The 144,179-nt window shown below is 42.6% G+C and overlaps 2 protein-coding genes, 1 long non-coding RNA gene and 1 pseudogene across 7 annotated transcripts in view; 3 read left to right on the forward strand and 1 right to left on the reverse strand.

Moving 5' to 3' along the window:
* The first annotated feature begins 4,891 nt into the window (after positions 1–4,891).
* On the forward strand, positions 4,892–67,786 carry SNX31 (sorting nexin 31). The gene is made up of 14 exons (XM_067712411.1): positions 4,892–5,057; positions 5,168–5,242; positions 18,764–18,878; positions 22,034–22,098; positions 30,003–30,113; positions 34,631–34,721; positions 35,683–35,770; positions 39,036–39,105; positions 47,298–47,390; positions 51,207–51,410; positions 56,297–56,410; positions 58,896–58,973; positions 64,272–64,328; positions 66,845–67,786. Exons 1-14 carry the CDS (start codon positions 4,992–4,994, stop codon positions 66,935–66,937), a joined length of 1,320 nt encoding a protein of 439 aa, XP_067568512.1. The 5' UTR covers positions 4,892–4,991; the 3' UTR covers positions 66,938–67,786.
* Positions 13,376–15,418, reverse strand: LOC137210527 (zinc finger protein 211-like; annotated as a pseudogene).
* A 7,797-nt stretch (positions 67,787–75,583) lies between the features above and the next one.
* ANKRD46 (ankyrin repeat domain 46) lies at positions 75,584–112,878 on the forward strand. 5 transcript variants are annotated; one of them, XM_067711616.1, is made up of 5 exons: positions 75,584–75,709; positions 100,989–101,089; positions 103,850–104,186; positions 105,360–105,518; positions 110,828–112,878. In XM_067711616.1, exons 3-5 carry the CDS (start codon positions 103,876–103,878, stop codon positions 111,042–111,044), a joined length of 687 nt encoding a protein of 228 aa, XP_067567717.1. In that variant the 5' UTR covers positions 75,584–75,709; positions 100,989–101,089; positions 103,850–103,875; the 3' UTR covers positions 111,045–112,878. The 5 variants fall into 5 exon arrangements, with proteins under 5 accessions (XP_067567717.1, XP_067567721.1, XP_067567718.1 ...); XM_067711620.1 differs by having other exon boundaries at positions 75,703–75,831; XM_067711617.1 differs by lacking the exon at positions 75,584–75,709 and adding an exon at positions 75,716–75,855.
* A 13,364-nt stretch (positions 112,879–126,242) lies between these two features.
* Positions 126,243–144,179, forward strand: part of LOC137210028 (uncharacterized) — an 18,436-nt gene continuing 499 nt past the window's right edge. The window contains exons 1-2 of the long non-coding RNA XR_010936240.1: positions 126,243–131,024; positions 135,880–144,179. The exon at positions 135,880–144,179 is cut by the window's right edge and continues 499 nt beyond it. This is a non-coding gene — a long non-coding RNA (uncharacterized lncRNA). The remainder of the gene's footprint in view (positions 131,025–135,879) is intronic.

The following is a 144,179-nucleotide window of genomic DNA, read 5'->3' on the forward strand; positions in this document are numbered from 1 at the left end:
AAAAAATGTCCATACAACTCAAAGCAATCTACATATTTAACACAATGCCTATCAAAATTCCCATGGCATTTTTCACAAAAATAGAACAAACAATCCTAAAATTTGTATGGACACACAAAAGACCCCAAAGAGCCAAAGGAATCTTGAGAAAGAACAAAGCTAGAAGCATTATGCTCCCTGATTTTAAACTATATTACAAAGCTGTAGTAATCAATACAGTATGATACTGGCACAAAACCAGACACACAGATCAATGGAACAAAATAGAGAGCCCAGAAATAAACCCACACATACAGGTGAATTGACTTACTACAAAAGAGTCATATAATGGGGAAAAAACAGTCTCTTCCATAAATAGTGCTGGGATAACTTGACCACTATCTTACACAGTACCTCCCAAATTAACTAAATATGGATTAAAGACTTGAATGTAAGACCTGAAACCTTAAAACTTCTAGAAGAAAACATAGGTGGTAAGATCCTTGACATTGGTATTGGCAATGAATTTTGGATGTGAAACCAAAAGCAAAGGCAGCAAAAGCAAAAATAAACAAGGGGGCTACATCAAGCTAAAAAGCTTCTGCACAGTGAAGGAAACCATCAATAAAATGAAAAGGCAACCTACCAAATGGGAGAGAATATTTGCAAGTCATATATCCAATAAGGGGTTAACACCCCAAATATATAAAGAATTTATACAACTCAATAGCAAAATTTAAAAATCTGATTTAAAAATGGGCAGAAGATCTTCTTTTCCAAAGAAGGTGTACAGATGGCCAACAGGTGTAAGAAAAGGAACTCAACATCACTAATCATCAGGGAAATGCAAATTAAACCACAATGAGATATCAACTCACTCCTGTTAGAATGGCTATTATTAAAAAGAGAAGAAATAACAAGTATTATTGAGGGTGTGAAGAAAAAAGAACACTTGTGCAATGTTGGCGAGAGTGCAAATTGGTGTAGCCACTGTTGAAAACAGAGAGTTTCTTCAAAAAATTAAAAATAGAACTGCCGTATAATTCAGCAATTCCACTTCTGGGTATTTATCCAAAGGAAACAAAAAACACTGACTTGAAAAGACAAATATGCCCCCATGTTCACTGCAGCATTATTTACAATAGCCAAGACATGGAATCAACCTAAGTGTCCATCAATGGATGAATGGATAAAAGAATGTGAAATGTGAAATTTGTAGTGAGTATTGGTGTTGATAGTGGTAGTTATATCATGGAATATTATTCAGCCATGAAAAAGAAGGAAATCTTGCAGGGGGTGGGGTGTTGGTGGGCACAATGGGTGAAGGTGGTCAAATGGTACAAATTACCAGTTCTAAAATAAATAAGTCATGGGGATGTAATGTACAACATGATGACTAGAGTTAATAACACCATATTGCATATATGAATGTTGCTAAGAGAATAGATCTTAAAAGTTCTCATTACAAGAAAAAATATTTTGTAACTATGTATGGTGATGAATGTTAAGTAGACTTACTGTGGTAATCATTTCACAATACATATATGCAAATATCAAATCATTATGTTGTACAACTTAAACTAATGTAATGTTATATTTCAGTTATATCTCAATAAATAGAATGGGCTTAAATAGATATTTTTCATAAGAAGATATACAAATGGCCATCAGGTACATGAAAAGGTGCTCAACATCACTAATCATTATGGAAATATAAAACAAAACCCCAATGAGATATCACCTCACACCGTTAGAATGGCCGTTATCAAAAACAAAAGAGATAACAAGTGTTGGCAATGGTGTAGAAAAAGGGAACTCTTGTGCAATGTTTGCCTGAAGGTAAAGATATAGCTACTATTGAAAACATGGAGATTCCTCAAAAAACTACAAATAGAACTATCATATGGTCCAGCAATCTCACTTCTGGGTATAAATCCAACGAAAATTAAGTCATATCTCAAAGAGATATCTGTACCTCCATGTTCATTGTAGTATTATTTACAATAGTCAAGACTCGGATACAACCTAACTGTCCATGAATACACACACACACACACACACACACACACACACACACACACACTCCATGGAATATTATTCAGCCATAAAAAAGGAAATCCTGCTGGTGCAAAAAACATGGATGAAACTTGAGGGCATTATGCTAAGTGAAATGAGTCAGACAGAGAAAGACAAACACTATATGATCTCACATATGTGGAATCTAAAACAAAACAAATTCATAGAAACAGAAAGTAGACTGATGGTTGCCATGGGCTGGGGCTGGAGGAATGGGTGGTGGTGCTCAAAGGTATAAATTTCCAGTTATAAGATGAAAGAGTTCTGGTGATCTAATGTACAGTATGGTGGCTGTAGTTAATAATCTGTACTATGTACTTGAAGGTTGCTAGGAGAGTAAACCTTAAATGTTCTCATGAAAAAAACAATGTAGTCCTATGAGGTGATGGATGTATTAATTAACTGTATTATGGTGATGTATATATGTGTATCAAATTACTACGTTGCACACCTTAAACTTGCACAATGTTATATGTCATTTATATCTCAAAGTTGGGAAAAAAATACTCTAGCCAAAAAATGCTCACTGGCAATGAGTGATTAAGAGCTGCCTGTCAGGGGCAGAGATTGGGGATGGAGGAGGGCAGGGACTTACACAGAGGCCAGTACTGTTTTAGTTCAGATTCAGGTGTGGCATTAGTTAAAGGAAGGAAATGGCCTTGTTTGGACATAGCCATGGGGTTGAGCCAGGGCCCAGCCCCTTCACAGGTAGAAGTAAGTTCCCAGGAGGAGGAGCCTGACCAGGATGCTCTGCTTTGCTGCCTGAAGACTGGACCAGATCCCAGAGCATACCTGATTAGCCTCTAGTCAAGGGGACACTCAGGGACACCCCTGCCTTGCTAGAGAGCGGCCCTCCAGATCAAAGATGGCCCATAGGCAAAGGATGGAATGAAAATCCTCTTGAAGTGGGTAGAGTGATTAACGTGATTTCATAGGAGGACAGTGCCGTTTAAGAATCCACTAACATGCCCGAGGCCCCTGAGCCAGAGGCCGCTGAGCTGGGATATGAATTCCTGCTGCCATTCTCTTAGCCGCTGCCTTATACAGTCTCCCTAACTTTAAGGCCCTAAGTCTCGATTCCCTTTTCTGAAAAACCAGAAGAGTCGAAGTTTCCTAGCTCAGAGTTACTGGGGAAATTAAATGGCATCATGTACATCAGAGCCTGGCACCCAGCAAGCCTGTGAGAATGAATGGGGGGCTCAGCGGTGCTGTTCTCCTTCCCTCGTCTCAGATTCCCATGTCAGGCCCTCAGCTCTCACCCAGTGGTGACCTGCATCTTTAAGGACTTTCCATGATTCTGATGAAATCCTAGAATAAACTATTCAGACCTATGAAAAAGTGATCTGTGACCTTGGAAAAGTTACTCCACTCTCTGGGCCTGTCATTGGTAGGATGTTGCTTTTACTGTTTACCTGAAAGGGTTACAGGAGGATTAAAGGGCAGGAAGCACAGAGAGAGCCCAGTGCCTGCCTATGACGGACACACATGTGACTGCTGCTTCCCTCCAGCCTCCTTCCACCCTGATGACCACCGTAAGGCGGGAGGAACGCCATCTTGGTTTAACTAAAATAACAGAAATAGGATTACTTTCCACAGCAACTAAAAATGAGAGACTGTTGAAAGAACTTGGGATGGTTAGTCCAGAGAACAAAGGGTTTATGTGAGCGCAGCTAACTGGGTGCTGACACCTATTTGAAACCAGGGCTTCTTGGGGATCAAGAGTTGCCCAAACCACTTCCAGTTGATGAGGTTTCTGGTATATTAAGGGGAAAACAATTGTTGAAGTTTCTCGTATATTAAGGAAAAAAACGATTTTTTAAAAGGAAAAATATTTAGTATTTAAAAAATACTAAAGCAGGGTTATAAATGCTGCGGCATACCTTAAGTGTTACATTTAACAAATGTTAACACATAAAACTGAACCTAATAGAAATGTTCTAGTCATAGGGTAATTACTAGATGTATGCATATTTTGAAAACCTTAATTCACAGTGTACTGCAGGCAGTGTTGGCAGGTAATGGGACAGAAAATTTTTTCAACCCTGTCAGGGCACTGACTTGCAGAAAATGTTAACATTTTGAGTTTGAGGGTCGGTCTGAATGTGATCTGTCTCTGTCTCTCATGCCAGACCCAATGGAAGGCAGACTGGACATTCTGCAGGGCACAGAGATCAGAACGCGGCCGTGGGGCGGGCACTTGGAGAAGAGGGGCTTCTCCTCAGCTGTGCCTCCCTCACCCCTAACCCCCAGCAAGGAGCCTGAGCCGAGATGCTGGGGCAGTGTGGGGAGTAGTTAGTGAATTACTCATCAGGCAGGGGTACGGGACATCTATGCAGCTGGAGCAACGATTTTTAACTTTTGTGGGTTCGAGGAACCTTCTGAATATCCGACGAAACCCTGGACCTTCTCCCCAGAAGAATTCCATCACCTCACCCATCCACGCACAACTTTCCCCAAAGAGCCTCCAGGAGTCCATAGACCCCAGGGTGAAACCCCTGGCCCGAGGGAGGCACTGGCACTTTCTAGAGTCTCTCTACCCTGAATTGCGTCTCAGGCCCCGCCTCGCACCTGGGAGCACTGCCTGGGGCGCAGGCCTGCCTGGGGTCTGTGCACGGGGCCCCGGCCCTTGGCCGTGGCCGCGCTCATCTCCCTCCCTTCCCGGGACCCGAGTGGCGCAGCCGGAGCGGGGCGGCAACCAAGAGGCCGGCCCCACCTGCGGACACTAGAGGCGAGGGGGCAGCGGGAGCCCGGCCCCGCCCCGGATCGCGGGGCCAGCCTACTGCACCCAGCGCCGCGGGGCTCAGAGCAGAGCACCGCGCCGCCGCCGCCACAGGTCCGGCTCCCCCGCCGACTGCGGAGTCCGGATTCTCTAACGGCGCCGCCGCCGCTGCCACGGGTCGGGTTCCCAGCGCCGTTCCGGAGCCTCCGCCCAAGCCATGAAGATGCATTTCTGCATCCCAGTGTCCCAGCAGCGGCCCGACGCGCTGGGGGGCCGCTACGTGGTGCGCCGGGGGTCGTGGTCCGACTGGGCAGGGAGGAGGAGGCCGGTGACAAGGCGGGGGCGGGAGCTCACCTCGCCCGGCTAATCCGGACGTGATGACTCTGTTTGCAGTTGTACTCGGTGTACCTGGACGGGTTCCTGTTCTGCAAGGTGCGCTACAGCCAGCTGCATCGCTGGAACGAACAGGTGAGCGTATCCGAGGCGGGTACCAGCCCGCCCACCTGAGGCAGGTGAGGAAACGTGCGCCCAGGGGGCTCTGGGTGCTTGACTCTGGCAGGACACTGCACCTCTTGAGGGCTTCGGGCTCTTAATCCTGGTCGTAGTAACAATTAATTGTGAATTGCTTGGCACACAGCTCAATGAATACATGATATCGCTCCTAATCACCTATAGCTGTGAAATGAGGGAATAGGGCGCAGGCAATTATCCCAACCCGTTCCAGCCCGGTGATCCCCACCAGCCCCACCTGGGCTCTGTCTCAGTGCCAGCTGCTCCCCCAGGACAATATCCCTGTTCAAAATGAGCAAACCAAGTCTAGATCAAGGCGTAGTCTTAGGAATCTTGTACATGGGTATTTAATCTCCTTTCTCCCAGAGTTTAATTTCCCCCTCTTTAAAAAGGTGTGTCTTTATTTTTGTTTTCAAACGAGGGTATTCAGAGGTTTCAAACAGGGGCGGTCTGGAAACCCAGGAAACAGACGACTTATCAAGTCAGAAGGCCATTTCTCACTCTAGTTTCTCACAAGTCCTGATGGCATTTTCTTCCTGGAGGTAGACTGATTTATTAGCCTGCCCTAATGGGTTTTATTTTCCTAATAAGGAAGTGTTTTAAGTCTTTAAAGTGGGTTAGAGGAGTACGTGGGAGTTTGAAATGAACTCCGCCCTTCCCCCACACTCATGCACAGTGTTTTTTTGGTTTTTCTTTTTTTAAGATTTTGTGTACTGATTATAAAGAGCACATACCTAAAGTTGAAAGAAAGAAAGAGAGAGAGAGAGAAAAAGAAAGGAAGAAAGAGAGAGAGATGGAGTGAGGGAGGAAGGAAGAGAGGAAGGAAAAGAAGATGCTTGCCTAGGCAACAGCTATTAACATTTTTGGGAGAGTCCTTTCAGACAATCCTGGTTTCTAGTGAGTAGATACATCACGTTTCCTTTAAGACCATTTTCTGTTGATAGCTCAGTTCCATTGTTCTATTAAAAACATCATTGCAGTGAGCCTCCTTGCTCATACATCATAGTGCATTGGAAAAGTCCATTTTCAAGGTATGACTAAGTTTCTTTGGAGTCAACAAAAACAGGTGTAATGTGGTTGTTAGTTAATTTTTGTTCTTGTCTTTGAATCGGTAGCACCTAACACAGTGCCTGTGACCTGGTAGGTCCTCAGGAATGATTGTCAATGGCTGAATAAAAAGGGCATGGATTCAGACTTCTGAAGGATGACAAGCTACTTGTGACCGAAACATGTCTGGGGAGTTGGGAGGACTGCACAGGAAGGCAGATGCGGATCTCGAAGGAAGAGAAAGTACAGGTCGTTTAGGCATTTGGAGGAGGAATTTGAGGGTCATATCCCGCCCTCATCTGTCTTCCTGTGTGTGAGGTGTGATCAGGGAGGTGACTATCACAGGGGAAAAGCAGGAGACTGCCGGGAGGAGCAGGGTGGGCGTGGGATTGACTGACCACTCTCTGGCTGGACACTTCACCTCTTCTCTGATCTTCAATTTCCCTTTCAGAAATAATCAGGTAATTGGTTATGGATGTCAACTTCACAAGGCACTTATGAAGATTAGGGTCCAGTTTCTCCCAGAGCGTGGCACATAGTTTACGTGCTCAGTAAACATTTACTGACTCAGATGCTTGGAGAATTCCTGAATCTGGTCCTTATTAACCAACAGACACAGGAAAATGCTTGTTTTCAGGAAAATTCGGACCTATCCAATCTTAGAAGGTCCAGAAGTGGAGATATAAAGCCAGTTCTTTTGACCTTCTATTTTGGAAACCATGAACAAGAAACTGTCTGTTATTCACTGCAGTGGACTTTTTTTTGGTTTTTCTTTATGTTTTTGGCTGTGTCAGGTCTTAGTTGCGGCACGTGGGATCTTCGTTGTGGCGTGCAGGCTTCTCTCTAGTTGTCGTGTGTGGGTTTTCTCTCTCTAGTTGTGGCACGCAGGCTCCAGAGTGCTTGGACTCTGTAGTTTGCAGCACGCAGGCTCTCTAGTTGAGGCATGCGAGCTCAGTAGTTGTGGTGTGTGGGCTTAGTTGCCCTGCGGCATGTGGCATCTTAGTTCCCCAACCAAGGATCGAACGCTCGTGCCCCACATTGGAAGGCAGATTCTTTACCACTGGACCACCAGAGGAGTCCCTGCAGTGGACTTTTACATATGGAATTGCCACAGCCCAGTGCCCTCTGTGAAGTATACAAGAGATATTGATGAATACTTCATATCTGTCCCAGGTTTTTCAAAATTCTAAAGCGGGGATTTCTTTATCCAGTTTCTAACTACCTTACACGTGTCATTGCTTCTCTTTTCTGTACGAACAACTTCATTTTAAAGAAACTATTTAGATCTTAGGAGGTGGCTATTGGTATTATTATTAATTTAAAACAATAACTAACATCAGTTACTCTGTGCTAAGGTTGGTGCCAAGAGCTTTCCATGTCATATCGTGTTTAAGTTTTACAACAGTCTTATGAGTTAGGATTATAATTAGCCCCTTTCAACAGATGAGGAAACTGAGGTACAACTTGCCCAAGGTCATACTGCTAGTAAGTGTTGGAGCCAGGATTTGATCTCTAGAACCTGCTCTAACCCATTACATTTTGTGGTTCCTTATCAAAGTTGACAAAATAAATTGCATCAGAAAAACAATTGCATCCTAAACTACCATCCTGTTAGGCATAACATAATAAAATTCCCCAATTTTATGTATTGTGTGATGAATTTTGATAAATGTTTACAATTACCACCACCATAATCAAGACAGAGAACAGTTTCCACATGCATAATGTTCCCTTGTCCCCTTGCCCTTGGTCCCCTTCCTCCACCTCTAGCCCCAGACATCTGATTTCTGTCATTAGAGTTCCAGGCACAGGATTTTATTCCACCTGTCCAGGAAGCCCCTGTAAGTTTGGTATTGCAAGATGAAGAGTCCAAGTAAGGTTGCTAGATTTAGCAAATAAAAATACAGGATCCCCAGTTAAATGTGAATTTCAGGTAAACAACGAACACTTTTTAGTATAAGAATGTCCCATGCAGTATTTGGGGTACTCTTAACTGGTCATCCTCTATTTTATCTGGCAACCCTAAGTCTGAGACTGAAGGGTTGGGTGACTTCTCCCAGCCACTTCTCAGCTAGTTTTTATTCTTCCTATTCCATGGAAGATGTGAAATGGCTCAGAATTCTTAATCTGATTTAATACTAAGCACTATAAAAAAGGGAAACAGTATAAAGGCCCCATCTGTGTTTATGTGTGTGTGTGTGTGTGTGTGTGTTATGTGTATGTTTGGTGAGTATAAGTTCATTTCCAATTGATTTTTTGGGAAGTTCTGCATCACAGTAGAACAGAAATTTCATCTTAATAGAATTAACTGATTTACTTAAGAATATTTACTAAGTACCTATTAAATACCAAGCACTATGTTAAATTAAGTGAAGACTCTGACTTTAGCACGTGTGATTTTTGGATTTACAAGTTGGATTTCTGTTTTGTATATTGGAGAACTCTGCAACCAAGGAGGAAGAACCTGGCCCAGGTGAAGTGGTCCCTGCTCCTCTCAGCCAAGCTGTGCGGAGGCTAATGCCCATAAGACTGACCTGAGGAGAGATGGGTGTGTTTCCCAGAGGTCAGCTGCGCCCTCTGAAGCCCTGTCCCCACTGAGGTTCCCTTAAGGTCTGGCGGCTCCCCTCGCTGCTGAGTGCTGCCCATCTCTCTGCTGTGTGAATTGCCTGACCTGACTGCTTTCTGTGCCTTTCGATGAATAAAACCAGTTTGATCTATGCCCTTGTCTGTACCACCTCCCTCAAGGGGACTTAAAGAGATCTGTAAAAGAAACCTTTAACTAGCTCATTTTGGCCATCCTGTGTGAGTGACGCTAGACTCTATGGAAAGGATGCTTGCTTCTTTGAAAACACCCTGCTAGTGCCAGACGTGGCAATGCAGACAAGCCATGGGAGCTTGTAAAGGATCCTTCAGTGGGAGAGGAGGGCTACGCACCGCCTCAGTCTTCCTCCCTGCCGAGTGCTGACTCAGCCTCGCTTCTTCCCTTCTTTCACCTAATCTCCCCTCTTTCCCCCACTCAGACCCTCTGTTCTCATCAAGCAGCCCATTGCCTCTGCCTGGCTCACTTCCCCCTTCTGGGAAGACCCCTGCTTTCTGGCCCATGGGTTAGGGACCAGCCCTTTCTCAAGGTTCACCTTAAGCCTCACCTCCTCTGGGAAGTCCCCCTTGATTGCACAAGATGCCTTTCTCTGATTCCTGTGCCACTTTATGTTTAGACCTTGTCACGTTCCTTTTGTGTGTGTGTGAAGATCTTGTTTCCCCTGTTTATTTAGTTGAAAAACCCAAGTACTTAAATGAAGGAATGAATGAAGGCTGTAGGCATAGTGTATCCAGCACAGAATCCTGCTTTAGGAGATGCCCAGGAGATTTGATGGAGGAGGAAGATGGGAGGAAAAGAGGGCAAGGAGAAGGACAAAAGAGTAAAAAGACTGTGTCCAAGTTCTGCGCTGTAGGATCTTGGTTTAAGTCACTTCAGCTGCCTGAGCTTCAGGTTACTCATATTGTCAAGTAACCTTGTTGCCAAGGTGGAAGGATGTGAGATTGCCCTCGTTGTCAAGATGGGAGGATGACAATGTTAATGGCAGCGATGATCATCTACCTCACAGGACTGTTTTGAGGAAGAAATAGAATAATATACAAGACTAGTGTTCTTTGGTACAGGATATCACAGTCCAGATTGCTTTGAGCTTGTGGCCCTTTATCTGGAGAATCTGAGATTTTTATTACCAGGGGCCTTGGAGAGGTGGGATGAATGAGTCAACAGTAGAAAAAGAGACTGTAAAAAGGACAGCATTTGTGACTGTAATTCTACTTGTCCCAGGTCACCACTGTGGGATAGGAATAGGGGGCTGTGAGTGCATGGGATGGGGAAGGAGGTGACATTTTCAATTGGCCGGTAAAGTTCTCTTCATGTTAAGAGGCAGAACTGTATGATGGAGAAATTAGAACAGGAGATTGTGCTGGGATTTAAAAAATACGCTATCTGAACATGGTCTTTCAAAGCAAACAAACAAGCAAAAACACCTCATAATAAATGAACAGAAGAGGTGTGTTTTCCTTTTGATCTCTTGAAACAGTTTTTGAAAGAGTGATGGAGCTAAACTCTAATGCCAGATAATTCTTAGTATGTGAGTGCTTTTAATAGCTCAACTGTGTGCTATTTGAGACGAGTGGAAAAGACTGTATTTTGATAGAGTTGAAGAACTTGTGGAGTCGGTGATTGACTTTTGGTGGACTTAACTGCTCAGTTTATTGTGTGTTTATCTCCCCACTTAGACCAGTGCTCAAGAAAGGAGGGGAAAGATTCCTTGAGAAGTCAGCTCAAGTTGTAAAACCTGCTGGGAGAGTTTTTGCTCTGGGTTGGGTATTAGGACCTTAATCCTTGTTGACTTTTTCCCCAGCTCTTGGCCTTAGGACTCCCCACTCCGGATGCTCCCCTGTAGGTGGGTAACCCAGGCAGCCCTACTGGCTCAAGGCTGCTGTGATTCCAACCAATTTGGGAGCATCTGCTACATTTAGGAATACATGCCAAGGAAGACAATTGCCTTTTAAAGATCACTCCCCAGTTCATCAAGAAATAATTGCATGCAAAGAAGACAAATTTCTGCTTCTACTTCATGGAATTAGCAGAGATGGGGTGCATAAATTCCAGGTCGTTTGAGCAGCCCTGCCTGGGATGGTGCTGTAACTGGGGGGCCTTTGGACCATCTCTGTCACAGCAGGAAAACTTCCTTGAATTTAAAAGAAACGTATCATTGCTCTAATATTTTATACTACTAGATTTAGAGGAAAGATGGCAAACTAAATGGCTACTGGGGTCAGGCAGGTAATTTAAATGAGAGGCACGGATCAGGTGAGAGGCAGTGGTGGGTGGTGGGAACAGCCTGAGAGAATAGAAACTTGGTGATTCCAGACCTTCCGATTCTTCAAGAGAAGCCAGAACATCAGTTTTTCTCTTTTTAATAAACATTATTTTTGTGGCCCAATCTTAGATTTATTTAAAAAAATGGTGAAGATAGTACAGAGAGTTCATCTACCCTGCACCCAGTTTCCCCTGTTGTTTTCCATGAGTATTATACTTTGGTTACAGTTAATGAAGTATTGATACCATGTTATTTATTCAGACTTCTTTAATGTTTACCCAATGTCCTATTTCTGTTCCAAGATCCCACCCAGGTCCCACATTACATTTAATTGTCATGTCTCTTTAGGCTCCTCTTGATGGTGACAGTTTCTCAGACTTTCCTTGTTTTGAATGATTTTGACAGTTTTGAGGAGCGCTGGTCAGGTAGTTTGTGGAATGTCCCTCTATTGGAGTTTGTTCAATGTTTTTCACATGACCAGACTGGGGTTATGGTTTTGAGAGGAAAACCACAGGGGCCAAGTTTACCTTGGTCACCGGGCTGAGGTAGTGTTTGTCAGGTTTCTCCATATAAAGTTACTTTTTCCCCTCCTTTTCCACAGTGTGCTCTTAGGAAGGAAGTCACCATGCACAGCCCACACTTAAAGAGTAAGGATTTATGTTCCATACTTGTAGGATAAGTATCTACGTACTTGTGGGATAAGTATCTACGTACATTATTTGGAAATTTGTCTATTCTCTCCAATTTGTTTATTTATTCAATAATTTATTTATTTTTAAAAATACATTTATTTATTTATAGCTGTGTTGGGTCTTTGTTGCTGTGCGCGGGCTTTCTCTAGTTGCGGCGAGCAGGGGCTACTCTTCGTTGCGATACATAGGCTTCTCATTGCGGTGGCCTCTCTTTGTTGCGGAGCACGGGCTCTAGGCGCGGGGGCTTCAGGAGTTGTGCCTCGCGGGCTCTAGAGTGCAGGCTCAGTAGTTGTGGCACACGGGCTTAGTTGCTCCGCGGCATGTGGGATCTTCCCAAGCCGGGCATCAAACCCGTGTCCCCTGCATTGGCAGGTGGATTCTTAACCACTGTGCCACCAGGGAAGCCCCTAAAATCGTAATTTTTTTATACACGGGTTTTTAAGTCTTCATGGGAGGGATCAGCCTGCATTCAGTCTTAGCTTTTAAGGTAAGTTGATCAAGTGTGGGTCCCAAGAGGGGGAGGGCAAGTTCTTGCTAATTAACAATCATCATTTTGGTGAGTTAACATTTTTCTGGAGCAGTAGGAGGAGCAGTGAGGCAATGGATCAAGGGGCTTAGGAAGAGGAGCCTTAGGGACCAGGCCACGTAGGGCCACAGTGGACATTCTTAGTCCTTACATGTCCCTCACACTGCCCAGAACAGTGAGCGGGTCAACCACATAACAGGGCAACAGGGACATCCTGAGGTGGGTATATAAAGAAGATGGACAGGACATTGGAAACAAATCACTGCATATGGCAGTGGAGCCAGTGTCAAATCTGGGGTGACACCAATGACCCAGTCCAGAGTGCCTGGCTTAGTGCTGCTGTCCCTGTGGAGAATTTCCCAAGCAGGAGGGTGTTTCCGGGAGATGTGTACTGGTAAAAATGAAGCTGGAGACCTGGTGGCGATGCAGATGTCAGGTGTGGGTAGTTCATGGTCAGGACACAGCAAATGGAGGCCCTGCTCGGATGGGCAGGAGAGAAGCCAGTGGACGTGTGCAGTGTGTAGATGAACCACTCTCATCAAAGCCCTGGCAGTAGTGACGTCTTGTGGAAGTCCCTCAACCTCTCTGAGCTGGACACCCCTCCTTTCATAAATGGCAATAATAATAACTGAATCACAGCACTGGTTTGGTTGGGTAGATAAATGGAGTCAGTCACAGGAAAGTCATCAATATTGGTTCCCAGAGAAAAGATAATCCTGTCCATCAGCACGGGGCTGGGGTATGAGCAGGGCTCCTGGTGTGGGGATCGGCTGGCAGAAGTGTCAGGATGGACAAGGTGTTCTTTCAGTCCCCAAACCTGGGTGGGGGGCAGGGAAGGAGTGAAGTGACCAGACTCCCGATATCCTGAACCAGGCAACCTGGCATTGAAGCCCAGATCCCTGTCCATTTCTGGGAGATCACAAACAGATGACACATCGTCTCTGTGCCTCAGTTTCCTCTCTAGAAAGGGTCCATTAGCTGCACAGGTTCTTCTTATTCTCTTACCACCTGAAACTCCTCCAACATCACTGCCGGCCATATGTGTGATATTCATAAGGCCCTTTCTCCAGTGTGAACTCTCTGATGTTTAATCAAGTGGTACCTGTGGGTGAAAGATTTACCACATTCCTTGCACTCAAAAGGCTTTTCTCCAGTGTGGATTTTCCTATGGATGCAGAGGAGCTGTCTTTGCTTAAAGGCTGTCCCGCATTCAGTGCACTCATAAGGCATTTTTCCAGTGTGAACTCTGTGATGATCATAGAGAGAGGATCGAGTAGTAAAAGACTGCCCACATTTACTGCACTCATAAGGCCTTTCTCCACTGTGAACTCTCTGATGACGAAGAAGGCTAGAGCTACCAGTAAAACATTTCCCACATTCACTGCAGTCATAAGGCCTTTCTCCACTGTGAACTCTCTGATGATATTGGAGACCACTCCTAGCAACAAAACATTTCCCACATTCACTGCACTCATAAGGCCTTTCTCCACTGTGAACTCTCTGATGATACCAGAGGCTACTCCTGGCAACAAAAGATTTCCCACATTCACTGCACTCATAAGGCTTTTCTCCAGTGTGAACTCTCTGATGTGCAAGGAAATTGGATTTGCAGGCAAAAGATTTTCCACACTGGGTGCATCAATAAGGTTTTTCTCCAGTATGAACTCTCTGATGTTCAATTAAGATGCACTTTTGGATGAAAGATTTAGCACATTCCTTGCATTCATAAGGCTTTTCTCCACTGTGGATTTTCCTATGTGCTCTGAGGTGCTTCCTTAGGCTAAAGGATTTCCCACAGTCACTGCAGTCATAGAGCCTTCCGCCACAGTTAACTCTCTGATGTCCAAGGAGACCAGATTTGCAGCTAAAATATTTTCCACAGTGGCTGCATTCATAAGGCCTTTCTCCAGTGTGAACTGGCTCATGCTGAATAAAGTTACATGTTTGGATGCAGGCTTTCCCACGTTTGCTGCACTCACAAAACCCTTTACTAGTAAGGACTCTCTCATCCTGAACAAGTATTTATGTGTGACTGGAGGCTTTCTTGCCTTCTCCCCAGCTGTGATGACCTGTTCCACTGTGAAAAACAGCTTCACACTCCTTACTGTTCTGTTTCTTCCTGGTATTAGTGGCTGTGGCTGAAGTCCCATGTTGGCCACGAGGTCGTTCCCAATCTCCATGTAAGTAGGTAGATTCCCTATTGTGTGGATTGTGCAGCTCTTCCAAAATGAGGGTCTCCCCATGTCATATCACATGGGATTCTCTCTAATATGCAGCTTCTGGTGCTCTTGAAGGTTTACAGTGAAATAGAATTGTTTCCCGCATGCCCCACATATGTATGCTTTCTGCCCCCTATTTGTTCCTTGCTCCTCAGCCAAGTGCAAAATGTCTCTCAAGACTGGGGTGCACATCTTACAGGGCTGGGTCTTCTCAGGAGACAAACCTGCCCTGGGGGTCCTCATCTATGACACTCCTTCTGCAGATACGCTCTGTTCAGAAGGTGTCTCTTCATCCTCAACTCCAGGAAAAGAACCTGCAGGAATTCCCTGGCAGTCCAGTGGTGAGGACTCAGAGCTCTCACTGCTTTAGCCTGGGTTCAATCTCTGGTCAGGGAACCAGGACACTGCAAGCCTGAATCCTTAGCTGCAACTTTGGGGCTACTGGTGTTAGGGCACTAAGGAGTAGGGATGCACTCTGGCTAGCCATAGTAACCACAGCACATGACCAAGCAGTTGAAGAAGAAAGCAGTATCCATGGTCCAGATGTGAGAATGACACAGCAGCCCCTAGGGAAAAGGAGAAAGGCAGAACCTAGCTCAGAGGATAGGGGTGGGTGTGAGGGCCTTACCCAGCATGCATACAAGTGCAAAGTTCTCCACCATGACATCAAGGTACAGGTGTATCTGAACCTCATCAAGAAGACACCATTCCTCCCAGGAGAAGTATACGGCCACATCCTCAAAGGTCACAGTGCCCTGAGGTGGGTCGGTCAGTGCAGGCGCTGCCATCAGATCCTTTGCACGGAGCAGCAACAGTCCAGCAACTGGGTCAGACTTGGCATGGTTACTCCCCACCTATTCAATAATTTATATCTATGTAGACTCCTAGATATTTAATTTATACTTTAGGTTGTACTTCAGTAAGACTTTATTTTATTGTTCAAATCGTTCCAGCTTGTCCTATGGGAGCTCTTTCAGTTTGCTCCTGTGTTTCTTTGACATACCCCTATTGTTGACTTTTGTTTGTTTTGTCCACTTTCTTATTTTCTGGTGTACAAGATGCCCCAGGCTCACCTTGTATATTTCCTGCCTTGGTCCTAGAGTCAACCATTTCTCCCTGGAGCGCTTGTTGCTTTTTGGAGAATGATATTAGAAACCAAGATCTGGGCACCAGATGTGTTCCCTGCTACTGCAGTGTCATTGCTTCTAGCCCCTCTCAGCTGACACAGCAAGAAAATATATGTGTATATATGCATGTCTGTAAATACTTCTGTGTGTAACCATCTGTATGTATATTAAGTTAAACATGAGTTCATACCAATATCTCTGACAATAATCCATTACCACATGGCTTACTCTAGCCTATTCCCTTTACTTACCTGAAAACTCTCATTCCAACAGTGAGAAACCTGACTCCCACTATCTGCCATCCATTTACTTAATTATTCCATTCTGTACACACATATAATGGTGTTAGAATTGTTAACCTGTACCTGTGTAGGAAACAACTTTATCAGCTAAAGCGCAATACTTCTGTACAGCTTCTTTTGCCTTTACTGTTACAGACTCCACTCATTTGCCAAGTGACTTAGGTCAGCACCTTTTCTCTCACCCCCTTCATTGCAGTTGTTTCATATATTTGTAATATAGTTAAGTTGTTTACTCACATTCTGCATTCCATCCTGGGTTTTTCCCCACTTCCTAAATGATTTTTTAATATATTTGGACACATTAAAGTTGTATTGTAAAGTTCAGTAGATTTGACAAATGCAGAGCCTCATGTATCCACAATGACAGTATCATACAGACTAGTTTCACTGCCCTAAACAATTCCATGTGCTTCACCAATTCAGTACCCCCATCCCAAGCTCCTGGTGATCATTGATGTTCTCACTCTCTCTATAATTTTGCTTTTTTCCAGAATATCATATAATTGAAGTCATATAGTATGTAGCTTTTTCAGACTGGCTTTTTATTTATCAATATGTATTTAAGATTCCTCCATGTCTTTTTATGGCTTGACAACTCATTTCTTTTTATTGCTGGGTAATATTCCATTGTAGGGATACACCAAAGTTTGTTTATCCATTCACATACTGAAGGACATCTTGGTTGCTTTCAGCTTTTGGTGGTTATGAATAAAGCACCATTTGTATGCCGGTTTTTATGGACATAGTTTTCAAATCTGTTGGGTAAATAACTAGGAGTGTGATTGCTGCACTATGTGGTAAAACTATGTTTACTTTGTAAGAAACTGCCAGACTATCTTCCAAAGTGGCTGGACCATTTTGTATTCTCTCCAGGACATAACTTAAAAAAAATTTTAATTGCAAAAATAAATGTTGGCATCAAATGAAAATTCTTTAGTAGTCAAACAAACAACCTAGCAGACCAAACAAAACAAATCAGGGAGCTGTATCTTCCCTACAGGTAGGCAGTTAATAACATTTCTAGGTGTTAGATCAACACTGTCCAATAAAACTTTATGTGCTGGTGGAAATGCTCTATATCCTTTGTGTCCAATTCAGTAGCAACTTGCCACATTTCCAGTGGCTATTGAGTATTTAAAATGTGGCTTGTATGACTGAGGAACTGAATTTTAAATTTTATTTTATTTTAATTTAAGTAGTCACAGGCAATTAACGGACATCTTATCGGATGGTACAGTTCTGGGCCACTCTAAGGATTTTGACTTGTACTTGAGTGAAATGGGATGCCATGAAGGATTTTGCACAGGGAAGAGGAATGATCTGACTTACATTTTTAAGTTATAACCTCAGATTCTGTATTAGGAATAGACAGAAGGGGAGCAAGGGCAGAGGCAGAGAGATCTGTTGGAAGGCTACTGCAATAAACTGGAAGAGATGACAGTGGTTTGGGCCAGGGTGATGGCAGTGGGGGTGGAGAGATGTGGTCAGATTCTGGATGTATTTTGAAGTTAAGGCCTATGCAAGGCAAATATTTGCCAAACACACACTGTATTTTTGACAAAGGTCATGGAATGAAAGTTCTTATTTGTTTGCAGTCTCATTTCTATTAGATCTGCTTTCATTTTCTTTAAGCCACTGAGCCTTCCTGCTCCAGAGGTACCATGTTAAAATCTCAGTGGGTTTCTTACTGGTTTCCTTTCTCCTATTTTAAAGAGAATGTTGAGGTATCTTATCTTCAAGCTATCACTGTAAGCGTAAGGCTAGAATGAAGGAAGATGCATTTTTGGTTATCTTAATTTAAAAATTATTTTTGACACATCCACTATGAGCTTGCATAAAAATAATTTCCGCCATGGTCTTGGGTCATATGTGGGTGGGGAGGAGGAAGGGGCCTGGTTGGGTTTCTATCAGGATCATATGTCAGCATTATAGGAATTCTAGAACCCAGCGCTGTCCACTAGAAATATAACGTGAGCCACGTATGTAATATAAAATTTTCTGTTAAAATTTTCACATGTTAAAAAGCATAAAAAGAAACAGGTGGAATTAATTTTAAGAATATATTTTATTTAATCCAACAGATCCAAAATATGATTTCAACAGGTAATCTATATAAAAAATTATTAACGAGATGTTTTGCATTCTCTTCTCTCTGTACCAAGTCTTCACAGTCTGGAGTGTATTTTACAATTACAGCACATCTCAGTTCGGACTAGCTGCATTGTCAGTGGCTACCAAATTAGATAGCACAGCTGTAAACATCTGCTGTTATGTTCAGATTGGGTGGGGGGCATGGTGGGGGAATTAAATTCCTAACTCTCATCATTGACATCACAGATACTATTGGGGAATTAATTAAATATTAATATTGTATGATGTAATATTAAGATTGTATTGTATGAATATTGTATGATGTGACTGGTGGGCAGTTTTGTAAAAACAAATGAAAAATTAAAATGTACACCATATCTATCAAACTCAGACTGGAGTTGTCAGTCCATGATATTTCTAATAGTGTTCTAGAAACCTTTCCAGAAATAAATTGCTCCTTAAGAAAATCGAGGTATCTCCTTTTGGGCACCAGGAAGGGTTCATTTTGAATAAAGTGCTGGAGAGAGACTTGCCCTAAGAGGAGGCTTTGGTATCTCACCAATCCTGAATTTCAGGCGCTTTGCCTTAACCGTGTGTTTTCTGGATCTTTCAGCTGAGGCGGGTGTTTGGAAATTGCCTGCCACCCTTTCCACCAAAGTACTATCTCGCAATGACCACATCTATGGCTGATGAGAGAAGGGACCAGTTGGAACAGTATTTGCAAAATGGTATGTATTTGGATTTTTTAAAACAGATTTATCGAGATGTGAAAGTCACCCATTTTATATATTTACTCAGTGGTTTTTAGTATATTTACACGATTGTGCAACCGTCACCATAATCTAATCTGAGAACATTTTTACCGCCCTGAAAAGAAATCTTATACCTATTATCAGTCAATCCCTGTTTCTCTCCTCCACCAGCCCCTGTCTTTATATACTAATTTATGCCTTTATAAATTTGCCTGCTCTGGATATTTCATGTAAATGGAGTCATAAAATATGTGGTCTTTGTATTTGGTTTAAAAATGCTTTGTTTAGATTCACCACCCCGCAGCCCCTGCCCCCGGGGGCTCTGTGTTGGCTTTGATTGTAGAAGTCAAAGAAATATCTCTGGATTAAGACTGAACAAACGGATAAAATGAACTGCTTACGTGAAAGCTCTCAGGAGATAGCGGAGATGTTTACTGGCAGTGCCAGAGTTGGTTATTCCATCTCTGTCTTCCCCAGGAGCCATGCTAAGGCACAGGGATACTCGGAGGTCTGCTCTGGCCCTGTGAGGCTGGCAATACAGAGGTCCTGGCCCACTGCTGGGTTCCTGAAAAGTGTTGTGCACAACAGGACTGAGCTCTCACAAACAGAAGGGGATGGGGAGAAATAGAAACATTGGCATTCAAATATTTAAAGGTTTAAAAAGCGGGAAATGATATAGACATAAAATGTTTTAAAAATATAACCCGTCCAAAGAGTATAAAATGAAAGGTACATTCCCTTCCACCTCAGATCCCCAAGCCTCTAGAAAAAAACACTATTACAAGTGGCTTGTGTATTTCTCAGAAACCATCATGTGTATTCTAGTGTGTGGGTACATCCCTGCTGCTTAAACACAAATTGAAACTTACCTTATACACGTTTCTGTATCTGAGTATTTGAAACTTTTTATTCTGAAAGAATTTCTGATTTACAGAAAAGTTGCAAAATTGATGCAAAATTTTCTGTATTCTCTTTACCCAGATTTCCCAAATGTTAACATTTTATATTTGCTTTATCATTCTCTCTCACTTTCCCATGTCTCTGTTTGTATTATGAATGTGTGCATACATATATATTATATATAATTTTTTGAGATGCTTGTTTTTCATATACAAGCCAGTTTACCCTTAAATACATCTATGTGTATTTCCTAAGATCGAGGACAACTCTTCTGTAACTACTGTATAGTTATCAAAATCAGGCAATTAGCATTGATATAATAATGCTATCTAATATAGAGACCTTATTCAAACTTCACCAACTACCCCACTAATGTCCTTCATAACAAAAGAAAAAAGCTTTTTCTTCTATATGCTATTTTATTCCTTTTAAAATATTACTCTTACAGGTCATTCTAGGTGAGAGATTATAGATTTACCTCATTATTTCTCAGGGCTGCACATATTTTTTTTAAACATAGTAAATAGAAATTCTAGAAGTCATTTATTTTCCATTCATCTTTTGTAGTGGAGACTATACCTCTTTAGACCTGTTAAATAAACGCTTTCAAGCTCAAAATGTAATATCTTTTGAATTTTCATTCCTTCTTGGTTTGTGTTCTCATATCTTCATGAAATACTCCTTTTAACAGCTGACCTTTTCCCAAATGATCACACTGCTTAAAGGGTCACTTCTCCAGGCCTGGCCTTTATCTGTAGTCAGGATGCTTTGTGAATCCTCTTGGAAGGTAAAGGAAGGAGACAGTGCAGCATAGTGCTGTGACTGTGAACACAGGCTCTATTCAGACATAGAGTCAAGTCCCAGGTTTGCACCTCCCTGGCTGTGTGACCTGGGGCAAGACACTTACCTTCTCTGAGCTTCAGTGTCTTTATCTGTAAAATGGAGATACTATTTACTTCAGGCAATCTTCTTTTGTTGTGCAGATTAAGTGAGCTAAAATATACCAAGTGCTTTGGTAGTACCTGGTACTTAACAGTTGTACAGTAAATACTAGTTGGATGAACACTTTTTCAATAGCTTTCCCCATCCCCAATGATTATATTGATTAGTTTGCATACATGGCACACATATTCCAGAAAATATATATTTTCTGGAAATTATATATTGACAATTTGACAAAAAAGACACTCAATCCTTTGTCAATTATATATATATATTTTCTGGAAATTATATATTCCCCATCCCCAATGATTATAATGATTAGTTTGCATACATGGCACACATATTCCAGAAAATAAGACAAGAGCTTCTTCCCCCTTTAGAAAAGAGGGAGTACCTTTTATAAAAAACAGTTTCTCCTGTTACAGAGACACTCTCTCTCTTAGTTACTTTATTTTGAAAAACATGGCATCGTTTGGGAAGCACTACCTCAAATGACCTCAGTCAGTGCTAGTTTTGAATGCTGGTAGAAGTTGTTTGACAAAATCAGTAAAACAGCACCAAAAAGAAAGACATTTAATACAGATTTAGAAATTGGATAAGTTTAGCTCAAGTGCAGGGTCCAGGAGAGGACTTGTGGGGAGGAAGATAAGAAGTGAGGAAGCCGCTGAGAAGCACTTCACGTGTGAGTGTGAGGTCCTCAGGGGAGAGCCTTGGCCCATCTGCTCGGGCCACAGCGCTGGGTATTGGTATCTGGAGCTTTAAAACTAAGGGGCAAATTGCTCTTATAAGTATAGAAGAATGAAATTTTAAATATCTGACAGCCTTATAATTGCTTTCTTTTGGTAACCTCTTGAGAGCTCCCATCGTGAAAAGAGGTCCTCTTAATCAGTGTTTCTTGGTTGATTTAAAATTTTCAAATTACCAAGCATCCTGCTAAAGTGGGAGTCTAGGTCCAAGTTTTTAGATCTTATTGCTACCTCGTATTAACCCCATCATCCTTCTAGTAGGGGCAGCTAGATAGATATTGGGCCAGGGGTGTGCATGAACAAAGTAGGATTCCTGGAAACAGTCAGCCGGATTGGTGTGATGGGTTCATGCTGCCTGCGAGGCTGCCTGGAGGAGGCGGGCTTTGTAGATTTTCTTGAATTTGAGAAGTCACAGGCTCCATCGCCTTCAAGGAGGCAGCGGTGCACTGGCAAGGCCTGGAAGGCTTCCTGGAGGACAGAGCAGTTTAACAGAGCAGTCAACCCAGCCCAGTGGTAACCTGGCTCGCTGTCCCTGTTTTTCAGTAACCATGGACCCAAACATGTTGAGAAGTGATGTCTTCGTTGATTTTTTGAAACTGGTGCAGCTGGTAAGCTTGCTTTTCTTGACTAAGGTCATTATTTCACTGCAGAATATGTCTCCATGTGTGCTTTTCTGGTCATCAGCCCTACAGAGCCTGGATTCAGATAAAATACATTCGTTTGGAGTAACAGGAAAATGGTTCCTATTTTGTTGCTTTGGAAGTTGAGATTCTAGATGGAAAATTAAGTGTGTCACTTGACCTTTTGCCCACTTTATTTAAGCAGATACCTTTTTTCCTGTAGCTTAAGCATTGTGCATCTCAAAACTGGCCGTGGAGGAGAGAACGTTTTACCATTAAGGGCCCCCATGACAATTGTGGGACCCTACTTTTGTAGCTGGGACTTCCAAGTGTGCCACAGTGAAGACCTCAGGACAGCAGTAATAGCCATGCCAGCTATCACTTGTATATTCTCTGCTCCTGACTTTATCGTAAACGGATCATGGAGAAAATTCAGCCTCAACAGAATGACAGACAGCACCTCCCTTTCCTTTGTTGGTCTAAAGAACAACTGCCCTCTTGTCCCCTAGAGGCTGGAACTTGGCCAAGTACATTTGTTTAGCACGGCACCCATTCAGGTGGTACACATAGGAACATTTTTATGCCTGCATGTACATTCTTTTTTTTTAATATGTAGATTTAATTAATTAATTAATTTTTGGCTGCGTTGGGTCTTCGTTGCTGCGCGTGGGCTTTCTCTAGTTGCGGCGAGCGGGGGCTACTCTTCGCTGTGGTGCACAGGCTTCCCATTACGGTGGCTTCTCTTGTTGCGGAGCATGGGCTCTAGGCGTGCGGGCTCAGTAGTTGTGGCACGCGGGCTTCAGTAGCTGTGGCTCGTGGGCTCTAGAGCGCAGGCTCAGTAGTTGTGGTGCACGGGCTTAACTGCTCTGCAGCATGTGGGATCTTCCCGAACCAGGGCTCGAACCCATGTCCCCTGCATTGGCAGGTGGATTCTTAACCACTGCGCCACCAGGGAAGCCCTGTGTGTACATTCTTGACTGAATGGAAGAGCTTCAAAAGGATTGAAATTGCACAATGACGTGATATTACTGAACTGGCTCCTTAGGTCAGGGAGGAATGATACCTTGATCAGACGTGTAAAAACTGGGAGCAAATTTGCATTTACTCAGTTGTTCAAGTGTGTTGACAAACTTACTGGTCCAGCCAACTGAGAAATGCCCCTAGAGTCTCCCCTCCCATTGTATAATTGCTCGTACTTTCACATACACTTAATGGTATGTGTGTATATATATATGTACATGTATATATACTTTTCTTTTCTTTGAAAAGGTTGTTTTTGAGGCAGTGCTAGTGGTAACATTCCAACAGCACAAAAGGGTCTATGATGAAAGTAACCTCGCTTCCACCATGGGTCTCCAGGGCCCCCCCTCAGAGACAACTGTTGTTTACAGTTTAATGTATGTCCCTTCCACGCATTTCCATGCACATGCAAGCATTCCTATGTATGCATATCCTTTTCTGCTTTGCAGAGAAGCACACACTCTACCCACTTTCTGAACCTTGTTTTTCAAAGTTTACATCTTGCAAATCATTCTATGCGAATGCATGGAGGTACAGTCAGCCGTGGTTCTGTCATCTTTGTGTGCATTATGGTTTTTACTTTCAATGCTTTCTAAAAATCATTCAGAGGGTGGCAGTGTTTTGGAGCTTTGTTTTGAGTGTCTTTTTTTCCTGATAATTTAAAGGGGTTTTTTTTTTAATGTGTTTTTCTTTCCTCCTTTCTTTTTAATTGTGATATAGTTGTTTTACAATGTTGTGTTAGTTTCTACTGTACAGCGAATTGAAGTAGAGTTCCCTGTGCTATACAGCAGGTTCTCATTAGTTATCTATTTTATACATACTAGCGTATATATGTCGGTCCCCATCTCCCAATCCATCCCCCCCCACCTCTCCCCACTTGGTGTCCATACATTTGTTCTCTACACCTGTTTTATTTGATTTCAGTGCTCTCAGTATTTTTGTATCTGTATAACTGCACAGACACCTTTTGCCCCCGCTGCATTTTGCAGCGTCTCTTCCTGCTTCTTCTGATGAGATTTTCACTTTTGCAATGGCTTTATTTTTCGCTCCTGTTGCTTCCGTGAACTTGGCCAGCTTCCTTTCACGTCTATTCGCTTACCTCTTTTTGGAGACCTTGATCTGTTCTTTGAGGTCGGAGTTCAGAGAAGCCTTATTTTGATTAACACAGCCATTGTTTTCATCTCCTTGGTGGCCTCACTTTTGGGGGGGGATATATTTTTCACCCTTAGTTAGTCATGTTTCTTTCCTCCTTTCTTGCGGGATTTTTGCCTCTCGTTCTCCCAGGTGATCCATCAACTTTGAAAGGGGTGCATTCAGTAAGCCAGCTGGCCCACGGTGTTGGAAGTTGCTGGAGCTGAGCTGGTAGAACCTGTCTGCCGTACTTCTGGATCTTGCCTCTCCATCTCTGAGGACTTTCCCACTAACACTTTGCCCCAGACCAGAGCGGCATGTCTGCAGTGAAACCCAAACCACAGTTTCTCTTATCAAGATCACATCTTCAACCATCCTGCTGACTAATCAGCCTCAGAACTGGCTTAGTGGTTAGGAGTGCAGGCTCAAAGTGAGATGGCCAAGGTTTAAATTTTGGCTGCCCTACTTTGGATTTGTGTTTACTTGGTCTCTTTGTATGTCAGTCTCCCCTTCTCTAAAATGGGGAGAATGGCTCCTCTCTTAGTGCTGTTGGGAGGATTAAGTGAGCCAGTGCTCTTAAGGCACTTAAATGTAATCTGGCCAATGTTATAACACTTATGTGGTCCTCCTGCTATTACCAATGCCAGTCCTTTTTCCTCTTCCCAGCCTGCTGAGAGATTGCTTCCGGCAAAGATGGCGGGCCAGCACATCTCTCCCCAGACACTAGGTGGTGTCAACTGGGCCCAGAGTTGTGCTCCCAGACCTGCCTAGTGCTTCCTGATGAACTGCTTTAACACAGCTTCTATGTGGCTTGAGTCCTGCCCGCTGCATCTTTGTACCTCTGCTTCCCTTCTCCCTGACCAGACCCAATTTTCACCAGAGACAGCCCCTCTGAAAACCCAGTTGTCCAGGCTTGGGACCATTTTCAACTTCTTCAAAGATGGCGAGGTGTGGGTCTGCCAGACCATTCAAGTAGCCCAAGGAGCAGGGATTGGGAAGTTTCCCCACCTCAATATTATACAGACCCCACCTAAATATTTTCACTGCCTTTGATAAGTGCCTGGCCTGCAGTTTCCCAGTGGTTATTGCCAAATAATCACACGCTCACGGGCGTGGCTCTCCAGGGCTCAGCAAGTACAAGCAGATCTTCCTGTCTCTGGGCAAGGACACACTGTGTGAGAAACGTGAATACATGTGACCGCGTAGGAGCCTTCCGAGGAGCCTCTATCAAGGATGGCCAAAGGCAAGCTGCAGTCATCAGAGGGGGTTGCCTCTACAGGGCATTCAGTCTGGGCCAGACCCAGTGCTTTCTGTGTGGTATCTCATTTATCCCTCACAACTTGTTGAGGACGGTGCTGTTAGTGTCTCTTTTTCAGGTTAAGTAATTTGTCCAAGGACCCACATCTTCATAAGTGGAAGCCCAGCGAGCCTGGATCCACTGACATCATGAGATATTTCTAGAGTGGTGGCAGCCCCCCAGCCCCGCCCCCTGCCAGGTACCCCTTGTTGTGTGTGTCTAGCCTCCACCCCCCGCCCCTGTCCCCGACTTACCATGCTCTGTGCTTTTGCCCTGCAATTGCCTCTGAGATGAAGGGACTTTTGAAAAGGCAAAACCAAAGTCTTTAGACTAAAGACTTTTTATGTTCCTGGTTCTTAATCTAAAGTGTGGAAAGCATGTTTGAGAAAAAGGAGACTAAGAAGGTATTTGGAATGGCTTTTGTATACTTGGGAAGTTAGGGGCAATTTATGTATCTGGGAAGTGTTGCCCACCATAGCTCTGGGGGCTCTAGGAAATGACTGTTTCCCCATTTCCTCTTAAGAATGTTTTCCGTGTCCCTTGGAGTGAAATGATTAGGACCGATTATTAAGTATGATAGAAATTTAGAGGTTGGCGAGTCCAAATATGGATTTTCTTGGATAATAAAGCTCAGGATAAGCACCGCGGCTACCAGACATTCTTCTGCCTCAGAGCAGAATATCAGTAAAGCACACTGATGGAGCTTCTTCGATAAATTAAACAATTTCTCAGGGTGTTAAACATTCGATTTGAAAAGAATTAGCACATTTCAAAATGTGTTAAAGCAGCCCATGGTACTGGAGGATTTCGAGGTTTCTTAAAAATAAATGCATTCCGTTTACTACTGTGAATTGTGTGTTTTAATTCCTGATCTGCCCTAGATCAAGATGAGTTAAGTTTTGTTTTCCTACAATCCGAACCCACCACTTTGGTTTTTTTCCTCTCATTGCGTTTTTGTATGGCTTTTACATTTTATAAATTATATATGTACAAGTAAAATTCAAGTATCACAAATAGAGCCACATTCCTCCTTGATCACCACTCCAAATGTTTTATCTGTTGTTCACTTGCTTTTATTTCATAGTACAAAGGTTTTTCAATGGTTTATTTCTCCTATTTACCATATTGTTCTAAAAATGTTTATTTATTTTTATTTTTTTGCGGTACGCGGGCCTCTCACTGTTGTGGCCTCTCCCGTTGCAGAGCACAGGCTCCGGACGTGCAGGCTCAGCAGCCATGGCTCACGGGCCCAGCCGCTCCGCGGCATGTGGGATCTTCCCAGACCGGGGCACAAACCCACGTCCCCTGCATCGGCAGGTGGACCCTGAACCACTGCGCCACCAGGGAAGCCCCCTTTTGCCTTTTTAAATAAAATCCTCAAGTGTCTGATTTCAGGGCCATCTATAATCTGACCCACTCTACCAATGCAATCTGCTTCCTCACTTTTCTTTTGCAGAAGAATTTAATATGGATATGCGTTTCTATTATTTTAACTGTTTATATAATTTAGATATCTATTGGTCTGCAATATAGTTTGAGTTGGGAGTTGCAGTGAAGTAACAAATTAATGGTAATTTTTCCTTAAATCATCTCCAAAGGCAATGACATCTTTCCGTTCATTTCAAGAGTGTTTTTCCTCAGAGGTAAGAAGTGTTTTTGAGGCCAGATACCTTTAAGAACCTAAGACCTAGGCAAAGGTATACCTAGAAAGGGACTATTTGCAACAGTTGCTCTGGGGAAACCCCTGACCCTTGACTACTCTGCTAGATATGGGGTCTTGGGAGCCCTACTGTTAGCAGTTATCATAACTGCGGGGAAGTGGGGAAATCTGCCAGAATTCCCCCAGGAAGGTAAAAGTGAAGAAAGTGTGGCTGAGGTTGTGTAGGGAGAGCTCAGGGCCTGTGCTATGGAGGCGGGAAACCAGTGCCCCTGACATGCTCTGGGAGGGCTTGGAGTGATTTTCACAGGATCCCAGGAGGTGGGTTGTCCCAGCACTGGATGCTTGAAGGGAAAACCTGGCAGGTGGTTGGTTTAGCATCTGCTGATTTGGAGGCTAGTACTGACAGGGAGAAGCCACAGGACTGTTTGAAAAGTGACCAACACAGTGATCAATAAGTGGCAGATTGACTCAGGCAGACAGACACTTACTGTACATGGAGGGGGCAGCATAACATGGTCCCTTATGCTGGTACTATGGTAGTAACGTGGCAGCCATATAACTTATCCAAACTCGGACACTTTTGAGAGTGGAGGCGGCACTCTGAGTGTTATGATACGTTAGTCTGCTCGGGCTGCCATAACTGGGAATCTTAAAGAACAGAAATTCCTAAAACTGTGAGAAATAAATTTCTTCTTTGTGTGTGTGTGCAGAGAGAGCAAGCTCTGTGGTGTCTCTTCCTACAAGGAAACTAATCCCATCATGAGGGACACTTAACCCTAATCACTTCCCAAAGGCTCCATCTGCAAACACCATCACATTGGAGGTTAGGGCACGAACCTGAATGGGGGAGGAGGGACACAAACATTCACTCCAAGGCAATGCTGGACCAGCCAGGAGATGAGTCCAACCTAGTTGAGCCCAGGCTATAGAGTCTCGAGGAGCTGGCCTTGAATCCTGCCTCTGCCACCAACTAGCAGTGTGTCCTGGAGGAGTAATTTAACCTTCGTAGACTTGTACTTCATCTGAAAAAGGGGGCTTAATGAGTGTATATCCCTCATGGAGTTGTTATGAGAATTACATGCGCTACCCTCAATATATGTGAAGCAGTTAGCACAGAGCCCAATTATCAGTATCGTGATCTAACAATATATTTGTATGTAATAAATAGTATATTTACTCATAAATGAGATGCTATCTCTACAAGTTGCCTGTATGTGTGGATATAACACCTTCACAAACTGCTGCTTTTGTGGACGAACCCTTTGAATTTGGGAAGCAGCAGCATTTCTCTTCTAAAGTACTTAGGTTCAGAATCCTAGACATTTAGTGATTGTAAGTAAGTGGGTTCAGGGCAGGCGTGGTTAAGACGTAAAGTCAAAGCTTGCCCTTGGATAACAAAATTAGGAAAAAATAAGCCTGTTACTAACATGATGGACCTTTTGAGGTACTTGGGCAGTGCGATTGGGTTGTTGGATTTCCCGGTTCCCTACAAAGCCTGGTGCCTAATCCTCTGTGTCTGTGAATGGCAGGGGGTGGTCAGGAGGACTAAGGAGGGCGAGGTGCTGCCTGTTGAGGGGAAAGGGGTCTCACCCGGTCAGCTGACCTGAGCCCCAACCCCATGATCTCCCAATAATCTTCTGATCAGTCATCAGGATCTTCCCTCCCCCAAACCGATACCAGGAAGGAGGTGACCTGGATGTAAATTTTCTGGTCACTAAAAAGAGATACTGCCTCTCCCCCCATCCCCCCCGCCCCCATCCCCACACACTGTGTTGCTAATTACTAATATTCTGGCTTATATAGCAGGCTCAGAACACAGAAAATGATCTGAATGGCTCTTTTCTCATTTCTCCCAAGGATGACACATCACTAGTGCCGTTCTAAATGCCTAGGAGAGAAGGGAACGCACTGCATGCAGAGACTGCGTCAGGGTTTAGTCCATCGTGGAACCTGAGATGAGAACGCCGTGACCGGGATCCGCCTCCCAGAGACAAGCAGCTCTGTAGACTGACAGGGTCCCATTCAGAGGCACTGAGAACAGCCAACCCCAGATGCAGCTGCCCTGGAGGCCCGTGTGGGCAGCCACTGGCCCTGCCTCCCCGTCAGGGTCACTCTCTCTGAGGAAACTGAGTGCCGACCTCAGCCTCGTGCTTTCCTGAGCTCGGACGGGCTTCCCCTGTCTGTAGCATGTCTCTGACATCCTAGAATGCTCTATCCGAGAGGTTCACAGGTCCCCGGATTCGCAGTCCCCTCTGGCACACACGCATCCCCTCACAGAAGGCCAGAATGCGAGAGTGCAGGCAGGGCTGTGCTGAGCTGGGGTGTTGGCCCCTTAGCTGGGTGCCCATTCACCAGATAGAGACCTGATCCCCACACAGGCCTCAAAGTTTGCAGCTTCAGAGTTTTGCTGCAGCAGAACCATAAATTAGCGCATATTACAAATTTTTAGGGACGCCTGGTAATGTTGAACATAAGAGTTAAAATCTGGGATGGCCAAGAGTCACGTGGATGGTTTTCTCAAAAGCTTTTTCCCTAAGGCAGGTGCCTTGTTTATTGGGAAATTATTCAAGCTGCATGTCATTGCTTTGCCTGAGCTCCTCTCCACCCTCTCCTCACCCCCACCCCACCCCCAAAACCAGTCCCCCAAATCTCTGCACTTGGCTTGCATTTGCTTTGGATACTGTATGCCCCAAGGGCCCACCGAGAGGAAGATGACTGTCTCCTGCGTCCATGTGCCCCACGGAAGGGCGCCACAGCTCATTGTGCTTCCTTTTGCTTTTATAGGACACATTTAGCATCACTACCGAGAAAGCGTCTCTGGATATATTTCTGCCCGATGGAAGGAGCATTAAAGTCGAAATTCTAACATCAGATACTGCTGAAAGAGTCCTAGAGGTAAATTCTATCCAAATTCCAGCCCCAGAACTGAATTTAGGAATCATTCTGTTTGAAGGCAGGGACTAGGATACAGTTACCTTCCAGAAGCTTCCTGCCTATCATTTTACTCTGGATGACTTATCTGTAGAGATGCTGGCTTCTGCTGACAGACTGATGGAGGAATCTCAGCTACAGCCGATCCCCAGGGTCTCTTTGGGTTTTTTCGCCCCTCTGTGGGCATCAACTTTCCAGGTCCTTGCTAAGGCTGTTGTTGGTTCTCTGGAACTCAGCCAGGGATGTGTCCTGCACATATGCCAAGTGCTTTATTACGGGATATCCCTACTCAGGAGCAGGAAGGAGGGTGGAGCCCAGATGAGACTACCCAGGTGGGCTGGTGACAACTTCTGGCAGACAGTGACAGTGGGGTTGTCAAAGCCAGAAAGAGTGGTCCCTCCTCCCTCACAGGGGAAAACCCCTGAAACCAATGCCCAGCACTTCTAATCCTGGGTCCACAGGGCCAGAACCGAGTTCTGGTCAGTTCTCTGAGGACTCAGAGGACGAGACCCAGAAAGCATCCTTCCTTCTCCAGATGCAGCCATTACCAGCTCTGTCCCTGAGGCCTTTCCTTCCTCGAGCTGGGCTTCAGAGAGGACTCCGTCTTCTCTCGCCCACACACTGCTGTAGGGCCAGCTCCCAGGTCCCTTGCCTTTGGAGGGTTTTAGTTTGTCAACTTAAATAAAAAGGTAAAATGAGGCAGCTCAAAATTGTCAAGAAGATGAGCGTGTTCAGGAATAGCAGAGGAATTGCAGCTGGGGACGCGAAAGCTGGAAAGGCTGCCGGCGTGTCCGCTGAGGGTTTGGGGGAGGCTTTATTTATGGGCTGGGAATGTAAAGAAGGGAGAGTTCAGTTAGAGTCTACTAAAATCAAAACAAATGGAGACCAGATTTGAAAATTCCCCCAGCAGACAAAACCGCTCCGGTCACACAAACAAAGCTGAATTCCACTTATTTTGTGAGACCAACCTGACCTGGGTCATATCTTGTTTCGGTCTCTGGAAACCAGGAGCAAAATTTCCCAAGGCTGATATGAGGCAACCCCAGACTAACTCTCTATCATTTAAGAAAATTGCAATATTATCTGTTTTCTGTGAATTAGGCATTTACGGGAAATCAGCCTCTGAGTCCTTAAGTCTTGTCTTCCTGAGGCACACTTGTGGGGCTTTCCATCTTATATCCTCCAGTTCCATTTAGATTGAATTTCTTTCACAAATTCTAATCCTCCAGAGAAACATTCAAGGGAGAATAAGAAGTTATAAACAGGAGGAAGTTGGAAAGTTTCTAGGACCTTTCCAAGGACGGAAATTTCTCGTGCTAGGGTCCTGGTGTCTGCCGCCTTCTGAGCCGATGACCGGAAGTACTCCCTGCTGGGCGCCCAGCTCTTGATCCCGCCTCTACCTGAGACTGTGGGACCTTCCTCCTGCATTATGGCTCCCCTTCCCAGCCTGGAGATCTGAGCCCACCTACGCCCTCCTGGTTGAGTCCCCAGATTAGGAAATACTCCTTCTCTAGATCTTGCTCTGCTTGAGAGTGATTATTTTGCACCTTTCTTCCTACTAAAGTCACTACATACACCCTTTTCTTGGCTCCAGGATTGTGACCTGGTTGCCCGGTATCAGCAGCCACCTGGTTGCTGAGGCCATCCGTTGAGAAGTTACCCTGGGTCCTCCTCCTTCACCTCCCAAAACCGACTGACACTACATCCCAAGTCTCTCTCCTCTTCATCCCCACGCCCCTAGCCGCTCCCAAACTAATCTCCCTGCTTCCAGTCTTGCTAAGCTGTACTGATTTCTAGAATGATCTTTCTAGAAATTATCAAGGGCCCTTGATGCTTAACACTTGAGTGGATTTATACCAAGAGACCCCAAAACACAGTTCCCTAAATTGCCCTCCCAGGACTTACAAAGTGGGAGATAGACACATAATAGAAAGAGGAGGAGACAGTAATAGTGAGAGTAGGGACCACAAACTCAGGTACTCTGTGGCCAGGCAGGTAAGTCAGAGGTGCAGCTGTAGGATATAAGCTCATTTGGAAATGGTTGGGCCTACAGAGAACCGGAGAGCAGCTGCCCTGCCCAAGGACACCATTATTGACATGTTTTACACACACTGGGCTCGCCGGCCAAACTAGACATAACTGTAGCTGAAGTTGGCTGCTGGTGGGAGTATGGGGTCTCCTATCTGCTGGGGTTAGGACAAGTCCCAGATTCAAATTACAGAGCTGCTCCATGTGAGTTTGGGTAAGTTATTTAATTTTTTGAAATGATGTCTAAGTAATTATAGCAAGAGCTCACAATCCATCAGCAGTGGCGAGTATGGTTCTTATCATTATTAGTATGATGTCAGAGGGAGTGCTGAATAAGTATTGAGTAGGGCAGTAAGTCTAGGGTTCCACAGTGCCACTTGTTTTGTCCAGTTCCCCTTGTAACTGATGGCAGAAGTTGAATGAGGTACATTAACCTCAGAAAAATGTACTTCCCCTCTTCCATCACATTGGCTCGTGAGAAATTCAAATCCATAGCATGGACATCATTAGCACTGGAGGTAAAATGAAGTAAAGGAGTTTCTGTATAAGGTAAAGCGAGCACTTGGCCAGGCACAGATGTGAATTCTCTTCCAGGGGCTGGGAACTTCTCTAGCTGACATAAAAATGTAACGTACATTTTGTAATTAAAAATTATTGTCCGGGGCTTCCCTGGTGGCGCAGTGGTTGAGAGTCCGTCTGCCGATGCAGGAGACACGGGTTCGTGCCCCGGTCCGGGAAGATCCCACATGCCGCGGAGCGGCTGGGCCCGTGATCCATGGCCGCTGAGCCTGCGCGTCCGGAGCCTGTGCTCCACAACGGGGGAGGCCACAACAGTGAGAGGCCTGCGTACAGCAAAAAAAAAAAAAAAAAAAATTATTGTCCGTATCTTCTCAAGCATACTTGTCACCACGCTCACTATGCTTCTCCAGCCATCCTGATGGGCCCTTTAAGGACCAGCAACAAACTAAAATCTCGTTTTTGCTTTCTGTGCATTTGTGCTAATGTAGTTGTATCGGTGGTGTTCGTGTTTTGAAGCATCATTAACATTTGCTAAGAAGGAAATACTATTGTGTCTCTTTTTGTACTGCTTTCTCGTCCTCGAAAGGTGTCTGTATTTATGTCTTTATAAATTATAGAAAGTGTCTCCGTTCCCACTCCTCTCTCTTCCTTGGCATGTAAGCTTGCTGTTTTCACTGAATGAGTCAGAGAAGAGAGAAATCTAATTTGAGTGGGCATGGGTTCATATTTACTCTAGGAGAAGATGACTTTGCAATCTGTTACCCCTGGGGCACACTCAGCCCCACACACAGAGGTGCCCTGTGTTTTGGTTCAGGGTTTTGCTTTGTTTTGTTTTTGTTTTTATTTCTCAAGGGCATGGGGAAGAGAGTAAGGTAGAAAGGAGAATGGGGATAAACATCGAGGAAAAGTTGTGAAAAGTTCCCAGGCTCTTCTTTATTTTCAGAGCTATACTGAGAACACCTACTCATACCATCCACCTAATCAGACTGTCTCCCAAGGTAATTTACAGACCTCGGACAAGAAAGTGCCCTTTTCAGCCTTGTACAACTGCCACCTTGAGAACTTGGAGCCATGGTCAAAGGGTCAGCTCACGCACAGAGCCATACAGGTGGACCCCCGCGCAGAGGGTTGCAGAGGTGATCTAGCGAATTCAGACTAGGCATGCAAAGAAGTCACAGAAACCCAGCCTTAAAGAGGGGCTGGGCTGGCCGAGCGGAGAGGGAAAGAGCCTGTGGAAGCATGAATGTTCCTACTAAGGGAGGGTGAATGGATGTGAAATGTTCCGAGATTACAGCCTCATGACCAGTTGGTAAAAACGAAAACACTGGTGTTGAAATGAAAGCTGTTTGAGGTAAAGGTCAACGAGGAATATGAAATGAGGGCAGCCTGTGCCCGGGATCTGACGTTTCACTGAGCAAAAGCCACACCAATTAGACTTGAGCATCACAGCAGACATCAGAGAGAAGCAGGCCTGGAGTGTCATAGGCGGACATTAGCCTGTACACTTTTATATGCCAGCCAATGGTGGGGAACATCCCTTTTCCCAATATCTGGTAATCCAGCCCCCAGGGAAGGTAGATTGGAGTGTGGGCCCCAGGGGCAGGTATTACAGAAGGGCTGATGATCCTGGAGAATGGCTACTGCCCTCCAGTGGACAATAGAGACCAACCCAGTCTGGGAGACGAGTCCTTATCCCAGATGGGACAAACCAGTCTCAGCTGGGGCCAGTTCATGTCTATTGTTGGGGGGACTGATTATTATTTTTTTCACTGTAATTTTTTAAAATTTCTAAATTTTCTAAAATGAGTATATACGTTTTTTAGATTCGGGAAAGATTTCTCTTACTCTCCACTGGCCCCTTAAAGCTCTTTTTATTGATATTTACAGGCAGACACTCCTAACTTTTCCCTCCTTTTTCTCATCTTCGGTTAAAGGTGGTATCACACAAAATTGGACTGTGTCAGGAGCTGCTGGGATACTTTGGACTATTTCTCATTCGGTCTTACAAAGAGGGCAAGCTGTCTGGTAAGGAGAGCAGGAAATGCAGGCAGCCTGAGATGGGGTGGGCAGGTGTGGGCAGGCACTCAGCCAGGAGGTGCGGGGTTGCAGCTGAGGGGCCAGTCACCCCCCAGGGGAACGCCCCAGTGTGTGGTCTCTACTACGACTCTCGGCCCCCGAACCGGACATTTGGGGATGCGGGCTGTGCCTTTGTTCAAGGTGAGCTGGGGCTGAGCAGCTCCAGAGGGGCAGCGTGGTCAGGAAGAAGACATCAGTTCTCTCCAGTAACCACACTTCCTCTTGTGCCTCCTGAGCCCCAGCGCTGCCGTCCGGTGCACCTTTATCCCTGCACCCTGGCGGCTGCTCTCCAGCCACGCCACAACCCCCTTGTGGATGGAGTGCTGGACTCCGGGCATCAGCAGATCCCATCAGACCTTGTTAAGGAATATCTCCTTGTTAAGGAATATTTGCTATGAAATGTGGATGATATAAATAAGTTCTTAGGTTCTTTAAAAATACATACATGCAGTGAGATAGAGACCAATGACATTGTTTCGTATAGCTTTTGCTTTTCTCTACAGTGCATTTCTAGATATTACAACTTTTTTTGTTGTGAGATGGCATCAGTTGTCTTCAGGTAGTTTACATATGTCCTCAGAAGCTGTGGGGAGGTGATCTGGAGGTGGAAGTTAGCTTGGCCACCAGGAGCTGTGCTGTGCTGGAGAAGGCACTGGACCTCTCTGAATCCCAGTTTCTTCATCTGTATCACAGTGAAAATGTCCCCTACTCAAGCCATTGGTCTTTTATGAGGATCAAATGCTACTTATTTTTTAAATGAACTTCAGAAAGTTAAAAATCACATATAAATGCAAGACAGTATTAATTATTCTTCCAATAGTAATGCTCTATTTTATCATTTTAAAGCACTGCACTGTATGAAAACTATCTGTGCTGTTTCAACCAATAAGACTCTTTTCCCTTTCTCTAGTCATTAAAAAATTGGTGGACTTTGAACTCCCTTATGTTAGCCTTCGCAGTTCTGAAGTGGAAAACTTCAAGGTTGGACTCAGGAAGTGGTGAGTAAGCTTTTACTGTGACAGAAGGTTTCTCAGGATATCTTAGCTTTGCAGATCAGAGCTTGTCAGAATCTCCCACATCCAGCTCACAGCCTGACAGCTCCAGGGAGCTCAGGAGCTTGGGGAAGGTCCAGGAAAGCAGTGAAGAGGAGAAAGGAGCGAATGAACCAGAACATTTGTCCTAAAGAACAGGATGTTGAGGATGACTTTCACTGGTCTCAAGTTAAAAGCTTGAGGGATATTATCATGAGGGCGGCAGCCATGAAGGTAAGGCTGTGGGTAGGGGGATTGGGGATTGAAGCAGGTAATGGTGAGGAATTATAGGTCGTGTGTTTGCTTTGGAATAGAGGACTGACTGTATTTAATTGAAGGACTTTGTTGATGATTACAAGCAAGTCTGATTTATCTGTTGAACTGTGGTATTCCCTGAAGGCAAAGAGTGAGTGGACTCAGCTGATTTGCAGGGAATTTTTTTTTTTTTTTTTTCCATGCCGCACAGCTTGTGGGATCCTAGTTCCCCGACCAAGGATTGAACCTACCCCCCCTCGGCGGTGAAAATGCAGAGTCTAAACACTGGACCCCCAGGGAATTCCCCCACAGTGAATTTGAACTCTACGTATTTGGTTTATATTCCTAAAGGATTCCAGCAATACATGCTTATTTACTAGAGCCAGACATATTTTCCTCGGTTGATAGGACACAATCTAGGAAAAAAATCTGCAGTATCTTTGCAGAAAATACTTTTATTTCTGTCAGAAACAAGGGGTCCTCTGAAGAACAAACAAAATAACAATGGGGGAATGGGAGAATGAATCTGTAATTCCCAATGTTTATTACTGTGGCTGTATTGGATGGCTTCTTTGGCTCACTCTTTGCCCAGCCCAGTTAATCTGTAATCTGAACACAGAGGTTTTTAAAGAAAGGCATGTTGACATCGAGGAATAGTAGATATCTTGACCTTGTGATGCCTTGCTAGAGCTCCAGGCTGTGGCTTTGAATTTTGGAAGAAGATTCCCAGCAAGCCTAGAAGTTCATATACTGCTATTCAAAAGTGTTCTGAGAAATGGTCAAAACCTGTGGCATGGAGCCCTGAGAAGGGGAAAAGTTGCAGTTCTGTCTGAGAGTTTAGAGAGTAGTTATTCTTCTGGAAGCTGCCCATAATAACAGGTGACTAAGCATAGTTGTTCCTGGGATCTGAGTATGTGAACCGCAGGGTTTAGCTGAACTTTAGTTATTCAAGCTCTCTAAGCCTCAGTTTCTTTATCTGTAAAATGGGAAATAATAATAATAGGGTCTATCTCATAGGATTATAGTGAGAGTTAAATGAAGTAATCCTATATGCTCAATCAATTTTGGTCATGTTTATTATTGTTATATTGATGATAATAATGATGATAATAGTAGCCACCACCACCCCCCAAATCCCTGGGGCTTAGACTGTTTTGTCCATGGGCTCTCCAGAGAACTTGAGATCAAAGAAGAGATGAGGATTCTGTCCCTCACCTTGAAGCTTGAATTGGAAATTGGACTTTGCCTATGTCTTCATTAGATAGATAACTTCTGGATCATAAGTGCAAGACAAAATGTCTACCCCATCACCAGCCTGTATCTCAGATCCGGGCAGGTTGCCTTTGCTCCTGGGGACTGGGAGGAAAGGAGGTCCCACTTCAGCTGTTAGAGCTGAGGATGAGGTCACTGGAAGGGGAGAGCCTGGAGAAAGGATCGCGCAGGTGCCTGGCCCTCTGTCCAGAGTGAGGTCTTATTGGGTTGGAGCAGGGAGGCTCGCTTGACTAACACTAGCTGTGGGATTCCCAGCTGGAGAGGCCTCGCAGTGAGACCTAGTCAAGTTTTAGGGATTTTTCTCTGTCTGTGAATTCCCTGGTGCATCTCTCCAAAGATGCTATAGTTCCTTCCAGACCAGAGGGTACCTGCCCTCGCCTCACAGGGCTGCAGTCTGGGGTGGGTCTGGGAGTTCTCCAACTCTGGTGCAACAGTGGCTATTCTCTGCCACACAGGGCACCTGGGGAGAAGGGGTGAAATAGCTAAGTGGAATACAGGGAGGAATACTTCAGCTTCTCCTCCCCAGCCCCTAGAATGAAGCTGATCTTCAAGCGACATTTTCATCCTTTTCCTGGTCTGTGCCAATCCCACTGTCTCTGCCCCCTCCACTGCTGAGTGCCCTGATTCTGCTCACCTGTGCCTTCATACTGGTGATAGACCAGCCCCGGCACACCCTCTCTTGGTGGTTTCTGTCGGTCCTTAGCATGCCACTGGGCTCACACAGTACTTGTAACTTCACTTCATGCTGACGACTCTAGAGCTGTTAGACAGACATGAGGCCCTGCTATTTGCAAGTCCCTTTGCCAAGGTCCAGAGGGGCAAGTCTGAATAGGACCCAGCACTGATCTAAGGGGTCTTCACACCTGGTGTCAAAATCAGCTTGATCAGAGCAGCAATCAGGATAAACTCAGCGTGCTGAGGAAGCACGGGGTGGGGGGCGGGGTTTGCTAACACAGACTTGAGGAGGAGGGACCAGAGGAGGGCACATGAGGATGAAGCTTGTGGGAGAGGCGGGTAAGGCCGGGAAGGAGGCTGCTGAGGCAGGTGGTCTTCGGGGTGGAGGGAGAGAAGAGAAAACAGGGTTGGAATGTAGAGTGTGGGGGAGGGGAGAGAGGCCAGAGATGTAACTGGAAATGACATTGGGGTCTTGGGAGCAACCAGGATAAATGCTCTAACTCCTGGGACTATGAGAGTCTGAAAAGTTACTTGGGAAAGACCACTCCAGTTAGAATGTGGAGTGTGGGACTGAGGGAACACAACCAAGGCAGAAAGTCTGGTGAGGAGGTCACCGGAGCAGCTCAGGCAAGAGATGACGTGGCCTGGGCACCGAGCAATGATATAGATGTGGGTACAGGGCAGATCGTTATGCCAGGAATTGCGGGTGGGGAGAGGGCGTGAAGACTTGGTGGCCAAGAGGGGAGCTGGGTGTGAACAGTGATGTGCACCATTCCCTTCAAGATTTTTTTTTTTTTTTTTTTTGCATTTCTATTCTCAGAGCCCACCCGGTAAGCTTACAATATGAGGACGATAGGAAACAGAAGAGATGGGAGGACAGTTGAAGACTAGGCAAGCAGAGGGTTGTGGCTCTGCTAGAAGAGGGGGCCTTGGTTCAAGGCGTCGAGGACCACCACTTCACAGAGCATGTACTCCCAGGTGTGCCCATTAGCCGTGTCATGAATTAACTGAATGCTCCTGAATCATGCAGGTACCTGGACCCATCCCTCGACTCCAGGCTGATGGACTGCAGAGCAGCTGTAGATTTGATCTACATGCAGGTGAGGCGAACCAAGAGCTATCAGAACACCAGATACTATAGGCCTTTTGAGTTTGAAAACATTACAGAACCCGTGTGGCAGTTCAGAATTCTACCTCCATACCTAGAAGAGGCAAATTCATATAAACAGAAAGTAGAATAGAGGTTACACGGGGCTGGGAGGAGGGGAGGTGTTATTGTTTAATGGGTATAGAATTTTTGCTAGGGATGATGAAAAGGTTTTAGGTATAAAGAGTGGTGATGGTTACACAGCATTGTCAGTGTTTTTAGTGCCACTGAACTGTATACCTATAGATGGTTAGAATGATAAATGTTATGTATATTTTAACCACAGTAACTGAATAAATGGAATATAAATAGATGAATATTCTTAAAGGAGTAGAGTTTAGAGGGAAAAGAATTCTACCCCATTCTAACAATCTCTCCGAAGCGGCAGCTGATACTCCATCACCTAGGCTAATTTACATGAGAAGGGAAAGGATATCCCTGCTAATTTAAAGTCACGCATGGTCCCTAAATCTCACTTTAGCATAATCTTCTTTTTCCCTAAACCAACAAGTAGCGTACCCGCCCCCGGGGCCAGCCTCATGGGCAAGTGGCCTGTGGGGCTGCACTGCCCCTGCCCTCCGTGCTCAGACGGCCCCAGGCTTGTTGAATGCTCTGCTGTCACATCTTGAAATTCTTAATTTTTTAACAAGGGACCCTGCATTTTCATTTCGTACTAGGCCCTGCAAATTATGTAGTTGGTCCTGCCTTACCCCTGCCCCTCAGTCTCCAGAAAAGTAAATTTAGAGTTTGGCCTCCTTTCCTTGTCTGACTTAATGTGGTGAAGGCTCTGCTCAGCCGTGCTCAGCAGAGGCTGCCTCTGTGATGCACCCCTGGTTACCCCCATCTCGGCTCCTGCCTGCTTCCCCAGCTCCCCGCCACTCTTCACCCTCATGAGGCAGCATCTTCGGAGGCCTGATTCTTTCCCAGGCCTGGCTAGCCAGTTGTGGGAGGGAGGTTTGGAAACTTCTTTTAAGGTGTTCCATGAGGTCATCCCTCAGTTTGTTCTCAAGCAGCAGAATGGTGGGTCGAACTCCTGGCCTGTTCAAACCCTCCCACGGTTTTCTATTCCCTCAGACTAAACCCCACATGCTGACGTACTTGCTTTATCTTCTCCTTAGCATTTCCACCATTTCACTATATGTAACATTTTTGTTTACTGTCTCTGTCCCTACTAGAATGATTTCTCCATGAAATTGGGAATTTATTTTGTTCACTGCTGTATCTCCAGAAACTAGAACTATTCCCAGCATGACCTTAGCATTAAGCCTCCTGGGGGGCCCCTCATAGTACTAACTGTTCTAAATGCATTGTTTCATTTAAGCTTCATAATAATTCTGTCAGGCAGTTGGTACCATCTGCATTTTTAAGAAAAAGAAAAAATAACATTTGCTGACAAAGGATTGAGTAGGCTTAGACGCGGAGGATTTAGAAAAGGGATTTAACACATTTGCAGGTGGCTTTTATGTAGTGCGGTTCTAAGCTGCTGTAGTCTGTGGCTTTTCATAAACTAAGGAGGTAAAATTGAAGAGAGGGGAGAAGTGTCGGGTCAGACATTACTTTTAATGAGCTTTGCAAGGGGACAAGGAAACATTGATAGAACCTCCTGCAGTACTTTGGTTGTAGCAAAAAAGTGAAAGGCTGGATTTTGATGCTTTGGTTTATGAAAGAGCATAGAAGAGGAAAAGTACATACTTCCTTAGGTGACTTCTGGTTTTGTTTTAAGCAATTACATTGCTTTAATTGGATTATTTTAAGCAAGTCTTTATTTTGGAGTCATTTGTTATGCAGCAATAGCTAACTGATACATAGCTGTTCATACTGTTTTCCCTTTAGTTGGATTAGGTGTGTTGTTGACATATGTGTTGAGTCTAATTGTCATTTAAACTTACTTCATAGAGTATGATTCTGCATGGAATGGGAGTTATTGCTTACACAGAGAGGCAAAGAGTGGGTGGCAGTGTTCCCTTTTATACTGGAAAAGCAAATGTTCATCTTTGAAGAAATGACCGCAGTTCCATGTTTCACATTTTCTTGCAAAGCAACAACCAGGTGCTTTTTGTTCCCAGAGAGAGGAAACTGATCCGTTTTATACCAAGATTAAGCAAAAGGACTGCCTAGCACAGGCTGAGTAGTGCTGCTGAAGGGGAGAGAATTTGCCACATGCCTCAGAAGAAATGAAAGCAATTACCAGCCGGGAGAGACTGGCATGAGCAGTTCATGCACTGCACAGGACTGCCACATGGCACTGTGTTATAATTCAATTGGCTGTGTTTTTTCTTAGCGTCACACAAGACCATTGTATTGTAAAATCAACGGAATCGTCAGCTTGACAAAATAGAGCATGATTTGTGTATATATCTCCCCCACTAGACCACCAACTCCACACAGGGACCCTGGCTTTTTCAGCACAGGGCAGAGAACCTGGGTATATGACTGAACAGACACAGCAGACCCCAGCAGCCAGAATGTCACAGGACTCACAACCTTAACACACATTTCTCCTTAGGTGATTTTTTAAGAGACCAAGTCCATCTAGTAAATGATTTCCACAAAAATCTTCTAAATTCTAAGAAGGCAAATCAAAATATCACTTATGAAATAGTTAATGTTCACTATGGTATTTTTTATGGCTAGGATATAGTTTTGAGCTCGTTTCATATCCCACTTTGATCCATGTATACCCATGTTCAGTGTACTTACACCCCTGTTACATGAGCTGGAACATAATTTACCATTTTAAATGTTTACTGAGGCTCTGCGCCACTGTATTCTTGCTGTTATTATGATACATTATTAGTGTCTGGTTTATTTGCCAGCACATCCTTCATTGAGAATGCATCACCTAATTCTAATATTGTTTCTGTGGCATGGTTTCCAGGGATACAGAGTAGTGAGAATTAGAACTGCTAGCATCATAATACGATATTTACCTGTCTTCATTAAGGAGTTGTAAACCAGAGAGATATCGATGGTGTCTCCTCCTCTCATAGCTGGGGGAAAGATGGCTTCATGGAAAGCACACTGAATTGTAGTTTCAAAAACGCATTCTATCCCTTGCTCTGTCACTGGCTCTCTCTCTCTCTGGGTGACCTGTCACTGGCTCTCTCTCTCTGGGTGACCTTGGTACAGTCACTTCATCCTTCTAGAACTGGAACTACAATTTCTCCCTGTGAAGCGATGAGGCTGAACTAATAGTCTCTAAGTAAGTTTTCTTCCAGCTTTAACAGACTGACATTCAAACCTTAGCTCTTTGCCTGGCAAAATCTTCAAAAAACTGTAGTTGATGTCATAATAACCTGTGCCATTATCATTCCTTGAATTCGAGCAGAGCCACTGAGAAATGGAAAGGGGGCCCCAGGCCAGCAGGAGGGAGGGAACCACAGTGCTGCCTCCTTTGGGAAGCCTACTTGCCTTCCCCCTCCCCACCCCCATGGTATTTTGTTCTGCCCTCCATTATGGTACCTGCACCTGGTATTGTGAATACTGGTTCACATAGTTATCTCCCTAGGTAGACACTGAATGGCCAAGGGCACAGACTGTGTCCTGGGTGCTTAGGATATGTGAGTGAGAAGCAATCATCCTTTTAAAAAGTTAATGGAGGGCTTCCCTGGTGGCGCAGTGGTTGAGAGTCCGCCTGCCGATGCAGGAGACACGGGTTCGTGCCCCGGTCCGGGAAGATCCCACATGCCGCGAGCGGCTGGGCCCGCGAGCCATGGCCGCTGAGCCTGCGCGTCCGGAGCCTGTGCTCCGCAGCGGAAGAGGCCACAGCAGTGAGAAGCCCGCATACTGCAAAAAAAAAAATAAAAAGTTAACGGAAAAATTTCTGAGGAGTTCTGATAAATAACAGTGCCATCATAATTAACCATTAAGGAATACTCTCAATATTTTTTAAAGCAAGCGTGTCCAGTGATGTCCCACAAGCCAAGTGGGCTCGCGCAAGGTGTTTCCTTCCTCCTTCTTTATAAAAAAAAATTTTTTTAATTAATTAATTAATTAATTTTTGGCTGTGTTGGGTCTTCATTTCTGTGCGAGGGCTTTCTCTAGTTGCGGCGAGCGGGGACCACTCTTCATCGCGGTGCGCGGGCCTCTCACTGTCGTGGCCTCTCGTTGCGGAGCACAGGCTCCAGACGCGCAGGCTCAGTAGTTGTGGCTCACAGGCCCAGTTGCTCCGCAGCATGTGGGATCCTCCGAGATCAGGGCTCGAACCCGTGTCCCCTGCATTGGCAGGCAGATTCTCAACCACTGCGCCACCAGGAAAGCCCCTCTCTTTTAAAATTTGACATTTTAAACAAAATGGAAGATTGCGTATAAAAGTATAAGTTTCTGGATTTTCTAAAAAATACTGAAGGCTCAGTCAATTCTGGGCCTACATTCAGCAGGGCCACCACTGGCCCATTTACAATTTGTGCACATTAGGAAAAGGTGCCCCTTCCCTCAGGCAGGCCCAGCCCTGCATCAGGGCCCATGGTACGATACGGGTAGTGTGGGCTGACCACTAGCCTCCCAATACCCCCATGGCTCAGTGCCCTTGTATGGGCCCAATCTGCTCCCACATCCCTGGCCTTGCTCTGCTCAGCCTCAAACACCCAGAGCCAAGTGGCTGATGCCTTGTTTAAAAAGGCCTGCGCTCTCCACTTCTCACTACAAAAGCCTCTGCAGAGGGCACTAGCGTATGTGTGATTGAAGCTCATGAAAACCTTGACTTACGTGATTTCATGCAATTTTAAAAATTAGGTTCCGCATGAGTCTCCATCAGCCAGTCTTCGGGGAACCATCTAACTGAATAGAGACATTTATCTAAACTTGACTCTCTCATTGCCTGGAGTGAGGTACTGTATATAATACATCTGAGTGATGACTTCTGAAGTCATAATCAGGGGCAAAGGTTTTCAAAGGTATAAAACAAAAACAGTTATGTTACCTCTCCTGTAGGACATGTAAATCTCTGTGTTTGAGACTCCCAGATCTTCTAATGATGAATGATGTATCTTTGGTTAGTACTTACATACTAACCGCCATGATTGCTATTTGCCTTGTATTTTTAGCCATGTTTCTCTTTGACATCGTTGCCCTGTTCTAACAGTCCTTACAGGGCTCTAAGATCAAGTAGAATTCTGGAAAGAAAAAGGTGTTTTCTTCTTCATACCCATGCTGATTCCATTCTGGTGTGGTATCTAGGTTCAGTTTTGAGAATAGTTGGCAATGAGGAGAAAGCCTTGGGGTGTGTAGCTGCCTACATCGTCAGAATTCAGTGTCTTGGGCAATAGGAGGAGGGATTGGTGGAGTGGTCAGATCTGGGTTTTAATCCAACCCTTGCCACTTACTTACTGGGTTGTCTTGAAAGTCATAACTTCTCTGGACCTTGATTTTACCCATTTGTAAAATGGGGGTAAATGTTCCTAACCCACAGAACAGTTTGGGAAAAGTCAATGAGAAAACTTATGTAAAACAGGTTCTCAACAAATAGTAGTTATTCTTCTTCTCCTCTCTAAATCCATCTCCTTTCCTCCAACCTAAAGAACAACATCAAAAATTTATTCAGCTTTTCTTTCTCCTCTTGGAGATAAGGCATAACCTGTCCTTCATTGATACGAGGGACATAACGCATAGACTTACATTCAGACTAAGATATAAATAAGTGCTGATAATTGGCAAAGAATTGTCTGCAGTTTTGCTGTATGTAAGACACTGGACAAGATAAACTGAGGTAAAGGACTCAGGCTCTTTCCTTGAGGTGTTAACAGCCTGAGGACCACTGGAAAACTCTTTTAAAGCATGATGGCAGCATAGCACAGGCTAAGTGTATGCAGCTGATGAGATGGAAAGCTGATCTCAGAGCCTGCCCTGGGGCCAGGCGGGATAAAGGGGTAAGGGAGGCTGGGTGCCAGGAAAAGAAGGGAAGAGTACAGAAGAAATTGCTGAGGGCTTAAGTTGTCTTCAGGTGATTTCTCTCTTTAAGACCAGTGTTGTTCTGCTTAAATCATCAGTGCAGATTAGGAAACAGAACTGAACAGCCCATCAGGGAGGTGGAGTTTGGGAACACTAGCTGGTGGCAGTTACCCAAAGCTGAGCAAAAAGGGCCTAACAGTATATTCATTTTTAATTGTTTTTCAATTGTAAGATTGTTTTCATCTTATAAAAATATGCAAATATGGAAGAGCTCAAAAACAAAAGTAAACATCATCCCAAATCTTAAATAGATCATACGTATAAACTCAACTTTTTTAATGTGTTTATTTCATATACTACATTTCGCTCGTATGTACATCCATTTTCTTGACTCCTAAGTGTGGATGCAAGGTCTTTTGGCTTTTGTTTTATATATATTTTTTGTTTTATAAAAATCAGGATCTGGGCTTCCCTGGTGGCGCAGTGGTTGAGAGTCCGCCTGCTGATGCAGGGGACACGGGTTCGTGCCCCGGTCCGGGAGGATCCCACATGCCGCGGAGCGGCTGGGCCCGTGAGCCATGGCCGCTGAGCCTGCGTGTCCGGAGCCTGTGCTCCGCAACGGGAGAGGCCACAACAGTGAGAGGCCTCTGTACCGAAAAAAAAAAAAAAAAAAATCACGATCTACTACTATGCCCTTATTTTGTAACTTGACATTTTTTCATGTATCAATGCATCACAGACTTTCCTCATGTTGTTAAATATTCTATATAGTTTTAAATGACAGCATAAGCTATTATTTGGTTGTACCTAAACTCAATCACCTATTTTTGGGCATTTCATAATAGTACCTATTTCATAGGGTGGCTGTAAGGGTTGACATTTTTCTTTATGCAGGGGGGGGCGGGGAGGAGCACTAAAATAATAGAAATTTATTCTATCACATTTCCATAGGCCAGAAGTCTGAAATCAAGGTGCTGGCAGGACCATGCTCCCCCTCAGGGTGCTGAAGAAGTTTCTGTTCCTTGCCTCTTCCATCTTCTGGTGGCTCTGAGCATTCCTTGGCTGGAATACTACTCAGCCATGAAAAAGATGAAATCCTGCCATTTGTGACAACATGGATGGACATGTTGTATTTCACTCAGTATTTTGCTGAGTGAAATAAGTCAGACAAATGCCATATGATTTCACTGAAATATAAATGAAATAATCAATAAATAATATGATAAAATAAATGAACAAACCAAACCAAACAAAAACACATGCATAGATACCGAGAACAAATTAGTAGTTACCAGAGGGGAAGGGGGTGGCATTGACTTTTGTTTTAGAGCAATTAGAACATTGCCTGACACATAGTAAGCACTATACATGTGTTTGCCACTATTAATAGCTGGAAAATTTTCAGTATTACAAACAATAGTAGTAATAGCCTTATCAGTACATTTTCCCCACGTCTATGTTTGTCATGCCTATAGGTGGTTTTAGATTTATATGCCAAGTCACCTCCATAAAATTTTACCAGTTTAAATTGCATCAGATCTATATGAAACTTCCTGTTTCTCCAAACCCTTGCCAACTCTGAATATTATATATATGTTTTGTCTTTGCCAATTTGAGAGGCAAACAGATTCTTTGACTACTAGTGAGGTTCAAGCTATATTTGTCATTTGGAATTCCTTTTTATTAATTGCTGATACGTATCCTTTGTCCATTTTCCTATTAGGGATGTTTACATTTTTACTGTTGCTTTACATAAATAAGATCAAGTCTTTGCCACATATGATGTAGTCATTTCCCTTGGTTTGCCATTTGCTTCTTAGTTTTGTTCTTGGTGGTTTTAGATACAGAAGTTTTTATATTTTTATGTAATTATACATTCATTTGTATGACATTTTATCTTTGTATCTTAGAAAGGTATTTCCTAGCACAAGATCAGATAAAAATACCTTTTATTTTCTTCTGGTTCTTTTATGGTTTTTACATTCGAATCTTTAACCTATCTGTGTTTATTGGATTGGGTGGTGTGGGGAAAGAGCAAATTTTATTTTCTTTCCTAAGTGCTACCACTTGTCCCCAAACCATTGAGAAATTGCTTCCCACATCCAACTAATTTAAAAAGTAACCTTTATAACATGCTAAATCCTTATATGTGTCCACTTGGGTCTGTTTTTATAGCCTTTCATACACGAGTATGTTTTTGTCAGATTAATTCATTTCTGTTAATTTTGCTAATTTTACAACTTATATTGTTTTAAGGCAATACAGGACATTGAAAAAGAATGGGCCAAACCCACAGAGGTGCAGAGGCAGAAATTAGAGGCTCTCCAGAAAGAAGACAACCAAGCTAAGGTGAATGAAATATTGCACCAAGAGAAATCCCTTGGAAGGTAGTTAAAGAAACAGACTGGAATTGAGCTGTTTCTGTAATTTATAAACCCGTGAAGCACTAAAAATGGGGCCTTTTTAAAAATGAGAATACCTTCATTGATTTTTCTTTTCATAAAATTAATAAAGGCTTATTGTTTAAAGATTCTAAAAAATACAGACAGTATATTGTGAGTCCTTTGCCAGGTTCATTAATATAGACCTTTAATATCATTTTTAATGACACAGAGTATTCCATTTTATAGTTATGTTATCATTTAGCCAACCGATTTCCTATTATCGGAAGTCAGGTTGTTTCCAGGATTTGCCGCTATAAATCACGTTGGCAGCAAACACCATGAGGCCCAGGGCTGAGTCTAATTTATACATACTCTGTGTGTTCCCAACACCTGGTACGGTTCCTGGCTGAAAGTCCCTGAACACAGCAGCCAACATCCTCTGTCTTTGAATACATGTTCTATTGTTCTTTAGGATATATTTCTAAATGTCCATTTTAAAAACTTCCATAAATATGGTACCAACTCACATTCCCCCAAGCAGTGTATACAAGTGTGACAAGTCATATTTTAACAGAAGAAATGGCCTTTGCTTCATTGTGTTGTGTTTTTTTTTTTTATCCTTCATACTTAACCAGTGTTCGCCACCAAAGCACTGATTTTGAAGAAAATGCCAACAAATTTAGAGGACTCATTTATACTTAGGTTGATATAGAAAGTAATTCTTCAAAATCTACCATGAGAATTTTAATGATGAGCTGCAAAAAAGAAAAAGCATACACTGCCATGATTTAGTATTTCCCCCCTTAGTATTCCACCCCAGCTTTGTCTGAGAAATTTTGAAGTTCAGTTTCTCTGTGTATTTGTAAATTTTTATAATTACAGCTTCTATTTTGATGGACAGCATATTGCTACTACTTTGGATACAGTTACCAATTCTAAGGACATTTCTGCTCTATAAACTTCTTAATTTAGTAAGAATGCCGTTTTTAACCATGCTGCTTTGCTCTACCAAAATTTGTATTTTTGCCACAAAACAAATTTTCTTTTCTTTAAAAATGTTTTACTTATTTATTTATTTGGCTGCGTTGGGTCTTCATTGCTGTGCGTGGGCTTTCTTCTGGTTGTGAGTGGGGCCTGCTCTTCCTTGCGGTGCGCAGGCTTCTCATTACGGTGGCTTCTCTTGCTGCGGAGCATGGGCTCTGCTGCGGGCTTCAGTAGTTGTGGCTCGTGGGCTCTAGAGCGCAGGCTCAGTAGTTGCGGCACACGGGCTTAGTTGCTCCGTGGCATGTGGGATCTTCCCGGACCAGGGCTCAAACCCGTGTCCCCTGCATTGGCAGGTGGATTCTTAACCATGGCGCTACCAGGGAAGCCCTAAATTTTATTTTCTATGTTGAATGTTTTACCTGATTTTATCATAATATTTTGATAGTGGTCTTTTAAAAACCTCACTTTGAGTGTATGAATTTAGTCCTCTAAATTTTCTTTGCATTTTGTTCAAAATCAATGCTTTAGTGGTTGGCCAAATATAAAGAATAAAAAAAGATAACACAATGAAGCAGAGGCCATTTCTTTTGTTAAAATACGTCTTGTTTGTCAGACTCGTCTATACTGCTTTGGGACAGGGTATGTGTGGGGTTTTTTTTCATTTGAAAAAATATTGAACCATTATTCAAGTTAACAAATGATTTTCTCTTGAAGCATCTGAGAATACTGCTATAAAACCAGCATTATTTAAGTGTTTGTGAAGTTCTGCTAATGGAGTGAACACGTTAACAACTATTGCTTAATTTTATGCACATGTACAAGAAAACTTGGAATTGAAAACGAGTGAAATTAATCTAAAGGAGCAGTCATTTGCTCTAAACCAGAGAGAGGCTAACTATGGCCCATGGGCCACTGTTTGTGTAAATGAAGTGCATGGGCACACAGCCACGCTCATTCATGCATGTATCGTCAAAGGCTGCCTTTGTGCTAGAGTGGAGGAGGTTAGTAGCTGTGATAGAGATCATATGCCCCACAATTGAAAATATTTACTACGTGGCTCTGCAGAAAAGTTTACCAGGGCTTCCCTGGTGGCACAGTGGTTAAGAATCCACCTGCCAATTCTGGGGACATGGGTTCAAACCCTGGTCCGAGAAGATCCTGCATGCCGCCAAGCAACTAAACTCTGTGCCACAACTACTGAGCCTGAGCTCTAGAGCCTGTGAGCCACAACTACTGAGCCCATGTGCCACAGCTACTGAAGCCCGGGCGCCTAGAGCCTGTGCTCCACAATAAGAGAAGCCACTGCAATGAGAAGCCGGCACCACAATGAAGAGCAGCCCCCGCTCGCCACAACTAGAGAAAGCCTGTGTGCAGCAATGAACACCCCATGCAGCCAAAAATAAATAAATAAATAAACTTTTTTAAAAAAAATAGTTTGCCGAACCCTGATCTAAATGAAAATACATAACCATACCTTCAGCAGTTACACATGTTAAATTATCTTTTTAAGGCTTTTTTTTTTTTTTTTTTTTTTTTTTAGGCCACGCCATGCAATATGCGGGATCTCAGTTCCCAGACCAGGGATCAAACCCATACCCCCTGCACTAGGAGCACAGAGTCTTAACCACTGGACCGCCAGGGAAGTCCCTTTAAAGTACTTCTTAAAACAACTAATTTTCAGGAATTCCCTGGCGGTCCAGTGGGTAGGACTCTATGCTTTCACTGCCGTGGCCCATGTTCAACCCCTGGTTGGGGAACTAAGATCCTGCAAGCTGTGTGCCGCAGCCAAAAACAAAAACAGAACTAATTTTCAAATAGATCATCCTTTTAGATTTCTGTCCTCTGGTTTTCACACAGTCAGTAATATCAGTGCACCTCCTTTGAATGGCAAATGCCAGCCAGCATTTTGAGCATAGTACTTATTCATCAACAACTTTCTTGAGTTGTTAATTTAATTTAGTTTATTCTTTTTAGTTTATAAAAAGAATAAACTAAATTAAATTTATTTTAATTTAAATTAATTAAAGATTTATACCACATAATAAAAAAGAACTTTTGTAGTAAAAGCCATGAAACTATTCTAAATGCTCTGCGGCAAGATTGCTCAGCCCCGGTCCCCACCCACACAGGTAGGTAGCATCTACTTACAACCTGTCATTTCTGTTGTTCCCCACTGACCCAAAGGGAGGCCCGGCAGCTTAACGCATCTCCTAAGCTGAATGCATGGGCTTCAGCACAATGAGCTGGTCCAACATGTGGCCGGGAGGGACAGTAGCCTGGAATCCTCTGCCACCTAGTAGCAAGAGTCAGATGTCCCTCACCGCATTTGTCTCAGCAGGTTTCCCTTTATCAGAGAGCGCTCACGTAGTCCTTGAAAGGGAGGTGTAAGTTACCTTGCTTCAGGGAAGGATTGGGAGAAAGCCAGGTTGTCCCTGGGTGGTCCTTCTGACTTAACCATGTGGTAAAGTGAGAACTACCTATTCATTCGATTTCCTTCTACTCTTTTCTTCCTTCTTCATTCACACATCGAATATTTTTATTTCCACTATGTCTGAGCACTGTAACAGGAGCAGGGAGACAGTGGTCAACGAGGCAGGACACACCATGAACATGGGCAGCGTTTGTTGTCAGCACAAGGGGCATTGTCTTCATTTGTATCGTCCAGAAGAAAAAGGTGCTTTCACTGTGACTCCATTCCATGCGTTACATTAGAATGGTAGTAGCTTCTGACATGAGATTTTCATCTGCTTCAAGCAGTCTTTTGCTTCCTCCATCCCCCACCCCTCCTTTGGAGCAGTTTTTGGAGCTATCCCAAGAGGTGTGGCACTATGGATACGTGCAGCTGGATCCCTGTACCTGTGACTACCCAGAACCCGGCTGTGGGACTGTTCTTTCTGTTGGCAATAATGAGATCAGCTGCTGCATAACCCTGCCTGATAACCAGACCCAGGATGTCACTTTCCAGATGAACAGAGTGAAGTGCTGGCAGGTCACTTTCCTTGTGAGTATCTTGGCAGCTTGCCTTACCCATGATTTAAAGCATCCACCCACGATTTTAAAATCCTAGTGTTCTCGATGACAACAGTGGTATTGGGGACACAGATTTGCCATTCGAATCAGTACCTTGAGTGGACTGGCATCTAAGCCACAGTAAACATCACCTAGTGGTAAAAACCTGTCTATTGTCTGGTACAAGTTCCCCACCCTTGCTGTAGAGACAACCATCTTCCCACCTTCCACCTTCAGGCTTCTTTACTGCTTGAAGGGTGTTTAAAGTAATAACGAGTAGCAATAACAGGTACCATTTATTGAGCACTCAGTACGTTCTCAGTACTGACAAGATCTCTATGCTTGGAAACTGAGCGCTGCCCATCAGAGCTATTTTTAAGGAGCCCTGGCATCATACCTACCTTGCCATCTCCTCCCAAGAGAAACCCTTCTGATCAGACTTATTGAGTGCCTACTTTGTACCAGGTGCTGTGCTGGGCAATGCCACATCTGCTATTTAATTAAGTTCTTAAAAATAACCCAGTGAGCTAAGAGGGATTATCCCCTTTACACAGGCAATGGAGGTTAACTAGTAGAGGATGGATGCTACTAGAGCAACCATGATACCCAGTTGCTAAAGCCATGAAACCCACAGGGATTTTTTAGCTGGCTTGGTACTAGGCCTGTCTGTGGCATTTGATACAGTCAACCACGTCTTCCTTTTCAAAACTTCCCCTGCTTCCTCCCCTAATTTTGTGGGCTGCCTCTCCCTCTGACTACTCCTGAAATGCTGGTGATTCCTGGGGTTCCATTTCTAGCATCTTTCCTCTACATATTCCCTGAAATCAATTACAGATGACTGGTTAAAAGTCCAGTATTTCCTACTGCATTCTTGACATCTTCACCAAGTGTTTCATAGACACCTCAAACTCAACCTTTCCCCAAACCAGACTCATCTTTTCCCTCTCATGCCCATCCTAAGGTTCTTCCTCCTGTGTTCCCTATCTTGATAAAGGGAACCTCTACCACCACTCCTTAATTGCCAAACCAGCAATCTTGAAATAATCTCTGGCTTTTCTCTTACCTTACATGTTTTTTTAAAAAAAAAAATTTTATTGACGTATAGTTGATTTACAATGTTTCAGGTGTACAGCAAAGTGATACAGTTTCACATATATATATGTATATATTCTTTTTCAGATTCTATTCCATTATAGGTTATTATAAGATATTGAATATACTTCCCTGTGCTATACAGTAGGTCCTTGTTGTTTATTTTACATATAGTAGTGTGTATCTGTTAATCCCAAATTCCTAATTTATCCTCCCCCCACCTTATATCTGATATAGAGACCTATCTATTCTATGACCCTGCTTTCCCTCAAAACTCTCCCTTTCTCTCTGCCCTCACAGCTTGGTCTCAACATTTCCTGCCTGGATGAAATCCACAGCCTCCTAACCCTTCTTTCTGCGCCACTCTTTCCCTCTGGGGGTCAGAAAAAAATATATCATATGATTTCAGTCTTTTTGAACTATGGGAACTTGTTTTGCGGCCCAAAGTTTGGTCTATCTTGAAATGTCCAATGTGCACTTGAAAAGAATGTAAATATATGCTGCCAGTATTGGGTAGAAGAGTCTATAAATGTCAATTATGTCAAGCAGTTGATGGTGTTCAAATAACCTCTGTCCTTACACATTTCTCTCTACTTGTTCTGTCAGTTGTTGTGAGGAGTGTTAAAATCTTCAACTATAATTGTAGATTTGTCCATTTCTTTGAGTTTTATCAGTTTCTTCCTTCTTTTCCTGCCTTCTTTTGACCGAGTGACTATTTTATGATTCTACTCATTTGCACCATTGGTTTTTTTTTTTTAGCTATACCTTTTAAATTTATGGTGATTTAAGGGTTTGTTTTTTTTTTTTTTTTTTTTTTTTTTTTTGCGTTACGCGGGCCTCTCACCATTGTGGCCTCTCCTGCTGCGGAGCACAGGCTCCGAACGCGCAGGCTCAGTGGCTGTGGCTCATGGGCCTAGCCGCTCCGTGGCACGTGGGATCCTCCTGGACTGGGACACGAACCCATGTCCCCTGCATCGGCAGGCAGACTCCCAACCACTGTCCCACCAGGGAAGCCCGTAGAGATTTTAATATATATCTTTAACTTATTACAGTCTACTTTCAAATGTTACACTATTTCACAAAAAGGGTAAAAACCTTACAACAGTGTACCTCTATTTGTCCCTTCTGTCGTTTGTGGTATTTGTTGCTATACTTTATTTCTACATATAAGCCTCATGCTATGTTATAATTATTTTTGCTTTAAACAGTTAATTATTTTTTAGGTAAACTTTTAATTTTGATGTAATTGTAGATTCACATGCAGTTGAAAGAAATGGTACAGAGATCCTGCATACGCTTGACCCACTTTTCTCCAATTATTACATCTTACAAAACTATAGTACGACATCCCCACCTAGGGTATTGACATTGATACAATGAAGAGTCAAGACATTTCCATCATCACAGGGATCTCTCATGTTGGCTTTTTATAGCTGCATCCACTTTCTCCCACCCCCATCCCTCCTTAAACCCTTGCAACCACTAATCTATTTGACATTTTCATATTGTATCATTTCAAGAATATTATATAAAACTTTTGGAGGTAATGGATATATTTATTACTTGATTGTGGTGATGATTTCATGTATATGTGCATATGTCCAAACTCTTCACATTGTGTCCATTAAATATGTGCAGTTTTTTGCATATCAATTATACCTCAACTGAAAAAACAAACACACATAAAACAAGGTTATGTATTGATCGGTTGATGAAAATGTTGTGACCAGAGGTTCACAGGAACCTAAACCTATATTTCCCCTTAGGCTGTTTTTCAGTACCCACTAATTTAGTGCTTATGGTATCATTATAGAACACGACTACTGTGAATAATAAGAATGGACTGTGTTTAGGAGGTAAAAATATAAATAAAAGCAAGGAATTGATTACCTTAAAAAATAAAATAATATTACATGAATATAATCAAACATTATGTAGCTTTTTGGGATTTCCTTTACTTAGCATAATTCTTTGGAAATTCATTCAGCTTGTTGTGTATTTCAGTAGTTTGTTTCTTTTTGTTGCTGAGCAGTATTCCATGGTAGTGAATGACTAAAATTTGTTTAACCACTATCTGGTCGTTTCCAGTTTTTAGCTATTATGAATAATGCTTCTATAAATATTCATGTATAAGCTTTTGTCTGAGCACAGGTCTTCATTTTTCTAGGATAAATGCCCAGGAGTACAATTGCTGGGTCATGTGGAAGTTACATATTTAATTTTTTAGGAAACTGCTAAACTGATTTCAAGGGAGCTGTGCCAGTTTACATTCCCACCGGTGATCTATGAGCAATCCAGTCTCTCTGAATCCTCCTCAGCAATTGGGTGTTTTCACCATTTTTTATTTTATCCACCCTGATAAGTGTTTAATGGTATTTAATGATTTGATTTGATTTGCTTTTCTCTCATGGCTAATGATGTTGAACATCTTTTCATGTGCTTATTTGCCATCTGTGTATCTTCTTAGGTGAAATGTCTTCATATCTTTCACCCATTTTCCAATTGGACTGTTTGTTTACTGTTGAGTTTTGAGAGTACTTAAATTTATTCTAGATACTAGTCCTTTGTTGGATATGAGGTTTGCAAATATTTTCTTTCACTTTGCAGTTTTTCATTTTCTTAATAGGGCCTTTTGCAGAGCAAAAGATTTTAATTTTGATGAAGTCTAATTCATCTGTTTTTTTATTGTGTTTCTGGTGTCAAGTCAGAATTCTCTGCCAAACCCTAAATCCTGAAGAATTTTTCCCCGGGTTTTTTTGTTGGGCTTTTTTCCCTAAAAGTTGTATAGTTATAGGTTATACATTTAAGTCCATGACCCATTTTGAGTTAATTTGCATATAGGGTGTGAAATTTAGAACATGGTTCCCTTTTTTTGCCTATGGAAATCCAATTGCCCCAGCACCACTTGTTGAAAAGGCTATCTTTTCTCAATTGAACTGCTTTTGCACCTTTGTCAAAAATCAGTTATGCACATTTGTGTGGGTATATTTCTGGATTCTCTGCTCTGTTCCACTGATCTTTGTGTCTATCCCTCCACCAACACCACACCATCATTCTCTTCCTTTGTAACAGTTTTAGTGAGATATAATTCATAAAGCATGCAATACATGTGCCACCCTCCAGGAGGGCAGCATTTCCTGACAGTCCTACCTAGAGAGCCACAGCGAAGACGGAAAGTTTTCGCAAGGGAATTTGAAACTCCAGTACTAGAAGAGAAAGGGATAGATGCTGTATAGCAAAAACCACAGGGGCTTTCTCCAGGCTTTCAGATCTGGCCCTACCCTGCTTCTCTAAGCCCCTTTTCTCACCACCCCCCATGCCTCACAGGCTGTGCTTCAGCCACACTCCAGTGTGCCAGGTTCCCTCAGGCCTCAGTGCATTTGCACTTGTTTTTTCTTCTACCAGGAACCACTTGTCACCATCACCCCCCTTCCCCCCAAAAAAACATACAACAAACTTGGGTAATTTCTACTTCTGCTCAAATAACACCGCCCCCTCCCCCCACCCCCCCACCCCACCCCCCCACAGCCTCTGCCAGCCTTCCTTTACATCCTAGTCTGGATTAGGTGTCCATCCTATTTACTTCCATAGACCTGTATTCATTTCCCTTATAATATTGATACTTATTATATCACACTATGATGATTTGCTTTAATGGCTCCCAAATAGATTGAATTTATAGTTTCTTGAGAATAAGAATAGTCTCACTTGTTTTGATATTTTGCCCAGCACATAATAGCCACTTACATTCCTACTGAATATCAAATAATATCTTTTCCTTTATAGGGGACTCTGCTGGATACGGATGGGCCCCAGCAAACTCTCAACCAGAACTTAGAGCTCAGGTTTCAGTATAGTGAGGAGAGTCACTGGCAGTGGTTTGTTCTTTACACCAAACAGGTAAGTTCTTAGGGCAGAGCAGGAAAACCTTCTGTGCTAAAATGCTCTCTTGCACTCCGGGGTGGACAAAGCCCTAACCCAACTGGAGCAGAGTACTAGAGTGTGCTACACATGCTCCTTTGAGCCTGTAATGTCATTTATTTTGTTTTATTTTACTAGTCACCAAAGCTTTCATATCACTTAGAAATGAATTTAGTTACCAAGTAGCAGAAGACTTGACAAACAGTGACTTAGACCATGGGTCATTAAACTTTTTCTCAAAGAACCAGTTGGTAAATATTTTAGGTTTTGAGGTTCATATGGCCTCTGTTGCAACTACTCAACTCTATTGTAGCACAAAAGCAGCCACAGACAATACATGAATGAATGGGTGTTTCAATAAAACTTTATTTATAACTAGAGGTGGGGTGGCTAGATTTGTTTGCCAACCCATGGCTTAGACAATACAGATATTTGTCATCTCATTTAATAAGAATACTGGAGGCAAATGATTGGCATCTCTATAATTCTTTTGGCATTTTCCAAGTAGATAAAAACTATCCCTTTTATCTGGAAAGCAAAAGCCTTACCCCAGAAGCCCCCCAGTAGACTTTCCATTTTGTCTCATTGGCTGGAACTGGGTCACATGAGCACTCCTAGCTGCAAGGGAGTCTGGGAATCAAGCATTTGGCATAGAGGAACTGGATTCATGATCAGTTTAGAATAAGCATCACTGCCTAGAGCTGGGTACTTCCAAAATCAGTGTTCTGTTACGAGGGAAGAGGGAACAATGGCTGTTGGGTAGCAGTAATTAAATTTGAAGTAAATTTGAAATAATTGAAATAAAAAATCCATTAAAAAATCTAATTTTCTAAATGCCAAATCCAATTGAAAATTCTTTTTACCGAGATAAACTATTTCAATTTGGAGTCAAAATTACAAAAGTTCTAAAATGAAACCAAAATATCAAAGTAATCTTTGCATCAACATTATATTCAACTTGAGTCCCTGGCGATCATACTCACTTCTGTGTTCCATGGAGCATTCTGGTCTCAGGCACAAAGCTCCCTTTCAACTCCCTACTGGTACAGTGCTGATCAGGAGATAATAGACATCAATGTCCTCTGAAAAACACAAAGTACTAAACCAACATCCTAGGTTAAAGAAATGTCTACCCAGGTTCACCTTAAATAGAAAACATTCTTAGGGAAATGATAGTATGGTTTGCCAAGGCGAGATCTGCAGTCACTTGGAGAGACACAGATTTTGGCAGTGAAAGCACGCCCTTCCGCTAGAATGTTATGTGCAGTAGTTAAATTTTATTATGGTCTTTTAATCTAGTTTGAGGCAAATGAGTTTAAGCCACTATAGAGAGGTGCAATAAACATTCTTTTAAAGGATTCCTGGTAAGGTCTTATTTCCTTTGGAGTGTGGGTTTTTTGATATGCACCCAAGGGCTACTTCTGCAAAAGACAGAAATGTGGCTTGTGTGCCTTGCAAATACAAATGAGGGCTGGGGCCCAAATCGTTCCCGATCCCTTTAAACGGAAGCTCAGTCCCTTCATATTTAATAAACCTTACCTGGCTTATAGCAGAATCCTAACCTACATATTTCTGTAACTTTGTATAGGAGTTCAGTGACCATCCTTGAGCACAAATTTATACTAAAGTTCTATAGCCTCAAGCTTTGAGCTTCAGTTGTCTCAAACCTCAGTCGGGCTGAATAAGAAAAGAACAAGCCAAGAGTTGAGAGCAGAAAAAAGAGGGGAAAAAAAGGATTTGTGGGAAAGGAGCAAATGGGAAAATCACAGGGAACCTTAAATTTGGCACATGGGGTGAAGTTCCTGGAAAAAGGAAGCCCCGGTTTTTGTGCAGCAAGATGGATGACACGTGTGTCTTAGCACTAACAGTGATGAGTCAGCAATAAGCTACAGGTGATGTTGGCGGCAACTGACAGTCTTGACAGTGAATGATTAAAAATACCAGAAAATTTAAAAATGAAGAGAAACAACTAATTTTGTCTTTAGTTCAGTAAAAGCCATAAGGTACTAATATATTCTTTCAAACAGGTTAGTATGTATGCCTAATAATAGGTCTCTCGGTCATTATGCATACAGTTAAATATAAGGTTGACCATCATCAGTTGATTTATTGCAATTATAAGCAGTTTTTATTATTTGTTGCTCATAGACATGAGCTGTTTACAAAGTAATAGAAAAAAATGGGATGTAAGGGGAGAGTTTTGAAAGGGAAAAAGATTGATAATGAGATCCTGGTCATTTTTAATCTACCTTTTAAAAAATTACTGCAAATATATCCATGTAATTGAGAAAATTTATGGTTATTTGCTAATTATATCTTATGCAAATTAACAAAAGTTAAAGAAGAACTCTAAATTCTTAAAAGCATACTGTTGTAGGTCAGAGCACAAAATCTGCTTTGCTGTATGAAGAGGGAAGGAAGAGAATAAGGATCTCTTCAATTGAGAGAGTTCTTTATTTCTTAGGCTTTTTTGCTGAGTAGCTGCTTGAAAAAGATGATCTCAGAAAAGATGGTAAAGCAAGCTGCAGAGAATCCAGAAATGGTAAGTGCTCTTATCTGTGTATATGTTTCACTTGATTTCCACCATCAGCTGACACTAAACTACACTGATGAATTCCCTGGGCCAGCAAGTCTGGTCCTCAAGGGAAGAACCCAACTGCCCAGAAGTGAGCTTCCCTGCCTTCTGGGAGCTCAGTCTTCAGAATGCAAGCCATGTTTTCCAAGGAGAAGTCGTCCTTGGATTGCTGAGAACTCTCTAATCCTATACTCTGTATCCTTGTATTTCTGCCTTCCCCCAAACGGAAGACTCCAGATTTACCACAAAAGCAGCATCATAAAGACAGCATCTTAAGAGGTCTTTAACACAGCAGCGATGAGCTTACATAAGCTCTGCAGTTTTGTCTCTAGAAAGAACTCACAGCCTCTTAAAACTTCCACTGTGCCAAATGAAAATGCCTTTAGCAGTTTGGAGAAGCCATTGAGTAAAAGAAGCTCTCAAGGCTATAATTTTTCCTCAATGTAGAATTTACTTTGTTTTTCTAGTCTTCATCTCTTCAATAAAGGCCTAATTACTCACTGAAAGTGTTGGTGCTATAAAGAGAGTTCCTGAGATTTTAAACTTTCTACTTGCCTTGTCACCATCATTAAAAAGCTTGTCCCAAATAAGATAGTACAGTTTGGTTTTAAATAAAAAAATGATTACAAATACTAATGCTTGGTTGATATTTATAAACATAATCCTCTTGCAGAATAGTACACTGGTCTTTAAAAATACAACAGAGGGGCTTCCCTGGTGGCTCAGTGGTTGAGAGTCTGCCTGCCGATGCAGGGGACATGGGTTCGTGCCCCGGTCCGGGAAGATCCCACATGCCGCGGAGCGGCTGGGCCCGTGAGCCATGGCCGCTGAGCCTGCGCGTCCGGAGCCTGTGCTCTGCAACGGGAGAAGAAAATATTTGAAAACTTTCCCTAATGTTTTCATTTAATTTTAGTGTTTTATAAAAGGGTGGATAATACCATTAGTTTAACATTGATCTTTACTTGACTTAGCAGCTTTTTTCTAAGAAAAAACGTGCATTTTATACTTACTTCTCTTTCTTCTAGAACTGAAAATATTTTCCCAGGGAAGATAAAATTCACTGCCCCTTGGTGTTCGAACGCTTCAAAATGTACTAGAAAGTAGCAAATCAAAGCAATGAAAGAATCAAGGATGCTTTTTTATTTTTTAATTAAGCACGTGTCTTTTTTTTTTCTTTTTTTGGCTGTGTTTTCTTTTTTTGGCTGTTTTTTTCTTTTAATTAAGCACGTGTCTTTTTTTTTTCTTTTTTTGCACATGGGCTTTCTCCAGTTGTGGCTAGCGGGGGCTACTCTTCATTGTGGTGCGCGGGCTTCTCATTGTGGTGGCTTTTCTTGTTGCAGAGCACAGGCTGTAGACACGCGAGCTTCAGTAGTTGCAGCACACTGGCTCAGTAGTTGTGGCATGCAGGCCCTAGAGCGCACAGGCTTCAGTAGTTGCGGTGCACGGGCTCAGTAGTTGTGGCTTGTGGGCTCTAGAGCACAGGCTCAGTAGTTGTGGCACATGGGCTTAGTTGCTCCACAGTGTGTGCGATCTTCCTGGACAAGGGATTGAACCTGAGTCCCCTGCATTGGCAGCGGATTCTTAACCACTGTGCCACGAGGGAAGTCCCAAGGATGCTCTTTTTAAAAGAGTAATAAAATCTAACCTCCTAGGCAGGATGGACCCTCTTAGGCTCCAATTTACATATTTACATATATATATGATAAATATGTATAAACATAAATATATCATGTCATTATACATATGTGTGTGTATATATATGTAGGGAGAGAGAGAGACAGATACAGAGAGACAGAGAGAGAAAAGTAATTAAAGTAGCCCCATTAAAAGGGAGAACTACTCTCAAACGTGGTTCAGTAAAGTGTAAGCTATTTGATGCAGGAAATACTTGTACAGTGAATAGCAAAAGAGTTTGCTCTATAATAGGAGAAGGTAGTAGTCTATTTAAAGTTTTAAAGAAAAACAAGCACACTACCACATTCCTTGGATTTACACGCAAATTAAAATCTATAGTTATCCCAGTGGCTGACAGCAAAATCAGCATGGTAGTCGATAAAACTTGTACTGCTTTATCCAAATATTCAAGTTTTATTTCCACGAAGTCTTTATTTCTTCCCTTATTTTGGTTCTTAGAAAGAAAAGTTAAGACCCTTCCTCTTGAAAATTGGATGTTGTAGGAATAGTCCACATTTTAGTCTGGAATTTCATGTACAAACCCCTGGGTAGAATGAGACCCTGGAAGGGAAATAGAACAGACAGATCAGCTGTTTGAACTTCGACTAAGTTCTAGACCTCCTCACAAAGCACAATTGATGAGAACAAGTCATTTTATGGAGCTTAAAGTAGCCATATAAATATTTGACTGTGACATTCACTCATTTTCTAGGTAAACACATAACGTCTGAACTGACACCTATCGCTTATAGAAGGCTTGTATGGACTAAGAAACAGAGGTCTCTAATTTGCAAGGCAGAATAAATTCTATAATTTGCAAGGCAGAATAAATTCTAAGATTTTGATAATTGTGAAGAATCGGGGGAAGGAAAGAGAAATTAAGAAAACTGTAACCAAATGAGCTCCATAAATAAAGCAGATGGTCCCTAGGGAGATTAAATAGTACTGTTTTATCCTGGTAAGAAGGAAGGAGTGAAAGAAGAAATTTAGTGCTAACAAAGTTAATTAGCTTAGTTAGCTTTAAGCAATGCTTTCAAAGGTAAGACTTGAACAATTTATGAAGAGATCATTAAAATTTGAAGTCAAAAAATGCACTAAAGAAAAATGTAAACACCCAACAAAAAACATGTTAAATTCTTCAGACAGTATTAATTGAAAACCAGAAAGGGAAAAAGAAGTGTAACATTCTTCTTAGAGCTATGCTCCTACAGAAAAACCTAAATTATTTTTTTTAATATTTGCTACTTGTAACTAGAACAGAATTAAAGGATTATTTTATTTGAAAATAAAGTCTATTAGTTAGGAGTAGATTTGGCTTCCTGTAACAAAAAACAAGACAAAATAAGTGTCTTGGAGAAAATAAAAGTTTGTTTCTCTCTCATCTAAAAGAAGCCAAGAAGTAGGCAGTCTGGGGCTGGGATGGTGACTCCATGATGTCACCAGAGACCTTTCTGGTCTACCGTCTTCAGTGGGTCTGAATCTCTAAATTGGTTTTCCGAAAAATGGCAAAGAACAGGTAGCATTCTGATTCCAGCTTGCCTCATACCTCCCATCCCCTCCCCAACTACCATTGCCATAAATATTTCTCTCTCCACTCCTCTTTCATTTGGGGCAAGATCAGACTATGTAAAAGGCCATTGGATTCAGAGATGGGTGCTTTGAAGTGTGCTTCTGCTATGTGATGAGAATGGGAAACACCAAGGGCAGTGCTATCTGATGTCCCAAGAATGGTAGCCTTTGCATAGCTGGTCCAGTTCAGAAAACGGAAAATGTACTGACATTACAGTCATCACAAGAATGGTCTGAGCACAGCAGGAGGACAGAGTTTTAGAGAGCCAGGGGGAAGTTACTGTGCAGGAATGAAGGGTTATATTATTAACAGAAATTCTGTTGATGAGAGAGAGAGTGCAGGAATACTGCATTATGAAAAAAGGATTACCTTTTTCCCCCAACTTTATTACCCCAGTATATAAAATATATAAAGCCTATTGAAATAAGTCAAGGAAACTGATTATATCAGAAATTGCTTAACATTTGTAGTGGGTTCTATTTTATTTCATTTCTACATGGGGAGGGGGAGGGGAAGGAGACTAGGAGAGAGAAAAATTCTGGGAGGTTTCTCCTAATTTCTGTATTTCGTCACACAAGTCTACTTACAAACTATAATGTAATATCGTAAAATAATAATAATGAAGCACATAAGATATCAGAACATTAATTTCTCATTTACCAAGACCTAATAATGATTTTTTGAAACTATTGAAATAGGCTTCAACTATATAACTATCTCTGTTGAGAATATTAACCTAAAGGAAGTCCTACGTATCCTTCAAAGCAATGTATTTTATGGCAAAATTAAGTTAAAAGATAATGCTCTTTTGCAGTGTCATGTTATTTATCCCACTTATCTTGTAATGTCCCACTCTATAGTCTCACGAATAATAAGCAATAATAAACAACTTAGTTAATTCAGCCCCTCATTCTGTCATTTACCAATGCCTATGTTTACCATACAGTGGCTAGAAACTGAGAATCCAGTGTTAAGAAGTTTATTTGTGGAAGGAGAAAGGCAATTAATACAGAAACATTCAGGATTACAGAGTGATAAGATGAGATACGCACATAATGCATAGTTGTTTAATAGCTGTTCTTTTCTTTTTCTATAAGGAGAGTCTAAGAGCACTTTCCCCTAAACCCTGGCTAGGAGACTGACCTTTGTGTGCTGTGGCCTTGCCCTCTGACCTCCAGCCTCCGACCGACCGGTGTCACCCAGGGGGAAACCCAGTGAGGTTGGAGAGTGGGAGAAAATGGAGACTGGGGTATTTATTTCTCCAACTCTGTCCCAGCTGGGTCTCTGGGGTTGGCCCGGCCCTCTATTGAGGGCCACAGCTCCTGTAGGTGACCTCTCCTCCCTGCTGCAGCAGCCACTCTGGTTCCAGTACCAGCTGCTGCCCTCGCCCCTTCAGACCTAGAAGCGGTAAGAATTACTCCCACCCTCCCTAGCCCCTCACTGCTAGCCTCTGAGGGCTCCCACACCCCGTCACTGATTCACTTGAATCTTCCCCACACCTCCATCAGGCAGTTCCTTTTAGAAACTCCCCTCAGCTGCCCCAGGAGTGGGCCATCTGTTTTCTGCCGGGCCCCTGGCCGTTATATTAAGTTTACCTTATGTGCATGAGATATATTCAAGTATTTTAAACTTTGGTTTGATTAATGATGCTTTTTGATTAATCAAAGCCCCATCTGGCTTTGGTTCAGCATATGGATTGGAGCTCTGTGGCTTATTTGTGGATTTAGGAGTTCATTTCGTGTGAAGTCCTTTTAAAAGCTGTGTTAAATCACAAAATCCACAGGCAGCCACCAATGTTAAACATTAAGCTTCACTTCACTTTTGGGGACTCAATTTCCACAACGCTGAGATACTGGCAAACGAAGGGGGCCTGTGCAGACGATGAGCAGGTGTCCTGCTGACTGGCAGCCTTCGGGACCATTAAGAGGATTATTGTGGAAGGAGAAATGTGCTGGTTAAATAGATTATTTGTGTGCTCGCTTCTCCGGCTGTGCTGACTGACATTTCACTAATCTGTTTAGCAGATTGAAGTTCCAGAACAAGGCAAAAGTAAAAAACACCACAGTCAACAAAGCCAGGTCTGTGAGTAAAATTATGTAATGGATATATTATAATTCTGATAAATCTGCCCGTTTTTCCCCTTTAAGTAACCAGTCATTCTACTTTTAAAGTTAAGCCAGAATTGCCTTTCACAGAAGCTCCTCCATATACGCTGGTCCAGTTGGACAACCATCATAGAAATAGTATTTTTTACCGTGGCACCCAGTTGGGCGAGGAGAAATACTTTCCTGAATTTATATATAGAAAACTTCCAAGAAGCATACAAAATTCTTCAGTAATTTTCTTCCACACTCCATACATTTTTTTAAAAATCCTCTTTCTAGTTTGTATATTTTAGTTTCATCGACTTTCTGTGGTGAACTCTGTATAAAAGAACTTTTAAGTTTATAAACTACTTTTTCAAGCATTTGGGTCTGCTGTGCAGATAGCAATAACAATAAATATCATAATAGAAAGCATTAATAGACACTCATTGCCAGGCACTGTTCGAAGCACTTTTCTGTGGATTAATGCATTTATCCTTACCGTGATCCTGTAAATCAGCTGAGGAAATTGGGGCACAGAGAGTTAGGTGACTTGCTCCAGGCTGTATCAATGTATCAATGTATCAATGGCAGGAGGAAGCAGGCAATCTGATTCCAGAGCCGTGCCCTTAACTAACTCTTCCTTTCAAGGTTCAAATCCTAGTGTGGGTGAACAAAATAAAGGTAGCCTCTAAGTAGCGTTTGAATGGGATTTATTATTGGTCCAGCTCCTGTCACAGAGTCTGCTGTGTATATAAAGATAGTATATAAGTACAGTATTTATAAATATATAAGGTCCTTCCTTGAGTGAATGAGCTCAGAGAAAAATTTAAAAAACAGATTAAATGCAGAGCTGTCCCTCCTACATAATAACAGCATTTCTGGCTGCTTACATCAGAGACGGGAGGTGAGAACTCCACCAATTCCTGGCTGTGTGTCTTCAGGCAGATCAAAAAACTAAATGTGTATAAGGGACTCTTGGGGTACTTACTGAAATGCAAATTCCTGGGCCTCACCCCAAAAGATGGATTCAGTAAATCAGCATTTATAGCAAGAACTCCAGTGGGAAACACTGCACCAAGCTTCAGCTTCTTTATCTGTAAAATCACTCCGTCACTTAAATTCATCCATTTCGGCAGCATAGTGACGGCATAGAGCTGTGGTTCTCAACCCTGGCTGCATATTGTCTCCTGGAGAGCTCGAAACACTAATGATGGCTGGGCTGCACCCTCAAAGATTCTGATTTAACTGATCTGAGGGGCGTGGCAGCAGAATTTTTTAAAGCTCCCCACGTGGTCTAAAGTACAGCCAGGATTGGAACTATTATCCTAAAACAGTGGTTCTCAGAGTGGAGTCCCTAGACCGGAAGGGTCACCATCCCTCGGGAACTTACTAGAAATTCAAATTCTCAGGCCCCCAACTTACTGGATCAGAAACTCTGGGGTTGGGGGCCAGCAATCAGTATTTAGCAAGCCCTCCAGTTGAGTCTGATGCATGTTTGAGTTTGAGAGCCACTGTCCTAGAACAACAGACAACACAATAGTCAGCATGGGTGAGCAGCAATGCTAAAGGAGGCAAACCTCCCTCATGCTCTGAGCAGGGCCAGCATATCGGAAGGGGGCCTGGTATCCAATTATATTGAATTCCAACTTATTTTAGCCAACCTTTATAGAGAGCTTATCCTGAGCTAGGCACTGTTATAGTTGCTTTCCGCATATAACTCATTTAATCTTCACAGCAACCCAAGTATTATTATTATCCTTGGTTTGTAGCCAAGGGAACTGAAAACACAGAAAGGTTAAGTAACTTGCCCAAGGTCACACAGCTGGTAAATGATGGAGTTAGTATCCGTACCCAAGCAGTCTTTATTTGTTATTTAACAAATAAAGTTTATTTGTTCCTTTAACTACTCTGCCATGGGGCCTCTCTATCAAGACAAATATCTCAGAGAAAAAAAAAATTTAGCTGCTCTGCCTGGTGAGCTGCCACACATTTATCTCACCAGGGCCAAAGCCCACTCTCCATGGCCCTGTCTTAGAGATTTTATAAACACTGAAAGCCAACTGTTCACTTACTGAAGGTTTGCAGCAACCGTAACTTCTTAAAATATTTTAAAATAACTATAATACTTTTTAAAACTTTGTGTGCACTAAAGGTTTTGGGTGAAGTTAACAATTGAAAGTCACATGTCTTTAAGAGAGGGGAAAAAGACAAGAGAGGCAGAGTTCAAGTGTTACCTGGAGAGATCCCAGTGCCTGGAAAGGAGCTCTGGACATGCATACCCCTCCATACCTGTAGAAAGCACTCTCAGCACTAACAGATGTATAGCTACCTCGGAAACAAAGCTTCTACACGATAAAGCCATTTAAAACAACCAGTGCTTAACAGATACAACCTTTTAGTTGCCTTTTTTATATTATTTTAAACTTTGGCTTTTTAACTATTATTGTTGTTATGGAAATTATTTCCTCTCATATATATTTCTAACCTCTCTGTTTACTTCGTAACAGAAAGACTATTCTAGTTTTCTGCCAAGAAAAAGCAAGATTAAGACAGCTGAAGTTGACTGTGGTTTGGGGACCATAAAGGAAGAAGGTCTTTGAAGAGAAAGTCTAACTTTTTAAAATGTTCTCTAAGGCTGTCTTGACCATGAGAGAGCTTGGGGGTTGAAAGTAGGCTTCCTACCACCAGTGGAAGAAATGTGACTCCATCCCATTTTTTTTCACATTAAGATGGACCATATTCATCAAGACTACTTCAGAACTCTGCTCATCTCAAGATTAAAGGGAAATGCAAAACGAAGTTATATAGTTTGTTTTCAGTGACTTATATGTGACAAATGGCAAATCTGAACCAATTAGTACAAAGCTCGTTGGGGTTTTTTTCCCCCTAAGATAGATATTTACCTGGCTTCATGAAACCTTTTATATGTTCTGATATTGCATGAATGAAAGGCTTAATATAAAACACTAAAAATGCATTTTGGTTAAGATCTGAAGGCATGACTCATCAGCTGTGGCTCTAAGAAATGGAACCATTGAAAAAGAAACCTGGACTTCACTAATCCATCACCAGAGCAAGGAGTTGATGAAATACCGATTTGTTTCCTTATATAATTCTGAGCCTACCAATATGGATGTGCTCCAAGTAATAGGCTGCCCAGTTCTCTGTTTCTCCACTGTTGTAGTTGTATTCTGTTCTTAGAATACTGAATTCAGCTCGATAGTCATGACACTATTTTGAATATTTTTATTTTGGAAACCAATGGGGCCCTGCACTTGATATCAGATACCTTAGCTTTAAAACTATGTATACCTTTTCTCTAGACTTTTTCTTATCCAGTTTCAGTTCATCATTAATTAATAGAATTATATATAGAACTAAGATTGCAGTAAGGGAGAGGGACAGAGGAATCAATATAATTAGGTAAAGTGTGATATTATAATGTTCTTTTCTAACTGGGCTGTGTAACTATATAATAAATATGAAATATATTCTAGTGAACATAGGATTTATTGATGAAAACTCTGTGAATCATTTTTTGAAGTGTAGAATCTGTTAAAGCCCTATAATATTTATAAAGCAATGTCTCTAGCCATAACTTCTAGCGCCGTAAAGTTTTATGTTTATATTTTAGGCTGTAGTGGGACATTTTTGCAAGGGGGAATCATAAACATCCCAGATCACCCGTGGTGAGTGTATTAATGGGCTAGGATACATGTTCAGATTAAAATAGAAGCTTATCCTCTATTTCGCCAGTTTAGCAATAGTCAAAGTCTATTTAATAGCAAATGCCTACACTGTATAAGAATCTATTGAAGACCCTAGGAATGCAAAGAGAATTTGTATTTGGGGTGAGAAGATGCATATATTAGATTGAACCATATGTAACTGCTGTTTTGTAGGTCAAAAATAGTTGAATGTTACCCATTTCATATGTTGCAACTTGACACATAATTGCGAGTAATCCAAGACAGCATGGAGTAGGTGTCCAATGTGTAGTGTGGACCTGTGTGTCATAGGAAGTTGGTGGGTGGGGTGAGTCAGGAAGGCCTGAGGGGAAGAGGGACTTTGAAGAAAGAGTAGAGACAAGTAGAGGCAGAGATGGGGGCACACATGTAAAAGGAAAGGATAGACACTGATGGGACAGTGAGTACAGTGTTTAGGGAAGGATAAGCAACTGTGCTAGCAAAGTTTGAGATTAAGGGAGTGATTAGGAGATAAGAGGAAAGAGGGATCTGTATATATGCGTACACGACTGCAGCATCCCTATAATATAATAGAACGATTTATCCCCATTTGAAGATGGCAAAAATTGAAACGTTGAATTTAATAGTTTTTTTTCCAAGACATTGAGATTATCATCAATATCAGAATAATACAAGTGAAGAAAAATACAAGGGATGAAGTACATTCCACAGTATATAACATGAAGAATAAAGGAACTGAGAGAGCAGAAAATAAAATTCCTCAGCAGCTATGCAAGAGAAGAAGGAGCTGTTAGCCCCTTTGGGGGTTACTGGGCCTTTCTCTAGATGGCGTTGGGAGTTTCAATCACTTGTGGATTGAAGCACTTCCATCATTGAGTAAAAAGCCTAAGTTCCACCTGTCAGAGCGTCCTGCCCTGCTGCAGCCTCTGAGAGAAGATGGAGAGTGAGACCCCGTCTCTGCTGGGGGTGATGCCTTCACTCTTCAGGTGCTGTTGCTGGGTCGGGACCTTCCCAACAGCACAGCCATCCAGCAGACATCATGCAGGGCATGAGTTATAAAGGTAGGCAACGGTTGAATTCCTTCAAGTAACTCCTAAGGGATGCGACATGGCTTTGCAAATTAGCATATGGTTTAATCTATAGATTCACCCCTCATGGTCCCCACTCAGCCAGATTTTCTCCTGCTACATCAACATTCACCAACATCACTTCTCTCCACGTGTAGACATATGTATTCATTTCTGCTGAGGTTTAAACTCCTAAAATAACTGTCATAAGCACTCTGCCCGCGGGCAAACACACTTGGGTTTCAAAATTTCACAAAAATAATTATGAGAAAAAAAGGACACAGATAATTAAATTGTAGTTAGGCCCAGAGGTCCGAGCCCCTTTGCGTCCCATGGAGGGAAGCACGCGCGGGCTTTGTTTGAAGAGCTGACGTGCTTGCCAAAGCCACCAGTATGTGGTGAGCTTATGGCTTGCACAGGTCCCCATGTGGACAATCGGGAAGCAAATTTCATGTGAAATATGTAAACTAGAAATTATCTTACGTTCCCCCTCAGAGTGATTTTAAGAAGAGCTAAGGGATCTTAATTTGCAGAAAACCAAATAGGTTACCCAGACAACTGCTCTACAGACCCCATCAAATATGTGCTCATGTGGACAGATGGAAAACCCATTAGGAAGTACAGCCAACTCTGTGTTCCCACATTTCCAGGAGAGAAACCACATTTGGTGCAAGAGCAGTGCAAAACCACTAGGGTCAGTGCCTTTAAATCAACTGAATGTCTAACCTCTTCTAAAATATTACACAAGCAAAGCCCATATGGTTAGCTAGAGACGACCCTACAAAACGTACATGTGCTGGGCTTCCCTGCTGGCGCAGTGGTTGAGAGTCCGCCTGCCGATGCAAGGGACACGGCTTCGTGCCCCGGTCCGGGAAGATCCCACATGCCGCGGAGCGGCTGGGCCCGTGGGTCATGGCCGCTGAGCCTGCGCGTCCGGAGCCTGTGCTCCGCAACGGGAGAGGCCACAACAGTGAGAGGCCCGCATATCGCAAAAAAAAAAATTTGTGAAGATGAAAATGAAACCACAGGATCAGTGTTTTGAGAGAAAGAGAGTGGAATTGAGGCCAGTTCTGATAAAATTCACTTCCTGGAGTATATTTCAAGACTAAAAAGATGTGCTTTGCTTCTGTTTGAATGATCACCAGGAGTTTGTTGTGAGACTGAGATGAGAGTTAAGATCCCTCAGCCTAAAATTTCAGTTTGGTTTGAGCCCCTGGGGTGAGCTAAGTGTCATTCTAGGGCTGAAGCGGACCCTTTAACAACACAGATTGCTGGAATCTTCTAAACTGCTTGTTATCTGGACCAAGAAGACATCTCAGAGCCTTCTGGGATCAGTCTGAGCCCTTCCTTGGCTTTTCTTTGGCCAGATGTAACAATCCCTGAACTAGCGTGGTTTCTAAGGAGTGAGAATATTAAAGGGTTAGAAAGGAAACCCAGCGCCAGAAAGGAATAGAAAAAGGCAAAGCTAGCCTGGACTTTCCCATGTTATCTCCTTTTACCCTTCCTTGTCCGTTTCCGAAAAAATTTACAAACCTTTGACTTGATGAGTTTCTGGTGCTTGTTTTGAAGTATAAAGGAAATGATCAAATATATGGACATCATAATTTCTTAGGCACCTTGCAGAGTTTTTATGGATGTTTTCTATGATACGCAACAGTGCTGTCTGGGCAATCAATTCTTAGGTGGTTTGGAATCCAAGTTCTCACATAATCCTACACCCCAAGTAAGATGACCCATCACATGCCTAATAGCTCGTATCTCATCACTCAATGATCTTGAGATCTGGTGGACACAGGCATAACTTCTCATCAAAGAGCCCCTGTAACCCAGATGCCCAGACATAGTCTCGGCAAGATAGTCTGATTTATGCCTAGTGATGGTACACTGGCTACTCAAAGACTCTTAGCCTATTGAGGGAACTCAGAAGTGATGCATGAAATTTTTCTACCGTTTTCTTGAAATACTTAAGTACCACAAAGGATGAGAGGCATGATAGTGGAGTGGAAGATTACCCCTCTGACTTGAATTCTGAGTTTGCTTCTGCTTTGAGATAGTAATGTGAGTTTAGGCAATTTACCTATGTGGCCCTTAGTTTTCTCATCTGCAAAATTAGTTGTTAAGAGCCTACATGTGTGCTGCTTTCTTGTTTTGTTTTGTTTTGTTTTGTTGGTCAACTTGGTTAATGTGGGAACTATGTCTCCCAGTGCCCCCTCTCCGGTATGATTCCAGTTTAAAATTAGCACAAGGAGGACTTTCCAGGAGAATTGGGAGACAGAGCAAGGCAAAGGCCGTTATCTTCTGACAGTCTTTTCACAATCAGATACAGTGACATGGAAAGGCAAGTTCCTGGCAGTTTCTGGCATGTCCTTGTCCCCCTCCACTTCATGTCCAGTCCTTCTTGCCTTCTAGCCCCGCTGAGCAACACAGCACAGGCCCACCACCAGATGCTTGGTGGGGGACTCACACAGCAGTAGCTGGCTGCACAGAGGCAGCAGGTCCTAAAGATCCCCTTTGTGGTCCCACTTCAGCAGGCCCCCTCAGGCAGACTAGTTTGTAACTTTTTATATAAGCCTCCAGCATCTCCTTCCAAACCTTCACTTCCTGGACTCCTCCCCCAGTTGTGTGAGACGGAATGCCTGCAATAAATCCACTATCCTGTCACACAGATGTTCTCCCTCCCTGACTGAACCCACCTCTCACCAGTCACATTTAAAGGCTTTGCAAAGCAATGCATTTGCTTAAACCTTTGCAAAAGGTTTTCCCTTGCTAACGATCAGTTACTTTACTTTTGGAAGGGAAGGTTAATTAGAGCTAGGCACTATATACATTCCCATCACATACATTATTTCATCTAACGTATGTGTGAAACCCTGTGTGGTTCTGCCATGTGTGGGTAAATGCAAAGAAAAATAACAATTGGGTTTTCAGCAAGTAGCCAAACTCGTTCCTTATTCCCGAGGGGTCTAGCTGTTATTATTATTTTTTTTTTTGCAGTACACGGGCCTCTCACTGTTGTGGCCTCTCCCGTTGCAGAGCACAGGCTCCGGACGCGCAGGCTCAGTGGCCATGGCTCACGGGCCCAGCCGCTCCGTGGCACGTGGGATCCTCCTGGACCGGGGCACGAACCTGCGTCTCCTGCATCGGCAGGCGGACTCCCAACCACTGCGCCACCAGGGAAGCCCCTAGCTGTTATTTTAACTCCAGAAATTCAAGGAGACCTATGATGTTTTCTTTGCAATTAACAAAAGACAAGAGATGTCTTTCCGAAAGATTTGCTTGATACTTCATTTCCAATTGTACTGTCTGCTGAAGGAAAATTTTCCTTAGTTTTGCAAATACAATGCCTGAAACACATACATGATTCATTTTTTTTTTTTTTTTTGGTGGTTTAAATGCTTAAACTGTTGGAGAACTGAAATGAACCTAACTCTGGCATAGATAAATATATGCTACCTATCTCTAATCCTGTGACATGCTCACTCCATGGTTATGCCTTGAGAGCGCTCAGTGTCGTTAAAAACACCTGATACTTGTTAGCCTGGTGTAGACTAGAGACTGGGGGAAGCCAAGCTTTCTGGGAGCATGTCTCCCTCTGATGGTCATTCGTTAGTACTACCAAAAACTGGAATGCCTTCTGGGAAACAGAGCTCAAAACCAAGAAATGCCCTTTCCTTTGTAGATAATGGTGTGTTTTTTAAACACCTCTCCATTCCAACACATCTCTTTCTACTGAGACAACTGGTTACACTGGGGTGGTTGCTCGATCACTCTGAGTCTCTTCTGATAAGCGTTCTATTACAAAGTGGTTTTTTTTCTGTTTAAAAAATTGAGGTATAGTAGATATATAAGTTACAGATGTACAACACAGTGATTCACAAATTTTAAAGGTTATACTCCATTTATATTACAAATGTTATTTATCAAATATTGGCTATATTCCCATGTTGTACAATATATCCTTGTAGCTTATTTATTTTAACAATGTTTTTGAAAGACTTTTCTGCATTTTCTAAGACTGAAAAGGAATGTATAATCAAGATGGCCCAAACCCTTCTTTTCTTTAAACAGAAGAAAACCTCCTTAGAGAAAATCCTATGCCAAGCAAATATTTTGTCATTCTTACATTCTTTACTCCTGTGGTTGTATCTGACACGGTGGCTCTTAACCCTGACTGCACATTAGAATTCTCTGAGCACCTTTAAAAACGATGGATGTTGGGCCACATTTCTAAACAATTCTGACTTGGTCTCGGCTAGGGTGTTGGTATTTTTAAAGTCCTGTAGTGACTGTAATGTGCTGCCAGGGCTAAGAACTGCTAAGCTAGTAATCTTGAGTACCAACCATGTGCCACTCATTGTGGTGGTGCTGAGGATTTGATGGCAGGGACACAATTCAGCCACACTGACCTTCTGACATCACTATTCCCAGGCCACACATGCTGTCCCCTCTGTCTGAAACACTCCCCCTGTTTGTTGTATAATTAATTCCTCATCCTGTGTATCTCAGTTAAATATCACTTATTCAAAGGCATTGCTGCCCTTGCATCTAAATTAGGTCCTGGACAGTTTGCCCTCATATAACATCTCTCTTCTTTTACTTCATAACACTTATCCCAGTTATAATTACAGGTATTCCTCCCTGTTGGAACTCTCACAATCAGAACTCAGGACCAAACAGATTTTGGTAATGAGGAAGAAAAGGTAGATTTACCTGAAGGAAATGGAGTTTAATCTTCAGGGCCCTTGTGGTGGGCTGAATAACATTCCCCTAAAGGTGTCCATGGCCTAATCCCCAGAATCTGTGACTATGTTAACTTGCATGGTAAAAAGGACTTTGCAGATGTGATTAAAATTAAAGACCTTGAAATGGAGGGACTGTGCTGGATTATCCAGATGTGCCCAACATAATCCAAGGGTCCTTATAAAGAGGCAGGAGGGTCAAAGTTAGAGAAGATGCAAGGTTGGAAGCAGAGGTCAGAGAGCTGAAAAGATGCTAAGCTGCTGATTTTGAACATGGAGGAAGGGGCCATGAGCCAAGGATTGTAGGTGGCCTCTAGAAGCTAGAGAAGGCAAGGAAACGGATTCTCAGAGCCTCCAGAAGGAAAGCAGCACTGCTTACACTTAACGGTCTCTATATTTTTTCAGATCAAACAAAAGCAGTAGTTCATGAAGGTGGAGAGATTCATTTGAACAGAAGTAACAGAACAGGCTCTTGGATTGTTTGATAAACCAATTAATGAAAAGGAGGTAACTGTATGAACACACTAGGAGAAGGCTGAAATTCTTTGCTGATTTGACACAATTTACAGGCATCAATGAAGATATAATAAACTTAACACAGAACCTCAAGGAGGACATCAATGACAAATTGGTTAATAAATGTCATCAATTCAAAGAGTATTTAATATTTATGATTAGTCACTGCACAAGAAAATGTGAAATGCCTGAAATCTTTTTTTTTAATTAATTAATTTTTGGCTGCGTTGGGTCTTCATTGCTGCGCATGGGCTTTCTCTATTTGCGGCGAGCAGGGGCTACTCTTTGTTGTGGTGCGTGGGCTTCAGTAGTTGTGGCTCACAGCCTCTAGAGCACAGGCTCAGTAGTTGTGGCACATGGGCTTAGTTGCTCTGCGGCATGCGGGATCTTCCCGGACCAGGGCTCGAACCCGTGTCCCCTGAATTGGCAGGCAGATTCTTAACCACTGTGCCACCAGGGAAGTCCCTGAAATCTTATTCTTATGCGAAAGAGATGTGATAGAGGTTTTCTCAAATTTGACAATAATCCTAAACATTTACATGACATTTCCAGGAGCAAACTGTTAGACTGAGTAGTAGCCATTGAATGGAAGGACTTGAGACCCTCTAGAGGGTGGCTTGGCTGAGCGAGTATGCTAGAATTCAGGGGAGGGAGGACCACTGTGCAGGTCAAGTCTTCTTGGCTGTAGGACTGGAGTTGTTGGTTAAGCCGAAAAAAAAAAAAAAGTTTCCAGTAAATGAACTTCCCACGACCTGCCACCTTTTTAGTTCGGGCTGGACGCATGTTGCATTTCGTCTGGGAATTCTAAAAAGTGGGATGTAAGTATTCAAACCCTTTTAGAAAAAAGCTCAGGGTCATATTTTAGAATTAGAGCAGCCAGTCGGTAGTTGCTATTACTAATACATCAATTTGGATTATAGAGAAGACTTACCTAAATTAGGCCAGCAACTATTAATTGATGCCTACAGCTCTTGGTAAAACTGTCCTTGCCTTTGAAGCCTGCGTTTAGCTTAGGGGTGGGATGTTTCTTTAGAAAAAGACGTGAAAAATGCAAAATGATCCTGGACTCAAATCGATGAAACCTCTTTCAGTTGTCTTTCTCTTCTCCCCCGTCGCAGTTTTGGTACTTTGCCTAGTTCACCGCGGAATCACTGAGTTTCTGATTCAGAGCCGGCAGAGCCGCCGTGCGGGCTGCCCGCCTCCAGGGGGAGTACCAGCCGCGGCGTAGTGAGGCCGCTCTGGCCAGCTGGGGCCCCGACTCGTCTCAGTGGTCAGCCCTTCCCCTCCGCCCGCCGCCGCTGGGACGGTGCTGCCGCTGTTACCGCTGCTCGGCCGACTTGAAGGTACCTGGGCCTCGGCCCGCGAGCGGCCTCCGGACGGAAGCCACTGACACCTCTCCCGCCAGCCCCGAAGCACTGGAAAGCATCGGCCCGGGGCCTGGCTGCAGGGAACCAGACCCGTGGTGGTGCGACGGGTGGCTTCCTGGCGGGTCTGTGCCGCTCGCGAGAGCTGGGAGGGCCTGCGAGGGTTCTGGGGGTTTTGTGGGTAAAGGCTGCGCGGTCGGCCGCGGCGGGCGGAGCTGGGGCGGGCGTGCTCGCGGGGCTTCGCAAGGTCGGAGGTCCGAGCCGAAGCCCGCGGCCGGCTTCTAGGCGCCGGGCCCGAGAAGGTGCGCTGTGTCTTGCGTTGGCACAGATAGTACGTGGCCGTTTACTAGGCGCCCGTAGTCTAGGCGTAAACAGAAGCTGCTGAGAGGTGAGTGGACTGTCCCGATGGCACACGACCCCGGGTGTCCGGGTTAAAAGACAGCATTGCCTCTTATTCGCATGCAATGCTGGAAGCAGATTGTCTTCCAGTACAGTGCTCTGCCTCGAGAAAAACACGTTTATTCTTCAGAACGGTCCACAGTGTTCAGAATTGGCTACAGAACATAACGAGGTAAAAAAAATATACCATTGAATAGTAACCCTTCTCACTCTTTAAAAAACGACGGTGGTACCAAGGAGCTCCTAGCTTAAAGAGCTGTATTATCAGTGATGTAGAAATTATAGTAATAGCTCTCTTCAGTGCTTACTATATGTCATTGTGCTGGGTGCTTTAAAACCTAGTACCTTTATTTAATCCTTGTAGCAACCGTAGGAAGTACCATTTCCATTTTACAGGTAAGGAAACTGAGGAACAGAGTCTGAATTTACTTGTCCGAGGTCAGACAGCTAGTAAAGGGTGAGATGGGATTTGCACCTCATTCATCTCCCTTACTCCAGTGCTTCTGCTTGTTACCTATCCAAACACGTTCCCTAAGACTTTTATTTGCTTATTAATTTGACTTGAACCAGCTTGAACTGATTTCTCTCAGGTTTAATTTTCATGGCTAAATGCAAGAGTCCTGTACCAACTTATTTTTAGTTTAAAAGGAGTTTAGGGCTTCCCTGGTGGCGCAGTGGTTGAGAGTCCGCCTGCCGATGCAGGGGACACGGGTTCGTACCCCAGTCCAGGAAGATGCCACATGCCACGGAGCGGCTGGGCCCGTGAGCCGTGGCCGCTGAGCCTGTGCGTCCGGAGCCCGTGCTCCGCAACGGGAGAGGCCACAACAGTGAGAGGCCCATGTACCGCAAAAAAAAAAAAAAAAAGGAGTTTAATGAGAAAAATGTTTCCTCATTAAGGAGAATAGTGATAATAAAGTTAAGCATGAACTAAGGGCCCTCACTGCTCTGATGCACTTTGATTTGAAGTAGAGTTGGATTTATTTGGTTGTTAATGAGCTTCATTACTTTTCTTCATTATTTGCATTTTGATACCATTTGTAGTGAGTTCACTTTGCCTTTGCAATATTAGGTACAGTAGTGTTGAAGGGAAATGAAAGATTTTTCGATGACAGAAAGTTAATATTTTAGAGGATGTAGGAAAGACTGAAGTAAAAAGGAATTAAGAGGTTTGGGGCATGTTATTTAGAGCAGATTGTGTTACTATATGGAAGAGAAAGATTTCCAGTTTCTGTCAATGTCAGAAGGGAAATGGTATTTCCGTTTGTGGAAAGAAGTTAGATACTGTAGTGTCCTAAACACTTAGCCTTATCAGGATTTAAGAGTTTGCATATTAAGCATTCCCGTAGCAAATGTACACTGAGTGCCTCCCAGGGCCAAGCACTGTTCTAAGCATTGGGGATGCAAGAGGAACAAAAGAAAACAGCATTCTTGTCCTCCGGGAGGTAACATTCCACTGGAGGAAGGTGGGGATGGAGACAGTAAATAAAATACTTTATAAAAATTAAAATATATCCAGTCAGATGGTAACAGTTGCTTAGAAAAAAAATAAAGCAGTGAAGAGGGATAGGGAGCACCAGAGAAGGAGCAGAAGCAGTTTTTTTTGTTTGTTTGTTTTTGTTTTTAACATCTTTATTGGAGTATAATTGCTTTACAATAGTGCGTTAGTTTCTGCTTTATAACAAAGTGAATCAGTTATAAATATACATATGTCCCCATATCTCTTCCCTCTTGCATCTCCCTCCCTCCCACCCTCCCTATCCCACCTCCTAGGTGGTCACAAAGCACCAAGCTGATCTCCCTGTACTATGCAGCTGCCTCCCACTAGCTATCTATTTTACGTTTGGTAGTGTATATATGTCCATGCCACTCTCTCACTTTGTCACAGCTTACCCTTCCCCCTCCCCATATCCTCAAGTCCATTCTCTAGTAGGTCTGTGTCTTTATTCCCGTCTTACCACTAGGTTCTTCATGACATTTTTTTTTTCTTAGATTCCGTATATATGTGTTAGCATGCAGTATTTGTCTTTCTCTTTCTGACTTCCTTCACACTGTGTGACAGACTCTAGGTCCATCCACCTCACTACAAATAACTCAATTTCATTTCTTTTTATGGCTGAGTAATATTCCATTGTATACATGTGCCACAACTTCTTTATCCATTCATCCGATGATGGACACTTAGGTTGCTTCCATCTCCTGGCTTTTGTAAATAGAGCTGCAGTGAACATTTTGGTACATGACTCTTTTTGAATTATGGTTTTCTCAGTGTATATGCCCAGTAGTGGGATTGCTGGGTCATATGGTAATTCTATTTGTAGTTTTTTAAGGAACCTCCATACTGTTCTCCATAATGGCTGTACCAATTCACATTCCCACCAACAGTGCAAGAGTGTTCCCTTTTCTCCACACCCTCTCCAGCATTTATTGTTTCTAGATTTTTTGATGATGGCCATTCTGACCAGTGTGAGATGATATCTCATTGTAGTTTTGATTTGCATTTCTCTAATGATTAATGATGTTGAGCATTCTTTCATGTGTTTGTTGGCAATCTGTATATCTTCTTGGGAGAAATGTCTATTTAGGTCTTCTGCCCATTTTTGGATTGGGTTGTTTGTTTTTTTGATATTGAGCTGCTTGTAAATTTTGGAGATAAATCCTTTGTCAGTTGCTTCATTTGCAAATATGTTCTCCCATTCTGAGGGTTGTCTTTTGGTCTTGTTTATGGTTTCCTTGCTGTGCAAAAGCTTTGAAGTTTCATTGGGTCCCATTTGTTTATTTTTGTTTTTCTTTCCATTTCTCTAGGAGGTGGGTCAAAAAGGATCTTGCTGTGATTTATGTCATAGAGTGTTCTGCCTATGTTTTCCTCTTAAGAGTTTGATAGGGTCTGGCCTTACATTTAGGTCTTTAATCCATTTTGAGTTTATTTTTGTGTATGGTGTTAGGGAGTGTTCTAATCTCATACTTGCACCTGGCCAGTTTTCCCGGCACCACTTATTGAAGAGGCTGTCCTTTCTCCACTGTACATTTCTGCCTCCTTTATCAAAGATAAGGTGACCATATGTGCATGGGTTTATCTCTGGGCTTTCTGTTCTGTTCCATTGATCTATATTTCTGTTTTTGTGCCAGTACCATACTGTCTTGATTACTGTAGCTTTGTAATATAGTCTGAAGTCAGGGAACCTGATTCTTCTAGCTCCATGTTTTGTTCTCAAGATTGCTTTGGCTATTCGGGGTCTTTTGTGTTTCCATACAAATTGTGAAATTTTTTGTTCTAGCTCTGTGAAAAATGCCAGTAGTAGTTTGATAGGGATTGCATTGAATCTGTAGATTGCTTTGGGTAGTAGAGTCATTTTCACAATGTTGTTAAACCAAATAAAGAAAAAGAAAAAGTCTTTTCTTATGCAACAATTAAACTAAAGCGGATGTCTCCTAGCAATAATGGATTCCAGGAAGCAGTGGAGTGATAGCCTCAAAGTGCTGAGGGAAAGTAAGCGTCAGCTACAATCTTGTAATCACATGAACTATCATTCAAAAATAAACTCAAAGTCACTTTAAAATTTCCAAAGACTGAAAGAGTTTACTACTCATGGATCCTCATTAAAGGACTGAAGGATGAACTTCAGTCAGAAGAGTGAATCTACAAGCATGGGATTTTTTTAAAAAGAGTGGTCTGATTGATAAAATGTTGATAATTTAGTTAACCATTCTTTTAAAAATTGGGTTTTTTTTTTTAAAGGTAAAATTAAACGCTAGACAACAATCATGAAATGGAATGTTCTGTAGTGGTTATAGTGGACTCAGAATAAAATTTCTGGATAATTTTAGAATTTGAGAATAAGAAAAATTATTAGCATGTATGTCAAAATAACATTTGTTAGTAATCCTACATTCGGGTGGAATAGGGAATGGCAAATAATTGTTACTATGAAGACTAAATTTCGGAGACTTGCCATACAAGATACCAAAAACTATTATAAAGCCAGAGTAATTAAGACAGTGTGGTATTGACACATATATGTCCCATAGACTGTGGGAACAGAATAGAGATACACATAAACAGAAATTTGTTATATGTTAGAGCCACATTGTCCAGTAGCTACGACTACATAAGGCTTATTTAAAATTTAAATGTATGGTACCTAGCATTAATAACTGCAACACTGGCTCTCAGCAGTCTGGTGTTCTCATATTTAGTGCTATTTTAAAGTATTTTTGAAGATATATCTTTGTGGGGTTTGGGGATATTTTTTAAAACCTTATGTATATATGCCTTGGGACATAGCCAGGGAATTATATTTTCTAATTTCAAACTGAATGCTGCTACATGTGTTTTAAAAAAACTTCTCTTCTGTATTTCCCTTATCTCGAGAGGAGAAAGAAAATTGTCACATCAAATCTGTTGTAAAAATAATCCTAACTAATTCAGAAATTTTCCAAATAAGCAAAATTTGAAATTGAGAGTACTGAAATTGATTGAGATATCCCTGATGAAATTAAGAGATGGCAAATTGGAAATGTTTTCTCTGACACAGCTAAAAGCTCATTAGCAATAATAAGATTGCAGTTTCTGCAAAAATAAAGAAGTAATTAAAAGAAGAGAGGGACCTCAAAGAAGAGATCAAACGATTTGAAGATGGAGTCAGAAGATGTGGAATTATATTACCATTATGTTGCCTCAAGTTAATATAGAGAGATTTTTCAGCAGCTGGAAAAATTTGCACAAAAATATGCTCACAACTCATTTGCAGTGCTAGTAATGCATTTGTAAAATTATGCTGTCAGAAAAAATCAAATTCATTTTTCGTTTTCAATTTTTTGGGATTCTTGCCATTTTTATTACTTCATGTGGTTTATTTTTAGATAATATTTCACTTTATTTTTCTGCTGCATTGTATTAGGATGATAGTGTATGCCCACTTATATTTTTACCAGTTTATATTTTTATTTGATGCTCTGAAATGTTATTAATGTTTTTGAGGTGTATTGAACATTTAATTTTACTTGTTAAAACATGAATTCTGCATTAAAAAAAATAAAATAACCAGTATTTATGCTAATGTTTCCATATTATATAAAATAAGTATTGAAATATCCATACTTTCATTTTGCTTTAATATTTCATTTCTAGCTAACATGTGCCTGCTATGGAAGGAGGTAACAAATATTGGTTTATTATTTCTAAGTAATTCCTACTTCTTAGACATCAAAAGACTTTCAAGAAGTAGTCATATGAACATGGTTTCCCTTTTTGTGTGTGTGTGAGGTTTTTTTTTGAAAGTTTTTCAGCTTTATTTGAAATCAGTAGTAGACAAAGTAAAACAACATTTTATTATTTTCACCTAGAAGATTAACAAAGGTCAGTCTCACCATGTTGATGAAGAGTCACTATCTCTCTCTTTTTTTTTTTTTTGGTGTTTCATGTAACTTTTTAAGAAATTTTATTTTATTGAAGTATAGTTGATTACAATGTGTTAGTTTCTGGTGTACAGCAGAGTGATTCAGAGTGATTATACACATATATATACATTCTTTTTCATATTCTTTTCCATTATGATTTATCATAGTATACTGAATATAGTTCCCTGTGCTATACAGTAGGACCTTGTTATTTATCTTTTTAGTGTAGTTATGGTCTGTGGCCACCTTCAGTGGGTGTCTTCATTCCTAAATGGTTGTCACCATTTAGACCTTACGTATGCTAATTTCCAGACTCCACTGAACGTATGTTTGAATGCATACTTTACATTACATTTGTACCATACATTCATTTAACCATAAAAGTATGAAATGAGCACTTAGTTTGCAGTAGGCACTGCTAGACACTGTGGATCATGTTATCAAGACAGGCAAGCTCCTGCCCTCAAAGAACTTATTTTCAAATGGAGATATACAGGAAATGATTAACCAAATAAGCAAATAGTAAAATTATAGATTGTGGTAAGAACAGGAATGAAGTAAACCGGGTGATGTGAAAAGTAAGTTGTGGGGATAAGTACCTTTGAGCTGAGACCTGAGTGCTGAGAATGAGCCAGTTAAGTGAAGATCTATCTTCACTTAAGAGGAAGTACATTCCCGTAGAGGGGAGAGTAAGTGCAAAGGCCCTAAGGTAGAAAAGAGCTTCAGGGAGCATGAAGGAGGCAGGCGGGGCTAGAGTATAGAGAGCAAGAAGCGGGGATGGTGAAAGCTAAAATTGGGGAGGTAGGCAGGAGCGAAATCATTCAGGGCTTTTGTAGGCCATGGTAAGGGTTTTAAATGTTATCTTAAATGTGTTGGGTTGCCATCGACTTATTTAAAGCAGAGGAATGACATGAAGTGATTCGTGTTTTTGAAAGATTTTGTTTACATGTGGAAAATGAATTGTAGAGGGGTGAAGGTATAAGTGGAGAATGGTTAGGAGTTTATTGGAGTAGGCTAGATAAAAGGTCATACTTGGACCATGGGAATCACTAAAAAGTTTTTTTTAGCTTGGAAGTGATGTTCACAAAGAATGAAATGAGAAAATGAACATGGCAACCTAGTGTAGATTGACTGGGATGGGGGTGATAGGGGAGAGAACGAGACTGAGAGACCAATTGGGAAAGCATTGGAAAACTTCTCATATAAGGTTGTTTGTCAGAATGCAAAGTAAGAGTTGAAATAGTATAAATGGAAAGGAAAAAATTTGAGAGACAACGAAAGAAGAGTTGACAGGACTTTGTGTCTGATTCAGTGTCAGGAGAAAAGAAGGCATCAAGGATGGTGATTAGAAACGTGGTTTACTAGAGTCCCATCTGTATATCTTGCCTTCACCTCAACATCATATCTGCGTACACACACACACACCCCAACAAAAACTCTGTACCACTGACAGAAATTTGGAAGTGTTTCTGTTGGGGGGGGGAGCAGTGTGGAGTGTTGGGTGTTAGATGTGATGCGGAAGTGGAAGCAAGATATCCAGATGGGTCTGTGTATAGAACTGCCTTGTGTACTCACATTCCAGTGTACAGTACTGTTACTATCTCTTTCGATTTCTCTGCTCACTCTGCCCTTTCAGAGCACCAGATTCTTAAGAATTGCCTCTGAGTTCCTGCAGGGCAGAAATCTTTTTACCTGTTGTTACCAAGATGGGGAAATACTTTTGCCCTTAATTCAGGCTGAATTTCTTTAAGGGGAACTTTCACTAGGAAACTAAGCAGAAAATCTAGCATTTTATATTTATATATTGCATTATAGTTTTCAAAGTCCTTTTGTAGATAGGGCAGATATTATTATCCCAATTTTACAAATGAGGAAACCAAGGCTCTTAGAGACTGACTGCTTAAGATCGTACCGTAGAAAATGGCAGTTAGGACCTAAGATGCAAATCTTTTGATTAATATGTAGCCCTCAGTGCCTATCATAAAGAATAGTTCTTGATAAATTCACAGAGCAAAAATCTCTTGATTCAAGTCTTTAGGTCTGCCTTTACTGTTTATAGCTTATGATCACCTAACTGGTTAGGTTTCTAGCTTCAATCTTACCTAGATTGAGAGGGAAGTGGTACCTTTAGGTTAGCAGAACCCTGACACTGAAATTTGATAGAATTCTTCATTTTTTCTGGAAGTTATTTTTTAGTCTTTTATCCAGTTGTCAGTCCCCTTAGGCCTTCCCCTCTGACCTTACACTTACACACATTGTCTTTGCTTCTATATGTCATGGTCCTCTGGATGGGGAAGGCACCTTCTTCCCTGGTGGAAATGGGAGTGAGCCTTAGAAGTGAGTGAGCCTTAGAAGGAACCAGAAGCTGGCTGAAGAGATGGACAGTTGTACAGACAGATTTCTTCCTGCTCGAGGTAGCCAAAAGGGGGCTAAAGAAGAGGTTGAGAGATGTAAATGGGAGACATTTTATAAGGCGTGATAGAGTAGAAAGGGTAAAAGATAATCCAGAAATAGTTGTGCTAAGAGAGAGTTCAGGGTTAGGATCTGGGTGGTGGAACCAAGTTCCAGAGGACAAAGTCCAAGGAAGGGAGCCTGAAGTGAAGTGGAGATAAAGATATTTGACATTGAGAAATTTGAGGAACTCTTGGGTTAAATCTTTTTTAAGTGATAAGTTACACACAGGAAACCATCCAATAAAATATAATTAAAAACTAAAATTTGGGCCAGAGAAGTTAGAAGGCAAGTGGTATGAAAAGGCAATATATACTGTAAAAAAATTTTAGGTTCATTTGTATTTGTATTACTGGGGGGGATGGTGGGGATGTGCTAGAATATCAATAAATTTAACAGTTACTTTGAACTCAAAAGTTTGCCTTTAGTTTGTTTTTGTATCTGTTCTTATGCTTTTCTGTAGTTTTAAATGCTAAACATTTCATTTCCTAGATCATTTTCCCAAATCCAAAGCTTGTGAATTCTGAGAATGTAATTTGCTTCATTTATCTAAATATAAGAAATTTATCCTCCCATCTATTGTTTGAAGACCATGAAGTAATCATCTTTTCATAGTATTTTAAAGAATAATTTTCCTATCATAATTATCTTTGCTTGACAATGCAGTTCTCTTGAGTACAAGGACAAATGTTCAAAGTAGCAATTGTTCAAACTTAAAAAAAAAAGACTCTTCCTAACAGTTTTATAGTACATCATGACACTATCTACAGTTCATACAGAAAAAAAATTTTGAAATGAAGACATTTACCATATTATTCCCAGTCTCTTTAGTATTTGTCACAGACCAAATGACAAAATACTAAATCATTTTAAGAGACTGAAAATAAGGACCAGAAGGAAAATGAGGTTTGTATTTGCTAAACCTAACAAACAATTTTAATTGACAATGTTAAGAAAATCACTCTGCTGAGAAGACATTTCAGTGCATCTGGAAGAGCCATGTATCTATTAAAACTTGAGACCTTAATCACTGACCACTCTTTCCCATATTGGTCACAATGGCCTGGTAGGTCTTTGGGCAGTCTATAAAAATAGTTCCATGGGAAACTGATACAGGGATTTGCCAGCCCCTATTCCTGTTTCTGAAAGATACCCTAGAACCTGATTACACCAGACCTAAGTAAACTGAGCCAACTCACAGATCCAATGTGTGGGAGCCAGGTCTCAGTCAGGAAGAGGATTGCTGTGATGCATTGTCCCTCTATTCAGAATTGCTGTTCTACTGAAGAAGCTACCAGGACTGCTGATTCAGTTCCACTTTACAATACTGGCATTTCCCACTTCTTGCCCCACATCTTAGGATCGTAAGTGGCAGCATGAGGAAGACTCCAGCCAAAAATTACAGCTTCTGCTTGTAATCCTATACTTATTTTTATCCTCATAAGCTGGGCTAAAAAACCAGAAAAAACCTAGTGGGGAAAAAAAAATCCCTATTTCTCTTTCTTGAACCTAGAGCCATTTCTAAGCATATAACTCACTACTTTCTTTTCTCAGGGTATCAAAAGATGCCTCCCGAAATAGGTTACCCACAGTCCAAAGGAGAGACAGCAGGAAAAGAACCAAAGCCGCCCTTTAAAGCCTCAGACGCTCCTCAACTTTCTTATTAGAACTCTGTACTCACTTCCTACCAAAGGTCTCATCCTTAATTCTTATTTCCAATGGGGAGAAAGAGGAAATTACTACCCCATATGGTATCTATACAAATAAACATGCCATTTTTGAAGGTTCGGCTACGTGAGCCCCTTAGGCCTGTCTTTAGTCACTTTTTCATTGCGCATTCTTGTTATTTACCAGGGTCCCTAGAGGTTGGAATGAGTGGAGTAGGATGTGGGTCTAATGATGATGTGTAAGGAGTTCCTGATTTTTAAGGGTCTACCTAGGCCATAAGTGTAAGCATCATGGAGCTCTAGACTAGAGTGATTTGCATAGCCTTACCAGCAGTCAGACCACACCTCAAAGTCCACTAGGTCCTCTCTTGGGTTGTATAGCTTAGGGAGGGTCCTGTGTCACTAGAACGGGTGTTTTATATTAAGGATGCAATACATGCTAGCTTCCATTTAGCACATAATTCAGAGCATGAATGGGAACAGATTATAGGAGAACTGTGAAAGCCTATTATGTTGAAGATGATGTACCTTATATTTCTACCATAGATGATGAATAGGGCTAGAACCTTAGAGGTGAGGGTTGGCATGTAAAGTTACAGCCTCTCTGGTTCTCAGTATCCTTATTTGTAAAACAGGGAGATTGGGTTCGATGATCTAGGTTAGATGATCCTGGATGGCCCTTCAGCTGTAAAAATTTCATAGAAATACTTAAGTTTCTCCTAAGAACACAGTCTTGTGCTTTCAGATTATTTGAGGTGAAGTCTGGTTAAATTTTGTGAACTATTTAGGAAATAAGGAATAATTTACAAAAGTTGTAATTCCTATATTTTAAAATAACACCAAAGAAATGAATAAGAAAGTCATTTTTGTAGCACTTTAACAATTCTGTATAAATGAAGTCTGATAAGGTGGGTTTAATGAGGTTTAGATTTTTTTAAAGGCCTGGAATCATATTTATGCTATTTATTTGCTTGGTAAACTGGTCTTTTTTTTTTTTTTTGTCTGTGTTGCACGGCTTGCGGGATCTTAGTTCCCCAGCCAGGGATTGAACCTGGGCCAAGGCACTGAAAGCGCTGAGTCCTAACCAGCGGACTGCCAGGGAATATTCTCTTCTCTTTTCTTTTCTTTCTTCATTGAGATATGATTGGCATACAACATTATATTAGGTAAACTTTTCTTTTTTAAGGAAAATTGAACTTCATCCCAATTCTGAACAGTTTCAAAATTAGTGAGAATTATAATAAGTGACTGTGAAATGGGACAAAGGGAAACTTCAAAGGCCCTCACTCCTCTTGCTTGTTCTAGATGCTCACATTGCTCTTGAAGCCCAGGTAGGCCACATGGTGGCACCATTAGTTCATGTAAATAAAATACAGCTGTGTCTAGGAAAAAACTGATTTTTAAAAAAATCAGATAACTTTATTACAGAAGTACTACATGTGCATGAAAGACTTCACATTGCAGTGGGCCCACAACTGGAACAAGCCACCAACCAGGATGGGTCACCAACCAGGATGGGCCACCAACCAGGATGGGCCACCAACCGGGATGGGTCACCAACTGGGATGGGCCCACCGTACCCCAGCGGCTGCCTCCTTGAGAATGGATGGTGGTCCACTGTCTCCATGGAGCTGGAAACAAGACATGGCCACAGCCTGAAGTAGGACTGTGGGCAGCTTCCAGTCCATGCCTAAGATGGCCTTCGTCTCATTTCCCCCTCAGTGGAGATATGATCTGCTGCCACAACTGCTTTTCCCTCCTCCCCTGAGACGTAACGTCAGTGAGGTCAGAGGCCCAGGAATTGTGTCACCTTCACCGCAGGACTGAGGGGTCACTCTAGGCAGGTAACATCAACCTGCTGCTTCCTTTCCAGAACCTCTGACTGCCTCGGGCGGGACATCTGACTTTCTGATTCGCCAGGTTGTAATCCTTCCATTAAGGTGCCTCTTAATTAATGACACCCGTTTGCTGGTTTGAAAATAAATTAAATATTGACAGATTCAAAAAAAAAAGACTTCACATTGACCTCTCAGTGCTTATTTAATGTCTTTATTATATAATTACAGATTATAAATTGGAAACTTCTATGGGAGGAGGTTCCTTGCTAAGAATTTTAAACACGGTAAACAGTAAAACTTTTGGAAAATACCGAAAGGCATTAGAGTAAAATAAAATATCCAGGGCTTCCCTAGTGGTGCAGTGGTTGAGAGTCCGCCTGCCGATGCAGGGGACACGGGTTCGTGGCCCTGTCCGGGAAGATCCCACATGCCGCGGAGTGGCTGGGCCCGTAAGCCATGGCCGCTGAGCCTGCCCGTCCGGAGCCTGTGCTCCGCAACGGGAGAGGCCACAACAGTGAGAGGCCTGCGTACCGCAAAAAGATAAAAAAATAAAATATCCAAGATAAACAATGTTCTCTTTGTGAAAAGTTAATTTTTATTTATTTTAAACCAGTATCTTTCTGAAATTTGAATTGTAACTAAATTTAAATAATGCAAGAAATAATAAGTAATATAAATATTGCAGGAAATATATATCAGAAACTCTTGTTTGGTGTGTTTTGATTTCCTGATAGAGAAATAAAAACTTAGGCAAGTGTTTTCTCACTATCCCAACAAGTAAGAAATAGTTGAGAATAACAAGTCCAGGAATGTAGTCACTCCCTGTAAAGTGGAAAGTATTTCCAAATATTTTTATTTTTCTCACACTTAAAAAAGTTTACTTTGTGTGAAATGATTGCAAAGAATTAATCAGAATATATGTGTTAGACTGATGCTTCCTGTAAAGTAAAAAACATTTCCAGGTATGTTTTTGTCTGTTTTTCCGCAGTTTAAAAAGTTTACTTTTAATGAAATAATTCTGAGTTAATTCGGAGTGTGTGGGCTAGTCTGATGTTTCCCTTTATATAACCTTTGATGAAAAGATTTGCTAAACTACTTCATTATGTAAAAAGAATCTTACAAAAACAAACTTAGGGACTTAGTTTTTTCACCCATAAAATGAGGATAACAATAGTACTTACCGTATAGGTTTTTTTCATGAGGACTAAATTAGTTATTACAGGAAAAACCCTTAAACAGTACCTGGAGTAATAATAACTTAATAAATGTTAAACATGTTGCTAAGCAGTTGTTTGCAGAGTAATAGCAAACATACAAATAAATCATTTTTCCTTTTTAATTATAAATAATAAACATAGCAATAAATATTTATAAACATAAATAAATCCTTTGTTCCCTAAGAGCACCACCTAAGTAATACCCGATTAGCCTACTTTTAATTATTATATGAACTTAAACACAACTGGCCTTTCTTAAGGTAGCATCTGTAATTCACACATTTGAAATTAACCTCCCCTTTAGTGCATTAAAACATTTTTAATTATGAAGTAATTGATAGCTTGGCATTGAAGAAATCACAAGATTAAAAATTTTACCAGATTCGACTTGGAAATACCATAAAACATGTGTTCTCCACAGATTTAAATATAAAGTAAACATGTTTCTGTGGTGGGTCCAGATTTATCTAAAAATTACTCTTTTTGAACTTCTGTTAATTATTTTTGAGCCTTGGAAGTAAAATTCAGAAGGTTCTACTTATAAACTTCCTCCTTTAAATGTTCTTCATGGTACTGCGATAGCCTGAAAGGATAGTATTCTCAATTCTTTTTTTTGTTTACTTACTACCATGCTTTCAAAAGGGGGGCTACCCTTTTCCTTTTTTTAAGAACTCAAATATTTACATATTTTTTGCCTTTGTTTTGGTAGATACCTCAAAGGTTGAAATATGGAATCCTACCCGTAAGATTTATGTGAATCTCAGACCCAAGACAATCTTCAAAAAAACAGATAAATAAGGATCCTAAATCCAACTTAGTTTAAGATGAACTGTAAACCAGGATGTTGGAAGTTTTATAGTGAGCAAAACGAGCATTGCATCAAGATTGCTATCACAGTAAAACCATTTGCCAATAAAAAAATGAAATTGGTTCCCCAGCCTTACATTATAGTCAGATCCATCTGTGTCACATCTTTTAAATACATTGCCTGAAAACCCATTGTGATAGTCAAATTTTGACCAAAAATATTATTTTAAAATTCTCTTAGACATCTACATTTTGATTGGCTTAAAATGTCAGTGAATTTGAATTTGTGTAATAATTAGAAAAGTATAGGGAAAATTCTTTTTTAGTGTGCTAAGAAATTCAGTAAGAAAATTATGGTACATGCATACAATATAACATGACCATTAAAAATTGTAATAGAAGACTGGTAACATGGAAGCATGTTCACAGTATAATTTTAAAAGTTTAACATTAGTAAGTATATTATGAATTTAAAAAATATAGAGAGAAAAAAGCTGTGAGACCATAGCACCAAAATGTTAATGATAGTTATTTCTAGTTGGTAGGATTATGAGTAACTTATTTTCTTCTCTTTGTTCATATTTATTTTAAGAATTTCACAATGAACTGTAGAATTAGTCATAAGAAAAAAAATGTTACTTTAAAATCCTGTTACAATGAACTTAATTGAGTGTACATTCAGCAAAGAATTATTGGATTCTCTCACGTCTAGATTTCAAGAAATAACACGGCAGGCACTGTGTAATCTGCCAGGGTTGCACAGACAGGTCAGACCCATTTTTTATCTTCTGGAGGAAGACTGTCAGGAATTTTAGAAAACGGTTCTGCACAAGTAACAAAGCTTTGTATGAACTGTTTTCTCCTGGTTATCTTCATAACTGTATAGAAGCTGCATGACATATTGCAAATATTATAGACTAAATTTGAAGTCCACTCTGCCACGTACAGTAATATGGCCTTAAACACATTAAGGCCACATTAAGGCCACTTTTCTGAGCCTTGCAAATTATTAAGACCACTCTATTAGAGAAGTATAGCTGCTGAAGATAAACAGACTGAAGAAATATATTATCGATATTTTGGGAAGGGGTTTAAATTATTGTTAAAATGTTTACTTGCTCACAGCTAAATTTCTTTTAGGTTGAGCTTTTTTTTTTAACCCTTTCCTAATATCTGTGGAATCTGTGCAGTGCTTAGGTTTTAAGAACAGTAATTGTAAAGTGCAAGCAGTTAGGATTTAATGAATTCATTGGATGTTCTTGTTTTATGGTTCTTTGAGGTTATTTTATATTTTAAAAACAACTGTATCCTTTTAAAAGGGTAAGAATAACTAAGTGAGGTATAGTGAATCCAGATTTGGGGGTTCCATTTACTGTATGTCATTCTCAGATTTAGTACTTTGACATTAGAATATGCAGGCATTGAGATCTGATAGCACATCTCTTCAGGTGTGCCATTTTTCCCTTGAATTTTGTTGAAGTGTCTGGTGCTTTGATCTCTGACCAAAGTTGCTATATAGGCATAAGGCTGTCAGTCCATTTGAACCATTTGTAGCACTTAGTCTTGCCTTTCCCAGTGACCTTTCAAAATGAAAAATAAATCAATACATTCTGTATGGTTGGTGATATTTGGTATGGAAGACCAATTTAAAGTTATGTTATAATAAGTATATGTTAAAATAGAACACGGTTTCTCCATTTGTTCTTTTTTTTCCCATTTTTTTAAACATCTTTATTGGAGTATAATTGCTTTACAATGGTGTGTTAGTTTCTGCTTTATAACAAAGTGAATCAGTTATACATATACATATGTTCCCATATCTCTTCCCTCTTGCATCTCCCTCCTTCCCACCCTCCCTATCCCACCCCTCTAGGTGGTCACAAAGCACCTAGCTGATCTCCCTGTGCTATGCGGCTGCTTCCCACTAGCTATCCATTTTACTTTTGGTAGTGTATATATGTCCATGCCACTCTCTCGCTTTGTCACAGCTTACACTTCCCCCTCCCCATATCCTCAAGTCCAATCTCTAGTAGATCTGTGTCTTTATTCCCGTCTTGCCCCTAGGTTCTTCATGACCTTTTTTTTTTTTCTTAAATTCCATATATATGTGTTAGCATATGGTATTTCTTTTTCTCTTTCTGACTTTCATCACTCTGTATGACAGATTCTAGGTCCATCCACCTCACTACAAATAACTCAATTTCGTTTCTTTTTATGGCTGAGTAATATTCCATTGTATATATGTGCCACATCTTCTTTATCCATTCATCTGTTGATGGACACTTAGGTTGCTTCCATGTCCTGGCTATTGTAAATAGAGCTGCAATGAACATTTTGGTACATGACTCTTTTTGAATTATGGTTTTCTCAGTGTATATGCCCAGTAGTGGGATTGCTGGGTCGTATGGTAGTTCTATATGTAGTTTTTTAAGGAACCTCCATACTGTTCTCCATGGTGGCTGTATCAATTTACATTCCCACCAACAGTGCAAGAGTGTTCCCTTTTCTCCACACCCTCTCCAGCATTTATTGTTTCTAGATTTTTTGATGATGGCCATTCTGACCAGTGTGAGATGATATCTCATTGTAGTTTTGATTTGCATTTCTCTAATGATTAATGATGTTGAGCATTCTTTCGTGTGTTTGTTGGCAATCTGTATATCTTCTTGGGAGAAATGTCTATTTAGGTCTTCTGCCCATTTTTGGATTGGGTTGTTTGTTTTTTTGATATTGAGCTGCGTGAGCTGCTTGTAAGTTTTGGAGATTAATCCTTTGTCAGTTGCTTCATTTGCAAATATGTTCTCCCATTCTGAGGGTTGTCTTTTGATCTTGTTTATGGTTTCCTTTGCTGTGCAAAAGCTTTGAAGTTTCATTGGGTCCCATTTGTTTATTTTTGTTTTTCTTTCCATTTCTCTAGGAGGTGGGTCAAAAAGGATCTTGCTGTGATTTATGTCATAGAGTGTTCTGCCTATGTTTTCCTCTTAAGAGTTTGATAGGGTCTGGCCTTACATTTAGGTCTTTAATCCATTTTGAGTTTATTTTTGTGTATGGTGTTAGGGAGTGTTCTAATTTCATACTTTTACATGTACCTGTCCTGTTTTCCCAGCACCACTTGTTGAAGAGGCTGTCTTTTCTCCACTGTGTATTCTTGCCTCCTTTATCAAAGATAAGGTGACCATATGTGCATGGGTTCATCTCTGGGCTTTCTATCCTGTTCCATTGATCTATATTTCTGTTTTTGTGCCAGTACCATACTGTCTTGATTACTGTAGCTTTGTAATATAGTCTGAAGTCAGGGAGCCTGATTCCTCCAGCTCCATTTTTCGTTCTCAAGATTGCTTTGGCTATTCGGGGTCTTTTGTGTTTCCATACAAATTGTGAAATTTTTTGTTCTAGTTCTGTGAAAAATGCCAGTGGTGGTTTGATAGGGATTGCATTGAATCTGTAGATTGCTTTGGGTAGTAGAGTCATTTTCACAGTGTTGATTCTTCCAATCCAAGAATATGGTATATCTCTCCATCTATTTGTATCATCTTTAATTTCTTTCATCAGTGTCTTATAATTTTCTGCATACAGGTCTTTTGTCTCCTTAGGTAGGTTTACTCTTAGATATTTTATTCTTTTTGTTGCATTGGTAAATGGGAGGGTTTTCTTAATTTCACTTTCAGATTTTTCATCATTAGTGTATAGGAATGCCAGAGATTTCTGTGCATTAATTTTGTATCCTGCTACTTTATCAAATTCATTGATTAGCTCTAGTAGTTTTCCAGTAGCATCTTTAGGATTCTCTATGTATAGTATCATGTCATCTGCAAACAGTGACAGCTTTACTTCTTCTTTTCCAGTTTGGATTCCTTTTATTTCTTGTTCTTCTCTGATTGTTCTGGCTAAAACTTCCCAAACTATGTTGAATAAGAGTGGTGAGAGTGGGCAACCTTGCCTTGTTCCTGATCTTAGTGGAAATGGTTTCAGTTTTTCACCATTGAGGATGATGTTGGCTGTGGGTTTGTCATATATGGCCTTTATTATGTTGAGGCAAGTTCCCTCTATGCCTACTTTCTGCAGGGTTTTTATCATAAATGGGTGTTGAATTTTGTCGAAAGCTTTCTCTGCATCGATTGAGATGATCGTATGGTTTTTGTCTTTTTTTTTTTTTGCGGTACGCGGGCCCCTCACTGCTGTGGCCTCTCCCGTTGCGGAGCACAGGTTCAGCAGCCACGGCTCACGGGCCCAGCCGCTCCGCGGCATGTGGGATCTTCCCAGATTGGGGCACGAACCCGTGTCCCCTGCATCGGCAGGCGGACTCTCAACCACTGCGCCACCAGGGAAGCCCAAGATGATTGTATGGTTTTTCTCCTTCAATTTGTTAATATGGTGTATCACATTGATTGATTTGCGTATATAGAAGAATCCTTGCATTCCTGGAATAAACCCCACTTGATCGTGGTGTATGATCCTTTTAATGTGCTGTTGGATTCTGTTTGCTAGTGTTTTGTTGAGGATTTTTGCATCTATGTTCATCAATGATATTGGCCTGTAGTTTTCTTTCTTTGTGACATCTTTGTCAGGTTTTGGTATCAGGGTGATGGTGGCCTCGTACAATGAGTTTGGGAGAGTTCCTCCCTCTGCTATATTTTGGAAGAGTTTGAGAAGGATAGGTGTTAGCTCTTCTCTAAATGTTTGATAGAATTCGCCTGTGAAGCCATGTGGTCCTGGGCTTTTGTTTGTTGGAAGATTTTTAATCACAGTTTCAATTTCAGTGCTTGTGATTGGTCTGTTCATATTTTCTATTTCTTCCTGGTTCAGTCTCAGCATTTCTAAGAATGCCCAGTGCATTTCTAAGAATTTGTCCATTTCTTCCAGGTTGTCCATTTTATTGGCATAGAGTTGCTTGTAGTAATCTCTCGTGATCCGTTGTATTTCTGCAGTGTCAGTTGTTACTTCTCCTTTTTCATTTCTAATTCTATTGATTTTAGTCTTCTCCCTTTTTTTCTTGATGAGTCTGGCTAATGGTTTATCAATTTTGTTTATTTTCTCAAAGAACCAGCTTTTAGTTTTATTGATCTTTGCTATTGTTTCCTTCATTTCTTTTTCATTTATTTCTGATCTGATCTTTATGATTTCTTTCCTTCTGCTAACTTTGGGGTTTTTTTGTTCTTTCTCTGATTGCTTTAGGTTCAAGTTTAGGTTGTTTATTTGAGATGTTTCCTGTTTCTTAAGGTAGGATTGTATTGCTGTAACTTCCCTCTTAGAACTGCTTTTGCTGCATACCATAGGTGTTGAGTCGTTGTGTCTCCATTGTCATTTGTTTTTAGGTATTTTTTGATTACCTCTTTGATTTCTTCAGTGATCTCTTGGTTATTAAGTAGTGTATTGTTTAGCCTCCATGTTTTTGTATTTTTTACAGATCTTTTCCTGTAATTGATATCTAGTCTCATAACGTTGTGGTCGGAAAAGATACTTGATGCGATTTCAATTTCCTTAAATTTACCAAGGCTTGATTTGTGACCCAAGATGTGATCTATCCTGGAGAATGTTCCATGAGCACTTGAGAAGAATGTGTGTTCTGTTGTTTTTGGATGGAATGTCCTATAAATATCAATTAAGTCCATCTTGTTTAATGTATCATTTAAAGCTTGTGTTTCCTTATTTATTTTCATTTTGGATGATCTGTCCATGGGTGAAAATGGGGTGTTAATGTCCCCTACTATGATTGTGTTACTGTCGTTTTCCCCTTATATGGCTGTTAGTATTTGCCTTATGTATTGAGGTGCTCCTATGTTGGGTGCATAAATATTTACAATTGTTATATCTTCTTCTTGGATCGATCCCTTGATCGTTATGTAGTGTCCTTTTTTGTCTCTTGTAATAGTCTTTATTTTAACGTCTATTTTGTCTGATATGAGAATTGCTACTCCAGCTTTCTTTTGATTTCCATTTTCATGGAATATCTTTTTCCGTCCCCTCACTTTCAGTCTGTATGTGTCCCTAGGTCTGAAGTGGGTCTCTTGTAGACAGCATATAGACAGGTCTTGTTTTTGTATCCATTCAGCGAGTCTTTGTCTTTTGGTGGGAGCATTTAATCCATTTACATTTAAGGTAATTATCAATATGTATGTTCCTATTCCCATTTCCTTAATTGTTTCGGGTTTGTTAATGTAGGTCTTTTCCTTCTCTTGTGTTTCCTGCCTAGAGAAGTTCCTTTAGCATTTGTTGTAAAGCTGGTTTGGTGGTGCTGAACTCTCTCAGCTTTTGCTTGTCTGTAAAGGTTTTAATTTCTCCATCAAATCTGAATGAGATCCTAGCTGGGTAGAGTAATCTTGGTTGTAGGTTTTTCTCCTTCATCACTTTAAATATGTCCTGCCACTCCTGTCCTGCAGAGTTTCTGCTGAAAGATCAGCTGTTAACCTTATGGGGATTCCCTTGTGTGTTATTTGTTGTTTTTCCCTTGCTGCTTTTAATATGTTTTCTTTGTATTTAATTTTTGATAGTTTGATTAATATGTGTCTTGGAGTGTTTCTCCTGGGATTTATCCTGTATGGGACTCTCTGTGCTTCCTGAACTTGATTAACTATTTCCTTTCCCATGTTAGGGAAGTTTTCAACTTCCCTAATCTCTTCAAATATTTTCTCATTCCCTTTCTTTTTCTCTTCTTCTTCTGGAACCCCTATAATTCGAATGTTGGTGTGTTTAATGTTGTCCCACAGGTCTCTGAGACTCTCCTCAGTTCTTTTCATTCTTTTTTCTTTATTCTGCTCTGCACAATATTTTATCTTCCAGGTCACTTATCCGTTCTTCTCCCTCAGTTATTCTGCTCTTGATCCCTTCTAGAGAATTTTTAATTTCATTTATTGTGTTGTTCATCACTGTTTGCTCTTTAGTTCTTCTAGGTCCTTGTTAAACGTTTCTTGTATTTTGTCTATTCTGTTTCCAAGATTTTGGATCATCTTTACTATCATTATTCTGAATTCTTTTTCAGGTAGACTGCCTATTTCCTCTTCATTTATTAGGTCTGGTGGGTTTTTACCTTGCTCCTTTATCTGCTGTGTGTTTTTCTGTCTTTTCATTTTGCTTAACTTACTGTATGTTTCTCTGTCTTCTCATTTTGCTTAACTTACTGTGTTTGGGGTCTCCTTTTTGCAGGCTGCAGGTTCGCAGTTCCCTTTGTTTTTGGTGTCTGTCCCCAGTGGCTAAGGTTGGTTCAGTGGGTTGTGTAGGCTTCCTGGTGGAGGGGACTGGTGCCTGTGTTCTGGTGGATGAGTCTGGATCTTGTCTTGCTGGTGGGCACGTCCACGTCTGGTGGTGTGTTTTGGGGTGTCTGTGGCCTTATTATGATTTTAGGCAGCCTCTCTGCTAATGGATGGGGCTGTGTTCCTGTCTTGCTAGTTGTCTGGCATAGGGTGTCCAGCACTGTAGCTTGCTGGTCGTTGAGTAAAGCTGGGTTTTGGCGTTGAGATGGAGATCTCTGGGAGATTTTCGCTGTTTGATATTACGTGGAGCTGGGAGGCCTCTTGTGGACCAGTGTCCTGAAGTTGGCTCTCCCAGCTCAGAGGCACAGCACTGACTCCTGGCTGGAGCACCAAGAGCCTTTCATCCACACGGCTGGCACAAGGTGGCCATCCATGGTTTCATGTCAGCATCATCTCAGGCACAAACCTCCTTGTTTTTCCATTTTGTCTTTAAGTTACTTGTCGAAACAACTGGCCCGCGGTCCCAGGACTGTTGCGGCTTCGGCCACCGGGGCCCCTCCGGAGCTGGCATCCTCAGTGAGGCCTCCCTCCCCTTGGGCTCCGGGGCAGTTCCGTGACGGCGGAGGGAAGAGACCCTGAGCCGGGAGTTCCAGCTCTGCAGAAACGCGGGCTCCGTTCTCTCCATTAGTTCTTAATACTTATCTTAAAGTTCTGTAGATTGACCTACGATTAACATAAAATAAAATATAAAGGAAAGAGAGTATTAACTAGAACTTTCTTATCAAGTTGGGGACTCACAAGCTTTCACTAAAACCTCCTTATTGTTATGTGGGTTGAGACAAGTGCTGTTTGGCGTTCGGAACTCTTGTTACTGAGGTCTGGGTGACTGCCTTGTCCCAAAGGATGAGTGCCTGCATCCTCATGACGTTTCCTGGGCAGTGCCACAGAGCGTGGAGTTGGAGTTTTAAATACTAAGCTGTGCCAGCCCTCTAAGATCTGACCCCCAAAGTCCTGCTTTTAACAATCCCAGGGAATTAGCCTCTGAGCCAGTCATTGGACACTGTCCCTTATGGACACTGTCCCTTAGGAATCAGAACCAGGCCATGGTGAACAACCAGAGGACTTTCTGGGGCTTGACTATTCCCATTATTGGCTGTTCTTGTGGTTTTTCTTCTGCCAGGAGGAACCAGTTCTCTTTTTCTTTCCTGGAGGTCTTTACTCCCCACTAGAGGTTACCCAGTTGTTAGAAACTGCTGTGTTACCAGAGGATCAGTGCTCTATGCAAGCTAGAGCACAGTTGAGGACTATACCCAGCCCCAGGAGAGTAATAACTGTTATTTTTTGGGTGCTTAAGTCATACAGCTAGTAAGTAGCTGAATTGGGATTCTGACCCAGGCATTCCAGCTCCAGATACATTCTGGGTGGAGTAGCCACACTCTTTGAACATCTGACAGTAGAGAAACTGCCTCTCTAGAGTGCTGTTCACTCCTGAAAGTAGCGCCTCTCAGGACAGTCAGACTGTATCACGTCTCTCTCCCTTCTGCTTTCCCCACCTCTAAAGCAGCCTCCAGTATGCCCATATCCGTTCACAAGGTGACAGGCTCAGCCTTCTGTGAATCTTGAAAGATATCACACATTAGTGCCTCTAACTCTGCTTGTGGAATGGTTCTTATGACACATTCCCTTTGGTAAATACCAGGGCTTCTACCTGAGCCCTTCCAAATGGTAGGTCCTACAAACTCTTCCATAAATAATCTCTTACTCTCCTAGCACCCAGAGAAATGACTTCAAAGAAGACCTTTCTTCCTTCCTCCCTCCCTTCCTCCCTCCCTCCCTCCCTCCCTCCCTCCCTCCCTCCCTTCCTTCCTCCCTTCCTCCCTTCCTTCCTTCCTGGAGAAGATGAGCACATTTAGACTCAACAATCTTTTCATCAGAATCTTTAGGCCTCTCTATGACCCAGACATTGCACTCCTGGCCATTTATCCCAGAGAAATGAAGACTTAATATAAAAATATGTACCTGAATGTTTTTAGAAGCCTTAACATAATGCCCCAAAACTGGAGATAATCAGATGTCCTTCAGTAGGTAGACAGTTAAACTGTGGTACATCCATACGTTGGAATACTACTCAGCAGTAGAAAAGAAACAAACTGTTGATACAGGTAACAACCCAGATAAATCTCCAGAGAATTATGTTGAGTGAAAAAAAAAGATCCTCAAAGGTTACATACTGTATGGCTCTATTTATGTAACACTCTAGAAATGACAGAATTATAGTAATGGAAGACAGTAGTGGTTTCCAGGGGATAAGGAGAGGTAGGGGCAGGAGGGGAGTAGGTGTGGCTGTAAGAGGGCAAAGATCCTGGTGGGGCTGGAAATATTCTGTATCCTGACAGTATCAATGTCAATATCCTGGTTGTGATATGGTGCTACTATTGTTTTACTCTGTGTTACCATCAGGGGAAACTGGGTGAAAGGTACACAGGATCTCTCTGTATTGTTTCTTACAACTGAATTTGAATGTACAGTTATCTCAAAATAAAAGGTTTAATTTAAAAAATCTTTAGTCCTCTTCACCATTTGGACAATAGTTAACGTGTCCCGATTTTTATTCATTTCTATTATTTCTTGGGGAATCTATCAATAGCTTTCTAGTGGTTTATTTAGGGTCTTCAGCATTTTCTTGGCAGGTTTCTAGTAATTAGGTCTAATGCATTTATATAGCATTAAGTTTGAAATCACATAAATTTGTAATTTGATCGTTTATTTTCTTATGTGACCTTGTCATATCAAAAGAAACTGGCAGAAAATGGTCTTTCTTATGGATTTAAGGAAACATTAGGATTACTTTGGGGGCACATAACTATATAATCGATAATTCTGTCTCCAAATAAACAGCTACACTTGTCCTTTTCATAATATAAATCCTACTATCTTCAGAATAACCCCTGTACCATTTTAACATTGAAAAAGCCACATCTTAAATTAATATATTAGACTTTAGTCATGAAGACTCAGCTCTAGTGGGCAGGACATAAAAGGAAAATAGTAGGCTTGGGTGAACGCAGACTATTTGTTCAGGGAAATCAATTAAGTGGCTCAGTGATAATGAAATCTGTCTAAACTGGTATTACAGACTTGCAGAAATATAAGGGAACAGTTGAAGAGGGTTGGATGTTTTGCGTATTATCATGTCATCTTGATATTTGCTGAACTGTTGTGGGACTGGTCCTCACATGTAGTTTGTCTTCACTTCCAACCTCACACTGATAGCCCTTATGATACAACCCGACTTACGTATGGTAAATGGAGCTTTATAAAATGCCATTGATTATTCCCTATAAGTTTATTTAAAGGGACTTGATGACAGCGTAAATGACTAGTAAAAGTCATGAATTTCAGCTGGAACTATAAATTTGGGATTTAGACTTTATATCCCAAATTTACCACTTAGCATATTATCTGGAACATTTTGGGCACACAGTAAATGTTTGCCTAACAAATTACTATTGATTTTTTGTGGTCCATGCTGCCTGTCCGTGACCCCCTTGCTTCCACGTTTCCTCAAGAAAAGAGTGCAGTGGAACTGATGGGGGACTCTTCAAATGTCTGTCAGTGCCCTAAGGGGAAACCTGAGGGGGGTCCCAGTGAAAGTGTGAGTGTGGGGCTGCACCGAGATGCAGGAGGGGTGGGGTCAGGCATGTGGAAAAGACTGCAGATAGATTTGAGCCAGTTTTCTTTCACACTGAAAAGAAAACGTAGTTGGGCAATCTCAGGAGGAGATTTAAGTACCAGTATTCAAGACAGATTAGACATTTTTTTTCTTAAATGTACCTGTTTGGTTTAAACACAAGTATTGGTTGTTTTTAATTTTTTCCCCCACTGCAAATAGCATTTTATTTCTAAAATTGCTTTAGTGGGCTAACCTGAGATGTAGCCACCATTTATAATGGGAAAAATATGCATTCCAAATTCTGGTAAGTTAGAGTGAATTTTCAGAGCGCAGTTTCTCCTCTATTGATGGTAACATAATCTGACTCTCTTTCTTTCATCTTTCTGACCGTGCTTTCTTGTTAGTGGGCAACAGAGCTTCTCCTTATTAAGCCCTTCTTTCCTCCTTTTCACCACTTTATTACTCGTCATTGACTTTAGTAGCCTCATAAGTTGATGCCTTACCCATAGATTTTCTGGAAAATATCTACAGGTCCCTGTACCTTGCCTGTGTTTAGTAGAATAGCAAGTCCTTTTTCACACCACATCTTTGTTATAACTGAATTTTCTATTTATTATAGATCCTTGCTTGCACATTTCTGGATAGTCTGTTGAACCTTCTTAAGAATTCAGAGAAACTGCCGTGGGACCACGGAGAGAAAGATCTAATCTTAAGGCTTACGTGAGTATTTTCTACTGTGGACTCCCTCACAACATGTGAAAGCTTCAGTGAACTGTGGCCTTGCTTTGGGGCAGATTCAGTTCTATAGTCAAGATGAAAAATGTTATCTGTCATTGGGCTTATTAAATTTGGAGGTTAGTAGCTTCTCAAGGGCACAAAGAAATCACAAAATAAACCATGCTTATTCTCACTTAAAAAATAGACAAGAAAGACTTGTCCTTTTTACTGAGCTGATGTTCGAAAGAATCCCAGTCTGCAAACCACAAGAATTCTTAACTGTTTGAACCAAAAATACCAAGTAGATTGTTTTTCATTATCTATACTTAGAGAATTTAACCGAAACACGGTACCTCGTGAAAAGCACTTGATATGTGGTATTTTAATTTTTTAAAAGCTTGTGATACCTCTGTCTTTTTTATGATCCAATCCAATGACTACTGTAGGGGAAAATAGGGAGATTACCCTTGAAAGAGAATTCTTGACTTTTTTTGAGAAACATCTTCCCATTCGGTTAATTTCTTTAAAAAGCATTATATAGTATCATAATCTGAGGTTTGTCTTATCTTGATCCCTGTAATTCTTAATCATAAACATATTTTCCCGTTATTTAGAATTATCCTTAACAGCTCCTTCTCACCCTTTATATCCAACAGGTCATTGAGTTGTGTTCATTCTATCTAGTGTATCCCTCTCCAGTATGCCCCCTTCTCTCTGCCACTGCCTTAGATCAGGCTATCATCATTTCTTGCCTGGATCTCTACAATGACACCAATTGATCTCCCTGTCTCCAATCTTGACCCCCTCCAAACTAACCTCTCTGTATTGCCAGAAAGTCATCTTTCTGAAAGACTAATATACTAAGACCATGCCATTTCCTTGACTTAAAATCCTTCAATGACTCCTTATTAAAATTCAGGTATAATAAATCTTACTATGGACTTGTTAGGAAGATTAAACAAAATTCATTAAGACCCCTTAATGCAGTGCCTGGCTCGGAACAGGCTCTCAGTCTGTGTTAATGTTTCCCCCTTGCACGCATGGCAGCAGCAGAGCTTAAGGTGGCCCAGGAATAGAGGGACAGTGGCTCTGCTGGAAACCAGGCCAAAAGGAGTGGGGGCCAAGAATCTCACCGAACTCCAGAGCCAGGCTTTCCTAAATCCCTGGGAGGTTAGGCACAATAGATTGATCTAGCATCCAGTTCCATCTGTGTTCCAGGAAGACTTTGCCTGATAAATTATAAGCCAAGCTCATCTGTGACTAAGCTTTTTTAACCTTAGAGTAAGGGAGCCATCTTAACAAACACATCGGTCTCTGCCTTTGTGTTTTCTTGTTTGGGTTTGTTTTCTCTTTAACTTCTTAGTAAAGTTTCTTTTGTCAGGCTTTAACTTTTTCTTAAATGAACCAAGGAAGGGACAATTGCAGGTGGGGTGGAGACACACCCACACACGCACGCATGCACGCGCACGCACGCATGCACTGAGAGACCAAGAAATTGCTGAGGGCAGGGAAGTATCAATGAAGGATGTGTGGAAACACCTACTGGTGAACCAAGGCTACTCAGATGGGTGAAGTATTAGCATGGACACAGCTGGGATAGTTGCCTTTGTCCTGCCTCTGCATCCCTACAGAGACCTGTTTTTCCTCATCTCTCCATCTTCAGACAGGGGGAGTTTGGCAAAATCAGATATTTAGATAACCACAGAACAAAGCAGAATAGGATCAATACTGTAAAAAGGACAGAATTCTTAATTTCATGATACTTCCAGTTTTTAAATTTAGTTTGTTGCCTTCCTTAGCTTTTCTCTTTCTATGAAAAATTTGAAGTTTGTGCTCTAAACACATTTAGCAGGTCCTTATTGAGTGTGAATTAAGTTATTGTTTTTTTCATGCTGATTTAGTTAACTTTTGAGCTGATAATTCTGTTTTACCATATAGAATATCTCAAATACAATAAAAAGCAAATATATGAAAGAGAATTACTTTGTTTTAAATAAGAATCTCTACCAGTAGTAGCGTTTGTGTGTGTGTATGTGCGTGTATAGGTAGTTTTATGAAGTTTAAGGAACATACTGTCTTTGTCTTCTGATGATGTACTAAACTTAAATCTAAGCACTTCTATCTTTTTTTTTTTTTTTTTTTTGCTGTACGCGGGCCTCTCACTGTTGTGGCCTCTCCCGTTGCGGAGCACAGGCTCTGGACGCGCAGGCTCAGCAGCCATGGCTCACGGGCCCAGCCGCTCCGTGGCATGTGGGATCTTCCCGGACCAGGCCATGAACCCATGTCCCCTGCATCTGCAGGCGGACTCTCAACCACTGCGCCACCAGGGAAGCCCTAAGCACTTATATTTTGCTTCACTTTAAAAATATCTCAATCCAGGGACTTCCCTGGCCGTCCAGTGGTTAAGACTCCATGCTTCCAATGCAGGGGATGCAGGTTTGATCCCTGGTTGGGGAACTAAGACCCATGTGCTGCGTGGCGCGGCCAAAAAAAAAAAATCTCAGTCTTTTTATATGATGGAAAGTGAAATATGGCTTTATGGTAATTTAATTGCAATTTTGATTCAACAGATATGAAACAAATGAGATATTTTAATGGAAAATAAAATATAATAATTGATAACTGTTGTTGTTTCTGTTTGGTGAGGTAATTTATTAGAGGCAGGAGGCCAAGAAGAAAAAGAAATAGCGCTTTTCTAAACGACTTCATTGTCTTGATTTAGTTGGCTTCTCTGAATCTTGTTCACCTCGTATTTCATTACAGGCACATTCCGTCACCACATCTGAACAATGTCCTACGTTTTTGTGAATGATTCCTCTCAGACTAATGTGCCCCTGCTACAAGCCTGTATTGATGGAGACTTTAACTACTCCAAGAGGCTTTTGGAAAGTGGCTTTGACCCAAATATTCGTGACACCAGGGGCAGAACAGGCCTTCACCTCGCAGCAGCCCGAGGGAATGTAGACATCTGCCAGTTATTACATAAATTTGGTGCTGATCTCCTGGCCACAGATTATCAGGGAAACACAGCTCTTCATCTCTGTGGCCATGTGGATACTATTCAATTCTTAGTTTCCAATGGACTCAAAATTGATATTTGGTAAGTTCTGTGGTTTTTGAAGTCTTGTCACTTCTTCCCATTAGTCTGTCAACCAATGATCTAATCTTGGAGTCCATTGATTTTGTTTCCTCACTGATTGAGCACAGCAAGTTCAGAAGGGTATTGAGGACAATGAGTAAGGGAACAAGAGGCTGACTTCTAGATTTATGCTGAAGCAGTGTATGTTTTTCTATGAAGATAGTAGCTAGGTTCTGCTACTAATTAATTGTGTATTGTAAGACAAGGGCACTTGTCAACAATCTGTTGCAGCCTGGGCACTGCACATACTGTGTTTAGCTCATTTAATCCTCAGAATGAATAACTCTTAAGGTAGGTATTCATTTTATAGATGAAATAATTGAGACAAGCATTCTGAGTTAAATGACTTAACAAAGGTCACACAGCTGGAATCTGAACCTAGTTCCACCTGATTCCAAAGCTTGTTTGCCTTCTGTCGTATAATATACCATGCTAGCTTCATAATCTCTCTGGGGCGCTCACAGTCCTTTTGATACTGAACAATTTGAAGAAGTAGTGGTTTTTTTGGTTTGTTTTAGTGATTCCGTCTCTTGAGTGGGAAAGATCAGGCCACTTTAAAAAGTGACCTTGACCTTTAAGCCACAGTTTCATGTTGCCCTAATTTATTGGTGCTCTAGTGTCCCTAAATTTGAATAAGACAGTAAATGGTTCTGCTGCTACAGAACAAGATGTGGTGGGAATTAACTATAGGATTCAGTGTTACTTGGGCTCTCTCCTGTTGTTAAATAACTAGGTGAACCAAAGCAGCTTATTTGATTGCTTTTGAGTGTGGGTGGTTTTTTTTGTTGTTTGTTTAATTCTTAGACATTTAAAAAATATATACATCCTTCTCATGAAATATATAAATGTCAGATAAGGGTGAATCTAGAATTTTCCAATTAATTTCTAGGAAGATGCCCTCCTTTTCTTTTATTTATTCTCATTTATCTACTCTTGCCTGTATTTTTTTTTTTTTCCTTTTTCTCTAAAAGGAAAAAAAAAAAGGTTAACTCAAAATTCAGGTTCCACCTCAACCGCTGGTTCTGCTCTGGGTTTTAATTTCGAGTTAATGGGGCCCATGCCTTCCTCTCTGAGATCTACACAAATGGCTACTAACAGTATAATATAACCTCTTTATTTTTATGAACTTTTTAGCAATCATCAAGGTGCTACACCCCTGGTTCTGGCAAAGCGCAGGGGAGTGAATAAAGATGTCATCCGATTGCTGGAATCTTTGGAAGAGCAGGAAGTAAAAGGATTTAACAGAGGAACTCACTCAAAACTGGAGACTATGCAGACAGCTGAGAGTGAAAGGTACTTTGCTTTGATACTTTCAAGTAAAGTGCTTTGATACTTTCTTTGAACTTATATTAGTCCTTATGCCTCCAGATTACAATTGAAAAGCTATTAACGGAAGTAAAGTACTATGTGCCCACATGCACAGAATGTTCTGTTAGCCACTGGGCAAGGGCAGCCTGCTGTATTGGTAGTACAAGTGAAAAGAGCTGAATAAGAGGGAGGGAAACAGGAGTCTGAGAATTTAAGTACAGATCACAAAAAGAATGGAATTTCGAAAAAGGAGGAGAAAGATAAGTCAGGACAAGAACTTGGACAGTATTAGAAAAAACCAAAAAGCTACCTTTCAAAGGTAGGGAATTAAAGTGCTGAGGAAAAGTAAAACAGGAGGAGAGTAAGACAAGACTTAACACATACACAGTTCAGTGATGTGAAAGTGGCTTTTACATGAGACGGAACAAATGAAATTTGGGCTCCTGTAAGTAATTGAAGCTAAGATGTAGTGACTGACAGGGTCTCAAATATCTCATCATTTCTCATCTAGAAGCAATTTAGAACGTAGTTCAGGGAGCTCTGGAAAGGTGACCAGGCATCTTTTCTCTGGCATCACGGGCTCAACAGGTAAAGTCTCTAGGCCAGACTTAGTTGAACTAGCATGTAGTTTGGTTGACCACCATGGAGTTTAAGCTTTCCAGGTATTACAGGGGAGGAAGGATGATGAGCTTTATAGTCTCCTCCCACAATTTTCAGTGGACTAGGGCCCTCAGTAGCTATTGACTCAGTAGCAGATTGACCAAGACTTGGAATTAGGAGTATATGGTCCACTTAGACTGTTGGGATCATTGTTTCTGTGAGTTCCAGATGAAATCCTCTGTTTTTCAGAGTTCACCCTTAATTTGATTCTTCTGTGCCCGTGACTCCTTTCCTCCCTCTTCGTGGACTGCCTGGTGTACTCCTTGGGGACCATTAATTCTACTCTCAAGTTTAGGATTATTTTGTTTGTTATAAATACTTATTATTGTCCAAAGAAATTAAACAGTTTTACTTCTAGAACAGTGCATGCTCCTTATGAGTTATCACTGAAGGCTGGCAAGTACATAAAATAAGAAGCCAGAGGTGCATTGCAAGCCCTTCTTTCATCTGTGTGCTCTGGATTGGCAGTCAGGATGCTATAAGCAATTCAATAACATTGAGTTATCTGTTTTTTATTAAAGATCATGTTCTTGCAAAATAACTTAAAATTTATTTTCAAAGCTACTTTAAGCTTCTTTACTGTGAAAAATGTCCGAGAATGTGCATTTTCTTGGTATATATTCAGGACTTTGCTTGGTATATTTTGTTAATAGCCAATCTCTTGGCATCTCTTTATTAGAAATATACTTCATTTTGCCTCAGTTGTGATTACTTATTAACTAAGAAGTGATTAGTCATTTGAGCAATGCAACATGAAGTATTTATTCCTACTTCTTTCACGTACCTGCCATTGCACTTCAGCATGAGAATTTGCATTATTTACGGCATTATGTAAAGCCTGTTCTTTAAAAATTGAATTATTAATACTTGTACTACCTAGTTGTCCTATCTTACTCCTGCCCTTCAGTGTCATCGTAGGAAGGTGTGGTTGAAGCTTAAATTAAAAAGCTTAAAGCAGCATCATTGGTTATTAGGGAAAATGCAGATCAAAACCACAGTGAAATACCACTTTATACCCAATAGGATGGCTACAATCAAAAAGATGGACAATAACAAGTACTGGCAATGATGTGAAAAAATTCGAGCCGTCATACATTGCTGGTGGGAATGTAAAATAGCATAGCTGCTGTGGAAGACAGTCTGGCAGCTCCTCAAAAAGTTACACAGAATTACCATACGACCCAACAATTCTACTTTTAGGTATACACCCAAGAAAATTGAAAACACATGTTCACACAAAAACTTGTACATGAATTTCATAGAAGCATTATTTATAATAACCAAAAGGTGGAAACCACCCAAAAGTCCATCGATGATGAGTGGATAAGCAAACTGTCATCTATCCATCTAGTGAAACATTATTCCACCATAAAAAGGAATGTAATACTGATATGTGCTACAACGCGGATGAGCTTTGAAAACATGCTACATGAGAGAAGCCAGGCACAAAAGGCCAAATATCATATGATTCCATTTATATGAAGTGTCCATAATCAGCAAATAGAAAGTAGTGGTTGCCAGGAGCAGGGGAAGGGGCAGTGGGAAGTGGCTGCTGAAGGTACAGAGTTTATTATAGAGGCGACCAAATGTTCTAAAATTAGATAGTGGAGATGGTTCTACAACTTTGCGAATTTACTAAAAACCACTGAATCATGTACTTTAATTTTTTAAATTTTACTTGTTGCTGTGTGCAGGCTTTCTCTAGTTGCAGCGAGCAGGGGCTACTCTTCATTGTGGCACGCGGGCTTCTCATCATGGTGGCTTCTCTTGTTGCGGAGCATGGGCTTGAGGCACACGGGCTTCAGTAGTTGCAGCATGCGGGCTCAGTAGTTGTGGCACGTGGGCCCTAGAGCAAGTGGGCTTCAGTAGTTGCAGCACACGGGCTCAGTAATTGTGGTGCGTGGGCTCTAGGGCACGTGGGCTCTAGGGCGCACTGGCTTTAGTAGTTGTGACGTGTGGGCTCAGAAGTTGTGGCTTGCGGGCTCTAGAGCACAGGCTCAGTAGTTGTGGCGCATGGGCTTAGTTGCTCCGTGGCATATGGGATCTTCCTGGACCAGGGATGGAAACTGTGTCCCCTGCATTAGCAGGTAGATTCTTAACCACTGCACCATCAGGGAAGCCCCTGAATCACATACTTTAAAAAGATGAATTTTATAGTACATGAATTACATCAATTTAAAAAAAGTGAGGGAGGGACTTCCCTGCTGGCACAGTGGATATGACTCCATGCTTCCAGTGCAGGCGGCCTGGGTTTGATCCCTGGTTAAGGAACCAGATCCCACATGCATGATGCAACTATGGAGCTGGTGAGCTGCAACTAAGGAGCCTGCGAGCCACAACTAAGGAGCCCGCCTGCCACAACTAAGACCCTGTGCAACCAAATAAATAAATATTTTTTTAAAAAATAAAGTGGGGGAAAAGTTTAAAGGGATTGGCTAGTACATGGCATTGTGGCATAGCTGTGTAATGATTAGCCTTTTCTAGAACAGGAGATAAAGCAAGATTTTGAATGTGTTTAGTATTTTCCAGTCCCCTTATGATTCCCTGAAACATAGCATAACTTCTTAAGGGCCTATCAGTCAAGTTGATGAAAAACATTTCCCCACACCCCCTTATATCCTAAGTTTAATTTAGTTCCTTTTTACTCTGTAGGTATGGGATGACAGAGACAGTGTAGGTGACACATGTACAAAAAAGATTACACACGCACACACAGACCATCATGCTAGAATCAGGTATTTCCTAGACAGTAGAAAACATTTCATTGGATCAGGTTGCTATAGACAGTTCTGATTGGCAAAACTTCATGGGCTCCTAGAGAACGTGCAACTGAATTCTCATTTTACAGATCCCTACCCCACCCGCCACTATCCAAAAGTAGAGTGTTTCCTTAAGCCGAGATGGCATAAAGCAATTGCCTTAGGACTCATCTTACTAATGGATGCACAAAATAAATCGAGATAAAGCACAGATGCTCACAGACACAGTTCAAAGATATTGCAGCTGGATGCTGAGATGCTGAGTGTAGTTCCTGGGGAAGGAGCTTGGTGGTGCCACTCTTCCTGCAAAATAAACATTAAACACTGTTTTTGCTTTTCGCCTTTTTTCGTATAAAAGCAAAAATCCTCTTGGGATTACTTTCAGTTAGCAAATACTGGTAGTTTTGTAGATGTTTCTTAAAAGTGAGGAGGCATAAAGCAAACTTTCAAAAAATGGGGGATACCTGTATATCTAACACTTTTAAGTATGAGAGCATGTTGACTCAGACGTAGTCAATAAATTTCATGTAAGTCAAAATTAACCTCTCCTGAACTTCTTAAAGTTCTAATCTTATTTTTGAACTTGCTTGAGTTTTCTTTAAATTTTTGTGTTGTTGTAGATTCCCATTGAAAATGTCTTCTCCTATTCAGAAGATAAATATAAAAAAAAGTTTGGATGTCAAACAGATTGGCCCATTAAGAAATCACCTTCCCATGATTAGAGAAGACTCTAAATGCCAGTAAACGAAGTGCCTTTGTTTAACAGTGTCAAGAAGTAAAATAAAGTTGTAGGTTACCAAAAAAAAACACTGTCAATTTTGCATGATGAACCAGGCCCTTAAGACATTGTTTTGTGCTGTTTCCATTGTTCTGCCCCAAGATGGTTGGAAGAATATGAAGAGAAGGAGTTTAGGAAGGATAATAACAGCGGTAGATAGTTGATACCAGTGATTATGGTCATTGTGGCTTTAATCTAAATGATACCCTGTTGTTGGTCCTGCATGTTGTGACGTAATTGTGGGTGCTAATCCCTTAGAGCTTCAAATTCATCACTGTGCAGCCTTCCAAATACCAGTGTCAGATATACTCTATTTGTAGTGGTCATATTTCTCGCTTATATAGTTACAAAAACCTGAATCAGTGTTTTTATGGTATTTGTGCTACCTTATTTTCAACTAGACTCAGCCTTTATATAGAAGAGAAATAAACGTATATTATGTTATTGTACAAGATGGAACTAAAACCAGTAGGAGGAACCTATTAAGAGGAATTCCTAATGGTTAGCCCTGTCCAAGTGTACAACAGACTGAAGAGTAAGCATCCATTACTAGAGTATTACAGTTTAAAGAAGGAATTCCTTCATTGGTCAGATTATTGAACTAAATTAATAAAAATTCCTTTTTCACTTTAAGATTCACATACTTTATAGAACAGTTTTTTAGACTTGCCCGTCTTTGCTTATTTCCATTAACATGAGTTCTTAAATTTTGAATCATCATGTTGAATTCTAAATTTCAAATAACCAAAATGTGTTTTGCTTTAGTACCTGGTGGAAACAACTCATTTGACCTACTTCAAGACTTCTGCTTGGGACGTTTTTATTAGAAAAGGATTTTTAACTGACTCTTCTAGATACTAAACCAAGAAACATAATCATTACTGTTTAGCAGTTTATAGTTAAAGTTAGATTGTCCAGATACCTGCACGTATATAAATCAGTACACAGATGGGTGAGAATGTATATATATGTCAGTTTTCTTCTTGTAAATATTGTATTTTAAGGTTGGTCTTTTCTAAACGATGCAGTTCCTATGGTTTTATGTTTTTGAAATGTGTTGTTTCATGCCCTTTCTTTTCCCTTTGCTTCTCTCACAGTGCCATGGAAAGCCATTCCCTCCTCAATCCCAACCTGCAGCAAGGTGAGGGGGTCCTGTCCAGCTTCCGAACCACGTGGCAGGAGTTTGTAGAGGATCTGGGCTTCTGGAGGGTGTTGCTCTTGATCTTTGTCATTGCTCTGCTGTCTCTTGGCATCGCCTACTATGTGAGTGGGGTGCTACCCTTTGTGGAAAACCAGCCTGAACTGGTGCATTAGAAGAGCCCATGGGAGAGGAGGCAGATGCCAGTGTCCTGGCTTCCGTTGTTTGTTCTCAGTTTCTCAAAGTTTTCTCTCGGTGCAAGGCAGTGAGGGCTGTACATTTTTTCTTTTTGCAGTTTTACACATCGTAATCCTTGTAGAAGAACTAACTACATACTGTAGTCAAGTATACTGTCCTAAAGCTACCTCCACCTCAGCCTGACTTCTTAGGAAAGGCTCTGCGTAGCCTTGTTTGATAAAAACATGGAAGTGACTAAAGAATGAGAGATAGAGGATGAGACTAGGAAATCCTTGCTCCAGAAATCTTACCCTAACATAAGACCAACTAAAGTGAAGTGTTTGAAGGTTGTCTTATATGATTAGTTTTCGTTGGTAGTTTTGTTTTTGTTTATTTTTGCAAGAGTTGCTTTTCTCTTTTTATTTACTCTCTCTGGGGAATATCGGGGGCGGGGGCTAGGGGAGAATGAAGCATTCAGCTTAAAACTTGAAGTGCTTTTTTCAAATCCTGTGTAGAGGAAATCAGTATTTTTGGAATGCTTGGTTTGTTTTAATATTTTCAAGTCTAGTCACATACCAAACAGAACTTTTGAAAATGAGCTGTAGTTTCCTCAAAAATGACTGATTTGATCTTATATTTATTTGTTTTTAGGATAATTTTGATTTTTTTCTAAGCTGCTTTGCTTGTTGTTGATATCTGTGACGAATGAACTTGAGAAGTTCGTTTTGTTCATTTGTCAATTTCCCCTAGTGTTTATTTCAGAGATATTCTATTCATCAAAAATGCAGTCAGAAAACTTTCTCTACTCAGTAGTTAGCAGGGGAAAATAATTCTGATGTTTAAACGTCACTGTAATTCTGTAGTACTATTATTATGGTGAAAAATTCAGTTCTATAAGCTAGCTGTGTTGTCACAATTGTATCATAGTTCATAATTTTTTCATTTTATGTGCAATCCTGTTTAGAGGCCCTGTTAGAATTGTGGTGACAATCCCATACATGTCAGTTGTTCTCTGATGGCAAGAATGGATGGTGTATTTCTGAATTAACAGTGTTGAACTCTATTGTACTAGGTGTCATAAACTCTTTCTGAATGCTAATATTATGTAAATTGAAATATGGCCCCCAAACTGTATTGCAGCTTTTAGCAGTTGTTTGAAGGCCTCTTTTGTTAATGATTCTGCTATGTTTAAGTCATATTCTTGGGTTATTAAAAAAAGGATATGAAGACTTGAGAATTAATTCATTGGGTGTAGTCAGAAAATTATAGTGAAAGAACTAACGGTTTTATTTTTTAGAACATAAGTCATCTAAGCTACCGCTAATTGAATTGTTGCTAGAATTAGAAATTATAATTTAAAGCAGAATTGGTATTTCTGTGATTCTTTTTGCTTCTTAATAATTTCTCTTTTGCATTTATATATCTAGGATTGAGGCATTTTTCTTTCATGTGACTTTATCCTGTCTTAAAGAGCTGTTCTAAAATTCCTGATTTACCTGGCTGCCTCAGGATCAGCTCATAGCATCTTGCTTTTAGGTTAGATACAAACAAAATTAATCATACTTGGTGTAAATACAGCAAACCGTGGATGTTAGAATGGAGCACACTAGAACTCAAAATCAAAGTATATTCAGATTAAAAGCTTTGGAATTAGCTTTGCTTTTGTTTGTAACTCTAAACAGATGTGCAAAATTGGTTAACATGTATGTAAATATATTGCATTTTTTAAAGATTTATGTTTCCTTTTAAGTGCTGATTTCTTTGTATTCTATTCTCTGCATTCAGTATTCAGTAATACTACCAATAAACGTATTTATAATCTCTTAATCACAATCTGTTTGCTTAGGTATCATTGTTTTTCTTTTAATTTAGGATTTTTTTAAATGGGTTCCAATTGGCTGTTCATAAAAACAAAGTTTTTTTTTCAAACCTGATGTAATAGGTATATCACGTTTCACGTATGTTAGCCTTATAAATGTTCTGACACTAATTTGGGTGAATTGCTTTTGGATTTAAGCGTGATAATAACTACCATGATTAAGCACCTCCCAATTTTATAGGTCAGTTCACGTGCCTCATCTCATTTCATCCTTGTGTTCACCCCACCCCTGCTGTATTTTCCCTATTTTATAAGATGAGGAAACTGATACTAGGAGGTTTAAGTAACTTGTCCAATATCAGACAGCTAGGACATAGTGGAATAGGGATTCCGCATTCAGGCTCTATCCCCAATTATAAGTTTGCTTTTTCCTCCTGCCCTGCTGTCTGTCATGAGTCTGGCAGTGGAACCATCTAGAATCTTGCCTACTGCCATCTCAGCAACACCTGTTACTAAAATTTTCACTCCTGTTTCTAAATACTTATCTTTTCCTTCTCCTATAATGCACCATTTTTCCACATCCTCCCAGGATTACTAACCCTTCATATTGAAGCTCAATCCCTGGCATGTTCAGAAAACCTAACATAGTTAAACGTATCTGACTGCCCACTTCTCTCCCTCTCATTCCTCATCACTTACCGTACTCAGTAAACAGGTACAGTTGACCCTTGAACACTGCAGGGGTTACTAGCAAGTAGGGGCACTGACCACCGCACAGCTGAAAATCAGCGAGTAACTTGACAGGGGGCCCTTGGTATCTATGGTTCTGCGTCTGCAGATTCAGCCAACAGTTGATGATCTTGCAGTACTGCACTACGTATCTTTTTTTAAGATTTATTTATTATTTATTTATTTATTTTTGGCTGCGGCTGGGTCTTAATTGCGGCACTCGGGATCTTTGTTGAGGCGTGCAGGATCTTTCATTGTGGCGCGCAGGCCCTTTGTTGTGCTGCACGGGTTCCTCTTCTCTAGCTGTGGCGTACAGGCTCCAGGGCGCGTGGGCTCTGTAGTTTGCAGCATGTGTGCTCTAGTTGAGGCACAGGCTCAGTAGTTGTGACGCATTGGCTGCAGCATGTGTACTCTAGTTGAGGCACAGGCTCAGTAGTTGTGACGCATGGGCTTAGTTGCCCTGCGGCATGTGGGATCTTAATTCCCCGACCAGGGATCAAACCCACATCCCCTGCATTGTAAGGCAGATTCTTTACCACTGGACGACCAGGGAAGTCCCTGTACTACGTATTTAACAAAAAAAATCTGGGTATAAGTGGACCCATGCATTTAAAACCCTTGTTCAAGGGTCAACTGAATTTTTCTTTTTTTAAAGCCTGGTGGGATTTTTTTTTTTTTTTTTTTGGCTGCGTTGGGTCTTCGTTGCTGCACGCAGGCTTTCTCCAGTTGTGGTGAGCGGGGGCTGCTCTTCGTTGCGGTGCATGGGCTTCCCATTGTGGTGGCTTCTCGTTGCAGAGCACGGGCAATAGACATGCGGGCTTCCGTAGTTGTGGCTCACGGGCTCTAGAGCGCAGGCTCTGTAGTTGTGGCGCACGGGCTTAGTTGTTCTGCGGCATGTGGGATCTTCCTGGACCAGGGCTCGAACCCATGGCCCCTGCATTGGCAGGCGGATTCTTAACCACTGCACCACCAGGGAAGTCCTCAACTGAATTTTTTTTTTTTTTGGTCTTTTTGATGATAAGTTTCATGAGAGCAGGGACTTCGTCTGTGTTTCCTTTCCTATTTGTTCACAGTGCACCCTGTAGAACTCTTTGAACACAAAGACTTTTTTTTTTACAATAACTGTATTTTTTCTTTTCAGATTTAAACGTGCTTTTCACACATTTCCTCCAACAGGCTGCATGTGTGAATGTGCTGACCATTCTTCTTCCGCAGTACGCCTGCCACTGGATGGAAGGGCTAGAGTCTTGTGCCCCTGGCTTCTTTATGTAAGAGCATGCAGGCTTTCCACTAGGATAGCCTGCCTCACATTTACCGCAGGTTTTTTAAAAAAAGCATAGTTGCTCTCTATTTTACCACATGGTATTAGAAGTCCAGAAACAATAGTCACCTTTTGTTGTTGTTGTTGTTTTATTTTAACCAGACCTTAGTCTTTGACTTGTGAAATTGTTTATGAATGTATCAAAGTGCTTTCAGCTGCAAGAAGCCAAAATCCAAATTCAAAGTGGCTTAAACCATAGGAAATGTATTGACTTATGTAACTGGAAGCCCAGAGGTAGAGTAGACCCCAAGGGTGACATAATCCAAATCTAGCTCAGTTACCCTCTGCTTTTCGCACTGTCCTCCCGTTTGTTGGTTTCATCCTCCAGCTGGATCTGAGATGAGTCCAGAATTTTCAGGCCTGACATGCATTTGTGACCATGTAGAGAAGAAGAAAGAAACCATCTTTCCTCTGGTGTTCTCCTAGGAAGCTTTCCTGCCGAGTCCCCAGCCGACTTCCTCTTGGTTTCGTTGGCCAACATTACATTGTGTACCCTATTCTCAAACCAGCCAATGACATGCACTGATTTACTAGGCCTAGCTTGATGGATCAGTCATCGGGGAGGGTGGGGTTGGTAGGATTAATGTGATTGGCTTGGACCAATTGTTTTAGAAATGGTGGGAGGTGCTTCTGGCAGTAAGTGGGCAGGGCCCGTAGATGTTTTATGTCTTACAGAACATGGGGCAGTTTAGCACAACAAAGAATCATTCCACATCCCACATGATTCTTGAATGTTCTACTGGTCATCGATATGGGTGGTTGTTTTTTTTTTTTTTAAGTTTGTTATCTGAGCCTAAACCCTAACTCCATTTTACATTTTAAAGTATTTTTTCATACGGTTTTAATATACCCTGAATTTTCTAAGAATACAACCACAAGATAATTGCGGGGAGATTCTACTCTATTTTGTTCAAAGCTTGACCAGGAATTATACCTCTTCCAAGAAATCTTGTTATTGAAGGCGGTGTTACTGATGATAATTGAGTCCCCCATATAATTCTCTGTGTGGCTACTGATGACGTCACTGTTTCTTCTAGTGTAGCTGTGCCTGGGTCTTCACATATTGAAATGCACACTTTGTTATCAATTACTTTCCCTTTAATTTTCCTTTATACTACATGATTCATATTAAATCATTTTATTTCAGCAGTTGTTACTCACTTTTATCTGGGATGTATACTAGAGCTTCTTTTAGTCATCTTGGTATACCTTTTCCTAGTAGTTTATCTTGGAGGGTACACTAGGAAGTAGCATTTCTCAAAGTTAATAGAACACTGGGGAGAAGAAAAGAAGCCAGCATCTGGTTAAACCTTTTAAAATTGTTCAAGCTGAAATAATCCCAGCTGTGCTAGATGAAGTAGGACTTTGGGATCAGGCCCATTCCTTTGAGCTCTGAAGTCGATTCAAAACAGTTTTCTAGGGAGGATCTTGGCCTTGCTATGGGTACCTCCTTGGCTTCCCTCAAAGTACAGATAGGCTGGCACTCTGCTCAGTCGCTCATGTGTTCATTCTGTTCATTTTACATCACAAACGGACAGCTCCCCATAAGGCATAGGGGTCTATGCTCATTAGGCAACAGAGGTTTGGTCATGCTCCAGTTAGATGTCAAGGGATAATACAATCTGGAGTTTTTGTTGCCTAATACTCCTCAAAAACTTAGCTGATAACAGTATTAAGAGAGTATTCCTTGGAAGCTCTTTTAGGTCAGCACTGTCCAAATTTTCTGCAGTGATGGAGATTTTCTGTTTCTGTGCTGTCTGGTGTGGTAGCCACTCATCACTGTGGCTACTCAAATTAATTTAAATTAAATTAGAAATTCAGTTCTTCTTTAGCACAGTTATCTGAGCCTGAAACCCAACTCCATTTTACATTTAACAAAACTAGCCACATTTCTAGTGTTCAGTAGCCACAAGAGGCTGTTGTATTGGACAGCATTTTTGCAGAAACTTCTTTTGGACAGCACTGTTCTCAAATCTGCCTTGGGCTCGTCGGGTCGGGGTAGTGCTAGCTGCGGAACTGTATTAAGGCAGTTTCCACTGCATTTGCTTTTACTGAGCTCTTTGTTATCAAGTGGTAACATTGTAACAGTGCTTATTAACTCACTTAATCCTCAGCAAATTGCTGTTGTATCCCCACCTCACAGGGCAAATGAGGTCACCCTAAGGCAGGTTGGAAAAACGCCCCAGGTCACACAGCTATTAAGTGGCAGAGCTGGGGTTTGAAGTCTGACAGGATAGGACTGGAGTCTCTTCTAACCGTTGCGCTGTGATGCCTCCGTCTGCTTAGTTGTGGTGCCACTCTCTTGAAGTACGAATTGTCTCGAGGACTAGCCCAGTGTGTTAACCACTGCATCTATTCTAAGGAAAGTTACTGAGCATGCTGTTGGCACAGCTCTTCAGTATGAAGACCCCGATTGCTTTTTACAACCACAGATAACTGCATTTCTGCTGAGCTTTACTTCCATCTTATGTTCTCTATGAATTATGTAGTTGATCAGGTAGAATCTCTTTCACATCAGATGCTGAAAAGCTTAATGCCAAATTTGGGTTCCACCAGAAGCAATTGTAATCCTGGTCATTATGGTGATTTATTAGAACCTCATTCCTGGTTTATTTTATATCTTCATCTTTAGTTTTATTTTCCTATTCTAAATGTTCACTCTGAATTTATGCTATTCTGTATTATTTAAGCCCCCTTAAATCATTTTTGGATCATGATGGGGGGATGGATAGTTAATTAGACAGTTATGAGTTTGGACTGAAAGAACTACCACAAAACTACCTGTCAGTTTCTGGAAACTAATGACAGAAAATGCATTGACCTTTTGCAGTTGGAAAAAATAGTTTGTGGCCTCCTATTCAAAATGCAGTTATGGTTTTTGGCATGGCTGCAGTTGTTAGTTTACCTCATTTATATGTCTCTCCTTGTTCCAAAAAGGATTTGAGTTCAGCTGAATAAGCAGGTATTAGTCTAAACTTTGGAAATCAAATGTCCTAGTTCTATTCTAGCATTTTGGTGAATCATTTGAGTGAAGCCTGAAAAATCAACATTAACAAGTACTATAATCATAGAATTTTAGAGATAGGGGGCCATTAGAAATCACCTAGAGAGGGTAGAGGACCAAGAAGAACTCAATGACTGTGGTCCCTCAAGTAAGAAAGGGGCAGAAATGTTAGGTGAATCCATTCTATTACTCTTACCTCAACTACACTGCCCCTTACTCACATGGTCTCCATCCCTCCAACCCCCACATGCTATTCTAAATGTTATTTTAAAATGTGAGTATCTGGCGTTAGATACATAAAGATAAACCTTGCATTGTGTTCTGTGTATTTTAATAATTAACCAAAATACTGACCTGTTTAGTAAGCTGTTGCTGTCATAAGCCAAGGATGTATTTTCCTGTCACCCAAGTCTCCTTTTTTTTATGAACAGGAGAATCACCATAAACTATCATCTTCTCTTGATAAACATTTTAAGTGAGAAATCTTTTCAGTTCTCAAAAAAAAAAAAAACCTGCAGCAAATAATGGACTTCTCTATAAAGTACCTTACACTGTGGAAATGCTGTGAGAAAGCTAAGTAGAAAGTTCCAGAGTACCACTGTGTCCCTGGTAAGTCACAGTGCTTCTTCTTTTGTTGTTGTTTTTTTGTTTTGGCCACACCACATCGCTTGCGAGATCCTAGTTCCCAGACCAGGGATTGAACCTGGGCCTTTGGCAGTGAAAGCGCGGCGTCTCAACCTCTGGACCACCAGGGAATTCCCCACAGTACTTCTTAGTAGAACAACTATTTCTTCAATACTACTGTCTGCTACATGCTTTTCATTCAAGTTAGGAGATTGATGGTTACATTTGTACATTGAATGTACATTTGTACATTGATGGACCATTTGTAAACTCAAGCCCTAGAGTTATAACATGCCCTGCCTGATGGTGTTTAACAAGGCCATTCACTGCCTGGTTCCCTAGTGTGTCAGGGATGCCTTGTGGGTGTTAATTGAGCTGTTCAATAAGTGTTCCTGTGTGTCCTTTCCCACATCTTTGGAAGCATCTCTAAAGAGAGAAATATGTGAAGATAGGAAAATAACCCACACCAGGATAATACTATCACTGTATCTGCTTAGGAATCACTCATTTTAGGGGTATTCACTAGACTCTTCTCCCCCCTTTCTTTTCCCAAAGGTTTTGTTTTGTTTTACTTCCGGGTTACTTTTTTCATGTCCAGTTAGTCTGAGGATCAACTTAATGATAAGCTCTGACCAAGGATAATTCCAACTTGAAATGTGCAATAGTAAATCTATTCCTGAGATTTAAAAAAATAATAATAAATGGATAATTTTTTATTTGCTGGAATCATTACAAATTAATGTATACGTATATTATTTTATGAATAATATATTTCAGCAAATTTTAGTTGTTTTCTTTTTCTCTTTTTTTACAGTACCCCTTGATGGGCTTTTAAAATTATATGGTATGCAGTGTTAGCACTACAGAATGCTTACGTTTTGTGTGTGTCCATAAGCCAAATTCCTTTTTTTGGAGGTTCAAGGATAATTGCTAGCCTAATTCTCTTGCATCTTCATGCTATAAATTGCAAGTATTTAGAAGTGCGGCATTGCAGAGATAGTTGTTTCTTCCTGTAATTGGGCTATGAGAAGGTTATTCTTTGTGACAATAAAAATTAATATTCCCTTTCTTTGGGGATTAATTTCTAAATTTGAAGACTCTGGGTCGGAGTTGGCCGGACTGTTGCACTGAAATTTCAGCCCCTAAGAAACAAAAATAGGTTTTGAAATAGTTTCTAGGTTACTGGCACAGAAAGCTGGCTAAAAGCTGTAACTTACTTCGGGTAAGTCCTAGTTAGTACAATTCCATCAGCACAGGCTGTGCTTTCTGACTCTGATTCAAATTTAGGAGAAAATAAAATGTAAGGTTCCTTAAATTCTTATTCTGTAAGTTTAGGCTTGGGTCATTCTCCTTTATTTTAGTAGAGCCCCTGATTTGGGGAGGGGAGACATTTAATCAGTTCTGTATTTCACCTTACTGAACTATCCACATTCATTTGTTATTTTAGTTTAAGTTATAGTTTGGATCAGATGGTGCAGGCTGTAGTTATACTGGAAAACATAACTGCTTTAATAATTGCTTTATTAATTACAACCCTCATCCATTATTTTTCATACCAGTGGCCTTATAGAACCTTCCATGCATCATCTCATTAGCTCTGTGAACTCCCTCCTCAGTAAAGGAGCCTCTCAGCCATCAGTAGAGCCCAGAGACCTCTCCAATGATAGGGAGAAGGGAAATGCCCCGGCTCATAACCTCTGAACTGTCCCATCTCAGGTATACATTGGGAAGGGAAGTACCTTTATAAACACCTGTGACATTTAAAAATTCCAAATGCGCACCTTGTAAGACTCAAGAGGGTGATTTCCACTGAGTTCCATGAGAAAAGATCCAGATGTTAGTGGCCACATTTGCTAAATTCTTTTTGAAGGGATTCCTCTAATAGAAGTGCTCTTGTTGCTAACTTGGAAATGAGAATTATGGAAGCTTCTATTTTCTTTCTAACTGAGCTTGTTTTCTGTTTAGGAAGCATGAAACTTTTCTCTCCTGGTTTTTGTATCTGTGATTATGTTGGTGCTGTCATGACATCATCTTGCCTAACTACAAAAATGTTTTCTTGGCTGAGCTTAGAAACCCACTATACTTCTACGATCTTCAAAATATATGTGCTGGTCCATAGTAGGGGAACACACTAGGTCCTCAGTCAGCAAACCTTCAGTCATTCTGGAATTCCCATTCTGGAAAGTGGCAGCCCCGGCCTCCAACACAGAGAAGCAATGCCCCTTCTTATTTCTCCTTTGACAAACCCTGTACCTTTCCAAGGCCTGCCCTGCCCTAGTCTCGAGCTGTAGTTAGAGGAAAGAGAGATTGAGACTTGGAAGGCAAGCAATTATCTTGTTCTCTGGTCCTGACTCAGATAATGCTATGAGTAGAAGGGGCCCGGAGCTTCCACTCCCCTAAATTACAATTCTCTTTCTACAAACTAAACGTCTGCCCCTGCTTAGAATACAACTTCTATTAAATCAAGAGTCTTATTCTTTTTTTTTTAATAGTGTTTTATTTGTTTTTACTTGTTGACAGTTTGCTTCATTTATTTATTTATGGCTGTGTTGGGTCTTCGTTTCTATGCGAAGGCTTTCTCTACTTGTGGCAAGCGGGGGCCACTCTTCATCGCGGTACGCAGGCCTCTCACTATCGTGGCCTCTCTTGTTGCGGAGCACAGGCTCCAGACGTGCAGGCTCAATAACTGTGGCTCACGGGCCCAGTTGCTCCGCGGCATGTGGGATCTTCCCAAACCAGGGCTCGAACCTGTGTCCCCTGCATTGGCAGGCAGATTCTCAACCACTGCGCCACCAGGGAAGCCCGAGGCTTATTCTTATTAGAAAGAAATTATTCCAATTCCAAAGTTACGTGGCTGTACCCTTTTTCTCCTGCTGGTTGAAATTCTTTATTGTCTTTAATGGAGTCCTAATGACCCAGACAGTGGTCCAGTTTTGGTTCCCTGGCTTACAGCTGCTCAAGTAACGTTCTCAGCTGTGGAATAAATGTGGACTGTCAACTTATTTTAAATGTCATCCTTTTAAAATATGTATGGATATATGATATTTCTTGATCATTTAATTCAGATAAAATAAGTTGTAACAGAGAGTCGATCGACATGGTGCTTCCAAGTGGCAACAATGGATATGAAAGGAGATGAGGTGCCCCACCTTCAGCACCCAAGGGAGACACACACACACACACACACACACACACACACACACACACACGTCTCCCTGCCTTACCATTTATCAGATTCATATGAAAACAAAATAAACAAGGCACACCTTTGCACAGTCAGCTTCTTTTTGTGACCAGTAGGCAAAATGGTGTGATGGTGAAACACCTGGGCCTTGGAGTCAGGCAGACCTGGTTTGGATCCCAAGCCCACCGTTAGAACTGGGTGGCCTTGGGCGGGTTACGCACCCCCTCTCCCCAGCCTCAGGGTCATCGACTGTTAGCTGACAATAGTAACAGTAACTGGAGGCTGAAGGACACAACGCACGTCAGAGGCTCAGAGTGGGGCCTGGTGAGCAGTGACTCTCAATTGTAAGCATAATTATGCAACTGCTTCCCCTTTAGGCCAACTGCTACCTAGAACTACCTCCACTTTAAAAAGCTTTTATTTGCAGAAGGAGAGGACAGCTTCTGTTCTCTTGTGATTGGTCAGGCCCTCAGGTGCTGGCCGATTGGGTTCGCAGATGACCGGATGGCTTCCCCTCTTCTTTGAGCTTTCATTAAATAATACCTTCCTTATTAGCTCAAGAGGATGTGCATCACAGTCGCTGCCAATCCCCCCAGAACCCTCCTGTAGGTTTCTGTAAGGAAGCCGAGGGTCTTGTAGCTGAGAAGCTGCACAACACTTCCCTCTGAGTGTTGAGAGATCTGAGGGCAAGAACAAAATAGGCCTTGTGCTTTCCAGGTCCACACACTTATTCTCTTGTTTGGTCCAAGAGCATCTCTGTAAGGTAGCAGAACTGGGTTTTTTTTTTCCCTCCCCACCTTTACAGAGGGGGAAACTGAGGCTTAGAAGTTCTGCAAGGCAAAACGGAAGCTGAATCTAGGCCACCTAACCCTCCAGGTCAGCTCTCTCTGCACCTGGCTGCCGTCACCAGAGCATTGGAGGCTGAGAGAGGAGGGACACAGGGGCTAGTATCCCTGGCAGGTGGGGCTGTCCCCGGCACAACTTACGGAGCAGCATCTCTGCAGTTAGAGAGACCTCCCCACCGGGCTCTCCCTGTCCAGGCCCGCCCGGCAGGCTGCTCAGCACACCTGCCACCCTCCTCCCTCCCAGTTCCTCAAGGTGAGCTCAGGGGACCATCCCCTCCTCTGCCAGGGCAGGATGTGAAGACCTCCACCAGACAAATCACATCCATTTGATATTGAATAAAAGGCTGCTACGGTGTCTGAAGTGACAGCTCCCTGGTGGGTGATGTCATGCTGTTTTGTTTGTCTCCATGAACTGTGGGGATCCGATTTCAGTTGTGAAGAAAATAGTCTGGGAAAAAAAGTTACTTCATTTGGAAAATTCCAAGAAGCCATAAATATAGTTTGCAGCTGATGAAAGTGTAGTCACAGGTGGACAATGGCTTTGGGATAGAAGAAGAGCTCCCAAGAGGCTGGGTCCTTCACCCCGCCACTGCCATCAGCAGCCCTGCTTCCCTGGTGCTTCTGGCAAAATCCCCAGCAATCCCCTCTCTGCTGAGCAGACCCCATAACCCAGCGGCGAGCTGCCTGGGGACGTGCTTTCCCTGGTCTCCATCCTAAATTGCCTCCTGCCCAGTCCATCCCTGGAGTATCTGGCACAATGGGGCCTGCTTCCCTCTCGTAAATGGTTGACCTGCATTTCTGAGTTGCTGTTAAAGCAAATGAAAAATAATATCTTATTTTGTTGTTTTCCTTTCTTATACACTTTCTGGCCTTGCAATCTCTTGCGAATCCTTTTTGCTTTTCATATTCTTCTTCTTTTCCCCTACAGTTGGCACAGTGAGTGAGAGAGAGAAAACAGAGGATGAAATTCTATTTTGCTTTTCATGAGAAACTAAAGAGTGTAATTTCCAGTCCAGATCCCCAGCCCTGAGTCAGGAAGGAATAACCACTTAATAGCCAGGGAAGACCAGAGGCAGATTGCTTACATCCAGGGGCAAGTTTTCAAGAAATGCATCTCTCTCTCTCTCTTCAATTATATAAAAACAATATGGCAAGATTACAGAATTATGGAAGACAGAAGAGTCTCCCCAACTCAACCCCTCCTTCCATCCTTGTGTCTACCTGGCGCCAGGTCCCTAGGTCACTGAGCCACTCATACTGTCTTCCCTGTCACCCCAGCCTCCAGTTTTGGGGCATTCTCCGCCTGGGACCTGGCCTCCACGATATTCCCAGGCTCTGGGAGCTAGTCTTTCCTGACCCTTGCTCACAGCCTCACATCTCCATCCCTGAATCAGTTAGCAGCACCCGGCCCCTTGTGCTCGTGCTGATTACAGGAGCCCTTCCCTTTGGCCTAAGGTCCCAGCAGCACAGGTCTGCCAGCCTGGGTGCCCACAGTGGCGGCCTACCACTGCCATCCTGTAGGTGTGAGCTGGGGGCCACCCCAGCTTTGACACTGCCCCAGGCACAGCAGGCGCCTGCCAGGCCACAGGGTCAGGGCAGGGGCTCTGGGACAGGGCATGGAGCCAGCCCTCCTCTACCTCCCAATACCCTCCTGTTCCACCCGGTTCCTGGACACGTGGGACTTCAGTAAACATCTGAGGAACCACGGGGGAGACCATGTGTCTCTGGGAGGGCTTACAGCCCCTCAGGCAAAGCATAGCCAGATGATAGAAAAATAAAAACAAAGCCAAGCTTCTTTAAAAGTCCCCATTAACCCAATTAGTCAAATCCTGAAGGGGCCTTTGTCTTAATGGAATTCTACTATATCTCAATATGACTTGAAATAAAGGAGCCGTCAGTTTGCATTTAGGAAGTGTGGATTTTCAAGCTCATGGGATTTGACCTCTAGACACAAGCAGTTTTTCCTCATAGATCAGGCTGTCCCGTAGAAATACAATTCAAGCCACTGAAGGAATTTTAAATCTTCTAGTAGCCACATTTCTAAAAGGTAATAAGAAATGGGTGAGCTTAATTTTTAAAGTATATTTAACCCAATACATCTAAAATAGTAAGATGGAATCAATATTAAAAAGCATGAATGAGTTATGTTACATTCTTTTTTGTACCAAGTCTTTGAAATTTTACCCTTCCAGCACGCCTCGGTCTGGACCGGCCACGTTTCACGTGCTCAGTACCCACATGGGGCTAGTGGCTCCTATTACTTGAACAGTGCAGTTATAGACAAATGTCACCCATCCGGGGAAGGTTCCCTTGAGATATGACCCTAGGAAGTGAGAACACAGCTGCAGCCCAGCAAACCAGAGGCCCTACTCTGAGACCTTAGGACACAACCAAAATCAGCAGGAGTCCAAAGCCTCCCCCAGTTTTCGCAGTCCTGACATGGGGTGGGATCCCCCCAGATTCATCTTTTCTCTGTAGTCTCTTGTTCCAGCCTCGTCAAATATGGGTTGATAGGCCAGGAGTGGGATGTTTTCTCCTTCTGGAGAAACTTCATTAATTTACTCAACAAGTCCTTACTGGGCAGCTTCTATGTGCCAGGCACTGTTCTAGGACTTGGGATACAGCAGTGAACAAAACAGACTCCTGCCCTTGAGTAGACAGACAATAAAAAGTAAACAAAATAAGCAGATCGAAGGGTCTATTAGAAAGTCATAAGTGCTATGGAAACAAAGGAAAAAATAGAGCAAGGTAAGGAAATAAGTGCCGGGATGGGGCAGGTTGAAGTATTCAATTTCACGGTCAGAGTAGGTCTCCTTGAGAAGGTGAGTTTTGAGCAAGTCTGTATGCAGAGATTTGAAGGAGGCAAGGAAGTTGGCCACTAGAGCATCCAGGCAGAACAGCTAGAGCAAAGACCCTCAGGTGGGCAGGAATATACCTGACACTATTGTTCGGGAAACAGCAAAAAGACCAGTGTGTCTGGGGAGGAATGGCAAGAGGGAGAGTATGAGGAGATGAAATCACAGGGACAAGGTGGTGAGGGGCTAGATCACGTAGGGCCTTGCAGATCATTGCAAGGACATTGGCTTTTCTGAGAAAATCATTATAGAGTTTTGAATAGCATTGCTCTGACTTAAATTTCAACAGGGCCACTCTGGTTGCTGTGTTGGGAATAGAGTGGAGGAGGGCAAGAGCAGAGGCAGGAGGGCTAGTTAGGAGTCTGTTTCAACAATCCAGGTGAAAGATGATGGTGCTTGGACCAGGGTAGTAGCAATGAAGATAATGAAGAATAATGTTTTCAAGGTAGAGCCGATGGGAGAAAGAATAGTCAAGGATGACTCCTGGGTTGTGGTTTTTTTTTTTTTTTTTTTGGTTGCACTGGGTCTTAGTTGCAGCAGGCAGGCTCCTTAGTTGTGGCACGTGGGCTCCTTTGTTGTGGCATGAGAACTCTTAGTTGTGGCATGCATGTGGGATCTAGTTCCCTAACCAGGGATCAAACGTAGGCCCCCTGCATTGCGAGCATGGAGTTTTATCCACTGTGCCACCAGGGAAGTCCCGACTCCTGGGACTTTTTTTTTTTTTTTTTTTTGTGGTACGCGGGCCTCTCACTGTTGTGGCCTCTCCTGTTGCGGAGCATAGGCTCCGACGTGCAGGCTCAGCGGCCATGGCTCATGGGCCCAGCCGCTCTGCGGCATGTGGGATCTTCCTGGACCAGGGCACGAACCCGTGTCCCCTGCATCAGCAGGCGGACTCTCAGCCACTGCGCCACCAGGGAAGCCCTCCTGGGACTTCTGACTTGAGCAGATGGTAAGATGTCAGGGCCATCGACAGAGATAAGAAAGGCTGAACATGGGCAGGTTTGTGGGAGAAGACCAGAAGTTCAATTTTGAACGTGTTGAATTTGACATGTCTGTTCAACCTCCAAACAGAAATATCAAGTAGGCAGTTGGAATTATGAGTCAAGAATTTGGGAAAGAGATCAGGGCTGGAGATACAGATTTGAGAGTTTCCAGCATATGGGTGGAATTTAAAGCCTTGACTCAATGAAGTCATCTGAGAAGTGAGTACAAAAAAGAGTATTCCGAGGCACTCCAACATTAAGATGTTGGGAAGGTAAGGAGAACCAGCAAAGGCGATTGAGGAGTAGTGAGTTAGGAGGAAAACCAAGAGACTATTGTGTCCTGGAAGCCAAAGGAAGAAAGTGCTTCAAGGAAGAAGGTGAGAACTGTATAGAATGCTCCTGACAGGTCAAGTAAGATGCGACTGAGAAATGGGATTTGGCCATTGGATTTAACAACATGGAGGTCACTGCATTCTTGATGAGAGCAGTTTCCAAGGCATGACGGGAACAAAAGCCTGACTGCTGTAGACTTAAGATAGAATATGTGGGACAGAATTGGAGACAGTGAGTACAGACAGCTCCCTCAGGAGTCTTGCAGAAGGGTAGCTGGCAGGGTAAGTGAGGTCAAGACAAAGCTGCTTTTAAAATCAACTTTAGGCAAATTCCCTGGCGGTCCAGTGGTTAGGACTCGGTGCCTTCACTGCTGGGGCCCAGGTTCAGTGTCTGGTCGGGGAACTAAGATCTGCGAGCCATGCAGCATGGCCAAAAAATAAATATTGAGGCATAATTTACATGTAACACATTTGAAGTATACAGTTCAATGAGTTTTGACAAATATATACACCCATGTGACCACCACAACAAGCAAGGTATATAACACTTTGTTCATCCCCCCCAAAATTCCCTCGTGCCCCTTCATGGTCCTTGTCACCGTAACTACCCCCGTCCCCAGCACCACTGATCTGCTTTTTGTCACTGAGATTAGTTCTGCCTTTTCTAGAATTTCATATGTTAAATCACACGTGAGGTACTCCTGTGTCTACCTTCATATGCTCAACATATTTTTGAGACATAGCTCCATCTTTTATATTGTTAAGTGGTATTCCATTGTATGGATATATCACACTTGATTACCATTCACTCGTTGGACATCTGCATTGTTTCCAGTTTTGGGCTATTATGATTGTTTTGGCTATGAACATTTGTATACAAGTCTTAGTTTAGACATAAATTTCACTTTTCTTGGATAGATATCTAGGAGTAGAATTTCTGGGTCATAATGTATGTTTAATTTTATTAAAAAATTACCAAAATGTTTTCCAAAATGACTACATAATTTTACAGTTTAACCAGCGATGTATGAGTTCTAGTTGCTCTACAGAGTTACCAAACACTTGATACTGTCAGTCTTTAAATTGTAGACGAAGTTTGGTTTGTTTGTTTACAGAGAGTTCTGGTATACTGTTGGCCCAGCTTCCCCTAATGTTACCATCTTACAAAGCCGTGGTATATTTGTCAAAACTAAGAAATTAACACTGGTATGATACTAATAGCCCAACTACAAACTCTAATCGGATTTCACCAATTTTATCACCCATGTCCTTTTCTCTTCGACACCACATTGCATTTAGTCAGCATGTCTCAGTCTTCTCCCATCTGTGATCATTTCTCTGTCTTCTCTTATTTTTCATGACCCTGACAGTTTTAAAGAGTACCGGTCAGGTATTTTATAGAGGGTCCCTCATTTTGAGTTTGTCTAAGGTTTTCTTATGATTCAACTGGGGTTATGGGTTTTCGGGAAGAACACCCCAGGGTGAAGTGCTCTTTTCATTAGCTCATACCGGGGGGTACATGGTAACCACGTGGTGATGTTACCTTCATCACTTGGTGAAGATGGTGTCCACCAGGTTTCTTTCCTATAAAGTTACTGTTTTCCCCTTTCCATATTCTACTCTTTGGAAGCCAGTCACTAAATGCAGCCCGCCCTCAAGGAGAGGGGATTTAAGCTCCACCTCCTGGAGGGGGGAGTAGCTACAGGTATTATTTGGAATTCTTTTGTAGAAGAGACTTTCCTTTTTTAAATTAATTTATTATTTATTATCAGTTACCAATATTTAATAATTTGTTGAATCATTTATTTAAAGAGAAAGCTTTCTTTATAAAAGATGGGGAAAATAACAGCCTATCTGTAGGCTGCTAGAAATGATCCTGTAGTGAGCAAAATATTGTAAGAGTATCTTTGACTTCTTCAGTAAGCATTGAAAAATTTTTTCACTCTTAGAGTCTCTGCCATTGCTCATAATAATTTCACTTTTACCCATAGTTAATTTCCTTAGGCTCTATTGGAGGTCAGGCGACCTGAAATCAGGGCAGTTTGCCCAGATGACCCCTCGCTTGCTGAGAACTCCATGGGACCAGGCGTCAGGTCTGGTCATCCAGCAGAAGCCCTTGGTGCCTGTGGGAGCGGGTGGCCTCTCTCCCAGGCTCCTGAGCCGACAGGAGCGCAGTGCAGCAGGGAATTCCAGGGCTGGGGAAGAGCCCGTGTTTTCCTTTGGGTAGGAAAGAGCGGGACACCTGCCATGGGGAGCTGTAGCAGCTGGAGCCCTCTGGAGGGGACTGTGAGGGAGAATTCTAGGAGAAGGAAACAGCAGATGGAGCCCCTTGGCTCCAACTCAGAATCCAGAACAGTGGGCCCTGTGTGTCTTCTTTTCCCTCATTGGAAGGATGGAGCTCTGGGAACAATGGCCAGGGCTCTGAGCTCTGGCTGGGGGCTCAGGGAAAAGGGAAATCTGAGCACCCCAGGGCAGGGGATGAGAGGGGCATGAGCTTGGAGGCTCAGGTTAGAAACTCAGTGAGGGAAGAGACAGCCCGGGAGAGAGAGGCCCGGGACAGGCCCTTGGTCTGTCCAAGGGACAGCCAGCTTACCAGCCCCGCCTCTGCAATCCCTGCCCTCAGAGAGCTCTCCTCTGGTTCCAACTGGGGAGCTCCAGGCCCACACGCCTGGCACCGCAGGGTGCAGGGGTGGTGGAGAGAGTGCTGGGGACAAAGGTGACATATCCTGGGCGGCAGAAATGACCTCCAGGCATGTGTTTTGCAGAGTCTAGCAGTATGGTGTCTGCATAGACGCATGTATCTGTAGATGAATCAATCCACACCCTGCCATGACACCAGCACTGTCACCATTGAAAGAAAGGTGGCACATTCCCTCTCATTCAGAGAATACCTCTCTTTTCAACCAGTGGCCCACGGGTTTCTCATCAAGATAGTAATTCGTTGTGCAGGGAAGGGAACTTACCATGTGGAAATTCCCACTTCCTCCCGAGAACAGCGAATGCAGTGTGAACCTCGGTAAGAATCCACCCCACTGCCCCCATGCCTCCGAGGGCAGCTGTGCTTTTTGGAAGACTGCAGCCACTCTAGGTCTTATCCAAAGTCTCAGCCCAAGTCTGAAAAATGCCTGGGACATACCTAGGAGCCAGTCTCCCAAGCACCAATAACCTGGCTGATTGGAGCAGGTACCTAAGGTGCTTCTGCTCTGCATCTCCTTCTTCTGACAGCAGCGCTTCGGCTTTCCGTGGGGAGCAGCGCTCTTCAACCTTCTCTGTTCCTGTGCTTCTGTAGCAGTGCATGGCCCAGGCCCCAGGGGTGGACACAGAGCCCAGGCTGGGCCAGTCAGAGGCAACTTCGGCAGGCACCGCTAGACTCGAGTTAGGGCACAGCCTGCCCGAGAGTGGAGCTGATGCTGAGGGAAGGGAGGCCGAAAGGAGGGCAGAGTCCTGAGAGCATCCTCGGAGCTCCGGCTGCAGCTGGTCTTTTCATTAGAGAACCAAGCAAGTTCCTCTCCATCTTCCCCTCCCTCCCTCCTTTCCTTCCCTCCCTCCCTTCCTTCCTCGTCCTCCTCATTCTTCTTCTTCTCTCTCTCTCCTACTTATTTTGGCACAGTCCAGTTTGAGTTTGGCTTTTGTCTCTTGCACTAAAATTGTTCCAAAAAATACTCTAATGGCATTTCCACCTCCTGTGCCCGCAGAAGCCCCTCTCCCACCTTCGACACTGAGAAAGGCTTACGCTCAGGTGCCATGAGGCTACTGAACCATCACCAGCCCACAGCCCCTTTTGTCCCCTAGAGTGGGAAGTGAGAACATGTTTTTAAATTGAATACACGTATCTTTCCATTATACAAATAATACAAAAATTTATTTTTTTAATTACAGAAGAGGGGGAGAATTACTCATAATCCAGCTACTGTGAGCATTTTAGTTTATTTCCTTACAAAGGTTTCCCCAGACACACTTACATAGTTACAGCCCCAGCACACACACAGTATATGCTGCTGTTACCATTGTCATCATCATCATCATCATCATCATACAGGTATTGTCATTAGCATTTCTCTCTTTCTGTGGTTTTTCAAAGTCTATTTTTATCCGCTTCCCTTCAGTTGTTGTAAGATTGGAAAGTAAGTCAATCACAATGTAAACCCACTTGTTTAGGTGAGAGCTATTAACTCTAATTAACCATCCTTTTATTGTTCCCGGGAACGTGGGTTTCATCACCTGGAGTTTTATCCCGATGCCTCGGTCGCACCCCTAGAGATTCTGATTCGGAAGGACCCAGGGTGGGTTCCAAGAATTTGTATTTCCGAGCAGCTGCCAGGTGATGCCACTGCTGAGGTCTCAGCGTGTGAAACTCACCTGGGGCTAAAGTGCATTTGCTGTTCAGTTGATTCATAAGCAGATTCAAGCATGAGAAGCCCAGACGTAGATGAGTCCCAACTTCCAGGCTGAGTCATTTACTAAACCACTAGCTCATGCACCTGTGGTCTCTCAGAAGCCTACGATTTCTTGGGGGCCAAGTTTCCAAGGGGGGTATGACCTAGAGCTTCACGCCTAAAGCCTCTGGGATCCCCCAGTTTCACAGAAGCTGAAAAGGGGAAACATTAGTGAAGGGTTTCTTTCATTGCTCTTTTCTAACCTTCGCCCAGTCGGTTAGAGGTTAAGGGGCAGGCTGTGGGAGATCGGAGCCTTCAGTTCACTTTCATATTTATTTAGTGTTGGGGACTATTCAGGGGATGCGATGATGAATAAGACATGGTTCCGGCCTATAGGAGCTGATGACCAATGGAAAGATGAACACAAAATAAATAAATGCCATGTAACCTGAGAAAGTGAGGGTCGAGCGAGGCAGGGTTCCCTGGCAGCACAGAGGAAGGCACTCGGGCTGCCTCAGGGGGTCGGGAGGCTGAGCTGAGTAAGAGTTAGCAGTTGACCACGTGAAGGGAGGGGGAAGGGCACCGTGGCTGGTGGAACAGCAAAGCCAAAGAGGTAGGAAGCATCGTGGTGCTGTTAGGTGAGGGGTGTGAGAAATGGGGCTGGAGGACAAGGTGGGGCGAGGCCCAGACAACCTCAGCTGGAGGGCGGTTTGGAACCTCTCGTGTTTCTGGTCCTTGAGCCCAAGAGCCCAACGTGGAGCTAGCACGGGACCGTTTGAGGATTTTCAACCAGTCCACTAAGTGGAATGACGTGTTCTCCGCTCAGAATTTCACCTCAAAGGCAACACATTTGTCAGCCGTTCCCTGAGCTCCTGCACACGCCCAGCCACCACAAGGCCCCGTCAATAGCTTCTGTAGCGGGAACCACATGTCCGTCTAAGGACCAGGTATTGGATTGGCTTGCTAGTAATAGAGAACCAAATAGCAGTGGCTTAATTGAAATACAGGCATATTTTCTCTAGAAAGCAGTCCAGGGTTCACAGAGGGGCCCTGTGGTCAAACTCAAGTACTTCTGCCATTAGAATCCACTGTCCTTGACTGCGTTGCTACTCAAAGCATGGCCTGATGCCCAACAGCGTCGGCATTGCTGGGAACGGGTTAGAAACACAGATGTGGCCTCCTCTATAGCTCGGAACCACAGTCTGCCTTGTAACTAATCCCCAAGTGATTTACTTGAATAGCTGTAGTTGAACAGGTTGGCCTAATCACTTACTGCAGCCCAAGTCCCCAGATGGCTCACCCTGGGAACTTGGGCTTTGGTTAGGGGAATTTGGGGTGGGTCCAAGAGAGCAGAGGTTTGCTCTGGATTGGGTGCTGTCAGGAAACAGGGCAATTCTATGGTCAAGTATCTTAGTTTTATCTGTAAGGAGGGCAGACCAGATCAAAGCTAAAGTTACAAGTGGCAAAGAAGCAGCTGTCATTCATATTAGCCAGGAGAGGGAGATCTTCAGTATTTAGTGGTTGTTTCTGTCTGTGTTTGGATAAAATTATGAAGTGGTCCATTTGACTCACTTTATTACAGTCACAGGATGACCTTGTTTGACATTGGTGTTCTGTGAGATGGTTTATATCTAACAAGAGACATCTAGGGACTTCCCTGGTGGTGCAGTGGCTAAGAATCTGCCTGACAATGCAGGGGACACAGGTTCAAGCTCTGGTCCGGGAAGATCCCACATGCCACGGAGCAACTAAGCCCATACGCCACAGCTACTGAGCCTACACTCTAGAACCCGCAAGCCACAACTACTGAGCCCACGTGCCACAACTAGTGAAGCCCGCATGCCTAGAGCCTGTGCTCCGCAATAAGAGAAGCCACTGCAATGAAAAGCCCACATGCTGCAACGAAGAGTAGCCCTTGCTTGCCGCAACTAGAGAAAGCCTGCGCACAGCAATGAAAGCCCAACACAGCCAAAGATAAATAAATAAAATAAATAATTTTTTTTTTAAAAAACATCTAGACCAGGTTCTAACAAAACTAAGGCCTAGCTGAAAGTGTCAGACCAGTTTTCAGATGTCAGGGGCTGCTTTTTTCTTTCTCGACTTCAGAGACTGAGAGCCAGTGTTTTTGTTTGTGGCTTCCTTTTTCAAAGTTGCCTCATAGTCCAATATGGTTGCTAGAGCTCCAGCTATCACATTAGTGTTCTGGGGCAGAAACAGGGGAGGGGAGGGTGGGGAGACATTTCCCATCTCCCTTAAAGAGGTTTTTAGGAAGCCCCACCCAACCCCTTGCATTTATACCTCATTGGCTGTCCCTAGTTTCAAGAGAATTGGGAAATATAGTATTTTAGCTGGGTGTGTGGCTGCCCCTCCCCAGTCAGGAACTTTCAGTAAGGCAAAAGGGGAAATTGGGTATAGAGTTGGCACTGGCAGTCACTCTCTCAGAAAGGGAAGCCTGGGCTCTGGAATGGGGAAATTCTAGGGCCTGGAGGGTGACGAGATTTTATCTTCTCCTCCTTATCAATATTTAACATTCCTGCTACTGGTTGGCCAGAATCTTCACATTAAAGAAGAATAAGCCTGTCTCCAGGGTCAGCAAGAAATTCTTGCAAAGTAGAATTTGCTTCTCAGGTTTTCCATACCACTCGCCGGAAGAGCGGGAGGGGTGTAAATATACAAGTTGCAACTCCCCCCGCCGCCACAGGTGGGAGAGCTGTTGGAACCGGAAAGGAGATCTAGGGGAAGAGTTGTTCTGCTCTAGCCCATCCTTAGGGAGGATGAGCAGTGGGAAGAAGACAGCTGGAAACAAGGTATTGGAGCTGAGGAGAAGGAAGCATGCCTTCTTTTTTATTTCATAAACCAGCATAAGAGTGGGCATCCCGAAGGTCAGCCGTCTACATACACAGTGGTGTCCTAGTAATGCCCACTCACAGTGACGCACCCCACCTCTACCACACATGTTACCACCAGCTCAGGTAGAACTCCACTCCCTTCAGAGTGTCCCCAGTCATTTTTCGGAAGCCCAGAAAGGGACTCCTCACCCGTGTCCCTTTGTAGTGCCAGTTGCCAAGTTTATTGCCTCATTTAACAGAAGTTTACTGAATGCCTTCGAGACACCGTGCTCATGATGTCATATGAATGATTCAGGTGTCAACAAGAGAGACACATCACAGACGGTAGAGGGCTGACAGCTTACTGAGGGAGACCCAGAATAATCTAAAAAATATACCCTCGTAAATTACGGAAACGCTGTGATTAAAATAATCTGACAGTGACCAACAGGAGATGGGGTGTTCCTTAAAAATACCCCAAGCATCCGTGTGTGTTCCCGCTTTGGGGCACAACTTCTTTCTGCAGGAAGGAGTTTCCGCCTACACATGCCCGTGACTCAGTCCTCACTTCCTTCAGGTCTTTGTCCAAATGTCACCTTCTCGATACCGCCTTCCCCGGCACCCACCCCCAGCCCCTGACTCCCTAGTTCCTGTCCCTGCGCTATATCCCCGCTCTAAAACTTCCTTCTAAGAGATGAGGGTTTTTGTCTATTTTGTCACTGCCCCCAAGGTCTAAAAACAGTACGTAATGGGCCTTCAGTGAGCGTGTCTTGGATGAATGAATGAGAGAGTGAATGAATGCATAGCACAGGAAGGGGCCGCCAGGGAGGATCCCCGGGGCCACATGGGGAGTTTGTCTTTCCCTCCTTGGGAAGCTGGTGAAGCAAGGGCAAAAGTGATTTGGTTTGTGTTTATCACTGCTCCTCTAGCTCTTTTGGGCAGAATGGCTTGGAAAAAGCCAAGGTGGAAATGGGGGCGAGGGTCAAGGTGGGCAGCCATGGCAGTGGCTGAGGCAAAGAAAACGGCCCTTGGATAAGACCACTGGACGTGGCGCTGGAGGAAACCTGGTAGATCAAGGGACCGTTTGGAGGCGGGTGGGACAAGATTGTGCTGAATGGGTCGGGTATGGGAGAGGAGTAGAACCTGACCCCTAGAATTATGGCCCCGGCTGCTTGAGACACGCAGATGGGAGGGAGAACAGGTGGGGGCAAGTCAGGAGTCTCCCTTGAGAGGTGTTTTCCCTCTCCTGCTCGGCAACACCCCCCCAACATCTGCAGCCTGCGAAGGGGCGTGGCCAGAGCCTCAGCGCAGCCGCCAGGATGGTGTCCGTGGTGGGGTGGGGTGGGGGGTGGGGGGGTCCTACAGCCGTTCAGGTGTGTGTGAAAATGTTGCCTTGTCACATCCGCCAGCCGCCCCCAGCTGTGCACCCTGAGGGGATTCACGATGGAGAAAAGCAGGATACCGGCCCTAGATCACTAAGGTGCACATCAAAGGCACGATTTCAGTGAGCCCAGACTCTTGCAGCTTCGCATACATTAGGAAAGCGCTACATTCATTAACTTGAGATGTCTGGTTTTCTCTAATTAACAGTAATCTCTTGGTGTTCTGACTACCTAGTTTTTGTTGCAAAAACTCTGCAAAAACTCCTGTATACCCTGGCCCCTCCCTTACCCCTTGGGAGCAGTTCCTCGGGGCTATCCAGAGAGGCTGTCTTCCAGGCTTAAGTCCTCAGTTGTGTCTGCCAAATAAAACATAATTCTCAACTTTTAGGTTGTGCTTTTGCTTTCAGGCTGGGCCTTGACCCCTGCTGAGGCAGCCATGCTAGGTTCCGCGCAGGTCGGGGCTCTGCCCATCCCCCCACCTCTCTGACCCTCACCCCTCTAAGGTCCAGGGCTTCACCCCAAACCCTGTCCCCCTCCCTCTTTCCTCTGCAGCGTCCCTGCTCCAACCCAACCTACCTGGCTCCACTGACGAGAAAGACCTGCTTTACACGCCAGTGTCCCGGGGACAGACGCCTGGCCCATCCGCTTGGGAGCTGTCCAGATAACACTCGGCCCCCAAGGTGACCGCCAGCCAACACTGAAGACGGTGCAGGAGTCAGAAGGAGCAGAGAGAACTTGCCAGAGCATCAGGGCCTCCCCAGAGCCAGGAACCCACAGGTGACACACACTCCAAGGGCCCAGCCTCCTCCCAGGGCTCTGTCCTCCGTTCCAGGGGGACCAGAAGAGGCCTCTGATGAGGCCCCGTGCCGCAGGGCAGAGTCCAGTCTCAAGGTGTGCACGCTCTCACTTTCTCCACCTTCCTTCCTGGCCCTGCCTTCTATTCCCCAGAGACGCTCCCATCCCATCCCCACTCCACCTCCTCCTTGTCCTTTGTGTTCTCCTCTGGGCTCTTTGGCCTCTGTATCCTTATTTCAGAGTTGGGGGCTGTGTGTTTCATCTCCTGCTTCTTAATTCCTACAGGCTGGAGGGTGTGTGTTACACTACTACACAGTGGAGCTGGCGAGCACAGACTGCAGCTGACAGGCCTGTGTTCAAGTCCAACCTGCTGCAGTGTGGCCTTGGGCAAGGAAATTAACTTCCCTGTGCCTGTGCCTCCCTGAGAAGTGAGGACACTAATGCCTACTTGAGAGGCTCCTGGGAGGGTTAAATGAAACCCCGTTGGCGAAGCACCCAGCCCGGTATCTGGTGTGCAGTAAGGACACAGCTGTTATTCTAGGGTGACAGTGCTCGACAGCACACCAGGCATTCAGCAGGTGCACAGTGAGTGCTCTGTGGCCGATGGGCTGAATCTGGGTCTTTGGTTGCCTCACGGGGGTTAGGCACTAGAGCATTTGTTTCCATTTTTCTCTGGACCTGTCTCATATCTGCAGGTGTGGAGAAGTACAGGCTGACCTCTCATTTCCTCAGAGCCTGAGCCGGCAAAGACAACAGCAGGTCAAGTTCACGGATAAGTGTAAAAACCGACACTGGCCCCTCTCAAGGGGTGGAGAGAATCTTTCTCACAAAATTTTTCACTATTCCTCCCACGCTTTTTCTCCCTAAAAGCATCCCTAAAGCAAGAGCAGGCTTTGAGGCAAACTTCTGCCTCAAAGACAGATTTTAGAGACATTCTTTGAAGATCTTTCTGGTCCCATGTGACCTGTTGCAGTGACTGAGTCCCTAATAAAGAGCAATGGGCGGGCTTCCCTGGTGGCGCAGTGGTTGAGAGTCTGCCTGCCGATGCAGGGGACACGGGTTCGTGCCCTGGTCCGGGAAGATCCCACATGCCGCAGAGCAGCTGGGCCCGTGAGCCATGGCCGCTGGGCCTGCGCGTCCAGAGCCTGTGCTCCGCAACGGGAGAGGCAACAACAGTGAGAGGCCTGCGTACCGAAAAAACAAAAAAAAAGAGCAATGGGCATCTCCATAGCAGGTCGTCATCATGACACCTCCCTGATCGACCCTGACCTGGGCACCAGGTCCCGGACCAGCCCCAGGCATATTTTATATCCATATGCGTCCTGTCATCCCCATGATAACCCCATTCTACAGGTGAGGAAACTGAGGCTTCGCAAGGTCACACAGCTGGTCAATAGCAGAACCAAGTAGTGCAGTCTGTTTGACCTGCCCCAGCCCACACTCCCGCCATGGGGCCACTCCCTTTTGTACTGGGGTGAGCACTGGCCTAGAGCCTGAGGATCCAGCTCTGAGCCAGTGACACACGCTCTCCCTGGAACCTCAGCTTCATTACTTTCTAAACGGGGGGAAGGAAAGGCCACCCTCCCACTGCCCAGGTGAGGGTTCTGGGTGGGGGCAGGAAGAGAGTAGAGTGAAAATAAATTTCTTTTTAATTTATAGCTAACCAGATTTTCTCTTGCAGCAATTTATATCTGTTTCCCCTAATTCAGGCAACTGTGAGTATGAGAAAAGCATTCAGCCGTTTGAAGAGTGCTATTTAACTCATTACAAAGAACAAATCTTTTGAATCTCTGAAAATTTTCTGGAAGTCACATGTCATTTTCACTTTCACCTATTAAAACTGAAGCTTACATTCAGCGTTTTAAAAAGTGTCCCGGTGCAGAGGCAGCCAGCAGCTGGCGGCACAGGCTGCGTCTCGGGCCTGAGTCAGAGGTCATCCCTCCCTGGGAGCACAGACCATCTCAGCAAGTTGCTGTCTTAGGCTCAGACCTGAACTTATTTTGAGAGAAAGAAAGACCTGAAAAAGATCACAATGAACCAACAGAAAATCTTCAACCTCTGTCATTATCTTGACTCACTGTGGGCTTGGGAGTGGGCTGCACACATTCCAGGAGCCCAGCAGGAAAAAGCTGGGCCGTGAGGAAACGGAGTTCCTGGGCTGGAGTGGAGCCCAAAGCCTGTATGAGATCCCTTCACACATCTGCTTCCCTCATAAGGGATCCCTAACTCCCAGGCTCTGCCAGGTAGAAACCAAGCTAGCACTGGGCCAGGAGCCAGAGCAAGGGCTTACCTGGTAGGAACATCTGCTAAGCTCTGAACAAAATGCAAAAGCTGCTATTTTAATGATCATAAATTCCTACAGCAGGTTCCCCCAGTACCCTGGCTACCATGTTAATGGAATCATTTTTCAATTTACTGGGTACGGAGGAGACCCAGTGCACAGGGCCGAGCAGAGGGTCTGTGTGTGTGTGTGTGTGTGTGTGTGTGTGTGTACACGCCTGCATTTTTCAGGAGTAAGGATATTTGCATAACACAGATATCGTTGCAGATACCAGATAAACAGGAAGTTTCAGAACCGATGCTGTTTCCTTTTGCTGTGAATCAGCAGCCTCTTTCTTCGCATACAGAAATGGTGAAAATCACAGGGTATGGCTCTGGAATGTGCAGTACAGGAGAAAGAGCACAAAGGTTTCCAGTCCCCTTTTTTGGTGGAGGGCTTCCCTGGACACCCAGCCCTGCGCATGCTCCTCAGGCCGGCACTCTCCACCAGCCTGGCTTCCTACAGCGCTTCAGGAGATGCTTGGGTGCCAGCCCTAAACACATTAGCCAAACAGTGTCCAGCCGCACAACATTCGTTTCACCAGTGCTTGGAAGAAGCCCAGCCAGGAGGGTGAGGGAGCCCCTACCTCCTGGTTCCTGGCCCCAGGTTTGTGTCACAGAGAGGCCATGCGGAGTAAGGAGCACGCCCTGGACTTGGCACCAGAATCCCTGGGTTCAGACCCCTGCTCCAGCCAGAGAGACCTTGGGCCACCCGCTTTCCCCTCTGAGGCTGGGTTTCCCTATCAGTTCCGTGGGGCTGATAATGGCCCCCTGCAGGTTGGGGGCTGTAATACATGTGAAAAGCAGGGAATATAAAGCAGCAAATAAAAAGCACACGCTTTGGAGTCAGATGTCTGAGTTCAAAACCCAGCTCCATTGTGTTCTGGCTGTGAGACTTGGGGCAAAGTACTGAACTTTTCCAAGTCCATTTGCTCATCTATGAAATGGAGACAATAAGAATAGTCTAACGGAACCCTCGTACACTGTTGGTAGGAATGGAAATTGGTGCAGCCACTATGGAAAACAGTGTGGAAGTTCCTGAACAAACTAAATATAGAACTAGCATATGATCCAGCAATCCCACTCCTAGATACGTATCTGGAAAAAACAAAAACACTAATTCGAAACATTACACGCACCCCAATGTTCATAGCAGCACTGTTTACGATAACCAAGACATGGAAGCAACCCAAGTGCGCATCAACAGATGATTGGATTCAGAAGCTGTGGTATATATATACACAATGGAATAATACTCAGCCAGAAAAAAAAGAAGAAATACTGCCATTTGCAGCAACGTGGATATACCTAGAGAATATTATGCTTAGTGAAATGTCAGAGAAAACAAATACTGCATGACATCACTTACATGTAGAATCTAAAAAAAGATACAAACGAATGTATATGCAAAGCAGAACAGACTCACAGATACAGAAAACAAACTTGTGGTTACCAAAGGGGAGAGGGAAGGTGAGAGGGACAAATTAGGGGTATGGGATTAACAGATACAAACTACTATGTATAAAATAGGTAAGAAACAAAGATGTACTGTACAGCACAAGGAACTATAGCCATTATCTATCTTGTAATAACTTATAAGGGAGTTTGATCTGCAAAACTACTGAATCACTGTGCTGTACACCTGAAACTAACAATATTGTAAATCAACTATAATTCAATGGAAAAAAAAAAGAATAATCTACCCGACAGTCTACTGAGAGGGTGAAATGACATATCACTTAGCACCCAGCACAGTGTCTGGCTCACAGGAAACTCTCAACTGTGTGAACCAGTTTTCCCACTGCCTTCTCCCCCTTCCTCCGCCCTCCTTCCACCTGCCTCATCCAACACTGAAAGACCTGTGAGGTAGGGACCACTGCTGAGCTTCACCAGTGACTGCCCAGTACCTGGCTTGGCATGTAATAAGGCTTAACAAATCAGTTGAATAAAAGAACAGATGTTCCTGGTTCATAGCAGGTGCCGAGGAAATGTAGAATATGTATGTATGAAAACAACAGACCGCGTCATGCACTAGTTTTGAAATCCCTAAAAGGGGGCCAGTATAGAGTAATGATTACAGGCATCGTGGGCTTATACAGCAGTCAGATCTGGTGTGTCCTTTAACGTCTCTCAGCCTCACTTTCCTGATCTATAAAATGGGCACAGTAGTAGTAAGTCACCCATGCTGAGTTGTTTTAGGGTTAAATGAGATAATACATGCAAAATACTTAACATAGCGCTCTGCACATAATAAGCATGTAGAGGAATGTGTCGGAGAAATCCCAGCTTCAAGACCCTAGAGGAAGATGATTCAAAGACTTGACTTTTTTCCCAAGAGGACAAGCCTTGGGCCTGGCAACCCTCTTGCCTCATTTCACTTGGTTCCCTCCTTCCCAGAAGTATCTCTCTTCCTCCTTAGGCCTGGTGGTCTTTTCTTGTTGAAGAGTTGGTGCTTCTGAAGCCCTGCTCCCACCACCCCTGTGGGATTTCTGCACAGGACAGTGAGCTGTGCCTCACTGACCCCACTCTGCTGCTCCGTGCATGGGTGCAGGGGTTTGGGAGGCTTGTCTCTGCAAGGAACACAGCACGCTGATCCAGGTATTTACTCTGGGGCTTGGAAGCAGTGGACACAAGGGCGGAGCACCAAGGTCTGTACTCAGATAGCCTGACTTTGCATCAGAGCTCTGCATGGACAAGCTGTCTGATCTCAAGTCTGCTACCCTCTGTCCACCTCAATTTCCTAATCTGTAAAATGGGGACCAGTGCTAGTACCCAGGGCTGCTTGTGAAAACACTTAATAGCCAGCTTTGGCACTAACCTATTAAATGAATGCCAGTCAGTACAGGCACACCTGCTAAATATTAACTCTGCTAATCTCTACTGCAGAGGTTGCTGTGGCTCCTGGCACGTTATAAACACCCTAAACTTTAGCCATGACTTTTATGTTTAGCTCATGTCACACAGTTCCCAGAACAGTCCCCAGGGGAGGGACATTCAGAGAAGTGGTGCCTCTAAACAGACCTGGTCTTTGTCCTCTCCCAGGCCAACTAAGAACCCCTTGCTTCTCTTTGCTCACCAGAGAGTCACAAAAGTGCTGGGGATGGGAAAGGACCTTGGTATTATCTGCACAATGCAAATCAGTGTACCCCTGTGTTCCCCTTGGGTGGGAGCTGTTTTCCCCATGAGAGTTCTTTGCAAATCTTCATCACGGCCACAGAAGTGCAAAGTACATGGTGGACCAGTCACAGAGTTTGTTCACAGTACAAGCCAAGCCAGTGCGTGGCTCGCAGATCACACACTGGGGCCCCCTGCATTGCCCGGATGGAAAAATCCAGAGATGTTTATTGTGCACGTACCACTGGACAGCTTCTGTCTGAGGCCAGAGTCTCTCTCCCTCCTGTTATCACTCTTGGACCAGGTTTTTGAAAAGGGCCCCAGGGCATGCAGGCAGCCCTCCACAGCAGCAGGAAGTTATTCTCGGGCAACCCCCATTCTGCTTCCTGCACCCCAACAGTCCATAGCCAGAAATATCGAGGACACCGGGCCCAGCTGCCCAGAGGCTAGAGGTCACTTCTGCTCCCAGCAAGAGTCTGCAGGAGGCCATGTCTGCTAAGGGCCAGGACAGCTGGTCACCCTGGAGGCCCTGCCTGGGCTTTGACGGCCTGCCGGGCCCCTGTCATGAAGACTAAAAGCAGCCACCTCTCTCCCGCAGACCCGGCAGTGCATCTATGTTTGGGGCTGCGTATCTATGAAGTCCTGTTCTGTCGCCTCATAAAAGATGCTCCCACTGGAGCGAGTGTGGAAGCGGGCCGGGGAGGGAGGTGACTGTACCTCAGGGCACTGGCTCTGGAAATGTAACCTGGTTGCCCATCAGGGCCAAATAATAGAATGCAAAGCCAAATGGAATTTTCTAGTAAGTGTTTTAACGGAGGACATTTTTTCTTTTTAGAACTGCATCGTTCATGATTAGAGCTCAGCAGGAATTTACCCATGGGTTTTTCGAGCATCTGTATTTGTCCTTTGCTATGTCACAACTGTCAACAAAATAACATTGTAATCATAAAGCTGCCGTTTCTTGTATGTAAAGCCTGCTCCAACCTCTAGCAGGTATTTATAGTGTACATATTCTGTCCTTTGATGTATTTCTTGCCAAAACCCATGAGGAAGGAAGTATAATAACAATACTAATTATTATAATAATTATGCTTTTGATTATAATGATTATAATCAATACTAAAATAAAATTTTAATAAATAAAACATGCATTAAACTTTTCTTAACATGCCAGGCTTTGTGCTTATTGTCCTATAACTAACATCTCACTTGTTCCCTCCATGAGCCCCATAAAGTAAGTACTATTATTGCCCCATTTCACAGGTGAGTAAGAGGAGACCTGGGACTCCAGCCCAGGTCGGCTGCCCCCGGAGCCTGTGAGCTTCCCCACTGCACCATCCAGCCTCCCTTGTCAGCCCTGCTTCTCTTCACTCGTCTCCTACCGGGGGAGGCAAGGGCCAGGGGGCTGAGGAACCCACGGCCAGGGTGCAGGCCACTGAGTGGGCCAAGCTCCAGGATGCAAACCCTCCTGGCTCTCCTGGCAGGTCAGAATTCCGGGGCTGGCTTCCCACTGCCTCCCTGCCAGTCAGTGCCGACTAGGGATAACTCCCCCTCAGCTCAAATGAAATAATCAGGATGACTGCTGTCAGCTGCACTGACAGCCATGGATTAGCCACTCGAACTATTAGATGGACACCTTGGAAGCTGAAATTAGAGGACCGAGGACTAAACAACCTTAGCAGCAAATACAGAGCTCTGCCGTATCCTTCCGCCTTGCCCTAGTTTCCCCTATCATTAGCACCTTGCATTAGTGTGCCACATTTGTTATAAATGATGAAACAGTATTGATACATTATTTTTTTTTTTTTTTGGCCATGCCACACAGCTTGTGGGATCTTAGTTCCCTGACCAGGAATCGAGCCCAGGCCCTCGGCAGTGAAAGTGTGGTGTCCTAACCACTGGACCGCCAGGGAATTCCCAATATTGATACATTACTATTAACTAAAGTCCAGAGTTTACATTAAGGTTCACTCTTGATGTAGTACATTCTATGGCATGGACAAATGCATAATGATATGTATCCATCACTACAGTACTGTACAGAATAGTTGCACTGCCCCCCCAAATCCCCTGTGTTCTAGCTGTTTATCCCTCCCTCTCCTCCAGTCCCCCACCTCTCACCTCCTGCCCCAATCCCTGGCAACCACTGATCTTTTTATTGTCTCCATAATTTCACTTTTTCTAGAATGTCACCTGTAATAGTTGGAATTATACAACATGTAGCCTTTTTAGGTTGGCTTCTTTCACTTAGTAATATGCATTTAAGGTTCCTCCATGTCTTTTCATGGTTAGATAGCTCATTTCTTTTATCACCGAATACTATTCCTTTGTCTAGAGGTACCACAGTTTATCCACCTACTGCAGGACATATTGGCTGCTTCCAGGTTTGGGCAATTATAAATAAAGCTGTTATAAACATCAGTGTACAGGTTTTTATATGAAAGTTAAGTTTTCAAGGAGAACAATTGCTGGGTTGTATGGTAAGAGTATGTTTAGCTTTGTAAATAGTATTTTAAACTTAATTTTACTTTGGATATTATGTGTTTTAATGGGAGTCCTTAAGTTGTTCTGGGGATTTGCAATTCTTTCAGTAGGAGCAGGAGATTTCTCACGTACAAAGGTAT

Source organism: Pseudorca crassidens, chromosome 17, assembly GCF_039906515.1.
Source record: "Pseudorca crassidens isolate mPseCra1 chromosome 17, mPseCra1.hap1, whole genome shotgun sequence".
Lineage (NCBI taxonomy): Eukaryota > Metazoa > Chordata > Mammalia > Artiodactyla > Delphinidae > Pseudorca > Pseudorca crassidens.

Bases quoted from the DNA above. Each gene is read 5' to 3' on its own strand.
- ANKRD46 (XM_067711616.1), top strand. From the start codon at position 103,876: ATGTCCTACGTTTTTGTGAATGATTCCTCTCAGACTAATGTGCCCCTG. The intron at 104,187-105,359 runs GTAAGTTCTGTG...TGAACTTTTTAG, and splicing joins GGACTCAAAATTGATATTTG to CAATCATCAAGGTGCTACAC. The intron at 105,519-110,827 runs GTACTTTGCTTT...CTTCTCTCACAG, and splicing joins CAGACAGCTGAGAGTGAAAG to TGCCATGGAAAGCCATTCCC.
- SNX31 (XM_067712411.1), top strand. From the start codon at position 4,992: ATGAAGATGCATTTCTGCATCCCAGTGTCCCAGCAGCGGCCCGACGCG. The intron at 35,771-39,035 runs GTGAGTAAGCTT...TGAATCATGCAG, and splicing joins AAGGTTGGACTCAGGAAGTG to GTACCTGGACCCATCCCTCG. The intron at 58,974-64,271 runs GTAAGTGCTCTT...TAATCTGTTTAG, and splicing joins CTGCAGAGAATCCAGAAATG to CAGATTGAAGTTCCAGAACA.